At 42.9% G+C, this 118,700-nt stretch overlaps 2 protein-coding genes across 5 annotated transcripts; one reads left to right on the forward strand and one right to left on the reverse strand.

Moving 5' to 3' along the window:
* Positions 1-17,349: 17,349 nt before the first annotated feature.
* On the forward strand, positions 17,350-26,088 carry NIPSNAP3A (nipsnap homolog 3A). Its single transcript, XM_031607732.2, has 6 exons — positions 17,350-17,503; positions 18,547-18,754; positions 22,915-23,076; positions 24,507-24,656; positions 25,048-25,134; positions 25,245-26,088. The coding sequence occupies exons 1-6, from the start codon at positions 17,435-17,437 to the stop codon at positions 25,319-25,321; spliced, it is 753 nt and encodes a 250-aa protein (XP_031463592.2). The 5' UTR covers positions 17,350-17,434; the 3' UTR covers positions 25,322-26,088.
* Positions 26,089-26,770: 682 nt separating this feature from the next.
* On the reverse strand, positions 26,771-118,228 carry ABCA1 (ATP binding cassette subfamily A member 1). 4 transcript variants are annotated; one of them, XM_090132133.1, is made up of 50 exons: positions 117,938-118,228; positions 102,803-102,943; positions 97,381-97,474; positions 93,568-93,709; positions 92,705-92,826; positions 74,423-74,544; positions 71,244-71,435; positions 64,363-64,449; positions 59,699-59,939; positions 58,955-59,094; positions 58,163-58,279; positions 54,984-55,172; positions 53,907-54,112; positions 53,646-53,822; positions 52,958-53,180; positions 52,516-52,737; positions 51,705-51,909; positions 51,043-51,156; positions 50,430-50,601; positions 49,757-49,888; positions 49,101-49,240; positions 47,603-47,740; positions 46,841-47,061; positions 46,305-46,377; positions 45,622-45,824; positions 44,861-44,909; positions 43,876-43,989; positions 43,377-43,528; positions 42,572-42,696; positions 42,058-42,156; positions 40,825-41,011; positions 40,576-40,670; positions 40,105-40,137; positions 39,428-39,533; positions 38,594-38,668; positions 37,994-38,163; positions 37,117-37,294; positions 36,442-36,557; positions 36,210-36,354; positions 34,842-34,965; positions 34,346-34,475; positions 34,101-34,221; positions 33,875-33,937; positions 33,312-33,418; positions 32,764-32,905; positions 31,538-31,672; positions 30,837-30,940; positions 30,617-30,709; positions 30,205-30,448; positions 26,771-29,999 (listed from the first exon to the last, which is right to left on the reverse strand). In XM_090132133.1, the coding sequence occupies exons 2-50, from the start codon at positions 102,866-102,868 to the stop codon at positions 29,859-29,861; spliced, it is 6,786 nt and encodes a 2,261-aa protein (XP_089988259.1). In that variant the 5' UTR covers positions 102,869-102,943; positions 117,938-118,228; the 3' UTR covers positions 26,771-29,858. The 4 variants fall into 4 exon arrangements, with proteins under 4 accessions (XP_089988259.1, XP_031463591.1, XP_031463590.1 ...); XM_031607731.2 differs by having other exon boundaries at positions 43,377-43,525; positions 117,947-118,227; XM_031607730.2 differs by having other exon boundaries at positions 117,947-118,227.
* Positions 118,229-118,700: the final 472 nt, after the last annotated feature.

Consider the following 118,700-nt stretch of genomic DNA (forward strand, 5'->3'; position numbering starts at 1 on the left):
ATTACCGAAAGGAACCGAGTGCGAAACACAAAACAGAACGCGTACCCATAACGACGGCGCGTGTGAGAGGCGCTTCCCAAAGCCCGCGGGCGTCAGGACGTGCTGTTCTCCCCTGCGCTCCCTGTTCTCTGAAGCGCTCCCGCAGCCGCTACAGAAATACCCAGCTCCAGCCCAGGGGCTTTTCCACGCAGCCTGATGCAACGCGCAAAAGAGCACAGATGTCTTCTGAGCAGCCCATCTGAACCCTCGGCGCTGACTTGTTTTTCAGAGTTCACTGGAAGTTGTCTCAAAGCTTCGGGTTTCTGAGCATACAGTTGCGTGCTGGGGCTCTCCAACCAGAAACTACAACCCGTCCCTTCAGCGAGAACCGAGTTTCCCCATGAGAAGCTGCATTATAAAATACGTACGGATGTCATAGGCCTTGTGGCAGAAGCTAGGCAAGAGGCTGGCAGAGTGGAGGAAGGAGGATGCTCATTTCCTCACTTACTTAGGTTTTGTTCTCTGGCAGTTGAAAGCTTCCATTTCTTTAAACCAGCAGAACTGCTCTGGGCTTTCCACTGGGCATCTGCAGGGTTTGATGGAGGTGATCTGGTACTGGAAATACGATTGAAAGTTCTTTCCAACTCACAGCCAGTACATGCTGCGCTGCTAGGACATCTTCACGGCCAGTGACACCTTACCTATCATCTACAGTTCTGGGATGGGCGTGGGCTGTGGGCAGAATGGTGGTGCAATATCAGAGAATCATAGAATCATTAGGTTTGGAAAAGACCTCTACTATCGCCACGTCTAACCACCAGCCCGTCCCCACCATGCCCACCAACCATGTCCCTTGGTGCCAAATCTGCACGGTTCTTGAACACCTCCAGGGACAGCGGGTAGCCTGTTCCAATGCCTCAGCACTCTTTCTGAGAAGTTTTTCCTCCTATCCAAGCTGAGCATCCCTTTGCACAACTTGAGGCCATTTGCACTTGTCCTGTTGCTGTCACCTGGGAGAAGATGCCAACATCCACCTCGCTGCAACCTCCTGTCAGGGAGTTGTAGAAAGTGATAAGGTTTCCCCTGAGCCTTTTCCAGACTGAACAATCCCAGTTTTCTCAGCATAAGACTTGTGCTCCAGACCCTTCACAGCTCTGTTGCCCTTCTGTGGACATGCTCCATGGCCAATGCATTTCTTGTAGTGAGGGGCTCTGTTTTTGGGGACATACCTGCATGCGTAGGGCATAGGGCATCCCACCTCCCAGCATGGGCAGCCCTTACAGCTTTGGCACTTGGTCACGTTTGTGGGCATTGTCCTTTGCAGATCAGGCCATGGGTCTGTGTACACCATCCCCCTGCTCTCCTCCCATCATGGCCACATGATGCAGCACTTGCAGCACTCTTCTGAGCCCAAAACCCCTTTCCAACCACCTTCAGCTCTGTATCCACCTGGACTCCACCATGCTTGCTTCCTACCGGTGCCACCCTGAAGAAGGCAGGCCACCTGGTGCCTCTGCCACCTGGTCCCTCAGACCGGGGGTAACTTATAGCCATCTCTCTCCTCTAGGAAAAGCCAGCTGTAAACATGGCTTTCCCATCCTCTGAGTGGCTGGCATGGATCCTGAGGGTGTGATGTGTTGTGCTGGAGCTGCAGTCTGCAGCTGAGCTCCATGCCCAAAGAAGTGGGGAGGTAAGACCCTCACCCACCCATCCATGGTTGTCAGGGAGCAGAGCTGTGGGCCTTCACCCCTCTCCCAGCCAGGTCTAAGGAGCCGCGCGCCTTTCTATCCTGGTGCCATTTTGTCCCATCTGCTGTATGTTCCCCAGAGGCCCTGAGACCTTCAGGCCACAGATCCCCATCTGTGCCACATCTGAGCTGGCTATCGCAGCGGGGAAAAAAAAAACATCCAGTATCTGGATCTCTGAGGATGCGATTTGCTCCATCTGGCTTCCCTCAGGCCAGGCTGAGGTAATGTTGGTGGTGGCCAGGAGGCAGCTGGAAGCAAAAGATGCTTTTTTAAGGGGTTTGGTGTGTTGGCACTATTCTGGAACACAGCTGCTTGTGACCCAGCCCTGGATGCATAGGTGGCCACTGCACTTTGATTTGCTTTTTTTCCTATTTGTGTTCAGTTGATAAGAATTTGACCTTTTCTCTCTGGCCGTGGCTCCTGGCCGAGTCACTCAGACATTGGGGCTGCTGGGAATATGCTGTCTGCCATTGGGCTGGGAGATGAGTTTGCTGGCTTGGAAAAGGATGATCCACAGGCCTCTGTCATGCTGACATCTGGGTAATTTTACTTCACTGTGAAGGGGGGGTGATAGGTTCTGGCATCACCCGCCCTGAGATTTGCACAAGGAAAGGTGGTATTTCTTACACCACTGATCATCACTTATGGCATGAAGGCAGTAATAAATCCCAAAACATTGCTATAGACAAGCAGTTCTCAGGGAAATGAGATGGTTTTAGTGCGTTCATGAGGAAAATCTTAATATTTTTTTTTTCCAAAAACTTGATTTCAGTTGGTTATATCAAAAAATTATTTCAGCAAAAAAGCTTGCACAAAAAACTGGCAGCTTGCTAAGCAATTATGAGGGCCATCCTATCTGCAAAGTGCTTTGAATTGCCACCTGACCGAATGGCATGTATTTTAGCACAGCCCAACCTAGGTTAAAAAAAAAAAAAAAAAGAAGAAAGAAAGAAAAAAAGGGGTGGCAGAAACCGAGTAGTCAACCTTGATGAAAGTAGCCAGCTCAGCAGGAATGTCCAGCCTGTTCTACAGACTAAGGTGCTGCAAATCTCATAGTCACGGGCACTGCCAGCACCATGGATTCCACAGCAGCGCGGGTGAGTTGGAACTGATAGTAAGCATGGTGTGAGGGCAACAGGCAGGTGATCTGGTTGTCAGCAGGAACAAGCAGGATGCAGGGAACTGGAGGTGATACCAGGAGCTACTGGACACGACAAACAGTTGTGAGAGGCAGGTAAAGGCAACAGGAGGGACAGCTATACTCTTTTGGCTATAAACATGCTCTTTTTCTCATTATTCTCTCACAAGGAGATGAGAGGAGTACAGGAAACTAACGTCCAATTTATTCATCTTCATTCAAAGGTGGATGAAACACATCATCCAGGTGTTCGTCAGAAAACAGCTTAGGACACTGCATTTCAAATCAAACAGAAAATGCCTCTTTCCATAGGGGAAAGAAAAGGCTAGCAATAAACAAAACAAAACAACAACAAAAAACACAAAAACACCAGAAAACCAGAAACACTATTATCCTCAGATGGAAAGACTGAGTTAATCATTTATTGGATTTTCTTCTGTGTGTCTGGTCTTTTCTGGAAACAGCTGCAAAAATATATTTTTTTTTCTTATTTTACTCAGAAAAACAGAGTAACCATCACAACCCTTTCACTCTTACGTAAGAGTGGAAAAGTTGCTCTAGCAACACAAGGGGAACAGCAGATAGAGAGGTAAGGTCCACAAGCTGCGCATGTGTAAAGAGCTTAACCTTTCTGTTATTTCTTAAGAGACAGTAATAATAAATCATTACAGTAAGGTCCTGAGTGACAGTCATGGCAAAGGATGGGTTGGTGTACACATGGGCTGGCTAGCAGGCATTACTGTGACAGTGATACTACAAGCCATGCCAGGACCATTGAACTTCCTCTGGTGCATTCCTTGCAGATTCTCTTATCTGTACTGGCTTTTTACGCCAGGCTGCTGGAAATCTCTTTCAGGGGTTAACTGATTCTTGTTTTGCTTCTTCCTCTGTTGACAACTCCCTAGAGTCTTGCCATACTCTGGACTCTGGGAAACATGAGTTTTCCAGATTCTCCGTCTCTTCTCTACAGAGATTTCACTTTGCTTCCTCCTCCATCTGATCTTGGGAAGAAAGAGAATGACAAACATTCCCTGCCTGTGGAGACAAATAGTGATATTTACCCTGTAGCTGGCCAAAATTAAAACATTTGATGAAAATCTCATCAATCCTCTTTGCAGATCTCCAACCTGACATTTATCTCTGAAAAGCTTCAGAGCATAGGTATCTCCCCTTTTGTGACTGTCTCTGTCCTTTAGTAATCTCTTTCATAGCCACATTGAAATGGTACAACACAGGAAATCCTGATGAATGCCCCTGTTCTGTAAGACCTCTCCTGGATCTCTTCTGTTATTCCTCTCTTAATCATTTCCCTTCCTCATCTCTTTCTAGCCTTCTCTGTAGCAGAGTGCTGCAGAGTCCCCAAATCAGCTGATTGGCAGTGCGTCTGTGCTTCTGATCATGTCACCAGTGACAGAAAAGAGCTTCCTTCACTTCCCTAGCAAACAGCCAGAGGCCTCTAGGGACCACAGATCCTGGCAGTTTATGTGGGAACACTGAGACCACAACAGAGGCAGATCACTAAGTCTTTCCCTCTGCGCCCTGTTGGAGAAGTTGGTTTATTTGCTCTGTCATCCATATGGCAAGGGGAGGCTTCAGTCTGGAGAGGCAGTCCCATGTGTGCTGGTGACCCAGGGAACCCTACTGAAGGCTCTGAAGGGTGCAGAATCCAGGGACCAGTACTAGCCAGATTGAGGTTTTTAGTGTTCTTCCCAGACAGCTCTGGAACTGATAGAAAAGTGGTTGGTTACCCTGGGTTCCCAGGTCCTCCTCAGCTCTGCTCCAACTGTTTCCCGGTGCTGAGGGTGCAAGGCAGCCATCCCTCTGAGTAGGGAAATCATTCCATCTTGCTTCTGAGCAGGAAACAAGGAGGCAGGTCCATGAGTCCAGCATACTTCAGCAACAGGAACACCAACACTGGTGACAGGAAAAAGCAAATTTCAGCTAGTTGGATATCAGTATTATATCCATGGCTGGATCTGTGTTAATGAAGCGGATTTCCAAAATCACAAAAAGCCCTTCCCTTCCCCAGACCTCCATATAAAGAGTAAAAGAAAGAATCACAGGTTGGTTTATTTGCTTTGTCATCCATATGGCAAGGGGAGAATCAGAGAATCACAGAATCACAGAAACACCAAGGTTGGAAAAGACCTACAAGATCATCCAGTCCAATCGTCCACCTATCACCAATAGTTCTCACTAAACCATATCCCTCAACACAAAATCCAAACCTTCCTTGAACACCTCCAGGGTCAGTGACTCCACCACCTCCCTGGGCAGCCCATTCCAGTGCCTGACCACTCTTTCAGAGATGTAGTATTTCTTAACATCCAGCCTAAATCTCCCCTCGTGCAGTTTGAAGCCATTCCCTCTAGCTATTCCTTTTTGTCCTCAGATTGTAGCACCCAGCCAGATGTTCATCATGTCAATGCATTATCTATATGCTTTATTTAATCTAATCTACCAATTGCAGGCCATCTCAAAATAATTCTGGAAGAACTTTGCTAAGCATGATCACTCTAAAGGGTCTTCTACTAGGAATCCCATCTACCTTATATCCCTCTGGTTTCCCTGCCTTGTGTCTGAGTATGGTAATGCTGAGAGTTTCCTGAGAGGCAAAGCAAAGTAGCTTATCTGGACTAACAACCAAGAGAAGAAAAAGTTTTGCATGAACAACAGTAGCGTATTAAACAAATCTTTGGCTCTAAGGAAAGTACAGAGGTGTTCAAAAGTTCAATCAGTGCAATGCACAGGGGAGGAGACCATACTGCATTTGAGCAGAAGAGAAACACTCCAGGTGGTATTTTCACAGGCTGTTCTTTTTCCTCCAGAATAACTTATTGGATTCTGCAGAATGGCATCCTTTCCAGGGAAACCTTAGTCAGTCTTACATAAATCATTCTGGTCTTGAGCTCCAAAAAAGGATGCCAAATACTGCAACTGCATAGTACGCTGTGATCAAAGGAAACTTACATTTCAAGCCAAGATACTGTGGCTTTGTGTTTTTGGCTTCCTGAGACACTGGAATTCTCTAAATTCCCCCTGTGTGGTTTTTCCCCACGTGCCTTTTTCTTTCCTGCCACAGATTATTCAGACTGGACTGGGACTGTACTCTGTACTTCAGATGCCAAGCTACTGAGAGCTGAGGGAAAGAGTGCGACATGTGCTCAATGGCTTTTTTTTTTTTTTTTTTGGTAGGGTAAGTAGCACCTTTTAACAGTGCTACCAGTGTATGGAAAACCAGAGTCAGAGGAAGATTGCTGCAGTTATAGCTATGACTTCATTGGTATGCAGCAAACAGCCTTCAGAGTCAGGTAAACACAACACTTTACTGTCCTCCAAAAAATAGGATCATTATGGCTCACAACTCTGGGACATTCATGCAGCAGCTTAGTAAATGAAATGCTGCAGCTGCAGAGGAAATTAACACCATTAAGAATGAAACTACTAAAACCAACTAAATAAAGCAACCTCACTATGTTGGAAAGGTAGTCAGAAGAAATGGGGTTAGCCATCACTGCATTTCACTGTCTGTTCTCAACATAAGTAGCAGGACCATACTTGGCATGAGAAATTCTTCTACGTGCAGGTTTTTCCCCTCGTTTTGCTTCTTTGGTCCAATGAGCACAATGGAGCCCCTTAGGCAAGTGAGATGTCAAGCAGTCATGCTCAGCTTTCCAGTAAGGCACATAGTGTTTCCTTGTGTCTGCCTGCATACTTAGAAGAACAGTATTGGCTTAGGTCCCAACAGTGTGTACGATAAAGACCACGTTTACAGCATTTTCAGTCTCCTACACAGTTCACATCCATTCTTCACTTCCTAAATCTCTCTCCTCCTCACATCTGATATTGCAAAACCTTTCCAGGAATGCCATTTCCCGCTGGAAGAGGACATGCAGTCACACTAACAAAATCTGCTTCCTTACACAAAATGGCAGTGGATGTAGGTAACAAACAGCTAGAAAAGACTGCATGCATTCATATCTCTCCTCTGATCTCTCAGTTTATTGAACGCATGAGACACAAACAATGGATGCAAGTTTGCATGCAGAAAACAGCACATTTCACTCAGAGCAAGCCCAGCCAACATGAGCAAACTGGTAATGACTTCATCTGAATGTGAAAAGTTTCTGCAGCCAGTATTTTTGACATGTTTTCTAAACAAAGACACAGTTTCCACAGCAGAGAACAGGAACCAAAACCAAAAAAGACCTGAACTGAGGGTATCATGTGTCCTGTCAGAGAGTGACACCAGAGACACGTCAGCCTTCAGGTACAACACTATGGCAACAGCTTCCAGCTTGCATCTTAGAAGCTTCCGTTGTCAGATTGGGGGAAAGGAGAGGTCTAAATATTTTCTCCATTCTGAGGCTGGTTTCTGGAAGGCAGCTTGACAAACAAGGGGTTGCAGAGCCTCATGGGCTAACATCAACCTTAAAGAGTCTCATAAAGAGATGGAAAGCTTGTCCAACAAGGTCATTCTTGGGAGGATGTAGTGACAAGGAAGGCAATAACTTTGTATCAGATGACTGGGAGTATATGCCTAGAGTTACCTACAGAAACTGCATGTAGAAAAGGAGATTCTAGTTGAAGGCACCTGCCTTGCCCTGCCCTCTCTTCTCATATAAGTCTCCTATAGTGCTCCTATAACAAAGCAAGACCCAGATCACCTTTTAAACTCTTCCACACTCTTTTCTCCCTCCCCATGTATCGAGTTCAGCAAATATCCTCTAAATGTTTAGTCTCTCTTGTACCTCCCCATTTCCTCAATAGAAATCTCACCTCTTGCTCCTCACAGCCCTGGTCTCCTAACAGCACCCAACAGCAGATTCCAATAAAAGATTCAATTCCCCTGTCCTTCTGGTGTTTACCACTGCTGCCTCCTCAAAGAAGGGTCCCAGTTCCACAGACATGCGTTCCCAGTCTCCCACCCCCTATCTCTCAAGCAACCATTTATACACTTTTTATTACTTCCTCCCCAGAAAGTTGTTTATTCCCAGCCTGCCCCTGCCAGCAATCAACCCTGCATCAGTGGGATGGGTACACAGTCTTGACATTCAACATCACATGTGGTGTGAGCAGCAGGAAAGCTGGAGGAAGTCCCCACCCACACTGCTCTCAATCCTGCCTACCATCTGGAAGTTGTGCCCAATGCCAGATCTTGTGAGGCCAACTCTGTGCAAAGAGAATGCTCTAGCCAAGAAGCATCACTTTCCATTAGCTTTTCTTCTACATTTTTTCATCAAATGAACTGCTATTATCTTTACACTTACCCCACCCTCCTGTACCATAGCTTTAATTTTCCATTAGTAAATGGATAAGACACTTCCTGCCTGTTCTTCTGCTAGCTCTCAGGATTAGTTTTCATGGTTTTCATACATCTTTCTCCACACCATAGGTAGCTGCACTAAAATCCAGGCTAGTAGATCATATAGCATCTATCTCTTTTAATCCTCTTACTTTCAGGAAGTTCTTACCTGGAATTCAGAAGGCATGAAATGAATTATATAAGCAGTTTTCTAGCATAGAGATCTGATTTCCCATAAAGCAGGTTTTATCTCTACAGCTGAGTGTGTTGGTGGACACTCTGTCATTTCCGTATCCGTATCAGTCACCATCTCCATGGATCCAGAATCTATAGCCAGGAACAGCACATCAGATATATAATCTTGAATCCCTTGAATCCAAAAATCCTTCTTTACTCCATTTCTGTGAGTTTGAATTTTTCTCCTTCAGCATCATGCTGAGTTTTTACAGCTCCATAAAACCAGCTTTACAACTCCATAACTATCTCAGGATCAAATCCAATTCCAAATTCAACCCCAGGGAAAAAGCCACTGAATTCCATAAGTATGTCTCCCATTTCTTCAGAATTCTTTTCCATTTAAATTTTTAATTAGGATACTACATTTTTGATAGCTGATGCAAAAGCAACATTCTGTTTTCCTCCTTTTCTGCTGCAAGAGAGACTTGCCTCCTGGCGAGAAGAGCACATTGGATTTTTGTTTTCTGAGAAAGCAGAAGAGGTAGACTTGGTAATGAAAAATATCTGAGTCAGTTGCAGAAGGTAGAAACTTAGGTGCAAAGCCTGTTGGAGTCAGTGGAAAGCTATCGCTGACTGCATCGTTCTTTAGAGTCTACTGTGGTTCTAAAAATGTTAGGTTCTTCCCAAATGTTGGATTTCCACTGTCAGTCTTAAGTTTTTAGTCTGACTCTGATCCTGCTGAGCACAGTGAATTACCTTGAGCAGTAGTGGCAGTCAGCTCTGCTCAAGATCTGGGTGTTGTGGAAGTGCTTTCAAGTGCAATAAAAACAGTTCTGAGTTATACTTTTTCATACTGACAGACTCCTCTGAAGTCTGTGGCACACGTTTACAAATTAATCTTCCTGCATTACCTGGTAAAAGGTCAAGCTCCAGCGTTCTTACTTCTCAGATGAAACAACTGAGGTAAACGACGCGATCAGACCACAGATGCAAGTAAGTGTTAGAGTCAACATGAAAGATCTCTTCTTTACATAATACAAAACCAGATGTCTTTCACAGCACTCTCAGCCCCTATGTGCTGAAGATAGTTAAATGCAGGATATTCACCAGGCATGTAAATGCATTATAAAACTGGGACCCAAATATCCCAGATTTATATTCACATTGTCAAACATAGTTCAAGCACAATGACAAGGCAAGAGCTGCTGCACATTTATCACATTCATAGTCCCTACAAAATCAGCTAGCACAAATATCTCAGGAGTAAACCTGGCTCAACAGAGCCTTCAAGGAGAGCCCAGAATTTCCCTGTGTTGCTTGAGTCTGAGCTGTTGGAACTGCATGGAGAAAGGAGATATATGCCACAATATACTGCATCACTCAGGCTTGTCCCTCCTCCTTCACTGCCTGAGCAAGGAACACTTTTCCATCAGTAGCCTCAAATTAAAAATCTAACTCACATCTTGGATTTGAATTTGAAGGGATTATCTGAGTTGGATGGGAGCTCTTAATCTCTTTACGTAAGTCAGTATTTGTCGATATCTTAACTGCTCTCTTGAAACAAAGATCAGTTTCCTATATGTCAAATAAAAAAGTACATCTTTTCCAAAGAACTTGCCATGCAACAATTCTTTGGACATACCTATGATATACAGCCAGGTTTATACTGGAGGATAGAAACGGCCAAGAAAACAAAGGAAAATACTTCTCCTTTACATATTGGGAAAGTGCTTATTGATAAAGTGACTTGTTTAAATGATAGACTAGTTTAATTAATGTTTTTATATCCAAAGAAAACAAATATTGCAGGCTTGTGATGATGCAAAATGATTGTACCATATAGTGGCATGACAAGAATCCTTTTCCCTCCAGGAAATGCAGGTAATATGTTTTGAACTGTAAAATGAACATTGCTAGGGGCAATCTTTATATCAAAGCTATGGGCCTCAAGCCATGCAGTGGTACTTGATGAAGCCTAAGGAATTTCAATTACCTCACCAAGTATGTCTTCTGAATTCAAAGACATTAAAAGAAGAATTATGGTATGTACAAGGTTACCTTGCAAAAAGAAGTTGCCAAAGTCTCTATTTTTTTCTTCTAGAAAGCCATCTTTAACTGTACTAAAGGCTTGAAGATCTCTGTGATCCAAGGGATATTTTAAAGAACTGGGAGGGATTGGTGTAGACTTCAAGAGTTTCCTTTGGCCAATATGTGTTTGTGTTTGAGGAAATCAGTGAATGTCTTCTTCTTAGCTCACTACAAATATAAGTTTTCCTATAGACCAGAGCCTGTAGAAAGCATGGGCAATGGTAATATGCAAAATACACTATCTATTGCCAATGACTAATGCTTCTCAAATGTTCAAGATATTCTCTAAAGTTGGCAAGACAATACACTAGCCAAGACCCCCTGCATGAGCTTGGGAGACAGGAAATGTACTATGTAATTCAAATGATATTGTTGAGACAAGCTGGAAAAATATGGGGAAACCTCATGTTGTTAGAGTGGATCAGAGAATGAAAACTATCCTGAAGATGAACACAGTTCAAAGCTTACAAATATCAGAGCATATTGCAGTAAATAAGGTACAGTAAAGACAACAGAAAAAACCAATTAATACACCTACATTTTATCCTGTGGTACAGACAAGAAAAAAAAAATACAGAATACTTTCCAAACATTTCCCGTTACCCAAGAAGGTCACAGTTTGATCTGCTGTTTTGCTGGGAATCACGTGAAAAGGAGACTTTATTTTTTGTCCTGGAAGGCAGTTCTACTGCAGTTTTGTTGTTCTCTGCTTGCCATACCTTTCAATACATTGCCTTAAATTCTCCTTCCCTAAAGAAGCCACTGTCACAGATGGGAACAAAGCCAGTCCTTCTGAAATCAATCCTGTCCCTCATCCATAGGGTTGTTTTCATCTCCTGTGCCTAAAGGCTGCTGATGCAGTAGTGACAGCAGTACTGAACTTTGTGCAGAGGATATTCCTTCAGACCAACCAGACCAATGGGGATGGGGTTTTATATTCACTGTGTGTGCCTGAGCTTGAACTGGATTAGGCCTCCTGGTTGTTGTTTCTTTTTTGGGGTTAAGACTTTCTCTTGAGTGTCAGACTTCACTGACATACAGGCAGCAACAGTCTGATTAAAGATCCCTCTTTTTAGTTCAGTTGTCTAAGAAAATGGAGCTTACAAGATTATGCCAACCATTATCTGTTTGTTCATCTGCCTGCCTCCTTAAGTACCTTTTGAATTGGATAGCTAATTTCAAACAGAAGTAGGATAGAGGTCTCAGGGAAAATTAGGTTAATGGAAATCAGCACTTGATTAATGCTTGTTCTGAGACATGGAAAAGCACATCCCTTGTGCAGCAGTCAGTACTATCAAGTGGTGTATACAAATTCAGGCACTTTTCTTGCTTGCTAGAGCTATCCAATAGAACACAAATGGGAAATATTGATAGAATTGCGTAAGGCAGAGGCAAAAATGCAAATCAACAGGAAATGAAACTTTGCAAAATGTTGCACTTTTTGTTACCATTGGTAGAAATTCCACATTATTCACGTGCACTGTTATCACAGACTCATTATTGGTCAGTGAACACCAGCAACACAGTGGGTCTCTTTGAAACACTGCTGGTGCTAACTAGAGGACTCCATTTTCTTTCCTGGCTAACTGACCTGATAATCAAAGCACAACACATTAGCAATTAAACAGATTGCTGCCCCAAAGCTTGATGGTGCTTAGGAAGGTTGGCCATAAGTGAATACGTTACTGAACACTTGATCAAAGGGTTACCATTTTACAGAATTGTATCTTTACTATTAATGCCCCCCAGTTTTTGGAGTAATTCTTCAGAGCAGAAGAGAAGAGATCTGTCATATCCCTATTGTCACTGCCTGGGAGTGTGAACACTGCACATCTCATTACTCTGTGTCAACAGTTCAGTTTAAAATGCTGATCTAACCCATACCAGCTATGCAAATGCATGAACACCATGTAACCATCCCTAACATTTCCAAACCTGGATATCCTACTTTGTCCCAGGCAATTTTTGCAAATGTTTCACCATCTTAAGAAGTGGAAAACATCTAATTGAAATTTCCCTTCCTGTAATTTCAGCCTGTGGTTTTTATCTTATCCACCATGGACAAAGAGAACAGATTACACTGCCCCGAAGCACTCTTGTAATTACCTGTAGAGGGATCACATGATCCCTCAGTAGTATCTTCTCTAACTTAAAACAATTCTGGCTTTTGCTCAGCCTTTCCCATAAGTCCTGCTGCCTGCATCAAGATGGACCTACCTGCTGGATAAAGCAAAACCACAGAAGTCTATGTCCTCATTAGAGGCAAGCACTGATTACTGGAGCTGCCTGTCACCAAGTATGAGGAAAATGTTCTAGGCTCACAGACCATATATTTGAGTAGAAATTGAACTAGAAATACCTGGTTTCAAACCCAAGTTGTTCTTTTGCCTCTGTCTGGTCCTAGGCAAATTGAATTGCAGTCCACAGATCCTTCACTTGACAGACAAGGCTGTTTAACTTGTTTAACTTACCATTCCATGATCAATGTAATATGAAGTTAGAGACTGGGCAGACGTTGTAAAATGTGAAGGATGATGGGCTTCCACGTGGATAGATGTTCTGTCTTAGAAATTATTTATTTATTTTTTTTCTTTCTGAAATACAACAGGTATCTTCAATAAAGATGGTTCTTCCAGTATGACTACATCAAACTGCTGAGATATCAACAACTTCCAAGCAAATATGATGAAGTACAGGACCTCAGAATACCAGGAATCCTACTGGTAAGAGTTGATATTTCAGGCCCCTCAAGTGAATGATTAAAATGGTTTGCCTAACACTGCTGTGACTCATGGGATTCCTAGGAGAAAGCCATATGATTCTGCTGGGAGGATCCTCTCTAAAATAGATGTATTCTTCCACCCTCCAGAAAATGATTATGAGTATCAAGTTGTTTTCTTGTTCAGGCTTCTATTTTTATTTTTATTTTTATAACTGCATTGGAGGTCTACATGGAATCACTCAAATATGTACTGCCATTCAAGACTTTCCCTTCAGAGTGGAACTTTGCATATTGTCAGTTTCTTTAGCAATATTGGTCAACAAAGATTCCCAAAGAATTTTATCCACTTCCTACCTTAAAAGAGGACTTAGTTTACTACAGCTTTAAAGCACTACATTGTTAGAGATACCTATCTGCAGTAACAATCACAGAGGCTGTCATTTCAGAGCACTTTCTGAAATATTAGTGAGGGTGTATTAAAAGACTGCAGCACTTCTTGGTTTTACTGTTTTTTGAAAGAATGAGTCTCACATGGGTTGATGTCAGCTGATAAAAAGAAGTCAGTTCTTTTTTGTAAAGGGAGTGGGTGCTGATGTACTTCACAGTACCCAGGTAAGTCAAGCCTACTTGTAAACATTTTTCACACTGTGTGTTCACTCAGTTCATACCTGCCTACCTGTAGTTTATTCAGGCTACTACAGTTGCTCCTGCAGTACCAGGAATGCTGTGATGTATCTCAGAGCCCTTGCTGTCTAATACTATACGGATTGCTTTGAGGAGAACAGCAGCAGAACTTGCATGTTCTGTTCCTGGTTTTCATCTTCTTAGACTATTGATTTACTTAACCAAGTTACATCCTGCTAAGCACGTTCAACCTGCATTCACCACAGCTTTCTGAGGGATAGAAGAAGTCATCCAGGTTTCAGCTGTGCCCTCATTGCACCAGGATGCACTTGGAAGGAGTGATGAGGTAAAGAGACCACGCTGGCCAGAAGTGGAGGTAGCAAACAAGTACTGCAACAGCTGCAAATTTCCGTTGTATAATTAACAGACCTACAGCTTATTACCATAAACAGCAGCAATGCCTACTGAATTTTGGCAAAAAAACATTGTAATACAGGGGTGCTTCTCATCCTGCAGTACCAAGACAAGCAAGTTTTCTAGGGTGTCAGGAAAGAGCAATGAGGGCAGAAAAAGAAGTCTATAATCATACTCATTTCAAAGCAACTACAGGCAAAGGAAACTTTGAAAGAAGTTTTTTACTGCAGACTGAAAGAAGGAATAACTTCTACAGGTATGTTGTACAAGACTTTTTCTAGAGGAAACAGATCTTTATCTAAGCGTTGCATTAACAAAAATAGAAGGGAGAGTTGAGTTGTTCAAGTAGTTAATTCAGCCTTGCTCAGAAATCTCATCCATTATTTTGGGGTCTTTTTGTTGATTAAAAACTCTCCAAGACTTACTTCCAAACTCAGGATATGAATTAGGGCAGAGGAGTTTGCTTACAAGAAAATGACTGGCTGTCTCTAAACCCAAGAAGGCCAAACAGGCATCACAGAGTTCCTTTCATTAATGTAGCCACTGGTATTTGTGCTACAGGCTGTGTGGGACAGTGTCATTACGGAGTATTACTGGTATTACAAAGAGACACAAAGAACAAAATGCCTAAAAATTGCATGTTTGCTGTGCGCTGCCATGGATAGTTCTCCATTCAAATTAACCAGGCCTAAATTAAATCAGCAACACTCTCATCTTGCACTGGGCATTAAAGGGGTCAGGCTTAGCTGAGCAACAGATGAAACAGTGATGAGTGGGACAGCCAGAGCTTCCCAGCAGCGCAGCACAGCAGCAAGGCTGTGAGGGGATGTGCTTCTCTGAGAGCAGCCTCCTGATATTCATCTTGGGTCCCAGGTAGGAAAGGGTGAAACCAGCCTACCTGCCTACCTGAAGCCATCCAAGAACGTATTAGCCTCTACCACCCTGACAACATCCTTGCTTCTTCTCTGGGCTGGAAAAGGCATGGCATAGCAAGGTAGGAATGAATGAAAAGTGCTTTCCCCAGGAAGATGTCTTGTGTTGGAATTCATCTTCCTCTGTTGAATCTGATGTGATCAGCAAACATGACTTCAGAATAAAAGTGCAACCCGTATTTGGCCAAATCCTGGAGAAACATTCACTCTGCACCTCCAAAAGTGAGTTTCCTTCCCCCTCTCCCATCCTTCTTCAGCTTTAATTTTACTGGGGAGAATGTTGACTGAGATAATATCTGTGAAGTCAAAAGTCAATCCAGCTGGGTCTTCCCCATGTAAACCTTTATCTGCATAATCATGTCAACTCTTTTCCTGCACAGACCTTATGGTTCTCAGCTGCATTGTGTTTGAAATACCCACAGTGGCAGAAGCCACCATATGTTGCCCCATCTGTGAAAATGTGCAAGCAGACATTGTTTTTTTTTCTTGCATAATTAACTAAAAGGAATATTTCACTCTCAAATTTTAAAAATATCATTCACAAAGCCTGTGGAGATATTCTAAGGCGAACAATCACAATTACAATGGTCAACTAATAAGCACAAGCAATTAATAATGTCTTTGAACATAATATTCAAGAGCTGCTGATACAAAAGATTGGGTTGTTTTGGGTTTTGTTGTTGTGGTGGTGGTGGTTTTTTTTTTTTATTTGTTTGTTTGTTTGTTTTGTTTTTTAATCAGAGATCTGGAATAAGACTATTTTACTACACAAAAAAATTAAGGCAATTAGAGGATTTGAGGCATGTGTTGTCTTTAACATGTCTCTTCCACTGGAATCATTACAGATTTCCCAGGGGAAAATAATAAAGGAAAAATCTTTTAATCAAGTTTTTAAGAAACATGCCTTAAAAAATAACAGGGAATGCCTCTTGAATATTTTCTTTTGGACTTTGAATTCAAAGAGACATTGAAGCCTGCTACACAGTTCATGATGTAGCTACTTGTGGGATGAGTGGAGACTGTGTTTGATACAGTAGAATTTACTTCCTCCCGGTGCTTATAAAGATTAACACAATGGGCTGCATGTGATACACAGCATCAGGCTCTGGAGTTTTTAAAAATGTAGCATAAAGCATCTCTCTAATTCATTTCAATATACTATGTGTGCCTATAAAGCAATCTCCAACTCATTTCAAGACAGCTATGTGCGCTTAGACTCCCCTTTGTCTTCTTCAAATGAGGCCCTAAGAGGCTGCAATCTCCCAGCTAGGTTGGACAGCTGTGGGCTGTGCCCTGGTGTAGTCAGGAGCTGTGTCAAACCTCAGCCTGTGTTTAGGGTGTGGAGTGGATAAATGCAAGCTAGACTGTGCAGACCTGCTTCCCAGAGAGGGAAGCACAGTGTTACTGTCACACGGCCTTCTTCAGCAAAGGAAGAACATGACAGCAGGTTTCTCGTTTTCCATTCACTGCTTTCTAGGGCACCTGAACACAAACAACTGTGGCTTAAGCACATCCCCATGTGCAAAGAATGCAATCATGACTCTCCTTGGTGCAACGGCAGAGATGGCACTGGTTCCAGGGGTTGCCACTGAATAAATGTTTACAGACAGTACAGATTGTTTAGATGAGGTGAGAAATACAAAGTGGCCAGGAATAACCTGGAGGAGAATGTTGAGTTTGGTAAGATGTTTCTCAGATTTTCATATGGAATAGCTGGGGAGATGGAAACAAGAGGCTATTTACATATTCAAGCCTAATGGGAACAGACTGAGAGGGTACATTTCATGCAGGAATGCTGCCTTGTGTGTGCACCAGGAAACCACTGACTGCTTGCTCACCCAGCAGCAGAGCCAGCGAGGTGATGGGCAGCACGTAGCGTGGAGAAGCACAGTGACAGAAAGTGAAGGGGGAACGGCTTTGAACTAAAAGAAGGGAGATTTGGGTTAGATATTAGGCAGAAATTCTTTACCCAGAGAGCGGTGAGGCCCTGGCACAGCTGCCCAGAGAAGCTGTGGTGCCCCATCCCTGGAGGTGCTCCAGGCCAGGTTGGATGGGGCCCTGGGCAGCTGAGCTGCTGGGGGGCAGCCCTTACACGGCACGGGTCGGAGCTGGGCGGGCTTTGAGTGCCCTTCCAATCCACGGAGGGAGGTTTACCCTCCACCGCACACACACGCACCGACACCAGCCGGCGTAGCAGCGCGCTTCCTCGCGACGAGCTTTGTCTGCGCACCGCCGCCACTCCCTCCCATCCCACCCCCGCCAGCAGCGCGCTGCGAGCTCCCAGCCGCTCCGCCTCCCGCCGCCGCCATGCTTTCCCCCGCGGCGCTCCGCCGGCCCCTCGCCGCTGCCGCCCGCCTCGCCCGAGGCAGTCCTCAGGTACCGGGCGGGGCGGGTGCTGCGGGGCGGCCGGCGAGCTTCATTTTCCCCTCCGGAACCCGGTGTCGAGCGGGGGAGGGCGGTCGGTCAGCAGAGATGCGCGGTTGTCGGGATGGAGGTGCGGGAGGGCGGCGGGGCAGGGCTGGACCGCGGGGTGCGCGGCGCGGTCTGGAGAGCTGCAAAGTCGGAGCGGTGCGTGGCGTCGGTCACGTCCGAAGCCGACACGGGGCCGAGCGCTGCCGTTTCCTCATCGCAGAGGCGCGTGCTGTGTCTGTTCGGCTGGGACAGTGAACGAGCTCCGGGACTCCCGTGCAGCGTTGTGGTGGGGAAGCTGAGCCCCGCGCTGTTCTGCTTCCCCTCTGTCGTCGGCAGTTTGTGTTTTCGGTTCTGACCTGAGGCTGCGACTCGAAAACGTGCTGAAGTAGTTGGTCACGCTTCCCTAGCGCTGGTGGAAGGCTAGTTTAGTCTGACCAAGTGCTGGGCCAAACAGGGGCAGGAGGAGCTTCGTCTCCTGGAATCTGAAGGTGATGAAGGCGTATTAAGAGGCAGATCTCAAAGGGCAATCATCAGGATGTCTGGCTTGCTTTTGTACCCAAATGCTGCCAGGGTAAGAACACATCCTGCAAATAATGACACTAAGAAAGCCGTGAGGTCAGCGCTTATCCCACTCCCATTGCTCTGTTTTGATTCTCAGCTCATTTCCTTAGCATCTTGGCTGTGCTGGAGTCTTTCTGTCCCAGCGGTTTTGGGAAGCTCCTGCTTTGGTACAGGGTAATAATTAAACACTTCAGTGAGACAGGTAGAGGGCACATCACGGTTTGTTGCACTGCCAAAAGCGATTGCAGTGAATAATACACACAGAAAGTATTTCCAAAGGAAAAAGTCACAAGATACTCTTGTAGCAGAGGTTTCCAAGCATTCTCAGCCTGCAGTAAAACAACACCTCTTTGTGAAACAAACAAAAACAGTCCAGTTGCGGGACAGAAAATGGTTTTCTGATTTGAGAATTAGTTCTACTAACTTTTCTTAACATTTTCTTCTAGGTACTCGCATCTCTTGCTACAGGGCCCAGACAGAATAATGGCATTTTCTATGAAATTCGCATGTATGACATTAAGCCATCAAAGATGAAGGAGTTTGTGGAATTGGTTCGTAAGTGCCTGCACCTGCGCACAGCTCACTCAGAGCTAGTGGGATTCTGGACAGCAGAACTGGGATCAATGAACAAGGCTGTGCACGTCTGGAAGTATGGTATGCTCAGCACTGCTCAGTGTCAGCAGGCAGGGATGCTGAGACCTCCCTCTGCTTACAGGCTGTTGTCTGTTGCTTTAGCCATGAGGACAAAAGCTGAAAAAATCCCCACTGTAGTGCAATTTTGGTCTATTGGATAGATGACGGCTGTTCTTGAAAGTGGTCTTTCCTCTGAGCAGGTATATAGAATCATAGAATTACCAGTGTTGGAAAAGGCCTCCATGATCATCCAGTCCAGCCATACACCTACCACCAATATTTCCTCACTAAACCATGTCCCTTAGTACAACATCTCAATATTTCTTGAACACCTCCAGGAATGGCAACTCCACCACCTCCCTGCACAGTCCATTCCAGCTCCTGACCACTCTTTCTGAGAAGAAATTTTTCCTGATATCCACCTTGAATCTCCCCTGGCACAACTTGAGGCCATTCCCTCTAGACCTGTCTCTAGTTATGTGGGAGAAGAGTCCTTCTTCCACCCCACCACGGCCACCTTTCAGGTAGTTGTAGAGAATGATAAGGTCTCCTCCAAGCCTTCTCTTGTCCAGACTGAACAATCCCTGTTCCTTCAATCGCTCCACATAAAACTTGTGTCCCACACCCTTCAGCTTTGTTGCCATTCTCTGAACGTGCTCCAGGGACTCACTGGCTTGTAATGGGGGGCCCAAAATTGAACACGGTACTTGAGATTCACCCTCATCAGTGAAGAGCCCAGTGGGATGATCACTTCCCCACTCTTGCTGGCTATTTCTGTTACAAGGCAGGAAGCCATTGGCCTTCTTGGTCACACTGCTGGTTCACATTCAGCCAAGTGTTGACCAACATCCCCAGGTCAATTTTTTCCATACATTCTTCCAGCCACTCTGCCCCAAGCCTGTAGCATTGCCTGGGGTTGTTGTGGCCAAAGTGCAGGCCCTGGTAGTTGGTCTTGTTGAACTTCATCCCACTGGCCTCATCCCAGTGACACAGCCTGTTAGATCACACCTACCTTAAGGCAGATCAACACTTCCCACCAACTTGGTGTCATCTGCAAACTTATCGAGGGTGCACTCAATGCCATTGCCCAGGTCGTCAGTAAAGATACTGAACAGGACAGGCCCCAGTACTGATCCCTTAGGGAACACCACTTGTGACCAGTCACCAGCTGGTTTTAATTCCATTCACCACCACTCTCTGGGCCCAGGAAAGAGTGTACCTGTCCAAGCCAGTCTAGATACATTAGCTAGTCTAGTGCTAGTCTAGGTACACTCTGTCAACAGCCTTTCCATCATGCACCTGGTAGGTCACTTAGTCATAGAAGGAGATCAGGTTGGTCAGGTGGAACCTACCTTTCATGAATCCATGCTGTCTGGGCTTCATCTTCATCCCCTGGTTGTCCTGCACATGCCATGTGATCTCACTCATGATGATCTGCACCATAACCTTTCCTGACACTGAGGTCAGGCCGACAGGCTTGCAGGTGCCTGATTTCCTCTTATGGCCCTTCTTGTAGATAGGTGTCACACTGGAAAGCCTCTATTCCTCTGAGACCTCTCCAGTTGACCAGGAATGCCAATAGATGGTAGAAAACAGCTTCACTATCATCTCTGCCTTCCTCAGCACCCTCAAGTGGATTCTCGAGGATCCCCATGGATGTATAGCAGTTCAGGTGGAGTAGTAGGTCTCTTAACTGTTTCTACCTGAATTGTGGGGAATTTACTCTGCTCCCCATCCCAGACTTCCAGGTCAGGGTAGAGTACCCCAGGGACAACTGGTCTGACTTTTAAAGACAGATGTAAAGAAGGCATTGAGAACTTCAGTTTTTTTCTTATCCTTGACAGTCACATTTCCCGCTGCATCTGGTAAAGGATGGAGATTCTCCTTAGCCCTCCTGTTACTGTTAATACATTTGTAAAAAAAAATTTGTTCTCTCTTAGCTCAGTAGCCAAGTTGAGTTCAAGCTGGGCATTTTCCTTTCTAGTTTGCTCCCTGCACATCCTAACAAATTCTTTGTACTCTCCCTGATTTGCCCATCCCTTCTTCCACAGGAGGTAGATTCTCTATTTCTTCTGGAGCCTCAGGAGAATCTCCCTGTTCATCCATACTGGTCTTCTTCCCCACTGGCTCATTATATGGCACAGAGGGACAGCCTGCTCCTGTGCCTTTAAGACTTCCTTCTTGAGGAGCAACCAGCCTTCCTGGAACTATCTGCCCTTCATGACTGAATCCCAAGGGGCCCTCCTTACCATGGTCCTGAATAGTTCAAAGTCTGCCCTCCAGAAGTCCAAGTTTTGTTTCTACCTCCACCTCCCGACTTCACCAAAAACCAAGAACTCTACTATTTCATGGTCATTCTGCCCAAGGCTCCCAGACTCCTCATCTTCCAGTCTCCCATCAGTCCTTCTCTATGAACAGCAGATATAGTGGGACACCATCCCTGGTAGGCTCTCTTACCAGCTTCTGTACAATCCAGATACCCCCCTAGGCTGCTTCTTCTGCACTACACTGTATTTCCAACATGTATCAGGAAAGTTAAAGTCCCAGCTTGAAGAGAACAAGGTCTGGCAATTGTACAACTTCTGCCAGCTGCTTGTAGAACACCTCATCCATCTCCTCATCCTGGTTAGGAGGTCTATAACAGACCCCCACTAGGATGTCTGCCTTATTGGCCCTTACCCTGATCCTTATCCATAGAGATTCAACCGTATCATTCCCACCCTCAAGCTTAACAACATTGAAAAGCTCTTCTAACATACAGAGCCAGCATGAAGTGTGCTTTGTTTATAGGAGATTCCTCTCAGGTAGGGCCAGCTCCTGAACAACACATCTTCAGAGTCTCAGAACAGATGGGAAAAGAATTGAGACTTCCTCAATAGGATCACAGAGTTATAAAATCACTTGAGTTGGAAGTGCCATCTAGTCCAACTGCTCTGCAGTTAACATGGACAACTATAAGTTGGATCAGGTGCTCAGATCCCCACTGCAGCCTGACCTTGAGTGTCTCCAGGGATGGGGCATCCATCACCTCTCTGGGAAACCGGTGGCAGTGCCTGATCACTCTTATTGTAAAAAAACTTTGTTTACAGCCAATATAAATCTCCCCTTTTACTTTAAAACCATTTCCACTTGTCCTATCACAGCAGTCCCTTCTAATGATACTGTCCCCTTCTTTCTTATATCCTCCATTTAGATTATGCATATGCAAATAATTGTGTAAATGCAGACCATATTTATGCAAATATCTGTATTTGTTTATATGTATGTATAATCACTCACAAATTTTAGAACAGCATAGCAGTCAGTCCTATAAAACAAAACACCATGCAGTCTGTGTGGTTAAACTCCTGAAGCTACACTGTGCTGAGCTGGAAGGCTGCTCCGCAAGTGTGTCATCCCATATGCATGAAGTGCTGTGTTGCTGCTTCAGCACTGACAGCAACAGGCTTCTGACACTGTAGTCATCAACTTTCTATGCTGCTGGAGTCACTGCTGACCTGGAAGGTGCTGCTGAACCATGAAAAAAAGCTGAGAAAGGGTGTGCTTGCTATGTTCTTCTCTGGACCCAAGGGTTTATAGAGACATGGGAAGGCACACTGCTGTCATTTCTTTGTATATCTGTTGTAGGCTGGGACTTATCTGTATACTCAGAACTTTTTTTTTTACAAAGGCTGCAGTCTGCTCTTTGAAATGAAACATTTTCATAGTGCCTGCTTAAAGTGGTGGCTTGTCCTTCTATACTCAGGGAGGGGAGTTGCTATGTGTAGACAGGAGTGAGTTTATGTGCATCTGTGGTTCAGAAAATGTCCTCCTGCTTCTCAGGAATTTTTACCTTCTTTCATTCCTTTCTCTTAAAAAATAGTTTCTCAGAAACATTTAAAATGGGAAACTTAGGAAAAAATCCAATTATTTTTGTTTCCTATTTATAGTTAAGTATGTTACATACATATATGTTAGGTATGTTAGCATTCTTCCTCCTTGTTTTATCATCCCTCTTCTTAACTTTTGTTTAGTAGCTAAGAATAATTGTTGCATTTTTCTCTCGATTTCAAGACACTGATATTTCTTGAGGTTCTTTCCAATCTCAGATGCTGTATTTTTCTCTTATGGGCTGATGTGGTAATAAATGCATTTTTTCTTTCTTTCTTTTTCTTTTTTTTCTTTTTTTTCCTGTCTTACAGATAACTTTGCCCACAGAACAGCAGTCCGGCAGGCACTAGCCAATGACAAGGAGTGGCAGGGACAATTCATCTCTCCAGCTCTTCCCCTTATAGAAAAGCAGCACAATGAAGTTGCTTATCTGGTACCCTGGTGTCAGCTTGGGAAACCTCCAAAGGAAGGGGGTGAGCTTATCTTCTTTTTACTGATTAAAGCTACTGATACTGACTGACTACAAAACACGGCTTAAAGTTTAAACCAGGTATTACACGACTTTATAACCCCTTATGTAACAAGCACTTGTGTGTAAGAAACTATCTGGAGCTCCAGCTGTAAGATTTGAAATAAGGTGTGAATTGATAAACAAAAATGCAAAATGACCACCACACAGTAGTGCTCTGAGTGGTCATCCTGGCTTGGTTTGTCCACCATCAGTGAGAGGATGCTTCCCAGAAACGTTTAAAAAAAAATCTTTTTCTGTTTCACAGAGGTTTGTCTCATTTGTCACTTTATTTTGTTGCAACTACGTCTTATGCATAATAGTTTAAATAACCAAACTCCCCAGATGTACTTTTTAAGGTATGTAGAAGCCAAGCATAGTTAGTAGATCATGGCTTGGTTTTAGGCTTCCTGTATTTATATATTTTGTTTCTCTTTTTAGCAAATGTGATACTAAGAGCATTGACTATACACTCACTTAAGAAAATTTGCAGACTTTGCAGTCTGCTGCATGAGTAAAATGTAGTCCCTGCTTTAGCCCTCAGCACATACACAGTAACCTTTGTTATTTATTTCCCCAAGATTCTGAATTTTATGCTGTTACAATTGAATTTAAAGCAGTCTGTTTTTCCATTAAAGTGACATAGCTGTCTATTCCGACACTTTATTCCATTTTAGGGTGTTTTTCTTTTCTAATCTCCAGCTTGTTGTTGGAGAAAAATACCAAACAAAACATTGCAATGGTGCAGTTGTCTAGATTTCTGCTAAAATCTTAGCATTTGTGACTCAGAGTAAGTATGTGAATGGAAATGACACAAATAAGGTACCTAGTAGCAGGACTATTGTTTTTTGAGGGGGGATATCATCCAGTTTGTCCCAAGAAATGGAGGGTTTTTGGCAGAGCAAAGATGGTAAGCTAGTTCTGGTCTGCTGCTTTTGACTTCAAATCTTGCTGTGGCCAGCTGTTGAGATTCAGTAGGGCTTACAAGGTAAAAAAAACCACTTCAATTCCAGTGAACATCACTAGTCTTAGAAAAGGCTGCTTTGCATAGTTCTATCAGCCATCTGAAACATACCATCAGGTTTGAGTATTAGTGATTTCTTCCAAGTAAATGAAATTGCCAAAAATTTTCATGTGAGCACGCCCCTTTCAGCTGGGGTGTGTGGGAATCCTTCTGTACTGCTGGGTCCTGTGCTTCTGTGTATACTGAGTTGTGCTCCTGTGATTCTTTTTGAGGTGCTGTGCAGGCTGGGCAGGAGGCAGATTCATGGCCTTCTCTCCTCTAATAGAAAGGTTACCAGTACTGGTTTCACAATAATGAAAGCATGGCTGTGAAAGACTGAAAAATGGTATTTAATTTCCTTCCTTGAGGTCTTCTTTTGTCTTTTCCTCTAGGTGTGTATGAATGGGTTACTTTTCAAATGAAGCCTGGTGGGCCAGCTCTGTGGGGTGAGCCATTTCAAGGTGCAATCAATGCTCACATCAACACAGGCTACACCAAGCTAATTGGTGTTTTCCACACAGAGTATGGGTTACTTAACACAGGTAACACTACTACTCAGTTTCTAATACAGACTTTGGTATAGGAATGGGGAGGGAAGGTGAAAAACTTCTTGTCCTGGTTCAGGGTTGGATGGCCTGATAAAAAATGTTGCTGTGGATCATGGAAGTCCTGTAAACAGTCCTTGAACCCAGCTTTGTGTATTCTGTTATATGTTTAAGCCGAGTGGTGCAATTTTAAAATATTCTCTGATCTGCTGTTAGAGTCAAACCTTTTAAAGGCTCAGCAAAGGATCATCTCAACACATTCTTGCTGGGTGAACTGTTTCTGCTAGCTACAAGGCACCTAACACACAAGGGTGAACAGCAAGGACTTGCATATTGCATTACAACATAATAGCAACAGTGACAAGCTGACTTTATTTGTACTTTTCAGTCCATGTGATCTGGTGGAATGAGAGCCCAGATCACCGGGCAGCGGGAAGGCACAGGGCCCATGAAGATGCCAGAGTGGTAGCAGCTGGTAAGAGATGATGGGTGTAGAGAACTCATTAGTGTTACTAGCATGCATGCTGAGAAAAGTATTATAATTCACTGGATTTCTTTCTTAATTAAACGTGCATTTAATTTCAGTACGGGACAGTGTCAGATTCTTGGAATCCCAGCAGAATATGCTCCTGACTCCTCTGGCATGCTCGCCACTGAAGTAGCCTACTGAATGATGGTGGAAAAGCTGAGATGGATACCCCGTTGGCAAGTACCGTTGCATGGATCATCACAGTCATACTCTCACAAACTGTATGGATTTTCTTCAGAGTGGATGCAAAATGCTGATCACTATCACAGTAAAATTCAACACCCCTATAGTTTATGATGATGGTCCGACATCTCCAGAAGTAGAATTCAGGTCACATCACTTCCAACATGAAACTTAACTTTACAGATCTTTAATTTAACCCCTTCACTTTTTAATATTTTTTTCTGCATAGCTGCTAGGGCCCAGTGAGTGAAATGCTCTTTTGCAAGGTTACAGCTTAGGTCAGGTGACTTTTGTAATCATCGCATCATGGGTATTACATACTGGCTTAAGGAGTGCCCCCATAACTCCTCATATCACAATTACACTTTAATCAGACTTCTCGTTGGGATGCTTTGTATTAATTCTTAGTAATGTAAAACTTCATTGTGCCTGGAATTGTTTCAAGCAGATGCTGTAGTGTAGCTGGTTAGGTGGTGTTCTGATTGACTCTTCCCTAACCTCAGCCCTTTAATTTTATATTCTGTAAACACTTCTTTAAGAAGTTTTGATTATTTTAATACTTCTTCAGGGTGCTAAAATTATCTATCTCCAATTCACCTAGTCTATGCATCTTTATCTCTTTGAAATACTGTCTGCCAGACTGTTGAAAACCAAATAAATTTGTATAAAGCGAAAGTTATGGTGTTTGCCAGTCAAGCTCTTACTGTTTTGGACCTCTAGTAAAAACCATTCTGCAAGTAAGTACAGGCTTCTGCAGGCTTTGCATTTTGGGCATCCGTGGTCATGGAGCCCTTAAGATGTTTTTTTATTTGCTGCAGCGTGTAGCAGCAGAACAGAGGTTGCACAGGCTGTGAAGTTGGTTGCACTGTGTGTATACCGGTATGAAAGCACCCCCTGCTGAACGACTGTCCTTTCATCTGATGTTAGCTAAGATAAAGGGCATTTCAAACCTTTATGCTCTAACACAACATTTTGCCTTGTCAGTGAAATTAGGTGTTGAATATTTATAGCAAAGAGCAGTTATCAATATGGCTGCATCTGTGTGATGGAAATATTCTGGGGCAAGTACCTGACTTTGGGTTTAACATCCAGATAGGTCTGTGATGCCTAGAAGCTGTGTAGCTGAATTTGACAATTGCACAGATTACCTTCTGCTCGATTTGTTGGAGACCCTTTTTATTAAGTAAATGTAGAAGCTTAAAGCAGTGCTTGCCTTTCAAATCTTGGACCATCTCACTTACCTACCGTGTAGGTGTGCCCCATGTTAATCTTTGGTGATGCTAGAACCTGCTCATACATTATGCATGAAAGTTCACACCAGACACAAACAGGGCCACATGAACTTCTGAACAGCACTCTTCAAAAAAGTACATGCATAAATGACACTTTACACACCAAAGGTGCCAGAACAGCTTTATTTTTTACTTAATACAAGGCAATTAGAGTGCCTCTTAATACTTCACATAACAGTTATTAGCAAATACAAATATATATATGTTTTTCCTTTAATGAAAACGTCCACTTAAGAATTTAACTCAGAAATTTCAGTTGTGAAATCTCACTAGATTTTTGCAAAGTTAACAGATATTCCAGTGCAAAAATAGATCCCATTACAGATAGCATAAAGTGCTTGGAATGAAGGACCAACTACAGTTTAGGAGGCAAAGATAAGCACAAAGTGGTGGTTTAACCATGGGGAGAAAGTGTAACAACTCTGTACTGAAATACAAATGTACTATAAAGAAGGGTGCAATATTTCAACAGTAACACAGTTTAAAATAAGTTAACACCTCAGTGCAGTTTCATTATCCAGAGTGGTTCACAATCATACTGTACAAGAATCGAGTGATTTTTCCCTATGCAGAACTAGTAAGAGTAAGCAAGTGGTTGTCTGAAGTTACTCAATGACAAATCTGCACAAGAGTTGTTTTATGCCGACTACAAACAAAACTAGAGCTGTGAAACAGTTCAGGTAACATCCACGTCTTTCTTTTTGTCACAGATATCAAACTTCCACCTATGAGAGACTATGAGCAAGACACTCACAGGACACAGGAACCAAGAATCTCTTTTTGGCCAGCTAAGCTAAAAAATACACTGTTGTTTCCTGCAAAATGAGTCATTTATATGAGCAGTTGTAAAGAGCAAACTACAGCTCTTTTAAGACCAAATATGAATCCTCCTAGAACTCACTGTAGTTCTACATGCACTAGATCTGTGCAGCGCAAAACTTAAGCCCTTCACTTCAGCCTCTATGCTGAGATTTTCACTTAATTTTGATTTGCAATAATGATTTCTAGCAGTGGTAAGTATTCACTACATGCCATTTGTCTCACTGATGGCTTAACATACGAGCAGCCTGCTGTTGAAAAGTCATGGCTGTAGCTCAGCTGCTTGGTAATTATTCTGCACATAAAAGTTTGGTGCAAACATCCTCACAGGGGTAAGGGTGCCATAAAGGTAAAAACAAAGCATGTTTTATGTGAGGTATACCAATCCCCGTCACTCTCCTTTCTATCCCCATAGCAATGTAATAGATAGATAAAAAATAATTAGTATGAAAAAGGCACTTCAGCAGAACATGTAGTAAGCTATTACATTATCCAAAAGCAGGTACTGGGGACTTGTGCTAAATATTTAACTGTCCATGTATTAAAAATGCTGAATTGGTCAATGTTATCAAGGACACCTAGAAATATGTACTTAACCATCTTAAGGCTTACTCCAGCCTCTTCTTCATTGTTGGGCTGCTATGGGCATTCACAGAAGAAAATGGTCCATGACGCATTCATGGTGGAGCATTAAAAACAAGTGCAGAACTTGCACAGGTAATTAAGGCAGAGGCATGACACACAGGAATTGCCCAGGAACTATGCTTGGGTTCATACCACATTACTGAACCTATTTCTGAATGCAAAAGCGAGACAGAAGGGCACATAAGTTTATTAACAAAAGCATACTCTCCCATGGCTGTTGTACAAGATGAACAAGAATTGCTTGTTCTCACTATGTAATCTTTCCTCTACTATTATTCTGGCCTTGTAAAACTTTACAACTTGATTGATGTCATTTATAGCTCTCCTACTTTTGAACTATCTTGTTCAAGATGAGTTTTACTGACGCAGTTTCTCACATGAATTAAGAGTGTGTGCTACAGTTAGGAATCGCCTGCCAACTGACACTACACTGCACAACAGAAGCAGAAACTTGCACATTAATCTAATACTATATCAGCTTCCATGAGGGAAAGTTTTAGGTGAACAACTTGTAGTACGGATAGTAGCTAATTGCAAGAGGGTGATACCTGCCTTCATGAATATAGCTGTTGCTGAATAGAGAGAACGAAAGCACAGCATTGCAGGCATAAAGGAAAGAAATACTTGGGCTACAAAGATCAACTGAAAGCATTTTCAATCCCTAATTATGCTACCAACCTATTCAAAGTTATATAAATAATACTGTTAAAAAAAAAAATATCTACATTTCTAGTTTTATCTGGCAAAGCCAGAAATGGCAACACTCTTTTGCTAAGCAGTAACTATAGATGATGGGTACCTTACTGGTGCAAAGCAGGGGTTAAAGAGCGGACATTACATATCTGAGTGGCATATCATGATTTAGAATTTGCTCTTGGTATTAGCAGCTGGTACAACTACTGAGTTTGCTGCTGTGGTCTGCTTTCTCACCCACTCCCTTCTGCCAGGTGCTCATGCAGCTGCTGCAGTACCTCAAAGGAGCAGGAGAGTACTTAACTACAAGAAAACCCAGTCAGAGTAGGTTAATAGTTGTGATGCTGGTGGGACAATCCTGTGCATTTGTAGGGTTCACAGTTCTGCATATCTCCACTCTGAAGTAGATGTACAGACACGATGGCCCATCTTTTGCCATCCCATCTGCACAGCACTGCTTCGTGACCCCAGATATGTCACCAACTTACCTACACCAGCTTAGGAAAAGCAGCTGGTCAGGTATGCTTTCACAAACAAAGGTCACAATGCTGGTGACTTCTCTTGCCACTGACTGTCTTGGTGCATTCATTGCCAGCAATGGACACAGCACCCGGGAATTCCCACTCCTGACATGCATGTTTACAAGAGGAAAACATACGTGTCTTTAATATATCAATAAATAACCACTGGCCATTATTCCTTAATGAACTGTTTTTGCAACCCTAGTAAAAACATACTGTACAGGACAAGATGCAATGTGGTTGAAAGTCCACAGCATCTGGTGGGTGCTTTACCACAGCTTCACAGAGTTGTACTGTAATGAGCTAAATTCAAGTCTTTCACTTGAGAACAGTACAAGACGACTCCACGAGGCACTGCCCCTAAAATGGAATTTTGTTTTCATTGCATTGAATTGCATTGCATTGAATGGTTATCAGTAGAGTGTCCAGTTTCTCTCCCTCTAGCTTCTTTGGGAGTAACCTATCCCCAGGCAAAGGAAGTTTGCATTCTGCTCATTATTTCCTGACTGAAATTGGCTCACACACAACTTTCTTTTACCTTCTCGTCTTGCAGAAAGGAATTAAGGATTGCAATGTCTACCACAGTCTGGTTTTTGTGCAATGACAGGTCCTTAGTGTGGTCATCGTCACTTTGGTCCTTAGCAAAATTTACAAATACCTGCAAGAAAAAGGCGATGTCACACACTTGCTCTGGATTTTCACTAATTTAGAGCATTCTATACACTGAGTCCTTTCTGGATTAGTCTTGGATTTCTGTACCAAGCTTGCTGAAATGCCTTTACAAGATAGGTCAGGTAAGTTGGCTGATTTATTCCTACCTCACCAGGACCATGGTTTTGGCACACAGGCTACTAAAAACTTACTTGGTCAAGTGTGGTCTGAGAAACAGAGTAGTCTTCTATGTGGAGTCTCTTTTTGTTCTGGGAGAGAATACTGAATATTCTGGCCAGTGAAGACTGCGAAGACGGAAGTTGGTACTGCAGCATATTGCGATGCTTCTCCTTCAAGACACTTCCGGGGAAGGCATTCCCAAAGAATTCCTCAACTGGCTTCAAGTCTGGGTTAGCCCCTGCAATTCGCACCACTATGGTATAACCATCTCCAAACCTGTACACAAGAAGGCCAGCAGAGCAGTTCATGTAAGTGGCACTGAAACAGACGTACAGCTTAGAATTCAGCACCTTTTCCCATAGCCAGAAAATCAATGGGAATGCTGCATGAGGAATTAAGTCTGACTGTATCTCTGTGTGATGTAAATGACGACAAAATAGCTACCTGTTCTTTAGATGCTGGACGCTGCCCAGACACCTGAATCGCCCATTGACCATTATCGCCATTCGAGTGCACAGCGCTTCACACTCTTCCATGCTGTAAAAAGAATTAAATCCCTTAGTGCTGGAAGGAGTGTTGGAGGGCAGAGCAGCTGAGCCAAGCTTTGCATCCAGCCCCAGCAGATGCAATAGTTGCAATATGACACAACAGAGTTGATACTTGCCTGTGAGATGTAAGAACCACTGATCTCCCCTCTTTGATAACACTCAGAGCACAGTTCCACAAGAAACGGCGTGCTTTGGGATCCATCCCTGTTGTTGGCTCATCCTGCAAAATACATACAAAAAAATAGGATATGCTGTTCCATGCTACCAACAAATACCTCATCTCTGAAACGACTTGGCCATTCTGATGATGCATATTGGAAAAGATGACAGTAAGCAAGTTTTAAAATGGGAAAACAACTTATGCTCAAAAGCATGTTTGCTAATTTAAAATTTGAAGAACTGAGAAGCACTATTTATTTTGCAATTATCGAAAAAGTCAGTTCTAAAACAAGCTAAACTCAGTTCAAGTTCAAATTGAGCAAGAAAATGCTGGAGGGCTGTAATGTTCTGCATGCATAAAAATATTTGTGCAAGTGGTGAAGATGCTTTAACTGTTGCTAGTTTGGCATCGTGTTTCAGATCTCCACTTCTCCACTGATTTTTTCATGAACAGAAACCATGAGACACATTATTGTTTGAGTATACATTCAAATAGGCTCAAACAGTCCCAAAGAAAGATTCCCTGTGTTCTTTGCCTATATTTAGGTGACTGATGACATTTTTAGATTTTGTTGGTCGCAAAATAGCCAATCTTCATCTGAGCCTAATTTTTCTGTTTTTAGAGGAAAACATTAATGAGTTAAGGTTGCAGACTCACCAGGAATACCACAGGTGGCCCTCCAATGAGGGCTATTGCTGTGGAGAGCTTGCGCCTGTTCCCTCCACTGTAGTTGCCTGCATATTTTTCTCCATATTTCACAAGGCCCAGTTTCCGAATTGCCCATTCGCCAACCTACAAGAGACAGTACAATATCTTCATGAGTCAACCACAGCAACATCTACACAGTGAGATTTTCCTTACAAGCTTTAAGATGATTTTTCAGAAGGGCCACTCATCTGAGGCTTAATCTGGCATAGCTCCAGGTTTTGAAACCCTCAGATCAAGGTGTATAAATACCAGCCCCTGAGGACCCAGACAATCAGACAGCTGCAGCTTTGTTAGCATAGATTCATAGAATCACAGAATGTCTTGAGTTGGAAGGCACCCACAAAGATCATCAAATTCAACTCCTGGCCTCAAAGGATCACACAAAATCCAAACCCTATGTCTGAGGGCAGTGTCCAAACACTCCTTGAACTATTGCAGCTTGGGGCTATGCCCAGTGCGCTGGGCAGCCAGTGCACAGGCCAAAAATGACCATGCAGTTCAGCATCAGCCTAGCCCTGCTAACTACTAGTGTAGTGGTCTTAGCAGTACATGCTTTATCCAGCTTTTTAGTTGCTATGGGCTTGCAGCAGGGACACCATCTCTCCTGACACACAGCAATTGGCACCACTGTGCATTTCAGCTCTTCAGATATATTGGGAGGATCTGTTTTATTATACAGAAGTACACACACTGCAACTGTCAGCCTCTTGTTGCTTTAGTTTAGGAACTAAAACGTGTTTAGCAAAGAGATTCAGTTACTATTTGCACCAGAACCAGGTCCCTGTGCTCAGAGCGCAGCATAGAGGAACCTGCCTGCAAACCTCAACAGAGCTTGCAGTTTTCACCTGCCACTGCTGTCAGGGCTGTATGGGCATACTTTGGACACCAGATCTGGAAACAGTTCTACAGAACCCAAGATACAAATGGTGAAAGCTGCTGCCAGCCCAAAGAACTGAAATTGAGAAATGTGCTGTATGCTACTGTAAAACTGTTATTAATTGACTTACACCGTTAGTGTAAGCCTATGTGTGAATGCTGAAACAGGAGCAATTTAATGATACAGTGTGATCACTCAGAAAGAAGTAGATCACTATAATAATATGTGTATTGTGGGATATGAACATGGTAGCAGCAACAGTCTCTCACTGGGGTAATCCTATGGTGTTTTCGTTTACCTTGCAAACTTCTTTCTCAGGAACACCTCTGAGGAGTGCAAAGAACTCCAAATGTTCTCGCCCTGTCAGCAGTTCATTAATAGCATCAAACTGTGGACAGTAGCCCATGTTCTGATGGACTTCTTGGATGTTTGACAGGATACTGTAAAATAAGAATACCATTAGTTATGATTTTAGAAGTACACAACACTGAGATGATAAAAAGAGGAAGGTGAATCAATGGGTCTGGAATCAGTGGACAAATAACGATTCCTAGAACTCTGTCTTCACCAAACTCTTTTTCTTTTCTTTTTATAAATATGATATTGAAACATGTAGGTACTCAGAAGCGACTACCAGACCAAATCCACTGTGCTAAATGGCTGTAGTACTTTAGTAGACTCAGCAAAAGGCCAAGGCCCAAGAGTTGAGATAGAAAAAAGTGGGGTAGCATTTAGATTTGTTGGAAGTGGAACAAAGACCAAGAAAGTTGAAGGAGAAAGGAGCAAAGGTTCTTCTTTAAGACAAAGCAGTGAAAGATATCTTTTACCTGAAAGATTGTCTTTTACCTGTTTCCTTTGAGAAAAGCTTCTCCTCCTGTCACATCTGTATCACCAGTTAGCATCTTGAAAGTGGATGACTTGCCAGCACCATTTACTCCCAGAAGTCCAAAGCACTGGAGATATAAAAAAGCAAATAAGCACTGAGAACAAAATCCAGCCCTATAGTTTTCATCACGGAGAAGACTGGAGGCAACAGCCTTGACTCTCAAGATAACCTTGAGAGGAGGAAATCAGTGCATTTTCTGAATAAACTGGGCTTTCATTTTCAGCATAAATCTTCACGCTGGGGAAAAGCTATAGCATTACCTTAGTGCAGTGCCAGCATAGTGTGTCTGTGCTAAGCTTTAGAGAGTGCCATGCTTTGACCTCTAGCCCTAAAAGGTTGCAGAGTTCTCTGCCATCTTCAAAGGCAGAGAGAGACTGAGACATAAACTGCTTCAACTTCCAGGCCATTCGCTTTTGTGTAATTTGAACACCACCTGCTTCTAATTTCACTCTACTCTGTGTTGTGTGTTGCTCTTAAATAGTTGAAAAATACTGAAGCAGTAAGAATGACAAAATAAGCTTACCTCTCCAGGAGGGATTCCAACACATATCCTGTCAACTGCTGGCTTTCGTTTCATTCTGTAAATCTGAAACCAGAAAAAAACCAACAGTATAAATGAGAACTATAACTAGACCTGTACATATTTAAAACTACAAATATTCTTTCCTTTTGATGCCATCAGACAGTTCTTCTCCTGGTGAAGTGCACGGTTTTGCACAAATGGGTCTTAGAAATGCAAAACCTATTACCTTGGTCAGTTCCTTTATTTCCAGTATGTCACTCTGTCCTCCTCCGCTTATTATTCTCTGCCTTTCTCTGTTTACATCTTCATCTTCATCATTCACAGGAGGTAACTTGGCATAGACAGGCCTGTAGAGAGCAACATGGTAAAGCCTTGGAAGAAGATGACGGAGCTTAATCTTCTCCCCCTTCATGGCAAATACCAAGGAAAACTTTATCTGCCTGCCATGGTAAAGTGAAGCAGACAACCTACCTGGGTTTGATGAAGAATCTGTACTGGATGAGCACAGTAATGAGGAAGAAGACTACACCCTCCACTGCCATGGCAAACAGGTTTCTTCCCACCAGGTCCCAAGACAGAGGGGACACAAAACGATTCTCACCTGCCAAGATGAGGAGATGAGCACAGTCACCTTTCCAGAGCAATGGGAGATTGATATCATTTCCTCCTGCAGAGCTCACTAATTCAGGCAGTGGGAGAACTGAGAGCACAACAGCTCTACAGAATCTTAGCCACTCCTTCCACATAGCCTAGTAATCTTCCCCCCATGCGTCTGGATTCTAACAATTCTAAGTTCCGGGATCTATATGCCTGATTTCTTTGGTGTTTGAAACAGCTTGAAGAGGACAGCTGAGGATACCTGCCAGCTCTGATAAACTCTGTGCTGCAAACTGTGTACTCTGAATTCCTGAAAAGTCAGAAGAACAAAAGGTGTTAGTCCAGAGCAAGCTCACACAATTTCACTTACCAAACCTCTCCAGAGCATCAGCCATCGCCTGATTTTTCACCATGTCAATAAGACCTCGCCCAAGGCAGAAGTGAGGGAAGATGAGAAAGACAGACTTCAAGATGTCATTGATGTTGTTCAGCTTCTGTTAAGACAAAATTAAGTTCCAGTGAGCTGTCTGAGCAGAGAAAAGCCACCACCTGCTGAATGTGATGTCATGTTGTGAATGACCACCTGCAGCCAGCTGGCAGCACTGCAATCCCACAAAAAATCAGGGATTAGAAATATTCTGCCAAGAGACAGTCCCACAGGTCCTCCAGACAGTCAGTGTTCCTGCCTTGCTCAAGATGCTATTAAAGCAAGCAATGTACACCAAAGAAGAGATTTCTCCAAATGTTAGGTCTAAAAGGCAAGGCCTGCAAAAGGCAACATGCAGAAAATCTACAGGTTGAGGAGATGGGGAACTTGTGCTAACATAGACTGGTAATCTCAGTGGCTGTAGGTAGCCCCTCTATAGCCAATACTGGATGCTGTAATCCTTTTCCAGCTGGCTTAGTTCATAGGTCAGGCTGACAACAGAATCACAGAATTGTAGGTGTTGGAAGTGACCTCTGGAGATCATTAAGTCCAACTTCCTGCTAACACAGGTTCCCTACAATAGGTCACATGGGAAAGCATCCAGATGGGTTTTGAATATCTCCAGAGAAAAAGACTTCACAACCTTTCTGGGTAGTTTTCTCCTGTGCTCTGTCACCCTCAGTTTAGAGTTCTTTCTCATGTTCGTATGGAACTTCCTGCATTTCAGTTTGTGCACATTGCCCTTGTCCCAAAGAGTGGTTACTTTACTGTTCTGTCAGGCACTTATCTTCAAGAAAGTGCATGTTTCTGCTGAGATAAAATAGCCCTTATAACAAAAGGGATCAGTATCAAGGACTGCTGCCTCATGCCCACAGGCAGGTGGTGCAATCAACAAGTTAATTCTACAGGGCTCCCTCAGAGGTACTTCCCACTAACGTGTCAAACAGAGCCTGCTAAGGCATCTTGTGTTACATACAGGCATGAGAGACACTTGGACCTTCCCCAGTAGGCATCTGGCCTTGGAAAAAAAACTGAAGTGAGATGCAAAAGTTCCCAATACAGTCAGTAAGATATTTGTCTCTGAAAGCAAAACTGAGGACAACTAACCAGAATGCTTGAAATGCCCTGCAGTAGATAGAAACTGCCCTCCTACAAAGAACATGCAAGCAATTCAAACTGAACATGTTTAAACACATTTAGAACACTGCAGTAAGGGTAACAAGCTGGAAATTTGTCAGGGCAACATGGTACCAATGTGGAATTCTGCTCTGCATCAGTACAAGACAGTGAAGAGCTTCTGGGAAGACTTACGTTGTTGGTGAAAAGTTCCAGGACAAAGGTGGCCACACTACCATTGATGCCAATGAAGAGGTTCACACTGGTCAGCACAACATATGCTGTGCTGGGGATTTTGAACACAAAGGAGGCTGGATACATGAGAGGAGTGATAGACCAACTGCAAGATGAAAGGCAACAACATCAGGTAAGTCATTTCCAAACATAAGTGTTTCCCTAATCATTCTGCAGAGAAGGAATCCCTTACCCATAAAGAAACAGAAGAAGAGCGAGCACAGGCAAGTTGGAGGAGGATACATAGGACTTCTGTTGGAAGCAGATGAAGATGATGATGACGAGTGTGGCTGGAACGATGTAGTTGCACTAGAAGGTGAAAAATATAGCTTTAGATTAATTTCCAGATGACAAAAAAAACTAATGCATCTTTCTGCTCTGCACCAGTGTTTTTCAACACCCTTCAGAGTTCTCAAGTCTACTCACAAGAGGAAATTCATAGCAGCATTACATGTGTAAGCAACAGTGTGGTATATAAGAATTCACACTTCTTGGTTCTCTAGAAGTAGCTGATAAGATTCTCACAGGTTCTGGACACAACAGATTGAAAAACCTACTTTGAATGAGCAGAGCAAAGGGCTATGCAAGCCAACATTCTGGGGCAGATATTTTCAAGTGACATTAAAAATGTCACTGATGCTAATGCTGAAGCTTATGGTTGCCCTCCCATCCTCAGTTCATGTTTTTTGTCCCATCTAGGTGAACTACTGCCCAAGGAAAGGCAGAAGTCAAAGGCAGAACAGTTATCACATGATGAATTAATGTAGTGCCTACTGGCCCTAGCTACACTCTACACTTCAGCAGACACCCTGTAAACACAGGATGGAGGACAGTTTAGAAGAGCCATGGAGTATAGTCCAGTCCTTACCATATCCCAGACAAAGTTGGCCAGCCAGTAGATCACAGGCTTTACACCACTGATGAACTGCAAGTGCTTAGCCTTGCTGACACGTTCCTGGATGAGGAACACCACAAAGCTGGCAGGAACAAAGGACATGGCAAAGATCACACAGATGGAGACTAGGACATCCACAGACGTGGTCATCCTGGAAAAAAGAAGGAAAGCAAAGTGTTTATATGCTGGTGCTCTCTCTCTCAAGATGAAATCAGGCAGTTCATGTGGGCAATGTGGAAACTCATTTTGCTGTTCTCATTTTGCAAGGTAAAGGATGACCATACCAGGCCATGTTAACTACAGGGATGCTCTCCATCTGTACAGTAAAGGCAATATGCACAGCCTGTAAGTGTCTCAAAAACAGTACCACAACCTGCAGGTCACATTAACACAGTAGTCCTTCCCCTTTCCTCACTACTGTTCTACATAACTTTGTTTCCCACATAATGTATTTACTAGGGTAGATAGGCCGTTTCATATTTACTTATTTATTGATATTTTCTTATATATTGACAGTCGATCATATTTACTACAAGCTACATAATGAGAGTAAGCAACTTCTGTATCCCTTTCATAACTAGTGCTGACTCTTATGTTTTGGTTACTCATCCTCCTTGAGTAGTAAGGAGTTAAACTAGAGTAAAAAAGTAGTGCTGATTTATGAGTAAGTGCTTAATAGTACATGCTGCAGCTTGTCCAGAATACAGACATTAAGGCCAACATGGTAGAATCTCAGTGCCATCAGCTACTGACTGCCCATCAATGACACTATAGCATTTCTCGCATCACCAGGTTCCAGTAATCACCAGCTGATTATCCCAAACCCAACTATATTCATGTTAGGACTTACAGGGCCACTTCAGAAAGCTGCTGCTTAGTCAAGTTGAGTGGGTGATTGAAGGCAGTGATCCCATAAGCACTAGGGTTTTTGTCCTGCTGCAGGTTGGCCCGAAGAATGGCATTGTTGATCACATTCAGGAAGGAGGCAATGGCATGCCAACCTTTATTGTTGAACCACACCTGCAAGAGACCACCACATCAGTGTTAGAAAGGCATCAGGTATACCAGTTTTTCCTCTTGAACTTCTATCTTTTAATTTCTATCTTACAACTTCTTTCTTTCTATTTCCAGATATTTTGCTCAGGGACTGGAATATAGTTTGACCAATAACCATCAGAGGCTTCTGGAAGGAAAAGTATGCCCCTTGAAACAAAGCCACTGATCCTACACAGAACTCCTTTTGAACTTCTGACTTCAAAGGAGTAACAGATTTCAGGAAAACCAAGAACAATAAAATCTGTATTTTCTCCACTAGCAAATAATTTAAATGTAGAGAGCTCTAGTCTGCACAATTGCCTATGGCAAACTGCTGGGGCTTTGCTACCTAAAAATAACCCAAGGTTACCAGAGCTTAAAACAGAAGGCAGAGCAGTGAGGACGGCTTATTTACCTTCACATTGTTCTTTGTGTCCAGTCCTTTCATGAAACTTGCCAAGTTGTTGAGAAACCGATCTCCAGAACTCCCCTGTAAACAGTAAAAAGACAGTTACTTCTTCTTTAGTAGTACCTTCCCTGTTGTCCTGGACTCTGGGAATCACACTAGGTTTTTCACAGCTCTAACAGTACTCTTTCAAGTCTGCAGCCAGTATCTTCAAAGACAGAGGTGGTAAGAAGGCTAAGAAAGCACAGCTTTCTTCTTCCCCTATACCCTTTTGCAATCCCACCAGTAGCAGAGATCAGCCTTAGGCCTGTTCTTTTTGTTTGTTTGTTAGTTTTTTCTTTTCTGCCCCAGAGACAAATATTAACCAGGATTGCAGGTAACTTCCAGAGACAATGGAGCTTAGAGGCAGTCTCAGAAGAAAGCAGTGGCCCAGATTATTTTCTGAGGTAGGACAGACTCTGCACAGAAGCAGTGAAGTGAGGTTTTAAAACAGCTAGCAACAACTTGTTAATTCCTTTAAGACAGTCCTCCCTAAGACAGCCAAAAAACACTTGGAGGTGGCTGTTATTTCTATTATTTCCATTGGCTTTCAGCTGGTGTCAGGGAGAATCTGTTCTTTAAAAAGAAATGTTGTGCAAGTGTCAGATAAGTGTGGTTAAGTGTGGTGCTGAGCCTTTGCTGCTCTCAAACACTCAGCCCGGAAAACCTCACCTCACAGCTGATGGGCAGAATGGAAATCTAACTAACATACACACTCTTCCCCTCTTACTGTTTTCAAGTCATCTCCCAAATAACAAAATTCTGTCATGAGTGCAATCAGGATTTATGGAAACAGCTACTCACCTGTGCTAGCTCCAAGATCTTCTTCACCTGTTTAATGGCATCAGTGACTTCATTGCTTGGAGGAAGCACATGGGAACTTCTGGCTCCCAAGGAAAAGCCTCCATATCTAGGAGTACAGATAGAGTGTGAAGCACAGACCAAACTACACATTCAGCTCCAAAAAAGACCACTTCTCCCTCTCTAGTTGTCTCCTTTTTTTGCACCATAACTGTGGCAAATGTCTCCAGACTTACTAAAAGAGCAAAGTATGATCTTTCCACACAGCTGTTGAGCCCTGCTGTATCCTGCTCCTTATTTCTGAGGTTAAATACTCAGTTTATGACTACAATGCTCTGTCTGCAATGACACAGACAGTCTTTATTGAATGCAGCTGTCCTGCTGCCTGTGCAGGCAAAGCAGGGTATTTTCCTGTTTCCCTTGGTTGGAAAAACAGTCCCTCCTGTGGAACAATATTGCTATTGCAAATCTTTTCAAGCCGGTGCTGCTCTCCACATAAGGCAGCAGGCTTTTCAGCAACGTTCCTTGGGGTTGTTCCAGCTTATCCTTAACAGTGCCCCCCAGACACTGAACAGTTGAGAGCCACATATAATGAACTATGAAGCAGAGTGGATCTGTCTTGAGCACACTGCTTAGTTGTTAGTGGACATATACAAGTTAGAGAAAAAGCAGTAACTCACCTGAACTCATTCACCCAGATTTTGTTCTTTAAACTGCCAAGAGAGAAAAGAAAGCAGATGTTATATATGGAAAAAGAGACAACTGCTACTAGTACTTCAGGCACAGACAGGGAAAAGAGTGCTACTCCCTCACATCTGGCATATATCTTTAAGGTCCCTTCCCACCCAAACCATTCTATCACTCTAAGTCCCACCTGGGTGTGACTCTACGTCTCTGAGTATGTACCCGGACTTATCCATCACTCTGCCTGCAAGGTTCAGGACATGTCACCTCTGTTCCCCAAAGCTGCCATGTCATCACTAGAATGCAGGAACACTTGTATGGATTAGGATAGTTTCAGCTGAGTAGGACTGGCCATCTGCTGAAAAGCATGCATTGCCCAGGCCTGTCTGTCTGTGTTATGCAGCACCCTATTGACAGCAAGCTGTATTTGTTGCAGATGCAGAAGACAGGATGTGTGTATCAGTTACCTTTTCCCAATGATCTGCGCGTAGGTCTTCACTAGATAGTCTGATATATTGCGACCTGTGAGATTCTGGAGGATGTCAGCAGTGTCTTGTTCTCGCTGGCATCACCAGGGAAACAGAGATGAATGTCCATTAGAAAATGCAGCAACCAAATCAGGCAGACTGTGCTCAGTGCTGCCCACAGTAACCAAACCCAGTCACTCTGCTCTCCAGAACCATCTCTCACTTCAGGACAACTAAGATCCATCTTACCTGTGGGGGTGGCAGCCCGCCTGCGCCAGGGGGACACACAGGTAGCATCTTCTTGATCTTCTCATTGCTGCACTCGCAAGATGGAGAAGGGTTCTCCATGCTCCAGTTGCCTCTCAAGATTTCCAGGACTGAGTCTGGGACTGAAGCAGTGGTCCATTCCTTTTGTCCCACAGTGCAAGGAGTGTCTCTGTGGTAGGACAGAAGCAAGGCAAATACACTTTTGAAAACAACAGTGGTGGCTTTTGCTTAATAGTAATTTAAGTAACAGATGCCACTGTACTCAGGACAAGAAGCAGGCTGCAGGACAAATGGAGCTTCACTGAAACAAACAGCTCAGAACAAAAGATCAGGTTCTAACAGATTCTAGTGTTAAAGTGATCGAGTCTGCTCAACACTGAGTTGTGCTGGATACTCTCCTCAATCTTACAGCAAACAGAGTGCTTTACTTCAGTCCCAGCACACACTGCACTTAGAGCTGAGAGAAGATCACAGCAGACAGCTGCTTCTTGGATGGCCTCTCTGCCTCAGGGGCAACAAAACATAGCTCTCCCTCAAGGCAGCCTCAGAGGGCAGATGATTTGCAGCCTTCTCCTAGAACCCACAGCCAACTAATTCAGCTCCTATGTCTGCTTAAATTTACTTCTCCACAACTGGTCAACGTTTAGGGCACAGGGTTCCAACCTTCTTCTCCACTGTCCTATGATGATGAGCTGTGGTACTTCCAGCCTAAGCACAGACTATCCCAGGCTGTATATTCTATCTGCACAAGCAATCCACATCGTCAGTTATTTGCCCAAGGCCATGCAACAAGACAGTGTCAGAGCAAACGCTGCTGGCTCTCTATGCCATCTGCTGGCATTTGTGGAGGTGTTAACCAGGGTTTCTAGTGCAGTCAGAAATAAGATTGTGTGAATATCTAGTCAAAAGCATACAGCAACACTATTAGGTCGTATTCTTCATTCAGAACCAAACAGTAATTTGAGGGAGAGACTATCATCTTTTTTCCTCCTCTGTCGTGAGGACTTGCACTCAGATCTCACTTTCTTGCCGTGCTAAGTGCCAGCAACTTTCCTGAAGGTCCCAAATAGAAAAAAAGGGGAATGCAAATACAGGTCTTTTGGTTTAAATCTTGCCCTGGCTATGTTTAAGTATCAAACCCTGAAGCTGGCTTAATCTACTCAATGACCAGAAGCCAAGGCCAGGCTTCTCCTTTGAGCACTGAGTTCTACTTACGGGATGGAGTGTCCCTGCATACAGCGTGTTCCAAAGCCAGGTTTATTGAGAAGGGCATCCAAAAGCTTCTGGGTGCCTGCATCTTCTGGTGCATCATTACTATGGGTTCAGCAAAGAGATATCACCAGGTCAGTGGGATAACAGGCATACTACAAAAACAGCAGCAGAGCAAAGCTGAGAACACAGTGAAAAACCTCAGGAAAAAAACATGGGTAGAAATTAAAGTATGAAAAACACTTGGTCTATGAGCACTCGTCTTTGTTTTTTGTGTGTGCACAGTATCACTAGACTCACAGCACCATAAAGAAATTGAAATGGCTTTGCTAGTAGTTAAGACAGGTATTTAAAGGCTTAAGAAAAAAATACTACAATATCTTTAAAATGTACTTCTGTGCTAATCACAGAAAGCAAGTTTAAACAATCAGATAAGGAATTCAGTACTCAGTAACTCAATTCAGCAGAGGAGAAAAGAATTTTAGGATTTAGCATCAGTTCTGAGCCACAAGGAACATACCTAATAAAAGTATACTGCTCATCGTACATCCAGGGCTGTAATTCCAGGCTGGGATACTTCCCAAAGGGAGGAACAATCAGACTGAACATGAGAGCAATACACACAAAGACAGCTGGCAGCACAATCTGAAATTACAAGGAGAGAGTGAGCCTATTTTATTAAGGTGAACATGCCAGAGGCATCATTAGCTTCAAACGATTCAATGGCTCAAGACTTTTCTACCTTCCAAATAAAATCTTAGCTACAGGACTAGAGGGAATGCCCTCAAGTTGATCCAGGGGAGGTTCAGGATGTCAGGAAACATTTAATCTCTGAATGAGCAGTCAGGCACTGGAATGAGCTGCCCATGTTGGTGGTCAAGTCACTGTCTCCGGAGGTGTTTCAGAAACATTTAGACATTGTAATAATAAAGGATGTGGGTTAGTGGGGAAATACTGGTGATAGGTGGATGGTTGGACTGGATGATCTTAGAGGTCTTTTCCAACGTTGGTGATTCTGTGACTTACCAAGGCATCTCTAGGCACCAAGGCAAGGCTTATCTTCAGCCCTGAACAACTCAGCCTCCACATGCTAGAGACTTTGGATTTGAACCTCACCCGCACCTTTCCCATGCAAGAATAGCAGGCAACCATTTGGTTATAAGATTCTCACTTGCACAAGCCCCTTTTTGTTCAGATATGTCAGTGCAGACCAGATTTGTTGATGAGTTCTTCTGAAGTTTTCTTTCTGCTTTCAACCCTTAACAAAGCATGTGTTCCAGAGCTGTCCCTCCTGAGGGAACCTTGCACATGTTGGATGATTGTACCTGAGCAAAGAAGCCCTTCCGGCTTCTCTTGGCAATAAGCAGTCTCTTCCACAACAGAGCCACAAACTGTTGCTGGGAGAGCTTCCAGCCCTTCATCTGGTAGGAGCCTTTCCCATCCATGCCACTAAGAAGGTCAGTCTCTCTGGATTCTGCTAGCAAGAAGCAAGAAAGAACTCTTAATTGCAAGCCCACAGAGATATTCCCTCAGAACTTCTGTGCTGAATTAACAAGGTGAAGGCTGGACCAACTACTCTCACTTATCAAAAAAGAGAGCAACAAGCAGAGAAAGCAACAGAAATTCACAGAACAGCATTTATGTCTTTATCTTTCTGAATTTTAACAGGAGGATGGAACAGGCACTGCTGGATACTGCATTGCCCATGATTTCTGAAGGCAAATAAAACACTACTCCTTTGTCACTCTCAGCCTTGTAATCTGCACTATTTGTAATGTGAAAGAGTGCTCACAAGAAGAAAGTAGGCTTGAGAACCAGCAATACCTGGATCAATGTCTGAATCATTAGGGTCAAATGCATCATCTTCTGTAAATGGACGAAGGCAGCTCTGTCTGTCTCCAAATGCACGCCTGTTCCTTCTGGCAGGCAATGTCCCATCTGAAAATAAAGCAGTAGCTGAACTGCTTCCATTCATCTCCAATTAGTACCAGAAAAAGCAAAGCAATATCATTTTCATTTTTACATGACCTTCCATCTGTGGATTGAGAAGCTGAGTTGGAGTGATTCCAATCCAGGAAAAGCTAAAACCATGACTGCTGCGAGGTCATATGGTTTATGCATCAATTTTCACATTCTGTCCTAGAAGTTTCTTCCAGTACTATGGACATTTATTTATTTATTTTTATTTAGCCACAGAAACTCGAGGCTGCTCTCACTCAAGGAAAGTACTTGCTTAATATGCACGTGACACCAACAACAGTTTACTAGCGTTAGTTTTTCAGGAAATGCTCAAGAGCACTGATTTACCCTCAGAAAAAGAGAAAGTCAGACAGCACTGTGATTTGGCCCTGTCAGTAATTTTTCCTACTCTTCAGAGTAGATGGTGTCACTCAAATTCACAATACCTCAAACACTAGAACCTCTCCATATGAATAGGCAGTAAGAAACAGTACACAAACACACTTAAAACATACTAAGAACAGCTGCCTTAGATCATAAAATAAATCTCACTGCCGAAGAGTTCCAGTCCAGACACAAATAAGGACTGTCACACCAAAGCACGTGTCACTGTATAGCTGGACACACCTCCATATGTAAAGGTCACTCACCTGTTCAAATATAGTTATACTGAGGCCAGGAACACTCCTCACTTGATACACCCATTAGATTCTTTCCTGCCCAGGGAGCTAAAGCCTGCATTGAGACCTTAATGCTGTAATTTCTAGACTTTGTCAGCCATGTGCTTAAACAAGTGACAGTATCTCTCCCTTAAGTTTCCTTCAAACCCATAGGAAACAACAACACTCACCTGAGGTTTCTGCATCCACACCACTATCATCAGCCACTTTGAGGAAGATCTGAAAGACCATGGTAAGTGTCAGTTAAAATTAGAAGGGAAGCAATACTGTGATGACTCCTTCAGGAAATATCATGAGAGAGCCCAAGATTGATGTGTGCAGCATGAGAACAGATACAGGATTTATTCCCTGGGTTATGGGAGCATGAACTTCCTTTCTGGCTTTCAGAAGCATAGCCTGAAAACACATAGCAGCTGTTTCTCCTTTCCAAAATCAGTTCTCAGTATATCTTAAATACAAGCTATTTCCTATGTCTGAAAGAGACTTAGGTACTAAATTTGTCAGTTAAAACAGTCACAAGTAACAGTCCTACACAGTCCTCTGACAAGGGCCTACAGCTATTGAGTTTCTCTAAAGAACAATCTCCAATATCAAAAATGCATGCTTTCAGATAAGTGCAGTACAAAGTATCCCTAAAAATACCTCAAAACTGTTTACACAGTCATTATAAACCAGTCTGGGGCTAACCTTCCCATGACATCTCAGCAGAGCGCAATTGAGTACAAAGGACCTATACCTGCCTGTATCACATTTCCATTTTTAATGCACACGCTTTAATGGTGCAGAAGAGAATCCATTTTGGAGAGGAGTACAGATCTGCCTGCTCCACAACAAACAGGCAGATATTTACATGAAGACAGCCTTTTTCTTACTTTTGCCATGATTCATTTTCCCTAGTTCAAGTGGAAAAAAGAAGCTTAAGCTCACTCACCTCCTCTAAGGTGGTCTCAGAAATGCCATAGCTGGAAATGCCAAGGTCAGAAAGACGGTCATCAATTTCATGGAACAGCTCGACAAAAGCTCCCTCTTTAGCAGCTTTGTATGGCAAGACATAGGTTAACTCATGACCAATGTCCTCAACCAGTCTTGCCTCAGGGACGTGTTTTGTAATGAGATTTGAAATTGCAGAGACATCTAGAAGAACCAAAGGAAAAGGTAATGTTCATCTTTTTATTCTGTTCATCACGTGGAAAAAGAGCTTGGTCTGAAAAAGGTCCTGTCAGAAGGAGGCAAAATGGGACAACCTTGGAAAGCAACTCATTTCTACGGAAAATATGGGTTCTTTTCACATTCAGCAAAGGCTTGGACCCAAGCCTAGCTACTGCTCTTATTTGAAGAATTTGAGATATCTTTTACGCTACTGGCAGCCCTGCAAGATATACTGATAGCAGGTATAGTAACTATACCATCTTCGATAGTCAAAATGAACTCAAAGTGGCTTATTAGACAAAAATGTTACCATTTATGGATTTAAAATTACTGTGTCTGTGATCTTGATAAGTAAGCCTCTGCATCGCTACAATAATTGGACAAAATTAAGGCTATTGTTAAAGGTCAAAGAAGGAACAGTGTTATCAGAGGGACTGAATACCATACTCTTTTTCCAAGCCTCACCTATTGTCAGAGTGTCACTTTCATGGTCACTGCCAAGGCCAGCATCAGAACTGCTCTGGGAGACGCTGTCATCCTGGTCACAAAAGAGGAGATAACCAGTAAAAAATGTTAGTTTAGTTAGAAAATAGGCATGTCTGGATGCTATGATCTTTGTAACTCTAAGCAAACGCTGCAGCATGCTGGATACTCTACAGAAGAATGTGAAAGTAAAGTCCTTGAAATAGCACTAAAATACATGCAAGAAGTCACAGCAGTAGGCATATGCATTAGAGAAGTGTGCATTCCATCTATCCTGTCTCTCTCCAAGCAGCTTTGGAAACAATGGCTTTGAAAGAAACTATAATGGAAGCATACATTCCATGCAACGCTTTAAGTAGATGTGGTCTGCCATAAAACCTATGAAAGAAAGCAAAACTTCTTTTTTTAAAGAGACTTCTCTTCAATACATTCTGGTATGTAAAATCTTAATTGCTGCTTCCTGTAAGTCAAAATTTCACATGTGAAAGACCAGTATAACCAGGAAGAGTTTGCTGTACCTTCTTCAGATAGGACACTGTGCTGCTGCTGTTTCGACAGGAGCTCAGAGAGGAATCCACATCTTTCTTGACAAGGGTCAAGTAATAGCCTGTTCCCAGTTGGTTCTTCAGGAAAAGAGAAGAACCAACGCAGCAGAGCTTGCCATGAGAAATGATGGCAATTCGATCCCCCAGAATGTCTGCCTCATCCATGTGGTGTGTGGAAAGAATGATAGTGCGGCCTGGAAGAAAGCAAAGGAGACACTGCTGTAAGTCAACTACACTCGTGTTTCCAAGCCAAGAAAGGCCATTACCATCTGGGTTTTGTCATGAAGTTGAATGGGAGGTTTGTTTCTCAAGTTGTAGCTTGTTTGAACAAGGTTAGTCACATGGAAAAGAGTCTGAAATGTTGTCGCAACTATATTCTCCCCACCCTTTGCACATCATTGCCACACTCAGCTGAAGTAGGTTAACTCCGTATCAGCAATCACGGCTACAATAAAGCAGGATAATGCTGCACATAAGGCATGGATTTCTGTCTTTAAGTATCCTGACAATCCAGTGAGGAGCTTTGTTCAGTTCTGATCTGAACTGGATAAAAAATGAGGACAGGTGAGAGCAGAATGTGCTTATCCCACAAGCTCTTTGTTCCTTTCTTAGTGCAGGCAAGAATGGATTTGCAAAGACATACTGCTATTTTGGGAACAGTTGTGAATCAGAGATTGATTTTCTTTTGCTTTTCACAACACTGTTTCATTAGGAATACAAAAAAAGACCACATACCTTGTCTATACTTCAGAAGCAGTTCCCATATCCCTCTCCGAGAATAAGGATCAACTCCAGCTGTGGGCTCATCCAGAATGACAACTTTGGAGCCACCAACAAAGGCTAAGGCAACTGAGAGCTTCCTCTGCATGCCACCTGAAAGATGCAACAAGAAAGAGGGGGTCAGGCTGATGCAAAGAACAGAACAGAAATGAGAGCAACGCAGGGGAAATTGAGCTCTCCAGGAAAACGCAAAATTGAGCACTGAGAAGACTGAGTGCTGATACGGTTTTATGCCATCAGGGTCTCATCACCTGCAGGACAAAGATTAATTCATCAGGATAGTTTTCCCCAGTGGGGCACAATTCCTCTACAGGAAACCACTATACAACCCCTTTATAAATGAATCATATGTATCTTAACATCAGCAGTACCATATTCCTTGCTCAGATGCCTAACCAAATTTTGAGGATCTGGAGCAGGTCTCTAAAAGCTTGAGCTGAAGGAACAGGTGCCCAAGAGATTCCCCTTCAGTGGGAGCGTGTCAGAGGCAGCAGTGACATTATACTTCATATTATGGTCTTCAACGTGAAGCCAACCTGTGACAATCTGCTCTACCTTACTAAAGCCAAAAGTGTTGATAGTCGAGTCAGAGACAAAACAGTCCCAAGTCCTCAGATACCCAGGACAGATTGATACACAAATCCTGGTATTCCTGAACAAAGGGAAAGGATATCAACTGAAGAAAAAGCCAACATAAGAAGTACACAGTGTTCAAATGTTCGGAAGGGATTTTTTCGTAAGGGCAAGTAGCAGCAGAATGAGGGGAAATTGCTTTAAACAGGAAGAGGGTACATTTAGACTAGATATTAAGAAGAGATTCTTTATTGTAAGGGAGGTGAGACACTGGAACAGGTAGCCCAGAGAGGCTGTGGATGCCCCCTCCCTGGAAGCATTCAAGGCCAGGCTGGATGGGGCTTCGAGCAACCAGGTCTACTAGGAGGTGTCCCTGCCTATAGCAGGCGGGTTGGAACTACATGATCTTCGAGGTTCCTTCCAACCCAAACCATTCTAAGATTCTACGAAATAGGGGTCAAGTTACTTGAAGTTTAGGGTCTGAGCCACTTTCACCTAAACCTGTAAAACTCAAATATTCTAGTTAGCATTTGGAGAACATATATCATGGGTAGCTATATTACAGGTACACAGATTTCATGATAAGAGGGAATGCCCCCTGTCAAGAATGAAACAAATACAGAATACTCAGAAAAACAATTGTTTTTTACAGTATTAGATAGCATAAATACTATAAGTATTGTTAAGTTTACTAGCATATATGATGATTAGATACTTAATAAATAGCTGATTTTTTCAAGTGCCTAGTTGTGTAGTAGCCTGTATTTCTGATTGGAGAATCCAAACAAGACCTGTGATGCAGCCTCTGTCAAGTCCTCCCTGATAGAGCCTTTCTGAAGCTGAGGGAGCTGCTAACAAACGTACAAGCTGATGAACCTACCAGAAAGTTTGCTTGTCCTGGCTTTCAGTTTGTGAGGCAAACCAACATCCATTGCCATTTGCTCCATTTCCTCTTTTACCTTCTTTTCTGGCAACCCTTTGAGCCGAGCATAGAACCAGATGTGCTCTTCCACAGTCAGCCTAGGGAACAAGAGCAAATTCAGGGCATAAATGTGAGCTGGAATTCATCCTCGCATTAGTACTACACAAAGCATATTTGTTTGCTTAGATAAACATCTTTTAAGACTGAGTTTGTAGAAAGCAGCTACAGATTGGGTACGTTCAGTCTGGGCTTGATTTCAGAATGCCGCTATTCAGCACTAGTGCAAATAATATTCCTTTTAAAGGGCTCAACAAAGTAACCATAACACCCCAATTCAGCAGGCAGTGCTAAACCATTTAGCCAAATTAAGTTTAGTGTAGCAGATTTCTTTGAAGAGAGGAGAAAAATGAGACTGCATGCTCATGTCAATAATTCATAGGCACATATGAACCCACTAACAATTAGAACACTCTTATACCAATCTCATACCACCCTGCTGTCTGTCACCACTCATACAGTTAAAGATACAGCTGTCTTAGCTCAAATAACACTAGTTTCCCAAGGAACCCAAACTTTCAGCAGCACCAGCCCTGCATCAGATGGATGCTACTCACAAGTCAAACAGCACGTTGTGTTGTGGACAGACACCCAAGTTTTGCCTGATGGTGCTGAGCTCCGAGCGGATATCTTTACCCAGGATGAAGGCAGTACCAGAAGTAGGGGGGAATAAGCCAGTCAAGATGGACCTGAGGAACAAAAACAACAGATTCCAGCACTAAGTAGTGGCTGCTGTACTTGATATAACGGATGAGTGAAGAGTGAGAGAAAGCCTTTGGGAGCTCCCCCATCAGGGAAGTAGTCCAAGAGATACATATTACTAATGGATGAAAAATTGGCTCCAGTGGTTTTAACGCAGTGATCAAAGCACACCCCATGGTGGTGCTTGAAGGAAGTATCTTTTTTTCCTCTAAAAGCTTCCCATCCTTTCAAGCTCAACTCATTTCCTTTCACTGATAAGTCAGAATCACAAATGAGATTACTAAAAAATGTTGCCAGCAGATGCATTCAGGCACAGCCTCAACCTGAATGACCTCCAGTTTCAATCCTCTGTATCTGTGCATCTTCTAAACAGTTGCAAAATTGGAGTAAATCAGCAAAGCTCCTCTCAAATTAGTGAAGCACTTTCAGTGGAGCTGCACTTCACTTGTACAGCAATCACATCGTACTGACAGGAACAGTAATATTTAGAAACAGTTCCACCATATTAAGGTATTACATTTATCTTACATGGTAGTGGTTTTCCCTGCTCCGTTATGTCCCAGAAACGATGTGATCTGCCCTTCATAGAAATTCAGTGTGAGACCATCCACAGCAACCTTCTTGCCATCACGATAAACCTTCACCAGGTTCTGGATGGAGACACCAAGACTCAGATGCATAGGCTCTTCCTCCTTGCAGACTGAAAGGAAAATAGAGCAAAGTAGAAGGGGATATGATGGGTTTTAAAAACGTTTAACTATGTGGGAGTTCTAAGAAATATCACATTCCCCTAAGCCTGCGGAGATCCATGAAGAAATGAGCAATGTGAGTAACTGACCACATTTCTTACTCAGTGACAGAAATCTTCCACGTAATATCCTCTTAGTTCTTTTCATTCTACAGACTGCACCAGGAGCACAGGAATCTCCAGTGTCACTACAGTTGGCAGAAATTAGAGGAATTCACAGCTCCGAGGCTGGAGTACCTGCTTGGCTAAGTACCTTGGGTTTCTCTAAACACCTAATCCCAAACTGAAAACAAATGGATAACTAATTTTCACCTTAGCCAGGCTAGTACATCTGCCCTTGAACTCTCCTTCCACAAGAGAAGACCTGCAGCTTCCTTCAAATCCAGTGCTTACCTTCTGAGGGCCCCTTCTGGTCAGGATGAAGGTGCTGCCTGTCCTGGGATTCTTCACCAAACCAATAGGATTTTGTGAAAGGAAAGTACCAGGGTCTGGGAATTCCATACTGGCCTAAAGAGAGAAAAGCATTACATGAACTCAGCTGCAGCTGGTCATTTTTTCATCTCAGTTTTCAAAGCAAGAAGGAAACATTCCTCCTTCCACAAGCCTCTAGGTTAGGCATGGCTAAGATGATCTTTACTGCCAGCCTTTAGAGTAAATGTAATTTCTTTTCCAGAATTTTCATTTTAGGGTTAGAGGTTTTATGCTAGAACTAGTATGTGTGGTACTAATATCATCAATGCTCATCCCTCCCCACCGACCCCCCTAGCCAGCAGTATCTGAAGTATTAGCAGTTCATAGAAAAGAAGAGCTGAAATGCACCAAACTTCCTAGGGCTACCTGAGCCATCACCACAACAGGGCACAGCTTCTGTGCTGGGAAACAGGGGAAATAGTCACTGCTAGAAGCCACAACAAAAGGTCTATGCTAGTGGTATGGGATTTTAATCCATGACCTTTCTGCAGCTCTGCTTAAAAAAGCATTTGTTTTGCATCTTGTCAAAGAAGTAGGACATGAAAGCGTGAAGTTATAACCTTTCCCACTGAAGCAAATCTCACCTGGGAAGACAGACTCAATGTACCAGGTCATGACACCATAGAGGAACGTGTCGAACAACATCATCACAGCAGATGTAGTGATGCTAAAGCCATCTTCTTCTAGTGGGCTCTCAAAGAAATTGTCCCACTGAACACCAACTCCCTGCTCTTCAAACAGTGCGAAGTACTCGCAACCGAAGCCAAAGGCTACTGGTGACAACAGACTCTGCAAATGAGAGGCATAAACACACATGTTTTTCACAGCTACTCAATAACTGGGCACCTCATCTCTAGTGTAGGGCTCAAGGACATGGTTGAGAGGCCCTAGCGGAAAAGTCAAAAGTCTAAAGATCATGACTAGATCTGCACAGAGGGACTGGGAAGCTACTGTTGTTCCATTCAAGTAAGTAAAGTCTGAAACCTCTGCTGGACCGCTCTCTAGAAATCAGTTTGTTTTCCTACTCCTTCCATTATGCTTGGACTTTCACGCAAGGGAAGATACCACTAGATCACCCTCCCCAAGCAGGTAAGAAGCACTGTGGAGAAGAAAGTCATATAAATCCTGCCATCTTGCATATCTGGTTCTATAGCACTACAGCATACAGAGAGAGCAAGGGAGCTTAATGTAGCAGAATTACTTTCCTACCTAAAGCAACAAAATCCTCTCTGCCGGTTCTATTGGTCTCTTCACCAAGCCCAACTCTGGTAGACTCTTATGAGGTAAATCACCTTCCATTGCCCCATATCCACTAATTATTAGTGTCCAACTAAGAGTGATTCAGTGCCACAGTGGTAGAGGCCCAATGCCCTGGACAGTTTCCTTAAGACTTACCGCAAAGATCTTGAGTGAGAAGCTGATATAGTCCTGCCAGGCAACACACAGCACGTAGGGTAGGTACAGTGTGAAATACACAATGCCTCCACAGGCAGCTGCCAGATTGGCCCTGGAGAACACGGTGCTGATGAGAAAGCACTGCAGGATGGTCACAATGCCAAAGATTGAGAGGAAAACGAACACCACACTAGGGTCACTGTACGGCAGCAGATTCCCCATCTGGAAGAGAACAACAGGTACATCAGGCAATGAAAGAGCTTTCTGACATGGCTCTACTACAAGCAAGCCCACAGCACTGCTTGCTAAGGGGACTCTGGACAATGTGCATGACAGCTGCTGACCAGCCAGCACCCACAACCTCCTCCCCAGTGTGCCAACAGAGGCCACTGTATACCAGTGCTCTGGATTCTGCTGTCAGAGACCAAACTAGGGAGCTCACCTTGAGGATCAGCACGAGCAGACCTGCACTCATGAGAAGAGGAATGAGGCTGCTAATGAACCAGCTTAGCCAAAGGATGCCATTGTCAAGGCCCATAATCCTCATCGTTTCCTTTAGCCGGGCTTCTTTCTCATACACAATGCCCTTAATTATTACAGCTACTGAGTAGATCCAGGCTAGAGTCATGAAGAGAGGCATAGAACGGCTCATGACACGCAGAAATCTGAGAACAAGAAGGAAAGGGGCCAGGAGAACAAAGTGAGAAATACTAGTGTGACTGTGGGTACCACTCAAGGGCTAGTGAAGTATAGCGATTGATAAGGCTTCACTGCACAAAGCAGCCTAAGTGCATGCAGATTATGACACAGCATCAGTGTCTCACCACAGAATGAGGCCGATGGGTTTACAGCACAACACTGGCCCTGAGCAGGAGCCAACTCTAGTTCCAGCTCCCCTGAAGAGCAGATGTAAAGACCTGCTTTTCCTGGGGACTACTCTCAACTCTCTCTATAAATCATAACATATACTAAATCCTCATTGTGCTGCAGAGAAGCCCTAATTCAGGGATTAGGGAAGATGAGATCTGCTCCCACACTGATAACACAGTAAGTCATGCCTGAAGAGTGACTAAAGCCCAGGCCTCCCGACCCAGAATCCTGGAAGCTTCTGAAGCAGCTTGCATACATACATGTCATCCACATAACATGGATAAGGCATCTGCTGCACATAAACTCCCGTCTTCTTTTCTGTGCCTGTTTGCACCCTGATGATCGCCTGTTCTACCACATCCTGCAAGTAGGTAAAACCTCCCCACACATAGCGCATGTCCTCAAAGGGGTCAGCACGGGGACCAGGATCCCAGTACCTGCCAAGGGAAAAAAAGACGTTTCAGTTAGAAATCATCAAACCCTGTAAGAAATTCTTCACAAGGCAGCCGGCCATGTCTCACCCATCCTTAATCTTGTTGGTCCTTTCCACATTGTCAATGTCCATGCGTATTTTGTATTTCACATGCTGAGGGAGCTCTGTGCTGTTAGGAGCTATTTCAGTGAAGACAACACCAGCCCAGAACCTCCTTTCATCCAGAAGCTCCAAGGACTTATTTATAAGCCGGACTTCTGTGGGCACAGGCTCCAGTTTGTCCAAGTTGACACACTAGAGAGGGACAGATTTGGAAGTGTTTATGGAATCAGGTTAAACCAGAACATACTGTTGGTTTAGGAGGGACAAAGAAGAACTCTGTAATATCAATGCCACACCCAAGGAAAGGCTGCAGTGCTGAACTACTTTGTAATGGTTCACACTAGCCCAGCAACTTGCTAGAGATGTCATTTTATACTGCTTACTGGTCACCCACCAGGCAAACAAGTGTCACTGGCATATAACCCAAAGATCTTTTCTGGACAAGCAGTTAGGAAGCATTGTAATGGTAGCGATAAGATCCAACCCAAGCATCCAGTTTCATAGTCTTATGTTAACAACAGTCTGTTAACAATAATCGAGGTGTGACTCAAAGCCTCTAAAAAGTCAGTGGAGAGACTACCAAAGCCTTTGGACCAGGCTTCTAACACGCCAAGACCTGTTTCTGTTTGCACTCATCTGCCAAGCTGACTGAAGAACAAGCAGATAAGTTTCATTATAAGCTATACATCTTCCTCAGCTTCAACTGCTAGCTCCACTGTCGGCCCCAGCAAAAGCCCCAAACAGAAGTACGAGCTGCTACATGGCCAAAACAAGCAGCCATTTTCAGTTGCCCAGTAACAACAGAGTGGGAAACCACATGCCACGGCCAAAGCAAGAGCTTCAAGAATAAGGCCTAAAGTTAGGTTCCCACATCTATATTAAGATACCTGAATAAATGGTATTTTCTAACACACTGTGCACTCTGCCCCACCAAGACTGGTAATTTTCAGAACAGGGACTGAAGAGCACTGACCTTCCCTTCCCTGAAGCCACCCTTCCCAGTGAGCAGAATTCCAGCTGCAGCTGTCCCCAGCTCCCTGCCCACACCACAGCACAATCTTACCTCCATGAAGCGGGAGATGGTCTGAATAGCTCTGTCTGTCTCATTGAAAGCATCCACCCAGGTGTACACCATTCCATTATCTGTCTCAAACTCTTCTGGATGCTTTGACAGGAAATGGGCAACGTCCTCCACCGTCCAGTTGGAAGCTGGCAAGTGCAGGTCCCAGAGAGCCTTGCTTTTCAGCAGCGTCTGTAGTTGTTTTTGTCAAAGGGGAAATAGTTACCTTGAGAATCACCATTGGATCTCCCATCTTGTCATGAAAATGGTTATTATTGTCTTTTGAAAAAGTACAGGAAGCCCTGACATTACACTGGAGGTGGCCCAGCAGGCAGGTAGTCTAATTTTTGCTGTCTGTTACCCAAAGGTGTCTGTGTTGTCTCCTTGCACTGCTAATCATACCCCCTTTTTTTTTTTTTTTTTTTTTTTTTTTTTAAATAGTGTGAGTCTATTTCTCCATACGGAGTAGTTCAGCTCCCGGGGGGGCCGACAGCTCTGGGTACCTCTTTGTCTTCCACGCCACAAATAAGCTGTCAGGCTTGCTTTGCAGGCTGGCTTGCTCTACGTCCTGCCTCATCTCTTCCATAGAGAGGGCAGCAGAGAGCCATGCACAACCCTGAGCCCTGGGAAAACACTCTAAGCGCCGCCCAGGCCCTGCTCTGCCCTAGGTGGCAGCCGTGTCCCGGGCTCCGCGTGCAGGGGAGAGCTGAAGCTGACAAAAAGCCTCATCAATGCCTTCCCCACTTCTCGCATGCCAACGGGTTTTCAAAGGCAAGATACAGAGAACCAAGAAATATCTTCAGAGATGCGTTTGGCTGACCAGTGGTTGCCAAACTCTGGTGGCCTCTTTGAGCAAGTCTCTTCTCCCCACTGGGATGCAGGTGGGGAAGGCAGAGACAGGGGCTGAGTCCATCAGCTGCTAAACAGAAGTACCAGCACCAAAGGCCAGGTGGCTTTCTTATGTGTTTTTCTGTTGTGTCACTGACACCAGCTAAAACAGCCTCCAACAGCAATGATGACCTGCCTCTCTGCTCTCCCACTGTGAATAGTGATGTTTTCTCCTGTTTTAGCTCCCAGTTTCCAGAGGATGAGCTATGGTCCCCTAGGTGTATATGCAAAACCCTGCATCTGAGCTGGGGCACTTGGCACTAAAGCAGAACTGAGACCTGTCAGCAGCAATGTAACAGCAGGCAGCATTAACTGTAAGAACTACAGCTGAACTAAAGGAGAGGAAAAAAGCCAGCACAAGACAGAAAACTAAAAATTGTAACCAATAAAAACAGGAAATTGAATTTTTTGCCAGAGCAAAGAACAAAATGGAGAGGTGAGGGAGCTTCCCCATGTGCAGCTGTTAGTTATGAGCCAGAAGGCACCGGGTCACATGGTTACAAAAACAGAATCACGAACTGGGAAAACAGATCAGCCCAAGCTGACAGAGGAGAGCACACAAAGGAAATCTGAACAAACAGGATAGGCCACACGAGTTCCCCTCTTTGCAATCATCTCTGGAGGCTGTCTCACCCTACTCTGACTTGCAGCGAGAGCACCACACTTGCAGGCAAGAGGCTCAGCCTCATCATCCCTGAAGCAGCAACAAAAATGAACATTAGCTTGGGGTAGGGGCACACATCATCCTCCCTGGGGTTACCAGCAGCATCAGGCTGCAATTGCCTGAGATCAGTGAGAAAAGCACTTTCTTCTACTTCTAACAGAATGAAATACACCCAACCGTTTCCACAGTCCAGAAAGCTGGGAGCTGACAATCACCCAGCAGTACAGCAGCCTCAGGGACTTGTGAACAGCAGATGAGAGCAGCCCCAAACAGGCTGCTGTATGTTTTAGCCCATCCATGTAGAAGTGACCCATGCTGCATCTCTAAACCTAGCAGGATGCTGCCTGAGTACACAACAAAGTACTGCTGAATCCATCAGCTGCAGCAGGCAATTGCAAAGGGACCCCTACCACTGTAACAACAAGCAAAGGAACCAGAATCAGTCAAGTCTGGACTCATTTGAAAAAATTAAACCAATAAAACCCTCAAACAAGTAGGAATATTAACTCAATTGCAAATCAGTAACCGAATCCTGACTCTGTGAGCACACACTTCAGCAAACAGTTTGGGTTTGATTCTCACCTCTCTTGATGCCAGCATCTACAGAACTAACTTTCACAAAGCTAGTAGAGGCACAGGAGTAAGGAAAATTATGTCACTGTTATCTCTAGTATGTCCCATTCCTGGGGAAATGCAATGGGACCAGTCAGAGACTATTCTGCCCATCATCATGATTGGGATAAAGTAAGAATGAACTTCAAGGATAAGACCTAGGGAGATCTCTGTGTAACACCCACCCAGCACAGAAGTATAAAGACTCACTCCTCAGAATTACAACTGAGGGAAGGAGTGTGAACCTAGCTTCTTGTACTTTTAACAAATAATGCATGCTTTACACCAAGCACAATGCTCTGGGGAGCCAACAAGCAAGCAGAAAGCATGTCAAATCCAAACAAGACTCTCAACCCCTTGTTCATGATCTTGTAAGCGTGGCATATTATGAAGTGAAAAGCCACAGGATGATGTTTCCTCTTCCCCTGTGACCCCAACTATTACTAACTTAAGCATACCATGCTAACCCAAAAAAAAGTTTTCACAAGGTTTGTGCCAGATGATCACCAGGCATCTAGTTCAGTTCTGGAACAATAACCACTCAAATCTTATTGCACTCAGTAGAGCCTGAGGCCACATGACACTTTCTAGGATCTGATCTAGGCATATGGTAGCTCACTTTGTTGCTATCATGAAAGCAGCTGCTCTAGAGAGCAATTTTTACAGAGGAGTGCACAGCACTGGCAGCTGAACCTGTCACCAACTCCACAGGTCCGCAGTTCACAAAAATACCATCAGCCAGATATTTATAGAACATCAGGGCAACAGTGTGGAAGAAACAACACATTTCCCCACAGAGGTAGATTAGAAACAGCTGTTAAACACGCTCTGCTCCTGACTGTGCAAAGTTGTTAAATGGAGGAGTGCTCAGCACAACACAAGAATGGTACAGTCACAGCTTGTTTCAAAAAGAGGGTCACATGCATACTACCAACAAAGAAGCATTATCTAAAATAAATATTTTATCACTAACTGCAGAATACGATGCTTACGGTTCTGGTAAGAACAGCATACTGACCCGAATCAGATCCATTTCCTGACTACTTTCCATAAATGTCCAGATCTTTGGGCTTATCTCTTCCCACATCCCCCCGAGGTCGCGAAACACTCCCAGCTCCTGGAATGTCCTGTTCACCTGTTGGCAAAGAAGAGAGGAAGGTTATTTCCAAAACGTGGCTCAGATCCACTGTGGCTGAAAGGGTGCACTGACCTACCAAGTACTGAATGTTGCTTATACTCAAACAGCAATTCAGCTTCAGCAAGGATGGGAGTGAGAAAAATCTCGTGCACAGGGAAGGAAAAATACAAAGAGAAGTGCCTGTGGCTGAGGTAGGGCTTAAGGCTTGGTAGAGAATGTTTCCTGCTTGGAGATGAAGGGCACACAGAAGCAGCCCCTTCTCATTTAATAAAAGAGGTTGCTGAGGATGTTTGGGGAATTAGAGAGAACATTAGGTAAGCCACTATCAGAAATGATTAAGGATCAGCTGACAAGCAGGCAGTGGAGAAGACCCCTGATCGTTTACCAATGTCCTTCCCAGTCCCATATCCCACATTAGAGTTGCAAAGTCTGTAAGTAATCAAAAAGCACCACCAGAAATGTTTCCAGCAAGATGCAGAAACAGAGTTCAGCTTGGCTTTTTCTCCTTAGGCTTTGACAGCAAGTGCATGGGAGGTGAGAGATTAGGGACACTGCACTTTGTGGACAATCTTTCTAGGCTTGCATTTGGATTGAATTTAACACAGAGCAGCTTAGCTGTACAGTCAGAGCACATACCTCACACTACATATCAGAGGACAGAGTTAGAGTTACCTCAGCCATGATCTTCCTTATGGCTGGTGTGTCTGGAGTGTACAAGACCTTCCCGATCAGCAAAGGCTTCAAAGCCCTCCAAATAATTCTGGAAAGTGGGCTGGATTCCAGGTTCTTCATCAGCTCATTGCAATAAGGTGCTGAGGAGGAGAGGAAGGGGTGAGCAGCTGAGAAGCGCTGTGGCAACTGCAGGAGGCACATGCCCCATTTGTGTGCACTTTAAAGATGGTCAGAGTTGACAGCAGAACAGCTGTCTTAGAACAAAAAACTTCTTCTGCTGCACAGACTCACAAAATGCCCTTTTCACCCTAAGTCTTCACAGTTTGCCCAGCAAGTGCAGAGAATCTGCACAGTCTCTACCAATAACATCCATATTCATTTGCACAGCTTATGAAATCCACTTCATGACACATGACACAGTCAAAATCTGCATAGAAAAATGACACATTTTCAAAGGCTGCATGTGACAGCGGACCCCATTTCATGGAAAGTGTCCAAATAGCCTTCCTGGATTCTACACAAGACCCTTGAGAATTCCCTGCATCTTGATACCCTCCCTGTCCCTAAGAGTACATGCAGGGAGCAACAGCTGGCAGCTCAGACGCATGTATATAGTATTCTGAAACAATAGGGTATATGCTGACCCCCAAGATCACTTGCTTTCATCAGTGCAAGTTTGGAAAATAGTAGTCACTGCAGCCATGGAATAGATGGGATGTTACGCCATAACAGGGTTACACTTACTTGTGGAGTTATCATAGAAATTAGTTACATCATCTTCAGTGCTGTTGCCTCCAAAAAGTGCTTTGTAATTGTTGTCCTCATACCAGTTGAGTGATTTAATCTTGAGTCCTCCACCTTCAGGGTGGCCACAAACTATACGTGACACAGCCTGGTAAATCTGTGTAGAGGAGTTTGAGGCATTCACATTGGTCAGGAACATCACCTCTTGCCTCATGTCACTCCAACTCTTCATGCTCAGCAGCTGGAGAAGTAAGGGGGAGAAGAATGGAAATGGGGATAGGAACAGGATTACTGAAGGGAAAAAATCCTGCCATTCTCCTTCAAATCACCCATCTGTTCTTGAACCCCACCGGATGCAGTACTAAAAAGGAGACCAGGGAAAGCATGTTTCCCTCCATTACAGTGGGAAAGCGTAAAGTCTCTTCTTTATTCTATTTTCTTACACAATTTTCTGTGTGATTCCTGCTCCCCCTGAGCTCTCGCATGCAAGTTACTTCTGTGGTTGCACAACAGCTCACATTCCAGCAGGGTCCCTTCAATCCAGGGCGGAGTGAGGCAGAAAAGGGAATAAGGAAATAACGTGGAGCAAGTGAAGCTAATCAGGCCAGCCTCATTGAGCTGCAGGCCCTGAATTGCTGGCGGCATCACCTGGCACAATTCCATTGAGGTCAGCAAGCCTCTCCTGATATACACCAGGCAGAAAGTTTGACCTCCTAGGTCAGTAATGCTGCCCCTGCCCCAGCACCTCCCTATCCTCTGTCAACAGCATTCACAGAAAGCCCCTGAAAACAAGTCCAGCTTGCAGCCTCAGATCTGACTGCAGAGTAAGCCTTTTCTCCACTCCATATGCAGTCAACCACAGCGAGAAGTCTTCTCTTGCCCTATTTGCATGACACCTGGCACAGAGATGAAACATACTCATGGCTGGCTGGGAAGATGCACACTATGGGACTCATTTATCTGGCACAGCGACAACCTGAAGAAGCTGTCCTGAACAAAAGCACCAGGCACTTGGCCTCAGACACTCTATTAACATCTCCATACTCCGGGATATGGCCTGGCTACCACAAGGAAAAAAACAATGCAAGTCCACAAACAGTGTTTTTATGCTACCCTGAACCTCCATTCTCAGACTGGCAGAGGATGTAAGAAAACAGGTGTGCCCACACACACTCAAAGTCTATTTAGCTCAGTATCTCTGTGATGGTGACAGCAAGCGGATGTCAGGAAATAGGCAGGGCAAAGAACAGATATTTCCTGAGGTAACCTTCCAGATTCCAGCTCAGAGAACTTCTGTCTGTTTGCTAATGCAAAATGAATGTCTTCCATGGTAAACATGAACATTTGCAAATATTTAGCATCTAGCACATCACTGGAAAGAACTTCCTCTCCCTCTCCTAAGCGTGGCTGTTGTTAGCTCCATTCAGTACTGTAGTTTTTGTGCTGGCACAGAGTGAATATTTCTACTCTTTTTCTCTTCTCAACTCTATACATTTCTGTCCTGTCCCCAGCTCATCTCTTTAACAGGCTGGGGAGTCCCAACATATTCTTTGTTCCGTATGTGAAAGTCATTCCACTTCTTCATGTCTCCATTGTCCTTTTCTGAACTTCCAGTTCTGCTGCTGCTTTCCGGAAGAAAAGTACCTAGATTGGTACTCCATACTGAACACAAGGGCAAACCACGGATTTACATGGTGTTGTGATAACATATTCCACAGGTTGTTCTCTATCCTTATCTAAATCTTTTCCAGCATTTGATCTGATTTCTTGACTACTACTGAATATCAGGTGACATGAACTATGATGCTCTTGCTGTGCGGCCCAGAATAGCGACACGCACTAATAAGGGCAAGCAGAGCTGGTGAGACACCTATTGGAATTACTCTTCAGATGCATCTTGGAAACAACTTCTGATTGCCCAATTGCTCTGTCTTCAGAGTCACTCAAAGCCCTGTTGCCAATTTTGCTGACTGTGCCTTGGTTTAGACACCTTAGTTTAAATAAAATGCAGATATTCAAAGTCTAGGACAGCTGGCAAAGCCAGCCAGTGACAATCCAGAAAGCAATGGTGTCTTGTAACAGCTCAATCTCACTCTACCCAATGTAAGCAGAGCCAGTATTTCTGGCCCTACACTATAGGTAAGCCTGACCCTTTGTGTTCATCTGTAGTACTGTGCATGTTTCGTATGCGCCAACATCTGGACAAAAAAAATCTTGATGCTAAACAAAAGCTATTTTGTGTCACATACACAAGGAGTCTCTATTTTTAGCTGTCGAAAAACACATGACACATTGATATGATGGAAGACAGCTGTGAGAACAGCTAGAACCAGGGGATTTGGTGCTTGTGTCTAGACTTGCTTCAAGCATCCTTTCATCTCCTCACTATTCACTTCTGCCTTTGTCTGTGCCCTGGTGCCAATCAGTTTGGCAGGTTCAGGGTGACTGGCAGGATGCTAACAGTAAGGACATGACAGAAAAAAAACTGAGCCAACAGCTGCAGTTAAATACGCTCATGTGGATTTGGATTTGATTGATCTTTCTAACCAAGAAAGGCCAAGGCCACACTTCAGGTGTGACACTTTGAGCCTCCAGTTCAAAGGGTCACCCTGGGGAGCTTCTGGTATTTTAGGCAAAGCAGACAATTTTTTCCTCAGTAAAAACTCAGTGGCTTTAGCTAATGTGCCACCAACTCCTTAGGATAAGTAGAAGTATAGAAATAGAAGGCATAGTTAATTGCCACTAAGTGTTAACTCTCCAGCAGAGGGATTGCATTAATGAAGGTACTTTTATATGTAATCTCCAAAACAAAGTCTGAGCAGGCAGCTTTGTTTCATCTTTGGCACCAGCAATCTCATACTAAATATACAGAGTTGCTCTGTTCACGCCACTGGAAATGTTACTGAACTACTTCTCCCAGACATCAGACCTGGATGGGTGTTTCTTCACAGTTGCCCTTGCACTCAGAATTTAATCTGCTCTCCTGGGTTGATTTAAGGAGCAGAGGGACAGAGATCTAACCAGTCCTCACATCAAGAGACAAATATTTTCTTCAGACCATTCTCTAATTAAAATTCCTTGCTAGAAAGGCTTCTAGACGTGGCACAAACAATAGCTCTCTCCACCCCCTCAAGCTGCTGCCCCATGAAACAAGCAAGTGACTCCCTCCTTTTCACGCAGAAATTAGCCTGCCAGACAATAAGGAGTAACTTTCGGTCAAGCCATCTGGAGCAGCTCACACAGTACGCCAAGGAAAATGATGCCTTTGTTTGCACAGTAATGGGGCAGAATAAAAGGTAGACCTACCCAAAACAGCTGCCAAGGAAAAGGCACGCTATCCTAGGACATTTTCAGCCACATCAGCAAGCTGAGTATCACATGGTTTCAATTATTTTTATCCCAGGCAAAAAAAAAAAAAAACACAACAAAAAGAAATCGCAAGGCAAGCTTAAGTGACGTAACGGGAAACAGCTGTAACCAAACTCTTAAGGGCAGCCTTCCTCCCTCCTCTTCCCCCCCCCCAGCTAGCAGCAAGAGCTCTGCCATGCTCTTAACTGAAGCTGGTCCTAGAATCACCTTAATTTCTCAGTAGCTGAGAGCCAGCAGCAGGTTCTGGGCTGGTATGGGACACGTGCCAGTGGCTGCTGGTGGGTACGGTGCTGGTTCCGCAGCCAACCCTCCGTGGGAGGGCTGCACACTAACCCTGAGTGACCTGCTCCTCCACATGCACATGGGGTTACTGCCGTTCGTTGTGCACTGCTGGCTTGACACAGCCTGGAAAGCTCGCGGAGGGGAGGAGGAGGCATAGTTTGGTTTAGATGGTTGCGATTTCTGCTAGAGGGAAAGAATGTTTTTGCCTAGTAGCAGTACTTCAGATTCAAAGTCAGAGCCAACCAAAAGCAACAAAGATATGCTTCTGGCTCTGAAAATAAAAAATGGTTTTGAACTTCTGACTCACACTAGACATGCAGGGCTTTTTTCTTAATCCATCATTTCACCTGCAAAAACAAGTACAGTCTCTATAATACCACTATGCCTCTGCAAACCAGTATGTTTCACTGGAGCATTTCTCTGCCACTGTTGTGATGCCACTGCACTGGGTGCCCCACAAATAGCAGAACACAGCCTCTGCCCCAAAATACTACTTCTCTGAAGACAAATGGCAAAGAGCACTCTGTAGCTGCTAAATTACATACATCACCTCTTCCACACACCATATTCTCAAAAAACCCAGAGGACAGTAACAAACCCTGGCATGGCTTGCAACTGACAGAAAAAAAAACATAAAGGAGACAAACCTCTCTGTGCAGTTTTGCAAGGCGCTGCTAGTCAGCAGATATATTGCAAAGGTAACTGCTGAGAAAGTTAGCCCCACAGAAAACTTAATTCCTGCACTCCCTGGGAGGACCCAATCGACAGCCACACACCTGAGAAACTCTTATGGTGCCTGTAATTCAAAGTTCTGTGCACTGAGGAGTTGCATAGAGATGTTACTTCTGCCAATACAGAGTGTATGGTTCATAGAATGACAAGGGAGCTTCAAAAACAGCAAGGGATTTGACTGTTTTTGACTGCACCAAGGAGAAGTGCACTCCTTGTACCAGATGACAGGTTAGGACATCCACCACACCAAGGTATTCTTCTGACACAAAGAAGCTACTTACCTCCTTGACAAGCTTTCCCAGGCTGTCCCTCAAAGCCTCCACAGTTTCTGACAGATCCCGCAAGGAGGAATTAAAGAAAAATTGTCTCTGCAAAAAGAGAGAAAAAGAAACTGGAAGTCACTAGCAGCCAGCAATAGGGAAATTGAATCGTTGTAAACACCCTTGTAAAGAAAGGTGGTAAGGACTGTTTACAAGGCAAAGTGATTGATGGGGAAAACAATGAGCTGGCTTTCTGAGCAACCTTGAGCTTAAGCTGTCACTGAAGCTTGAGGCTTCAGTGCTCCATAATGCAACAGAGACACCTGTTCCATTCCCCACAGCCTGGGCACATAGATACCATGATAGCCATAGCCATCCCAATAAGATGCTACATGTATGTATGTATGCTTACAGCACAAATGATGGCTTTTATTTCAGGTCAGAGAACAAAGACAGGCTATAAGACAATATGCCAACAGATCTGAAATCCTGAAAACCAGTGCTGGAAGGGGAAATCAAGTATATATAAAGGGAGGGAATACTAATTGGTAGACAAAGGATTTCAGTGAGACTCCCCAGCTCAGATGCTCAGAAATCTTGCCACACAATGCATCTTACCTTCAGATAATATTAATCACCTAAATCCTCCCATCAAGCCTTGACATTTTCAGACTAAATCAAGGATATATTTTAAAAGATCCTGGTTTCATAAAGTAACTGCTACACCACCAAAAGAGAAATACTGATAAGTTTCTAGAGATGGATAGCACACCTTTTTGGAAACTGCACTGCTCTAGGATTTCCTTGCCTTAGGGGACCCACTCTTTCTTTACTTGCTCTCCATGTAACTGATATGCCTGGGTTTATCTCTTGTTCTTTCTATTACATTTCTATATATGTTAAAGCACTACCATGTATGTGAAACATTCCATGCGAGAGAAGCATCAAGATCTTCTAGCTTAATAACATGAACACAATCCTTTTCTTCAGAGAAATGAGGATTAAAATAATTTTCTAAGATTTCATGTTCATAACCACATCTGAAAGCATGCTAAGGTTACATCATTTTGATACACACAGGAACAGTGTAGACCTTTGATTTTAGCAGAAATCTTCTCGGCTGAAGCCTTTTATTTTCTTATCTTCCCCAGGGCAATCTCTGGAAGCAAAGTCTAGAAATGTTCACATGTTCTAGCTGATATGTTGAAGGGTAGTATGAGCTGATAAGTGTCAGCTGGTATAAATGGGCACTGTTCCACTGATCTGCTGCTGAGGCATTTATACCTAGCTAACTAGTGAATGTTCAGTTCAAGCCTGCTCCAAAGGAAGCTGTAAATTCATGGAGGCTCTCAGTAACTTTTACTGAACACAGGCATAAAGGTTCAGAGGAACCATAACCCAACCCAGCTAGAAGAGAAGTAGTTCAAATTCCTGCAGGCTAAGACCTTCAAGACTTTATTAGAGGAATATAGCTAACAAATATCAAAGCTGTGTAGCTACATTACCACTTTAGCAATGAGACGAGGGAGAACATCCTAGATTCATGCAGTAGACAAGTCTGGTCAGTTCCATTCACCTCATCCAGCTTTGCAAGGAATTTGTGCTGTTTAATGTATTCAAAAATGATTCGGGGATAGGGTGGATGAGGAAGAGTTTTCTGATGATACTAATTGGTTCAGAATAGTGAAAGTCAAAAGTGAATTGCAAAGGATTAGTGAAAGGACTCATGTTGACATACTGTTATAATATGCCAAATAAAATTCAGTGCTGCAAAGTAAAGTACACGCGGAGGAGACAGTTCTACCTTGAGATATCCCTGGATATCTACTGTCACTCAAAAAAGAGATTTTAAAATTAGAATGAGATCTTAAGCATAGAATGATAAGACAGATCAACATAAATATAAATCCACAGTTCATTCCTATTTCTCAGGAACTAAGTGTCATTTGGGATCCTCCACCTCTAAAAGAATACAAGTACAGAAAAGGACTGCAAGCACAATTAAGATATGAATGGCTTCTGAAGGAAGAACAACAGCCTACAGTTCTTCCAAAAGAAACTGTAATGACAAATACAGGATATGACAGAGGTCTGCAGAATTACAAATAGGATGGAGAATGTGAATAGGAGATGATTGTTCACTGTGCCTCACCATACAGGAATAGAGGACTTCCATTCTGAAGATCAGTTTAAAACAAACCAATGGAACTACTTCATAGATGACCAAGCCAAAATGGAGAAATTATGTAGACGTTATGCAGTGCTGAAGAAAAAACATGGTTTTGAAAAAGGCTAAGAAAACTTCATAAAGAAAAAAAGCTTACCAAAATCTACTGAACACTAAGATTCTAGTAGTAGTTGAGGAAGTAGCACTGCTGGAATAGCATTCAAGGGAAACAGCTAAACAGAACCTTAGTCCTATCCAGTATGCAAGACTCGTGTGAATTATGACACTCAAGGAGTTTTTAAATACACTAACCATAAGACATGTCATCAGTTTCCCTGTAAAATAACTTTTTGTAGTGGCTCTCAATAGTCATCACATTCAAAAGTGCCCTCTAAATTCAGTACTTCTAAAGTAAGATCGCTCCCACTGTGACAGTGTATTTACTAGGTGGCTGCACTAGAACAGTGTGGGGGGTAATGACTTGTTTTCCAGTGAATGCTGGAAAACATCACCTGTCTTCTCTAGGCACATGGCAGAAAGAAAATTCTTACAGGTTTTGAACAGAGCTGCCCTGTACAATTACTGTGCTAGCAGCTCGTAAGTCTTGCCTTCATGTAGACCTGTCCTTTAGGGCACACAAATCTCTTAGTACTCTGGGGTTACACACTGCACTCTGTGCTTGCATGTGTGCACTTACAGGACTCAAATTAGGGAAATACTTCAGGTAACTACAGTTGATTGCAAAGTCAAGAGAAGCACTGAATATACTCACCTGTCCTCTCCTGCTCGAAGGGATACACAACTGTTTAATATGCAGGAGAATACATCTGTATTCAAGGTGTCAGAAGGTCATAACATAATCCAGTTATTTGCTACATAACAACACCTAAATGCCTTTGTTCAGCAACACCACTCTGCTGTGTTTGCTTTGAAATAGTTACCACAATTTTATGCTGATCTTAGTGGAAACTTAACACTGAACTTTGCAGAAAAAATCACATGCTTTATGTTTCTGCTTTTGTTTCCTGGGAGTGGAAGTCCAAAAGTACAGCTGCTTGAAATCATGATGTCATTGTGCTTGACTGAAAACACTCAAAAGAGCAAGGAAAGCCACAAGCTCAACTGCAGCATGTATTTACATTTTCTAAAGCCATTTTCTCAGCTGAAATGCACTTACTATTCAATGCTTAGTTCATGCTAACCATATGACAAAATACCAACTGCGTTATGAAGGAAAAGAACAACTGGATTTTCATGTGCTCACCCATACTCCTTCAAGGACCATTACAGTACATGAGCCACAAGATATTTATGGCTTACTGCAAACCCACACTACTGGAAGTGAATGCGGTGAAGTCCTCCTCGAGAAGTACTGCAGAGATGAAATCCCACAGGAGCAGTTTCAATTGTCTCTGTCACTTAACTTCCTTCCCTCAAGTTGCTTACAAAACTGGCAAGGTTTGAGAAGGTAAAAGCTGTTGCACAGACAAGTAATTTCATGCTCTAAGAGCCCTCTCCCAAAACAACATCAGTCTGTTGGAATACCTCTGACTTATTGACACTGTTCTTGATAAGCACAGGATCCTGTAACCTTCCCCATATTGAAGAGTTCTTCCATAGGATAACTTGCTGGTCTAGCACAGAGAGAAAGTTGAAGAGAAAACCTGCATATGTGGTATTAGAAGCTCTATTTCTGTTTTTTCTCCAAATAGCTTATTCTGCCTCAATTCATTTTCGTTTAGTACATCCAGTGGAAGACAAACCTCAAGAAGACAAGCTTGCATTCATCTTTATACAATGTCCTACGGCCTTCAGTTCTTATGTTGGGCACAAGGGCTTCGTGGATGAAAACAGATACATGAGTCCTGGAAAACTGAATTTGGCTTTTATAAACACGTGTTGCTTCTGGTGGAGTGAATACTCCATCCAGAAGGAAAGAGGATCCTCTGCCATGAGGATCTATGATCACTTCCTGATTTAATTCCACGTTTCCACCAAAACAGCCCAGCCCAAATAGGTCTTTATGTAACAGAGAACAAACCTCCAAGCCTATGCCATCTTGACTTTGTATTCTTACCCAAGAGAGCTAGCTAAATGAAAGTCACACAGAGGATGAACTGCAGAGCTAGAAAGCTTCGTGTACACTTTTAATTGGAAGCCCTTTATCTTTACTGTACTAGTCCAATTTGTGCAAAGTTCAGGCTGTTCTGGATAGAAGAGATGAGGAGGTATGCAAAGCAAGTGTTGAGATTTTACCTATTTTTAAAAACTTTCTTTGCACTGCTGTGACATTCAAAGCTCATGCAATTCACCATGCAGCTGTAGTAATTTTCTTTTTAAAACTGTGCTTTGTTCAGAATTTGCTAATAATTACTGTCTTGTTATGAGTTACCTGAATACTTACTTCTCCCTCAGGCTGCAAGTGCATAGAACGCTTACAGATGGTAGAAGCAGATGATGGCATAGGGGTCTCAACCCAAACACACATCCAACTACTGGACTCCCAGTCTTGTACCAACCCCTTCTTCATCCTTCAGCGCACACAATCATGTTAGTCACTTATAATCCAGACTGATTCCCTAATGCAATTTGCTGCACGGTCTTGCAGAGAGAACAGCAAAGAGGAATGTAGAGGGGCAGGAACAAACATGTGGATGCTGGCTGGAGTTTTCCGGATGAAGTGCTCAAGAAACTACAGCCAGTCTATTTTCCAGATATTTGAGTGGAAAAAATTCTGTGTTACTGTTGAAGACCTCAGTGCTGCATTTATAGAATACTTGTTTGTTGTTGAAAGTCCCCTTCACCCCAACAGTATCAACCTATTATTTTAAGATGCTTTTTCTCTGACTCTTCAAAAACCAACACAGGTCAGGTCTCATCACATGAGCCACAAACCAGCCTCTAAATTTCTGTACTACTTGCATCTGACTTGACTCTTACTTTTACTTACTAACATCAAAGACATTTAAGCAAAAAATTAAAAACAAATCTCTGGGATAATCAACTTGCTACTTTTGGTTTGAAGGCTCTGTGGTGGATAGGGTGTATGCTAGCTTCAGTATGCTTTTCCAAGATTTGACCCCCAGTGCCTTTAATGATAATCTATTAATCAAAAGCATTCTTTGTTTAAGAACAGAAAGTCCATTCTTTGTTCCAAGATGTTACTGCAGGTCAAGTCAGTTTTTTAGCCTTTAAAGCCACTAAGTTTCAAATGTGTTGACATGATCCTAGTGATGTTTTATTCATTTTGCCCAGCCATTTTGAAGCCTGTTGGTCTTATTTCCCTAAGGCATTGCAGTAGATTTTACTAGCCTGTTAGGACTTCTCTGAAGGAAGACTTCTTAGACTTCTCTCTATGGACCTTTACAAGATGGTGTACAATTCACAACAGGTTTACTGCTGGCTTCATGGCTTGGGCTTCTGTAAAGACGAGATCATGAACAAGCTTCTCAGAAGTCACCCAAATTTGCACATATTGTCCTTATCTACATGGCTGTTGCCGAGAGACACAATCACAGTAGCTTATAACTGTTTTCTTTCAGCAGTAAACAATACAGATGTAACAACAGAGACACAGATAATGTTGTGTATCTGCTTCTGTTGGCTACAATGTAAAGACTTTCAAAAATGAGAAAAGTGATGCTTGGTCTTCAGAGAGCCCAGAAGATCAGTGCTGACTGGTACTAACTGGCAACTTTCATTCCACTCAGTTCCTAAAAATCTAGCATCTCTGAATGATTTAAAGTACATGCACACATAAACATATAACTGTACGTAAGAAATTGCTTATCGCCATCAGTTTTCAAAATAGCTCATTTTTGTTACAGGAAAAATAAAGGACATATGGAAAACAGAAAACGAGCTGCAGAGAAAAGTAAATGACCGCTGTGTACTGCACTGATCAGTAATGTGATTCCAGTACTTGTTAATGATCTCTCTTTGACTGGGGACAAAGCCAACTAAGTGATACATGACTTTCTGTTCTGAAAGGCTTGTCAAACCTGGAAAACTCCTGTAGCTCAAGTTTATTTCTTCCAGGACAGACAAGAAAGTGTTTGTTTCAGACTGAGTTCTGTGGTCCCTTCTCTCTGATACTTTCACCACTAAACTCTAAAAACTTTTGCTTTTGTTCAGATATTGTGGAGTAATATATTTTTTAGATAAACAGCTAATTCTGCTCCAAACTCCAAATACCCCATAAATGATGCATTTTCTTGAAATTCAATGAGTTTTGAAGCACTTGCTCCAAAATCCATTCAGTTCTTCAACTTTTTAAACAGTATTTGAAAGTTGACTCTTTCTTTGAATTAAATCTGCTCAGAGGTTGTGGCCTGCTACTGGCTAGAACCTCTGCAGTCAATGGCCCATTGGTAATTGCAGCGGTGAATTTTCAGTACTCATCAGGAGTTGGTCTAACATTTGGAGTCACTTCAGCTGAGATAATACAGTTGACCAAAAAACAGTGACAATCAAGCACCTGTATGTTACTACACAACATAAATATTCTCCTCTTGACAAATTAAATATAGTTTACATGCATTTACACTACGCAAATAACACAGCAACAGAAGGGGCAAGAAGTTCAAGCTTCAGCACTATAGACTACAGTTCTTCTTTCTCAATACCAATATAGAATTCACTCTGAAAACATGGTCATAAATTCCCAGATTGAAACCCCTTGAAAATATCACAGTGTCAATGACTGCTTTCTCAGAAGTGTGACCAGCAGACTCACCTGAAGAGGCTTCAAAGGATCCAGGTTAGCACGGAAGGCTAGCTCGGCTGCATGGAGTGTTTCCTTTGGTAAGGTGCAAAGGAAGGCTTCAGAGTCCATGGCCACTGAGCGATTTTGGATTGTAAGAAATTCAGACAGTGCTGAGCTATTGCAGAGATCTCGTAGTTGCATTCGGTAACCGGACACTATGACCTAAAAAAGCAAGAAAAGCAAATAAATCTCCTCACGTGCAGGATTCATTGCACAAAGCTAGTTATCACCTCTACAGAACTAACCATTCATTGTAACAATTCCAGATAGAGGGAAGAGGGCATTTTTCTTTAGAAGTTGCAAGACCTTGACCCATACGTAACTCTAAATTCCAAGAAAAACATGTTTCCCTTCATAGTACATGGAGAAAACGTGCTGGAGGAGGCAGGTCTCTCTCCACGTTCCTGCACACGTGCACAGAGCAGCAGTAATCCTGTCCTCCTCAGCAGCCATCTTCTCCAACCAAGAGCACATGCATTTCCCAATCTTCAATCTTCTGGGAAGTGAGCCATAGAGACAAAAAAAGGCTTGTGTCAAGACACAAGTCTGGCAAATATATGTGAAGGGCAACAGACCTATGTTCCAAACTCCTTAGTTATATATATGCCAGCCACATTTTCTGTGTGGTCAGGATCAGGATCACCTTCTCCTGTAGCTCTGATACATCTCTTTACTAATAGCCAAGATAAACATTTTGCAATGTTTTGGAACAGATAATCTGCTACCAAAATAAGAATTATTCTAGAGACTGCAAAAAACAAGAGATAAGATCCTAGAGTCTTCTTTTACAGGCGTATTTTTATTTCAGGTGATGGATTGCTAGTGGATAAGTTTTTCTCATCCACATGAAATCACCTTGTTTGTGAAGAAAATGCATTAAATTGTTCTGAATAATCACAAGTACCTTTCAGATCTGGTAGCCAAGTTTGTTTCTTTACTAAGGTCAGTATAGCATCTGGATTTGCTGAACAAAAAATAAGTACCTGGCAAACAGGTACACACTTCATAAAGATGATGAACACGGGGAAAATCTGGAATCTTATTTTGAAAAGATTATTTGTTTGCCTTGGGGCTAGACGGAGTTAACAATTTTATTGTGAACACGCTGTGAACAACAGCTTTATGGTTCATATCTTCTGTTCTTTTGTAATACCCAACACGAATTGCCCAACCTCCAGCTACAAATAAAGAGAATTGATTTACATCCAAGAGTTAACAGTTCCTGAATCATGCTGGGTAAGTCTGAGAATTTTCTTGTCTTTCAAAACCAAAAGGGCATCAACAATCCAGGAGAAAAAAAGTGCACTATGTTCAGAAAACAAGCAGATATATTGAAATTTCTAATGCAACACTTATGCAAACTTTTAACTTTAGTCTGCATCCAGATGCCAAAAATAGGATGTTTCTATGCTGTACCCTGGGGTGAATAAACAGAATAGTTCCTGCATCAAGACAACTAGCCTTCTGAAATAGACTTTTTTTTTTTATGCCAGCATTATCAGTATCACTTCATAATCATGCTCAAGATTGGATATTTATATGGAACTGGGATGAGTTTCAGGAGATGTGGGCTCAGTGAAGAACAACTTCCCTGAGTGGACATACAGAAAGCCAACATGTCTCAGTGTTCATTCAGAAAACTACAAGACCTAAGATCACCAAGGTTGGAAAAGACCTCCAAGATCATCCAGTCCAACCATTCACTAACATCAGTATTTCCCACTGAACCATGTCCCTCACTGCAACATCTAAACTCTTGAACACCTACAGGAGTAGCGACTCCACCACTCCCTTGGCAGCTTGTTCCAGTGCCTGTTTCAACACCTGATCACTCTTTCAGAAGTGTTTTTCCTAATGTCCAATCTGAATCTCCACCAACACAACATGAGCCCAAAACGAGGAGGAACAAATCCTTCTACCATCGTCAGTCACTGTTCATATTTTTGTCAGTTTTACCCGCACAATCAAAATATGGCAGTCACATGGTGCAAGATCAGAGCAAGCATTTCTGCCTGCTAAAAAATCTGTTTGCTTTTCCTTTTCCATTGCTTGAGGGAGAATGAGTACCTAACCAGTTCAACTCTTTTGGTCACTCTTTTCCAGAACCATCTATAGCGTGTTTTAATTTACTATGAATTTCAAGCAAATTTGTTTCAAATAAAGCAAAACCTGTTATTTAGAACAGGTAAGAATTTTTTCCACTGTTCTTAGTACAACTTATCTATAACTTGTATGTTTAGCTGTCAAACAGTGCTGATACAGATGGCTTGACAGAAGTCACTGAAGAATGAGACAATATGTGCAAGCAGGCAGCATCTGTAACTACATGAAAACAAAGTTTGAAAGAACTATTCATCCATTTCAAAGAAGAGATCTGATCTGGAGCTGGGAAGCAGACTGGATGGATTTCCTTCTCCTTCTGCAGTCACACTGACTTAAGAGGACCACAGGTCTTCTTTTGAAATCTGAAGTAACCAGATCTGATTTCTGCAGCAGAAAAGATGCTAGTAAAAACAGGCTAGTAAAAACATATTCTGAGCTTGACAGTGGTAGACAGGGCCTCCAGCCCAGTCACAGCAGCCTATGTCTAGAATAGCAATCATGGCAACAAAAGAGTTTCATGCGAGATCACACGTGCTACGTAACATATAAGTTTATTGTCTTTCTTGAAGAGTTGGTCACAGAATAAAACACATACTTCCCTCTCCTGCACAGGAATCCATGGCAGAGTGGCACACAAACCATAGTCCAGTCTATGCTCAGCAGCAGAACAAAAACAAACACTTTTTTTTTAATTTCTAATCAAAGAAGAACAGTTCCAACAGCACTACCAATGTAACTAATGTTTCAATGGGTGGGGGAAAAAAAAAAAAGAAATGGGAAAGAGGAAATTCCATTTAGCCTGAGGGATACGAGGCTACTTTCTAATGCTGATCAAAACACTTTCATATGGATCTTAGAATCCTTTTACAATTTACAAAAATAAGACAGTAAGTTGAGCGTAAGGAGGATGAGGAGAGAAATGAGGATTACATTTTCCTCTGTTTTTGTACGACACCTAGCACAGAGGGGTCCTGCACTGTGGATTCTCAGCACGATAGTTAAACAATATGCTAACCATTATAGTACTGGTTGAAAGTGCTCTTTACCTTCTTGAGATTGACCTCTGCATCCAGAAGCTCCTCTACTGCAGAAGATGGCATGGACACATTATGATGGAGAAAGTCTGAGAATGTCTCATTGTCAACCAGGAAATCCCGAAGCTTCATGTCTGGAAGGTGACAAAACAAAGCAACATTTTCAGAGCAAAGCCAAAAGGAAATTAATGTGAGAGCACTGGACAGGAAAAGCAAAAGCTGACAAACAGGGGAGAGGGGATTACAAAAACAATAGCACAAAGAAAGCAGGAGCTGCTTGCAAATGCTCTGAAGAATGGTAGTTTTCAAAGATGTCAAACTATGATGCCTCTATCTAAAAAAATATAAAAGGAATTTTTATGATCAATTTTATTTAATGTGTGGAATCAATTTGCACGCACACTGATCAGAAACAGAAGCAACAAAGCAGACCAAGCTGTCCCCCTGCTCTGGGGTGAAATCTACTCCAGAGTTAGCCTTGTACAAAGATAGAGCTTCTCTTAATCCCTGTGTCATTATTGAATGCAGGATCCAGCTGGTTCCTGGTCCTTGGAGGGATTTACTGGCCTGTATTTAATTATGCTAACAGTAACTACTAGATGCAATCTACACAACTACAATTTGTACTCTACCATAAATTATGTCACAGTCTAACATATTCAGATACAAAGAAAACAGATGATATGGGATCACATGCAAATTTAAGAAACAACCATTCTGTCAGCATTTCTGCAAACACTTTCTTATTTCATTTTATTTCCCCAAGGCCTCACCTTCTGAAGCCACTGGCACTGGAGCTTTAAGTTTTAAAACAAATTTGTACCTCCCCCGCAGCAGAGGGGAGCCATCTGGAAATTATAATCCATGTACAATATTAAAGTTCACACACCTACAGCTTAAGCAACTGCCCCTCATGCTGTTTCTTTCTTTCAAGAGGCCAGCCCTTTCTCCACCATGCTTAAACAAGCTGGGATGAGGAAAGCACCTATGCCAGAAGAGCTGAGAGAGGAGGCCTTGTGGGATTTACTGCGGTGAGGATATGCAGCAGATGCCAAGCCTGCCAGCTGGGTGTCACGCTACTTTTTCTGCTTGAGAAAAAGAGACAAGAGCCCATGGTAAACAGCAGCAGAGAGCGAGCCCTGACAGGGAAGTCACGCAGGCAGCCCCTCCGGCAGGAGCATCAGCTGCCATTACACACCACATTTTTTCCCCTCCCACTGTGCTTTTCACTCCACTGGGCTGGCAATACCTGCAAGAAAACCCACCCTAGGGAAGAACCCTCGCGAGGAGCTGGCTGCCATCCATGGAGCCAAGGTCACTTCTGCATGCCAGGGCCCGGGCTGATGCAGGCCGGGTGGTGAGGCAGGCTGCTAGGCACTCAGCTCTGGCAGCACGAAGAACGTGGGGTTACTGGCGGTCATTGCTCCCTCATCCACATCTCCAGTTACAAACGCCCTGTCGTCTTCTTGTTCCGCGCGAGCAGCCACCACCACCGCCCTCCACAGAGGCGATGCAGAGGTTACTCTGGGACGAAGGCTTCTCTCTCCCCCGCCCTCTCTGCAGAGCAGCCTCACACGGAAACCAGCTGCAGCTGTAGGTACCACAGCGTTCTGCTCCCCGAGGCCGAAAGAAACATCACCCCCAGCCCCGATTCCTCGGCTGTTTCCTAAGGGCACTGAGTTCCCCGAACACTTCTGGAGCTTGTTTTTTTTTTTGGTGAGATCATCCGCAGTTCGGAAACTGTTGGGACAAAGGGGTAGCTGGCTGAAAGTGCCCTGGCATGGGAAGATCAGATGTTTGCAAGCTTTTTCATTTACTCTGTCCCTGATCAGAACATTTTTTTCATGCTAGTCTTAAAGGGGCCATTCACTTTTAAAAACAAAGGCAGCAGGGCAATAATCTTTCTACTTTTCCATATCCTCATTGCTGGTTGTTTACTTTTTGAGGGGAGAAAGCAGGGATGCTGAGCCTGCCTTGTGAAAGCAAGCAGTAAGTGGCTGTAGGCAAACAATGTGAGCAGCACCACGACTGCTGCAGGCCTCTCCATAATGGGATGGGAAGGAACAACCTGCCATCTTCCACAGCTGCAATTAACCAATCCAGAGTTAACTAGGCATTTTTCTCTTTCCTTTTTATCATGCCAAGTATTTCCAGACTCGCTCAGCACTACAATTTGCTGAAAATCAAAGCTGCCTTCTAAGGAAACTCCTACAAATGCCTGAAGGAATTTTCATCATTGTTTGGAAACAAACATGATGGGAACAGAACGTAAAGTTACCAGCATGTGAAGTTATCAGAACTGCTTGCGGGACAATACTTAGCTTCCAGCTGGCTGGGCATGATCCCATGTCATAACCCTTGTCCTCCTGAGCCAACACATGGGAGCTCTGCAAGACCAAAGGACCAAACCACAATACCACGGTCACGCTGCACCACCCACAGCAAACAGCCAGCCATCCCCACATCCTCCCTCACCCTGTCCAATCCCACTTCTAGTGCTTGTGGCTCCGTATCTCATGCAATCACCCTCACACGTGGAGGCATGCATAATGACCTGCACGTGAAGCCACGCAAAAGCAACAGTCACTGGCATCAGTCTAAGTTCCTGCCCTGGATGTTTAAAAAATATGAGAGTTAATAGAGATTTCCTCTTGAAAACAACCATTCTCCCACAAGGTTACTCACCCGCTAGGGCCTAAGGAAACACAAGAGCATTAGTTAAAAGAATCACACCAAAAATAGTAAACAAAAGAAACAGATAAGTCTTTTGAAGGCTAATACCAAGCTTACCTAATAATGCAAAAGCTTGGAGTAGAAAAACACACTTTACAATCAAAGGATGACTACTGTAATACTTTCCGGATATAAAAGCTGAGACACACTATCAAGTTACTCAAAAAGCGTGAGGCAAAATGTGTCAGTTCAAACATGATTTAAACAATGCATCTTCTCTCCCACTTGAGACTGACCAAAAAGCACCTTTCTCGTTGGCTGCTGAAATCCAGCCAACACAGAGCAATGCAGCTCTGTCTGAAAGACATCCCCCATGCTTTGCTGATATGAAAGAGCAACCTCTCATCACCTCCAAGAGAAAACCAGTCCCGCAGGCTCTCCCCATCACCACCACATGGTATAGTCTCCTGTTAAGATCCCCAGGTCAAACAAACCAAGATGAACCCCAGGCACAAAAGGGGGCACAAACTGAGGTCAGACTGAGCCACTATGCTCGAGCACAATCAGATCTGACGTCAACCATCTCTGTGGTGGGATGGCAATCAATGTTACTGTCTCACAGTGAAGAAATAGTGAGATAGATGGTATTCACTACGTTTAGTGAATACCATCACGTTTATAGACTACGTCTGTAATTGCAATCCTGACCCCAAAGGAAAAAAAGCTGACAGCAGAGAAAACAAACAAGGCCTGTGCTTACAAACCATGAATTAGCACCTTCGTGCCAGCACGCCCAGTAGTACTGACATGCTTTTGTTCTGACTAGCTCCAACTCAGGTATTGTGCAGCAGCAAAGCAGGAGATAGTGACCATACACATGAAACAAGAAGGAAGACAGAAGTCTCTGCCCTGCATGGGAAGTAAACTGCCCATGCAGGGCAGGGAGAAGAGTCTCCCCTAAGTCACGCAAGGAAGTCTCCTGCAAAAGTCTCCAGAGCTGACGGTCTTGTGCCTTAACCACAAAACCACCCTTCCTCTCTGAAATCACAGGTCAGGATTAGACAATCACAGATGGCAGCATTTCACAAATGCAGGCTTCATGAAATACAGGGCAAGTCAGTTGTTTCAAATGAATGCAAAGGGCTGAGTTCAAGACTTATAGTTTCCCAACAGCTCAACCCTTTATGTACCTTCACTTCTGTGCACAGAGATAGGCTGGTTGTTTCTAGTTTGAGAAACAAATTAGTGTGATGGTTACAGAAAAAGAGGCTGAGGACATCTACATGAACTCAAAAAGAAAAACAGAACCTCAGCATTTGGCTACATTACTGGTTATGTTAAAGATGTTCACTATAAATAATGGCAAGTCACTGCTATGTGGGATCATGAGAAACATCATGGATAAAACAGTCTAATGTCCTTGCAGATCAGAACTGCAATTATTGTGCAGTGAAGAAAGCGTCTGTGGTTCACACATCCTCCAGAGTCAGAGATTTTTATTTTCTTCATCCTGGAAACATATCACCAGCTACTTTTAGAGGCTCTTAACACAGTTGATGTAGAAGAGAAGAGCAAGAGAACATAAAGCGAGTAACCAATTTTAAATTGCTGCTCTTAGGATTTATATGACCATGACTAGTCCCACAGCAAACTTCTACTTCAAGCAATATTGAGAACATCTGCAGATGATTAAAAAAAAAAAAAAAAAAAAAAAGTGGATACAGGTTAGAGAGCAGGAGTGTTCACCTAAATGTCCTGCCCATTCTTTCTTGCTTCTTGCACTTGGAAGTGCAGTGGGCTTATATCTTCCTTCAGAAATGTAACGATGCAGTGTCTTTTAAAAATGAAACAATAGAGCAGAAAAACCTCACGGAAATTGTGGCTACAGTTTTCATATCCTGAACACTGCCTTCTAAAAATAAAAAGCACACAAATGTTATTTCAACATCTCTCAATGAGCTGTAGAGTACAAAGCTCACCAGGTCTGACTTCAATTTGTGAGGTTTGTGCTGAAAGGGTCTGTGCTTATGATCTACAATAAACCAGATTTTCAACCAGTTTTTAAAACTGACTTGAACCAACTGAAAACAATCTGATAGTCAGATATCCTGTTTACTTCCCAGCTTCAGAGGCTGTAAGTCCCTACACAAAATTGGGAGAAGGAAGAGGAAAAAGGGGATTTGTGCCATTTAATTTAGAAACTAAAAAGAAAGCACGGCAGTGTGTCTCATCTACAAGCATGCCTATTTACTTTCAGGGGATTTCAGTCTCCACTTAAAGAACATTCAGGGCAGAAAACAATTAAGCTATTTGGTGTGTATCCATTGTGGTTTGCAGATCTACTACTCTTTGGCTAAGTCGGTGCTCCTTTTATTAAACTATGGCCCTTTATTTCTCATCTAATAAAGCTTTAGCTTTATTAGGGACAGCAGGTTTCTGCAAGTACACAAAGAAGAAACCAGTGAGGGAAGAAGGTTCAGATGACAGTACCTGGTTCCCTGCTGGGACAAAACTACAATTCTATAGAGATTGCTGCAGAGCATCTCCTCAGGGCTTTAATGCAAGGGCAGTAACTCACATACATCCATACCTGCCTGTCAAGCCCACACACTGCTACTCCACAGGGCCTTGGCATGATCAAAAGATAAAATCTCAAGGCTCCCAGGTCACAGAAGTCTGGTTCATCCAGGGCAGAGCTTGTTCCCCAATCATACCCACAGCAACAGAAGCCTTTGCAAGACACAAGTGCATGAATGGTCTACCAGCAGACCAAAAGCTGGTCTCAGCTTCCACAGCTGAAAGCATTTACAAGTTGCACATGTAATAACCATGGGGACTCTGACTAGAGAGCTGCCTTAACATTTAGCAATTCCTCACATAGAAGAAGGACCAGAGCAGACAAACTAAGTGGAATTAACACTCATTTTACAATTTTGTGTTAATTTTTCCGTAGAAAATATAGGAAGTATTCTTCAGAAAATAATTGACAGGTGCATTTGTATGCCTCATCTGATTTTCACACTCATTACCCACCACTGATTTATACACCAGAACTATCTGAGGCTACATCCTATAAAAAGAGGCTTCTGAACAAAATAACAGTGTAACTGAAGCCTGAATGACTCATGAATTGATGCTCATCCTAAGTAAATCATGATCTCCTAATAAAGGAGTCTGTTACAGTATTAAACCCCACTGAGCCAACAGCCCACTGTGAAAAATAGAGCTTCCAAATGACCCACTGTTGCACCTTGGCAAGATAGCAAATTTTCATCCACCCTCATAATCCTAGCTTCAAGCAACACATCTGGAAAGCATGATCAAGTGACATACAATATATATACACACACACACACACATATATATACACACACAGTAGTTTTTTTTTAAAGCAGTTACTATGGTTTAAATTTTCCTTTTCTTGCAGGTATTCTTCACCCTATGTTGTGGGAATAGCTCTCAGAACTGCCCGTATCCCTACTGAGACTGACAGGACCTAAAACTGCCCTCTGAACAAGTTAGAAGGCTGTGCCCTGATTTGTTGATAAGAAATCAAGCAGCTCAGCAGGCCTGTTGTGCAGAATCTGCTCATGTGAAAACAGAAGTCCAATTTGCTTGCAATCAAAGTGCTGTTCCCTCTGCAGTTACGGCTTGATGTGTTTTCGTAGTAGGCTGTAAATCTCTGCCTTGTCCATCAGAAACATAACAGTGCTGTCTGTGGAGACATTCACTGACACCCAAGAGAGCATTTATTTAATAACAGTCTGTATTTTGATGTTTCTGCTATGTCAAAATCCTCTGGTGAAGTGTATGGAGAGGTGACAGCCTCCTGTCCATTTCCAGTAGCTAGGATGTCTCCTAGAATTTTATTCTACACACTGTTCAACAGGTCGTTGCTTTCCTGCCCTTCAGCGTAGAGGGCTCACTACTCTTGTACTCCTGCTTGTTGTGATGAAAATTGTCAGAGTATGGAGAACTGAGAAGTGATTAGACAGCCACAACTAGCAGGCACATCAGAGTGGTTCCCCCTGCCAGAGTTTCACCTTGCCTGAGGTCCACCAGTCACGCTATTTTACTGTCATCAAGAGACAAGTCCCAGTGCTGCAGCATGTCTATCTCTGGCACAAGGAGAGATTTCAAGCTCATCCTTATGGTGCAGTAAAACAGCCACAGAGTTTAGAAAAAGATCAGAAGAAATAGTGAACAGGGAATTGGAAGATGTAGGCAGGATGATCTTTTGATTTATTGAACTCCCTGATCAGGAGCTCCTGACACAGCACTCTTTCAGGCCATCTTTGGCACCTTCAGTAGAAGGTTGTTGCTTTGCTCACCATGAGCCAAATGTAAACACTGGACAAAACACTGCTGCATATTAAGAGAAGTACTGGGAGGTCAGCATGCAACTTGGGCCTGCAGGCTGCTCTGGAGCTAACTCCATTTCCCTTTAAGCTAGCATTTTTGCTTAGAAGGGCTTTAAAAACAGCAGCCAGCACAATCACTCTGATAGAAAGCACAGCTGACACATTGCACTGAGATTGGTTAGCTTTTATTCAGGGCAAGTTGGCTTCAAGAATGCAGCGACAGTTTAAGGTAGCTTCAAACTTATATAGAAAGTCAGCAAGAAACACAAGGCTGTATCTTTGTTTAGGTACTACCTGAAGTCCCAAGAGCCATCAGGGTCCTCTCCTGTGTGAAAAACATGGAATAGAAAGCCTCTCCATCAACAAGCCAGAAGTGAAAGCCACATGGTGTTCAGCAGCAGTTCTGTGAACAAATGCAGCTTCCAAAGCTTCTAGGAAGGGATGCACACCAGCTCCCACGCTCTCCAGATCTTGCATAACACCATAGAAGATATTCTTGCCTATCCCCCTGCTGCAAGCCAAATACTGTTATCAGCACAGACAACTGTGAAATACAGTTTGCCTGCTGAAAACAAAACAAAACAAAACCACAACTACTTGGGCTTCAAACAGCAGTGAAGCAGGCTTGAAGAAAAGTCAAATACATTCACTGTTTTCAGAACCAGATTGTAAGCAAAGCTCCAAATCACACGTCACTTATAACAGGTTGAAAATTCTCTTGCTACTTTTCACAAAATGAGGATAAGCTACACATCTCCCAACATATGAACTGGCTTGTCAACCTTGAAACAGACCTCAGATCCGACTAAATATGATGCTTCATTATTAAAACAAACTAATGTTCAGAAGTGCTATACAGAATGTGTTTCAGGCTGTGGAGAAGGTTTCTGACATTAAAATCTAGATCCAGAAGTAAAAAATACATACTTGGCTATGCCACAGAAGTGCTTCTGAAGAGCCAGAAGGTAAGGGTTGGTTGCTAAAAATAAGGCTTAGATTTTGATTCCACTAGGAACATTATGCCCTAGATAACATGCAGATTTTGAATACTCTGAAACATAAACTCAGAGACACAGTAAAATACATTAAAAATCAATAAATACAGACTGGAAAACAAATGGCATGGCCACATTCAGGAAAAAAAAAACAACAAGAAAACCAAAGACCAATATGCCAATGGCAAACACTGTTGTGAGCATGTATGGCATAAAATTATGCTATTAAAAATCATGGATCTAAGTGGAAGTACTAGCTGAGACCAACAAGAACCCAGTCCAGCATTGCTTATACTTGGGCAAGAGACCTCAAATTCAGTGGAAATTCAAGTCATAGGAAAGAGCAGAACTGGACATTTTAATCAGATGACCATTACTAATAGTGGAAGGATTTTCATGAGCTGGATACGTGAGCAAGCATCTGGAAGACTGCTACTCTAACATAGACAGAAAATACTTATATCAGAACAGCTGATACAGAACAGCAGGCAGAACTACCCAAGCAACACCACACTACTCCAAACAGCAGCAGACCAGCACCAGGTGTGCAATTTGAGAGACATTCCTTACAAAACCTGTATGGGTACTGGTGAACTATAAGCAAAATAACAGGAAGAGCTGCCCAGGATCAAAGCAGCCTGACCATCCTGAAGGCCCACTGCTTGGCTCTGCACTGTAAGAAAGAAGAAAAAAGCCACACCTTCTCTGAATGTAAAGCTGCATCCTGCCACAGCTCCTTTCCTTGCTCTCAGAACAGATTTGGGGAACTCAGCTCATACCTGGCTTAACATGATACCAGGTTTGATGTCAACAGATCCCAGTGCATCTTGTTTTCCCTACTGTTGGGAATCAGTGTCAATTCTAGATTGAGGGCCAAGTCCTCATGCTCCTCATCAAGCATACAACAGCAAAAGCTAGCTCCAGAACAAGTTGCTTCAAACCAATCCAAAAGACAGCCAAAACACTGAAGATTTACAAGCATCAGCCAATCACCATAGCTCAATTAATTTAAGCAGGAGCACCACCTACTTATTCTGAACATATGCCTATGTCTAAAAGGCCTCAAACCCTCATAACTGTTCCCTGCGTTTCTGTTTAGATGAACATCAGAAAGCTACTCATAACATAGTACTACTCATAACATAGTAGTTCTGTTTTTAAAGTTCAAGTCCAAAGGAAAATAAAATCAAGCTTCAGCACTGAAACAAGAAAATACGTTCTCTGACAAGTTCAGGGAAACCTTTACAACCGTTCAGCCCCTTCGTGAATCAAGATCATTGAGCAATAGCATTTCAAAATAGCTAAAAAAAAACTTTTTCAGCTTTTGAAAAACATGGTTTGAAAAGCAGATGCACAGTGGAAGTGGGCTGCCCAAATTCACACACCAAGTCTTGGCCAGAGATCATGTCTGTCGTATCTGAGGTGCTATGCTGCACTGCTAATTACATCAGCAAGCTCAGTATTGACCTTGCCCGGGTACTTGGAGGAGCTCATCCTTCAGTTTAGTGTCATTCTTGGTGGAACATATACTGACCATTTTCTCTCTTCAGTACTGGTATCCTGCCTATTTGAAATGCAACATGGAGTACGTTACTGCCACCTGTTTCATGAGAGGACAAGAACTTTACAAGTAAACACAGCAAAGAGCAGTGCCACTTGTTGCTTTAGGAACACAGTCCTTTATATTTCAGAATCCATGACCTGCCCAATCTCAATCTAATGGAAGAAAAATGTGTTCTGATAAAGGAACCTTGAGCATTACCTACATGGACATCTTAATAAAATTATTTCTTCTACTTTCACCCGCTACTAGTACAAAATAATGTGAAAAGAATGGAAGCACACTGCATAGATAAAGACAACTGTGAGCTTAAAGAATCGATCAATTGTCTTGATTTCTGTTTCCTGGCTTTAAAGCACCTTAATTAATGTTTTCCCAACTACTTGGGTAGTAGGCAAGTGTGTGAAGAGAGAAGGGAGTAGCATAGATGAGCAGAGATATCTGATGACTGATGATGATGTCACACACCATCCCCTGTACTACAAGGACAGCTGTTGGAGCACCCTTCCTTCATGTACATACCTTGGCTGAAAGTGACAAAGGGCTTTGATGGTGGCTTTTTTTTTTTTTTTTAATGTTCTGAAGTGCCATTTTATTAGTTAGACAACAGCTGGTTCTTTGCTAAGCAGCTGGTTGATACAAATCAGAGTAAGAATTCAAATTGAGATGTTGCTATCTTTACCATAAGCTATCTTTGCCCCATCAACAAACCCACTTCTGATATGTGTGTGCTCGGTCAGCCTCAGATATGGTCCAACTAGGTTTAAGGGGCATATACTAAAATACATAGAGACTGCATGGAAGGGAGGTCTTGAGGTGTAACAGGTTATACTTGGTAAGTTCTGACTGCACTGACTGTACTCATGCAAACCTGCTATCCCTGTCAACAGAAATCTAATTTTCAAGCAGTATTTGCCTCTAGAAAGTTATCCTTTTAGAAGAGCAGTAAGCTGAGAAACCAACGGAAAAGGATATGAGAATTGGGTCTTTTATTGCATCATCCTTAAAATTCAAGCTGAACAGAAAGGAAAAGAAACTTTGGTTGTTTACAGAGGATATATGTCATAGGTCAGCCCAAATATCCTTCACATGAACCTCAGTAATGCCAAGTCAATATGAAAAAAAACAGGGCAAAACCTGCAGAGGAGCTTATTTTTCATCCTAAGGAATCTCATTCCACAGAGACACAAGCAATACTCAATTTTAACAAGCTCACTTAATTACTAAAATTCAGTTAATATATAAAAACGTGTACCATCTTTGTATTCTGCAGCAGTTCCATTCCATTTCAAAGGATTTTTCCAACTCTGTGAACAAGTAACTTGCAATGTGATACAAGCAGAAAACACAACCTGAACTAGAAATTCATCTCCCAGAAAATGCAATCACTACCTGATAATATGTAGTAACACTAAGAAAGATAGAACTGGAGGTAAACAATATTGCTGTTTGTTGAAGCAACAAAGAAGTTTGGCAGCTGGAGATATGATGTTTGATTTTAGCCAAAATCCCAACACTGACAGTCACTCACTTAAGAACAAAAATAAGTAAATCAAACAGAATGTTCATGAAAAAGGCAGCCTACAGAAATCCATTTTTTTATGGACTTTCACAGAAAGTGATCAAGCAGTGATATTGCCTGGATAAAAATGAACCCTGATTCAACATCAACAGTATTTCAAAGCTAGCATCATTTATTGCACCTTGACTACATTTAAAGCTATGTCACATGTTACTGTCTTGCAAAAGGAGAATTCCATTTCCTTGGTAGCTGTTTATTTACTTAACTCATAAGGATGCTGTAGAATTGTATAATAAATGTTTGTAATACGCACTGAAGATTAAATGTATTATTACCTGAACAGGCTCCAGAATTAAATATTAACTTTGGAGATACAGTAGGTCTGATCAAAATTACATACTCCAGCCTCAGTACCAAGTCAGATACCAAGAAGATCAGGGGTTTTTCCAGCTGTGGCAATTTCCTGAGAGCCACTTTCATGTGAGAGCCTATGGAAATGCCCTGGGAAGTGCTGAACTCAAGAGACTGCTTTCATACTGCGCTTGCTATTAGCGCTCCTTCTCTCATCCAACCTCAGTTTGGTTAATCTAAGATACAAACACAATCTTCTACAAATCAGACAGTCTACCGAGACTAGGAGTCACTGAGAACAAACCCAGAAATTCTGAGATGGAGAACGGAGAAAATAAACACAAAGTGAAGTTAGTACTGAGAATGCATTTTCAGCAACATACTACTTCTATTAGGAAGCTTTGCTGATAAGGTTATTTCTATATGTGAGTGAGATAATAGAAGAGCATGAAAGATGCAACTGTTTATTTAACATTTGATTTTATTTGCAGGTTATGCAGCGTTGAAAAAACAGGCTTAAGAGAGTTTTTAGGACACTGAAGAAAACACTCAGATCCCTCCCACTGTCCTGCTTCTGCAGCTGATACCAAACATGCTGTGAAAAGCATGATAAGCAATTCTGGTTTTAGCACTACTCTATATAGACAAATTAATGTCAAGATAAACAGTGCCTTTAAAGTATAAAGATGTTTTAAAATTTTTTTAGTCTGTCGTAAAAGCAGTGTGGCAAGTTGTAACTATGGGCACTGGTGATTATGCTGCAGACAAATTATGAGCTGGCACCATCAGGATAGTGAGCCTTAAAGCAAAAAAAAAGCTAGTGCAGCCCTCTGCCAACGTAGACCAATGCTGGCATCCTTGTGATTTTCCTCGCATGGAACACTGTTTTCTGTCAAAGGATTCTGAAGTATTTTACTCAAACTCATCATTTACAGTGCAAATGCTACAGGAAGGCCAGACATAATGTAATGCTGACTGGACATTCCACTTCCAAAGGTACTTTCCCTCTTACTTTCACACATACAGATATTCTACCTATGCCTCTCACTACAATAACATCTCAGCAGAAGGGAAGTTCAGGTCAAAAGCAGGCAACAAAGCCCAGTTCTGCAGAACCACAAGACACCAATGCATATTATTCTGTATCTGATTACCCATCCCAACCTGTAGGCACTGTCATGTAACAACAATGCTGTTACCAATAAAAATCTCTGAAAGTTCATGTAAGAAGCAAGAATGATTCTCTTAATAGTTAAACAGTACAGTAGACCTTCGTACCCAAACTTCTACCAGCAATATTTTATTACTTTAATCTCATTTTCACCTTCAAAATATTAAGAAAAGCACAAACAGACTTCACTGGAAGTATTAAGTGAGCCAACATGTAGTTCAGAAAATACTATGCCATGTCCCTAACAAAAAAAGTTGCACAGCTAACTGCAGAACGCAAAATTTGGGATGAATAATCCTGTAAGAAGTCTTTTCTGTCTTGGTACCTCTTGACTGCTAGCCTACCTACTGGAGTTTAGAACAGAAAAAATGAACCCTCTAGATTGACACAGAGGCTTCACTCACTATCTGCAGTAAGGAACTTCAACTGCTCTTCCAAGGCTTCAAAAAGGTTTTTCTACCGGATTCACAGTTGCCTGCACAATTCCAATTCACCTCAAAAAAGGAAAAAAAAAAAACAAACACCTAAGGACACTCACATCTGTGTCTGCTGAGAGACTCAGTGATGTGAAAAAAAGGTAAGGAGGTAGAAATGGGAAAACTGCTGTACACATCTGAGTCTTCTAACTAACTAATCCACACAGCACATGACAGAACAATTTGACTATCCAATGCTGGCAGCTTCTTCCATGTGCTCCATGCTGACAGACTGCACCTGACCAAAGCAGAATTACCTCTGTTTCCACACAGACCTGGGCTCCCCTTGCTGGCTGCATGCCTTGTGGTGAGAGCAGCAACTTGGAGACTGCCAAAAACCTCCCAGGGTGCTCTGCTGAGGGTTATCACAAAGTAACACATACTGAAAACACATTAAAATTAAACCATGTTAAACAAATGGCCTTCCTGGAACATCCCTGAGAGTCATGACTGCTCCACCATTACCACAGGGCAATGTTTTTATGGCATTTCCCCAGCTCAAAGGAAAGGCAAGGATCCATGTGCCACTAATGGAGCATGGTATCAGACCATTCAGTCTTGTATTTATAACCTACCATGAGATACCAGGAATGCTACCCTGCAACCACTTGTGTTTCCGGGCACAAAAGCCAGCTAGACATAAGGTTTGTTCATTCTCATTCTAGTCTGGCTGGTTTTTGCTAGGATCCTTCCAAATAAATCAGGGAGGGAGCTTGCTTAATTATGGAGATGAAAGCAGGTGCAAGAACAGATTCAAATGTTTAGCTTGAAGGTGTGGAGTTATTTTTATTAGGGAGAAGACACTGAAGAGGGAGTTATCTATCACCTCCAAGTCATATAGTAGATAATGCACAACATCCTGTTTCCCTGCGCATCCTAATAATCATACAACAGGTCACATACCACCAGAAAGCCTCTCCCAAGGCCACTGTTAGCTCAAACTCTTCATCACTCTTTACCTGTTGAAACAGAAGTAGCACCATTAGCCCCGACCAGACCCCCTGCAGACCCATCAGCCTGTGCCTTTGTCTGTACAGGTCTTAGAGCCATCAAGGAGCAACATCAGCAGATGATGCCACCCAGCTGACGTTTCTCCTGCACTGTGGTTGACAGTAATCTAGCAAACAACCAGGAAAGGGAGGGCACGTGTAGAATAACAGCCTAAGATCTGATGCAATTTCTTAAGCAATGTTTGTTTCCCCCTGCCTATTTCATTGCTCCCTATTGTTTAGTTGGGTTGGATTCAAGGAAAATAAAAGCATGTCCTTTGGGATCACTGAAAACTAAGAGTAATGAAGTAAACACCAGCTAAACTGGCTTCTATGTGTAACTGTTAGCAACAACCAGAGAAGAGCCTTTAACTTCACCTTTTGATTTTTGTTATCTCATGGCATTGCTGAGCAAAATGTTTGGAAGCATTGTAAGGAAGAGGATAAAAAGAATGGATGCCTCATAGCCAAAAGCAAGCTACACCTCCACCTTCCAGAACAGCAAGGAATGCTTACTGTACCGCTTTATCCTCCACTAAAGCAGTGCCGAGGACAGTTACAAAGCCAGAGCCTGTTTCCAGTGTGCCAAACCTATGCTAGGTGCAATCCCAACAGCCATGTCATGCTCTTGGAGGAGCAGTCACCAAAGTCTTTGACTTTTTGTTCTGATCTGTAGTCCACCTTATCATATTTATGTTGAAGACCTTGGTGACATTGTTGGACAGAAATGTAACGAGAGGGCATTGGTATCTGCCTGAAAATCAACTGTGCTGTGGTATGTATGTGCATCCACATAGATTTCATGGCTTGCTGAAAGCAGCCATGAACAGCAGTCTCCATGCAACTGCAGGTGCTGAAGTCCCTCTCATCACTTGTTAGTGTTTTCTCTTGGCAAGAAAAGGTGTACATAGAGGATTGGCTGCTTCCAACTGAGCTCACCCTTCTTTCTTAACTGTAAAGCTCTGGAGCTAGAAGCAGCAGAGCAGGAGCCATTTCTCTAGCTCCTGGAAGACGAGCCTGCTCCAAGGGATCACCCCTCACCACATCAAGAAACAACAGACACAAAGCCTGTTGGCATGAGTGCAAAGCACTGCCTAAGAAAATCTCTGGGTCCTACTCTGTGTGTTTAACCAAGACTCCTCCTGACTTTCTGGCATCTGTGTAAATGCCATGTTATGTTAAAGCAAGCATCCCTTCCCAGGCCTTCAGAATGTGCTTCATTTCAGGTTGAACACCAGCAGTCCCTGTTAGTTTATGAAAGTTGTTTTTGAAAACAAGTTTGAAGACAAAGGACTTTGACAAACTCTCTTTTCATCAGTTCAAACATCTGAAAGAAATACAGACCCATAGGCTGCCTACATGGTGATCATGAAGCTTTTTTCAAAGCTTCAAGCAGCAATGGAAGTGTGTGGAAGATGGACATCAAACCAGCCTAAAAGAAGAAGAGGGAACTGAAGAGATTGCAGGTGAGCCCCTCTCACAAGGTAGGGAGCATACTGTTACTCTCATTGGGAAAATTCAAGCTGCAAAGCTATACTTGTATGCATCAATGGTTCAAGATGCTTCACTTCCAGGTATTACAAATTTTAAAAAAATGATTAACTCATCAGTTAATCAGCCTTTCTACTAATTGCAGGAAATGACTATACAAAGGTAGGCAAAGAAGCTTTACTCCTGTACACCAGAAGGCTTTTAATTACTCAGGGCATCCCTTCAGTTTTGGAAGCATGCTCTCATCTGACACTCACCACTCCAATCTGCTTAGGTTTTGCTTAGTGGAGGAAATATCTCAGAGAGGAAGGGATTTCAGCTGTTCCTCACACCTCTATGTGAAGAGCAGCAGAACAGTTCATCTGCAGTTCCCTTCACTGCATAGGGATCTAAGCATTGCTAAGGATAAATACAGACACTTTTAAGATTAGAGGATGCTGTCTTATGCATGCTGCCAGAGAGTGAATCAGCCAGCCTAAGAGTGGGCAGAAGGGACCTCCTGGCTGGAGGCTTTGTAAATGAGCATATCATGAGAAGGACAAACAAGCTTTGTTCCCTACAAGCCATACCAACAATGGACAGTCTGTCACCCTAATGACACAGAGGCTTGATATATAGTTTTTTAACTACACATTTGAAATACTTTATTACAGTAATAGGATCTTCGATGACTTGTCAGACATTTGTTTTTTGCAGTCAGTCCCCTAGTCTTTGTAGTATAAAGAAACACAAGCATTCTGACTTTCCTCCTGTACAATACTGCCTGTGAGAAATGTTTCTTGGAATCACTCCTCCCCCTCAAGCCTTCCCAGCAATGAGAGCTTCAGCTTACAGATTCGATCGCGTTCTTACAAACGTCCATATCTGATGCTCACTGCATGTTTCAATACAAAACACCATTATCTTCTCTCCTTGGGAGAGCTAACTAGCAGACAGCAATGCAAATTCTGGTGACAACTTTTGCTGTTCTCAGAACACCACAGATAAACCAAAGGCTTGACAAGCCCCTTTAAAGTGGTTTCAATCTCTCCTTGAGGAATACAGACACTGTAGCTGATTTTGGTTATGTTTATTATCATCTATGTTCAGGTTCATCCCAGTGTTCACCACATACCCTCTCCTCCCCACAAACTGAGGTACAAAAACAAAATGATGGTTCTGCCTGGCACTACAGACTTTGAGCCTTGCTAAGAAGTGTGTTGTTTACACATTAGGATAAACATCAACTAATGCTGAAAGAAAGGCAGTAGCTTGCATCAAAACCTGCACATCTGATCACATCAGGATTCTGCACAGTCCTGAAGGGGAGAGAGGAGAGTTGTTTATCCATGACAAAGCCTTTGCACACCTGTCTGTACATACAGCCAGCATACATCTGGCAACCTGTCAGTAACAAGACAGACTATTTCAAAGTGACCCGCAAGAGCATTAAAAGGAGACTCAATTTTAAAAGTATGCTCAGATCACATTAGACACGTGAAACTATTCACAGCCCACCAGGTATTTTCCTTCATGGAGCATGAGTCATGCTCAAATGAAAAGAGAACTATAATTGTAAAATGAGGAAAATGAGGGACAACTTGCATAAAGCTCTGAAATGCCACTGACTGTCTTCACCGTAGATGAAAGCACTCAGTGGCTGTGCTCCACTCTCTAAGTATTTTTTTTTCTAAATCATTCATTTCCATTGCTTCTGAAAGAAGAATGCAACCCCAACAAATTAGCCAAGAAAAATAATCTTTCAGAGAAAAGTACCCAAAAAAATTCTAGCATGTTGCCACGTCAGAGAAACTTGGCAATAATGAGAAACCAGTCACATTCCCCAAGACTGGGTAAAGATGTTGCAAGTCCCAGATCTGCTACAAGCTTTCTGTATGATCTCACACTAGCCACCTTTTCATTTGGACAGATAAGAAAACATGGCAGATCTTCCTATGTCAGCTGAAAACAAAGATCTTCAGTTTTTATGACACATAGTAATGAGCCTTCAAGACAATACACTTTCTTTGGAGTTTATGATTCAAAATTCTATTGGACAATAGCAGAGAATAAAGTATCCCACTCCAAATCGTTTAGTTTCCAGGGAAACTAAAAACCAAGAAGGGAAATGAAGATTTAATTGTCATCTGACAGTGATAATAGTCAGCTTTCAGTCTGCAAACCATAAACCAGCGTCGGCGTCTGCTTATTTGCCCTCCATCAGCAGCTTAGTCAGCTTATGGAGTAAAGGGGTAAATTCCAGCCATAAGGGGTTTGTTGCTTCACTGACAAAACAGTAAAGTTTTCCAAACTTTAGTGTAGTGCTTTCCAAAACACCCACCACTTAAAAGTCCTTTAAGAAAAAAAGCATTTTAATTCACTTCAACAGTTTTAGGACTGTATTATTACACCCAAAATAGCTGCTATCCTTGGCATCATTTCTCTTCCACAAAAGAATCTAAAGAGCACACAAAGCTCTAACTTGGGGAGGTTTAAGCTACTTCTGAGAGATGAGAAAGAGACTGATGAGCAACCAATTATAAGCATGCACCTTCCTGCTCTTGTACATTTCGGAAATCATAGAATGGCTTAGTTTGGAGAGGACCTCAAAGATCATCTGGTTCCAGTCTCCCTGTCATTGGCAGAGATGCCGAATGTACACATGTGCAGGATTAACCAGACAAAAAACATCAGATGTAGGCGACTCTTTCTGCTGTGCCATTACCTAAGCCAGAGAAGGTTCCCAGTTTCCGCAGTTTTGCCAAGACTTTCTGGACATCCTTTATGCTTGTGTCCTGTTGGCTGTACAAGAGTAACCTTTTGGCATCTGAAAATAGGCGGGAAACACTGGTGGAAAACAAACAAACAAAAAAAACAGCAGTCATCAGCTCCGTAAGCCAGTATCCACAGACAAAATTTCATGTCCCAGTTTTAAACTTCAGTCCTTTCAGTTATGCCACTGCTCTCTTCAGTACAATGAACCCTTCTCTGGTGATGACTCCCAGGAAAATTAAGGAGCCTAATTAAAGATGACTGCTAAAGCAGGATCAAACCAAGTTAGGTTGGTAACCTCCAAGCATTTGAAACCAGTTCAGACTGGGATGGATACGGCCTCCTGCTGCTTGTTAACTGCTTCCACATAGAAGCTCAATATTTTAAATACGCCCTTGTCCCTTTTCAAGTGTTTTTCCGGGTTGCAGGCACCTTTTGTTCTGCATCAAGTTTAGCTGGCCTGACAGTACAAATTCAGCAAACAAGGCAGGGTGTAACAATGCTGACCGTAAGTGGAGCTTCCCGTAATACATTAGCCAGCAACAAACAAAAAGGAGAATCCCATCAGATCCTGCTCTTAGACTGTTTCTTACTCCTACACCATTCATCTCAGAGGTTTGTTAGCCAGGAAAAGGGGCTCTCTGAAAAACAGATTTTGTATCTCACCTTTTTATGGGCTGAATTCAGAATGCTCAATAAAAGAACAGACTTGGCTCTCAACAGCACAGGGTTACACAAAGAACTGGTGACTTCAAAATATGCCTTTTCCATATGCTCCCCAAAGAAAAGAGATAAGGAAAAAGCAGGCAGACTCACATGGACGCATTGAAGTTTCCAACAATACCAGGGGATTCCCCTGGTGTTGGGTAGCGGAAACAAGGGTTGTTGGCATTGCAGATGATCCCCTGTATCCAGGGCAATGTTCCTGCTGAGGGCATAGCTTTGTTTGGGAAGTGACCTAAAACCAAAACACGATAGTTAGGAGACAGACACAATACACGTACCAGATATAACACTATGTAGTAGAGGAGGGCAATTGCAATTCTGTCCAGCTTATTGTCTCACACTGCTTTTAAGAGAACATAATGGCCAACATCAAGAAGGTTGAGTTGATGTTAACTTCTCTGCACAAGCCTACCTCCTCCACTTAAAAATTACACTTTGTTAGGTGCATAAAGCCCTCAGCTACCCTCAACCTTGCACCATTATTTCTGGTTATTTGTTTTTTAAAACTCTCTCCTCACTCACATGCATTGTAAGTACAAAAGCACAATCAATGTCAGCACTTATGAGGTGCCTGTGTTGGTTTACCTGAAATAAGTATGTCACTGCTCTCCCGTAACAGTTTGAGTTTCAGAGTTCCAACACTTATACACCTGCACGCCAATTACAAGTTTTCAACTCTTGCTATTGAAGACCTACTTAAGTCATACTTCAACATTCACATCCTGTTTATGTTACAAAACCTGGTGAGAATTAAAGCAGTAATGAACTGCCCATGGCAGAACTCCACCAGTATGACACTTATATCTGTGAATACCATGGACTCCAGAAGAAAGGCTTCCATTATATAATCCTGCTTCCAAGATGACTGGTCACTCTGCTTTCTGCAAATGAACTTGCTTTCTTATCTCCACCCAGGGAGTGGAAGGGGAAGGGATGTTACACTGTTCCTCATTATCTCACACATAAGACAGCTCCTCACATTCCCCATCCACTGCTCCCAAAACCTCACATTCTTGTGCCTGTTTCATCCTCACATGCCTGCAATTAGATGGGGAGGTGGCTGGCTACCCCCGCAGCCACAGCAGGAGTACCAAGTCCCCAAAGGATGAGAAGTCAGGGCTGCTCAAACTCAACAAGGCTGGATAGTACAGATGGTGGAGAAGACAGTGGTGGAGAGAAGACAGGGAGCTTGTCAGCTCTCCCTGGAGAAAGCCAGGGACTCTGTCCAGGAGAAAGATGTCGAAACCAGAGGTTCATTGTTTCCAGTACAAAGGGGCTATTAGTTCCTAGTATTCTTTTCAAAATAGAAACACCATTTACCTGAATTATCTGGCTTTTGTTTCATTTCTCTTTTTGTAAGAAGAGTATGGAGAAGGTATGAAAGGAAGAATGCTGAGACATTTGGATTATTTTCCTAAAATTTCTCAAAGAAACACTTTCTCTCTTCTCCATGCCTTTTACTTCACATGGATAAAATTTTACATGGATTAAAAAATAAAACTAAAAGAACATGAAAACAAGAACATACAAGAATTCATAGTAACTTTCTAAACTCAGTGAAGCATGTAAATGCAGTTTCCTAAAGAAGAGTAAAGCAGGAATTACCTTGTTCTAAGACAGCTGTGTTAGTCAGAAGACACAACTTATCAGAACAACCTTCCCAACTGTATCACATCTAGCTCTTCTATACAAATTAGTCTTTTTTTTTTTTTTTTTTTCTTCCAAATGAAGTCCATTTTGAATGCCTTGAAGGGTTCACAGGAAAAGTCAAGCTCTACAAGACACAGCAGCAGCCTCACTAGAAGTTCCTCTTGATAAAGATACTTATACACTACATTGAAGCAAAACTCTAATGACATGAAAGCGATGACAGGCAGCTATCACAGTTTGAGATGTCTTCTCTGGCTGATCTGGTGAAAGCCACCTACCTATCTTTAAAGTTTTCAGAAAAAGGTTCCTGATATGAGCAGGGAAAGAAAAGCCCTGTCTGGTAAGTCAGATTAGAGAAATGGTGCAACCCCTGGTTCTGCTCCTTTTCCTCTAACATAAAGAGAGCTGAAATTCTTATCAGTTTATTAAACAAACTGTACCACTAAAATAACTAGGCTGTCTGAGGTTGCAAAGCACTTGCATGAAGCTCTGTTACTGCTATAATCGAGCTTCACTTGTAAGCCATTTTGTAACAGCACACAGTACTGTCACCACAGATAACAATCCAGTTCCCCTGAAGGCATGCACAATATTGCCACAGAGCTCATCATGAACTCAAAGTTTCTTTCCAGCATCTCTACTCACACCCAGCAAAAGAAAAGTTCCACTGCACGACACATCCATATCTGTCAGTGTATAGTGAATAATCAGTTTAACCAATCCAGACTTAAATGAAAGAATTTAGTTTCCATTTTTCTGAAAGCTTCTGAGAATAGGGGAGGAATTAACCAGAAAGTGTGAATTTAACGGTTAGTAGATACTCAGCACTCTACTATTGTTGATGCCAACAGAGGGAGAAGACAAACAAAACTTTAGTCAATAAAAATGGGAAGGAAAAAGGAATACAGGTGAGGGACAATTAAAATTCTTCTGACAACAGGTGCCAGACCAAAGGATGTACAAAGAGGCTAACAACTAACCATCCCAATCCTGTATTACACTCACTCTGAGCATCTGAAAAAAAGCAGATATTGCTAGGGTAGAGTTTACATCCAGCACAGCCAAAACTGGCAAGAAGTACCACAGATACTGCTGCAGTTCTTTGTACCAACTGAGCAAATGTGTATTGTTTCTCTCAAGCTCCGCATCCATACTGCAAGCATTTCTTCTAGTTCTACTGTAACAGTTTCAGAAGAATTAATTTGAATTTGTAGCAGCAAAGTACAAAATTGCACTTAGAGAAATTTCAGTTACCCTGCCAGCCACAGAACAAAGAGAGTTAGGCAGTGACTGAGACCAGCAGTGTTCAAACCACATCAGGAAGTTGCAGACATTATTAGCACTTAAATTTTGAAAAGCTGGCTTAAAAGCCCAGTAAGCAACATAAAATACCCCATATACTTGCAAAGAACCACAGGGTTAAGTGCTGTAAGAGCTAGTTCTTTACCTATTTTAAGAATGAAACAATTCAGAGTGCCCTCCAGAAATGCGCTGTGCTGACCCTTAGCCTTTACCTTGTAGTAATCAGGCAAAGGAAAGATAAACAAAGAGCTCTTCCATAGTCAGCTAATTGAAAAATGAAGTCACTACCGATCGCATTTAAGATTAAGCATATTGCTTCAATGAGTTCTGCTTCTTAAATCAAATGGCAAACACCACAGTCATCTGCAGATCAAGAATAAGCTTCCTTTGATGGAAAAGCTGAAATGTACCCATTTATAATGTAAAGAGAAAAATACAACAGTTTTTCCCATTAATGTGCGACTGCTGGATCTACTGAATATAAAGTTGACACTGTACAGTTAGGAATGGAATTGCTCTTCTGTTCTTTTATGTAATACATTAGCCCACGTTACTGTCTGAAAATGAGATTGCTTTCTTAGAGATCTGAACACCACTTTCTTTTTATGCAGTCACATGCAGAACAAGAATGAGAAATAAAGCTTAGGTTCTGTGTGGGTTTTGCAGCCTTGTCACATTTCCACAGCAATTCCTTGGCTAATACATTATATATGCAAAAACTCAGAAATGGCAAGAAAAACAGCAGCAAAATACAGTTATGGAGAAACATTAACTTGTCAGAACATGCTGCAGTCCCCAAGACTGAAGGAAAGCAGCTACTAAAACTTTTCTGAAGATTACGAAGAGGTATACAACCATTACCCCAATTTTGTCTCCTGACAGTTGGCACTGCTGCCTTCTAGCCTTGCAATAACAACCATTCGGGGTGCAGCTGCTGTGTTTGGTACTTACATTCATGTTGTTCGTAGGGCGGATATGAAAGTCTTACAGAGATCAGGATGAAGAAGATAAACAGAGGCCAAGCAACTTCGATCAGCAGCTGGAACTGGAAACAACAAAGTATTAAAATGTCATATCCAAAATACAGGGCAGAACAGAGTTTCCAGTACAATCCACTTCTAAGACGGGATAGTTTTGCAAGCACATTTCACACCCCTTTGCTTATGCATTCCAGATCCAAAAAGTTTGTTCCTACAATTTCAGAGAACACTGAAAAATTACAGGTTTTCTGTTTGTTGTTGATACAGGCGAGTTACAAGACTAAACTGGATGCATTTAACACAGGTTATTTTTGGCTTTTTTTAGTTCTCCTCATCCCTTGCCTGAAAGAAATCTCCCTTTTACTCTTCCCAGAAATCATCTGGTTTTCTGGCCGCGTATTTTAGAGCTAGTGGGAAGCACTTCTATTCCATCTTCACAATAAACAATTCAGCTCTCACCCTAATATCAGGGATGAATATTGTGCCAGTGCATAGCTACACTAACTCCTTTAATTTCTCTGCTAGATAAATATATTGTTATCAAGAGAGCAAAGCTACTAAGCTTATACCACTTTTGCCAATTACTGTTTGGTTCTAATGTATTTATACTCCCTAAGACAGGTAAACACTGTAAACACTGGAGTACCCATAATTAAAGATAGAAAGACCTCAGTTGTTGAAGTAACCAGATAAGGATAGAAGAAAAGGTTTTACTATTAAAAACAGATTTTTTTTTTTTTTTAGGAAAATGAAGCACAGGGAAATTCACTGAGTAGTGCTACATCCTACAGAAGAACGTGGACAAAGCAATAATTGAACTCAGAGCTTCTGAGACATAAGCAAAAACACTTGAGGCTTGAGCTTCACCTGCTATCCCCTTCTTTCCCATTCCAGAAAGACTGCCTAAATGCACTCGAGGTAAGCAGTGATACTAGGAAAACACAAGATTTTTTTATGCTGCAACATCCTGCGCTTTTCCCCCTTGAGGGAAGGAAAAAAGTGTTTTCTTGGTCAAGTATGAAATCTTTTCACCCTCTCTGGAAAAAATATCTTTTAATAAGATACTCATGTTGTTCTTACAAGCCAGATGGGCTAAGATCTGCAACCCTGCGGAGGAAATAATCCCCTCACAAATGTGTTTTCCTATTCTACACTGTTAACAGCTAGAACTAGTCTCTTGACATTTAACACAGGGCACTCTAGGAAAATTTAAAGGTGAGATTTCTTGATTACTGTATCTTGAATAAATCTCACACCACAAAATCAATATGCCAAAACTAATGCCACAGACCACCAAAGGAAACCATTTATGGATCTTCACAGATACCCTTCATGGCTGATATCCAGCCAAATGGCAACCATGTCCAGAAATGAAAACTGAATGTCATTCTCACCAGCACTTCTGGCAATGATATCAGACTCCACAGGATGAGTTTGGGATACCATTTTCCACCTGTTATTCTTGTGCATATACTGTGATCATTGGATAAGAAACTCCACTGAAACCATGCTAACAAAGGTGCCATAAAAATGCCTCTATTTTTATAATGGACAATGACAGTGGTAGGCACACAGCCACTAACAGCAGCAAGCTGCACCTCTGAGCACCAAACCGTCTGCCTGGCTCCCAGAGGCCAGAGATGCTCAGCACCAGGACACCAACAGGCCAAGAAGCAGCACAAGCCATTCCCTCTGCCAGCACTGGTGGCTGTGCTCTGGTATGCACTACAGCCCTCTGTGCCACCCTATCTGCTGGTAAGGAGCAGGCATCTTGTACATGCCACCATGGTACGCTGGAGGCAGAATGACGTCAGCTGGGTTTGTGGAGGCTGCCCAGGGTGCCCAAGCAGTCTCACTCCTGCAGCTGCAGAGAGAAAGCACTGGCCTCAGCCCTGGCTTGCACAGAGAAACATCCACCCCAGTTCCCCTGCTGCACAGCCAGAAATGGCTAATTGCATAACCCAGAAAGTGACCACGTGCATGCTGCATGCGAAGTGCTGTACACCTCTGCATACGCCTGCACATACACGTCCAGCCTTCCCAACTCACAGGCAAAGGGAGGGCAGAAGAGGTAGGCCGTTTGGACTGGATCAGCTGTGCATGTGCAGCTGAAGGCTGATTCATCACAGCTGCACTGAAATGCTGCTCCACGAGACGTAGCCAGCAACTGTTGAAACATGGGGTCAAACTTAATGTACATGTAGAACTTCAGTAGAGGGCTTGGACTCTCTGGACAGCCCCTTATACTATTCAACAAAAAAAACAAAGCCTCTTTCTTTCATTCCTAAAGCACAGAAGCTTCCTTTCTGTACCACTTCCTAGACTTCCCACAGCAGTAATTACACCATATTTTGCTGCCTTAGTAGAGATGGACACAACAACATCAAAAGGGATGTGCCTTACCAAGGCTCACACTAAAGACATAACGAAAATTGAGTCTCCTCACTTACTGCAGCCACTAGACCTGCATAGTGAACAGTGAATCCAAGCATCACCTCTCTGCCACCCCTGCCCCCTTGGAAGAAAGGGAGGAACACCACCTCTGCAGACAGCAGCACCTAGACCAGAACAAGCTACTCATAACTTAACTGAGACTAGCTCTGAAGCACTGTATCAACCTGATCAATTGGCTGGTAATGGAGGATACCATTAAATATTGAGATCAACGCTTTGTCAACAGGAAATCAGTTGAGCAAGAACTAATCAAACTACCATTCCATTTCATTTCCCGCCAGTGTCCTCATCTTCATGGTCCAGCTTCAATGCAAGGAGCTACCAGCTGGTAATCAGCCTTGCCATGCAAGCTTGAGAGGTCTCCTCACTTGCAAGACAGCAGGAAGAGACAGTGCTTTTACACAACAGTGAACCCTGAACATGATTCTTTCCCTGCTCTCCCCCTGTGTACTCCTTCCCCCCACTCCAATGCTGTTGGAAGTAATCCAGTACAAAGTAACGCTTGAATTGCACACGTCAGGCTGAGCTTTGGACCCAGCTTTCGCAACACAGCCCAAACTCACTGCAGCAGAAGAGAGAGTTCAGTCAGAAGCAAAGGAAACCAAACTTCTTGTGGGAAAAACAAGAGGAATCAAATTATTTCTGGGCTATACCTTCTGTAAGTACGAATGGCTGAGTAGCACTGCCAGAAAACCCAGGATGCTGGTCTCCTGTGCAACCATGAGACCAACATCGCTAGAAGAGATGCTCTGGTAATTCCCTGTCTTTGTTTAATAGGCCTTCCCTTTTGATACCTGCATGTGAAGCCCAAATTAAAAACATTTGAGCAAAACTCTGGAGATAAATCATAAAAACCCGTGATGGAGGCTGCCTTTGCTATGAATTGACTAGTAATACAGTAACACTGTAAGCAGTAGCCTTTGGGCTACTCAATGGGAAACTGATAGAGAAGGTGCCAGAAGGTACCAAAAAATAGCTGAACAGATCCAAGATCATGACAGAAGTACCAACAGAAAAGTCTTTTTCTGCTTACAAGTAAATGCCTTCTGCATTTTTGTGGCATTGCTAAAAATCTGAATGAACTTCTGTTGCCCACCCTACAGCTGCTTGACAAGACATGCTATGCCAGACTGCTCCAAATAACCTTCAGACTGGATGCATTAATTTCAGAGGACTTAGAGAAAAAAAGCCATCTTCCTCAGCAGAGCACTTAGCTCCTCTGAAATCTCCTCCTGGTTGAATCAATTCAAGCATTGCCACATAGGCTCCATCAATCTCTGTGGACTCCCAAAGTTCATAAAGCCAGTCTGGGAGAGGACAAGAGTAAGACTGCTAGTACCACAGGGAAAAGAAAGTATTTTAAACTCTAAGAGCCTAGGTTACATAGGCTCTTAGAGTAATTGAGAACAGAATGTACTTTAAAGAGTTGTTGCCACTGTTGAGACTAATTCCTCCAATCCATTGCAACATTCTTATAAATTATGAAGCAGTTCACAAGGTTAGGATATTAACTGCCCCTCCACTCCCACCCCCCAATACAAGAGAGCAGGTAGCATCACTCCTTAGGGCTGATACAGCCAGCAGCTTATAAGATGGGCTGCCTTGTCCTGGAAGATCAAGGCTTTTGGTTGGATAAGGACAAAAACATGCAACTTGCATAGAACTTCCCACTACCCTTGACAGCCCAGTAACCAGAGGTATTGAGGGAAAAAACAAACAAAAAAACCCAAACAATCCTTTGTCTGGTTTTATTTGAGCACTTTAAGAATGGGACATATTCTGCTCTGAATTCGCAGGAGACAAATTCAGTGACAAGTCTCAGACATTTGAGCAATGACTTCAGAGACTGCTTCCATCTCCACCAGTGAATATGATAGCCGTCTCTCCCTTGTGACTCTCAGTTTCTAAAGCAACCCAGCCCCAGACAGCTGGCAAACACCCTGACATTTGCAGGGTTCAGAAAGCTTATCAGAGACACCACTTTCCACTCACCACCTCAGTAACTAACGTTCCCTTCACACTCTCTGCTCATACCTCCTCAAGGTCAGATCTAATGGGATAGCTCCTCTGCACAGTCCAGTTCCACAGAACATGGCCCAGTCTAACACAGTTACCCCTGAAACCCCTAAAGGGGCTGTGCCTTCTTTGGCTTTAACTGTCTGCCGAAGTTATAGCATCTTGTGAGGTCTCATTAATGTTAAGATAGAAAGCCTTGAGGAGAATGCACTAGAACCATGCTTCTCTGTTCCTGTCTCCACACAGAGAGACTTCTGCTGCTACTGCCTACTGTAATAGGTATGTTCCATACTGATAACAGATAGTGAGGCAAGTATTGAGGCTAATCAGAAGGCTCCTTGGAAGCAAAGCGTCATTTGCCAGTCTCTACACAAATGTTAGAGCATGTCTCATGTCAGCTACTTAAAGTAAGCCTTCTGTTGAAAAGTTTCACAACAGGCTTGTGTGCCTCTCCTTGATTACAGATCAAAAATGCTTGCTATTGCCTCTAGCAGAGGTCCCAACACTGGGAAAACAACCATTAGACCTTTGGCCACATTACGAAGTGGCTGAATTTCTGTGCTGTTGTTGCAGCTTACAGCAGTCAAAAGTGTTTAGAGTCCATGCCACGGATCCACAGCCTGACAGTACTCTTCCTGAGGAGCAGGCAGGTCACAGCAGAGGCACTGGACTTACATCCCTCCCTGCCAGGTCGGACAAGTATTTCAGTACTCTGATACACCAGCACCCAGGAGCAACTCCAACCCCCCTCACTTCTATCTGCTAAGGATTTGAGTCAGCTCTCTGAAAAGGCAGATCAGCTGTTTAGCCAGGATCCTCTAAGATTCAAAACACCAATATGCAGGAAATTTTCCTTTATTTCACTTGACAAGCAAGCCACAATGCTGTAACTTAGACCAAAAAACCCTTTGGCTAATACTTACAGTCTGTCTTCTTCTGTAGGTGAAGTTCTTCCATAGCAGCAATCCCAGCTGCGTCCAAAACGCCATCGTTTTTCAACAATGCCTTCTTCCCTTTGTGCAGTAGCAGCAGTACACAGCAAGGAGGTTGTGGCTGGGCATTAACTAGAAAGCAAGAGTTCAAAGGGAAAAATTATGTGACATGAGAAAAGGCAACAAAACAGAAAAAGGCAGAGGCTGTGCTCTGTGAGCTCATGAAGCCTTGCAGCCAGCCCCTCACTGCATTTCCCACATCTGCTCTCTTTCTCTGTGCACTCTAGCCACATCTCATAGGTTCAAGTAAGCTCAGATTTAAAGAAAAAAGCTTCTCTCCATATTTACTTTTCTAATGGTGAAAAACATGTTGCCAAATTAGGTATGTCTTTGTTTGGCATTCCAACTAATACATTTACTTGCAGAAGAAAATGCCACACACTTAACATGCAAAGGAGAAACATGCATCTCCTTGGAGGCAAGTGACCCTGAAGCCATTCATATTTGGATAAAGTGAATGGACAATTGAGTCAGTGTAGGGTCTTACAGCCACCTGGCCTCTACAGCTGCTGTGAGCAGTGTGCATTCAGTATGCACCTTGCAATTGTATGAGAAAGTAAAAAGGATTCAGAAACACACTAGCTTCTTTGGTGGCTTTTAATAATAACACAGTATAAGCTTGGGTACACAGAGACTTTCAGGAAGGCCCAGATGCAAAGATGAGCTTACAGTAGATTGAAAGCCATTAAATCTTCTATTATTTTTTTTTTTCCAGAATTTATTTAGAACAGCTTAATTTACTTTTGAGATTAAGCCACTTCTGATTAAGAGTACTTTCCTTCTGAGTAAGTGTCCATGCAGGGATTTAACTAATTCACAGCAAATTAATTCTGATTTATGCTCCTGAATACATTCTGTTGACAGGCTCAGTGTTAACAGGACAGCTAGCAACCAATCCAAGCACACTACCAGATAACCATTCCCCCTAACATCTGCTGAAGTGGGAACACATGATTTTGATTCTCATGTCCCACATACCATTATCACAGACCTATTATTCAGAGTTGCATTCCTGACTGCAAACTGCATTGAAAATGTGTTCAAAATCCACAAACACACTATGAACTTAAGCCTTCTTCAGGAAATGCTCTGACCATTCTCGCACTGGAACAAGATTAGATAAGATATAGCAATTCTGGATGCCAGCTTTGAGTTAATGAGTATTTGCAGCTTTTAAGTTTTACCCACAGCCATATCCATTATTACAACAGCAGATTAAAAAATTGTCATAAAGCATAGGTCTCTGTTACACGAAAGTTTCCCAAACACTACAAAGTAATTAAAATCACCATGCTGAATTCCACAGAAAATTACATTGTAGAGTCACAACAGCACAGCAGCTTTTTTCGTGCCAAAAAAAGTGAGCAAGAACAGTAACAGACAGCACAGTAACAGAACAGTAACCTACAAAAAGCTACAAATTGAACCTCATGTCTCTACACAGGCAGCTGAGCATACAGCCAATAGGGGCTCATTGCTATAATTCACCGCAGTGAGCAGTGCTTGCAGATGCTCCTCTTCACAGAGAGATGCCCAGCTGATCTGGCAGGAGAACTTTCCTCCCCCTACCTTCTGCTTCCTTCTGGCTGGAACTCCTGACATTAACACGTTCCAGCTGTGTGCACATCTGCCTGGTAGACAGTGAACTCCCAGAAGAACTCAAGTGAGGTACTGTAACAGCTAATAGTAGATCAACAACATAAAAATGCCACTCAGTAATACAATTAATGATCTGCAGCAAACTTCTTCCCAGCATTTTCTACCAAATACAGCTAAAGACCAAATTCCACCAGGAAGACAAAGGATCTCGCAGGGAGCAGCAGAGACCTTTGGCTTCCCAATGGAATTATGTTCAACTCTTTCACTTTAATATTCTTCATAAAGACAGCAGAACAAAATTTAAAGCAGTTTAGTGCTGTCTCAGCTAGTCACAGGGCAGCTGGCTTTATCCATGCCAGCAGAAATCCAAATGTTAGTTCCTTGCAATTGCAGGCAGTCCCCAGGATCCAAAACATGGAAAAATTGCCTTATAGACTTTGTAGGGTTCATACTGCACTTTGCAGTGACATACAGGCACATATATGATCATTTAGCACATCTCAGCTGATCAGCAGAAACCTGCACAACCAGGAAGACTTGGCTGTGCCTGCTTGGATTTCAGCTCTTTATAAAGTTCAGCTAAACATCACTGAGAGCAAAGCAAACGTGCTGGCTTTCAAGCAAGGCCAGTTTGTCTGGAAACAAGTTTTAAATAAGGCAAAAATATTCATTTGTAAGGACTGTACCTGATGATTGGAAAACCTGCCCCATATGTTGACACAAGCTAAGTCTCTATGTTAACCAAAGAGACAAGTCCTACCACCAGATGCTCACTGAGAGCACAAAAACTGAACCCAAAGCATGCCCAGTTCTGCTTTTTCCAGCTACGCTGGGATGTCAGCTTCAGAGACATTCAAGTCCCAGCATCTCTTACAGATGGGGGTAACCCAGGTTTGCTGATGCCTATTATCTGTCTCCAATTTTGATCTGTATCAGAAGCTGACACATTTGGTTCACTGCTGATACAAGTTAACTAGGTCCACCTGAATTACTAATGCCTCAGGAAATGCTGTGCAAACTAAATCCCAGGCAAAGAAAGGATTACAAACTAGAAACACAGAAAACAGTGGCAGACCCGACTCTTTCAGCTCAGCTGGAGCTGAAGTCCACCTGTATTTCACTTCTGGCTCATCTAGGATGTACAACACAACAGGGAAACCGAACTAACTATTTAGTACTGCTGTTCCAAAGCCCACAGATATCAGATTTCCTTCTGTATCACACCTAAAGAATTTTGTTAACCAGCAGTGCTCACCAGGGATCACTCTCACCCTCTAAAAAAGCAGTAGTATTTCTGTCTAGCACAAGAAAAGCTGCATGAATTTGCAACAGCAGTACAAATTTCCTGAGATGTAAGGTACAACAACTCTGCTGAAGAGAGGGATTTATACCTGCCAAGACTGATCCTAACTTTAAAAAACAAAACAAAACAAAAAACAACAACAACAAAAAACTCTTATTTTTATAAGCAATGTGAAAGTTGGAACAATTTCCTAAGCTGTAACAAGTAGTGCAACCTAGCTGCATAAAGGTCCTTGCTGTAGACATCCAACTTGCACAGCCAACCTTTTTCACTGTGTGAACACTGTTTGTTTTCCAGTGCAGGTATAACAGCAGTTGTAAGCTTAGAGGCAAGAGGCTTACTTCTATTCAACACTTAGAAAACCATTCTTCTTTAGCTCTGCTTCAGCATTTCTCCACCTCCTTCACACAACTGCATAGCTTAGACAAAATGGAGCATACCAGGGGAGACTCAAATTGCCTACATCTTTGAGATATACCCGGTAGCTGTCTAGCAGCTCAGGCATAATGGGTGTTTACAGCAACCTACTGAATCCAGACACACGCCTTGTGCAATATGCAGATAGAGCAACAAGAACTCAGTTAAACAGCCAATTAAAAGGACCATGAGGCCATCTCACATCTAACCAGCCAATAAACTCGTACACAGACTTCCTAGCATGCCCTACCAGCATGCCACTCAGATCTGCATACACATAACATGCTATTTTTCCAAGCATTCCAAACCTTCTTAATTCATGAGAAAACACAGGAAGCATCAAGCAAAAGAAGCATCCAAATACTCCCTCAGATATTTGGACAGAGTTGTCTCCATGTGCTTGTCCCATGGACTGCCCCTGTAGATGGCTTTCTCCCCAGTGCAGAAACTTCACATGAATTCCCTACCTATAAGGCTACAACTCCATCTGAGTATGCAATTCAAAAATCACTTTAAGAGATAAATATATGAAGAGATGAATTCTGAAAATGCTTACAGTGAAACACTTTGACCAACCCTGTCTAGATAAGCACTATCACAATCATCTAGACTAAAATGGCTGTTGAAAAGTCCGTTAGCTGGTACACCGAGAATCCCCAGACCCAATCAGTCTTAAACACAAAGCTATGTATTTTTACAGCTGTAGATTTTAAGAGGAAAAAAAGGTCAAGTGGAAGAGAACCAATTCCCCACCCCCATGCCTGGTGTCTGTACTAAACAAACATAAAACAGCTTTCAAAAGCAGCTTTCTGCAAACAATGCAGCTGTTTGCTTTATTCTGGGGGCAAAAAAACCTTTCCCCTGGAGAAGAAATCACTATTTATACAGGGAACAAAGCAAACCTACCAAACCTTATGGGAGTGGAACATTTCAGGATTCCAGCAGAAGGATACAGAACCTGTGAATCTCAAGCAATGACTTAAACCAAGCCATGATCAGCAGAGCTAAAAGTCTGTACTAGTTAACAAAGACTTGCAGCTGCCATAAAAGCAGTTAGAAGCCTTCCATCCCATCCTCTTGGCCAGATTTCCACATTGCAAAAGCTACGACCACTGGCAGCTCTCCATAGATCAAGCAGCCATGTAGAATACTAATCCAATATCTAGAGATAATGCCCTTTGAGGGGAAAACAAAAAAAAACAAAAACTACATTATTTGCTGAGTGCAACATACATCTACTACAGCCAGTACTGTCCCTCTACTGCAAGCAAGCATGGCCTAACACATTACACACATGACCTCAAATGAAAAACTGTACATCTGCTTAACACCAACAGCCTTTCTGTAAGTATCTACCAAACCAAACAACCACTCTTCAAAAGAAATGGGACAGCTGTGAGTAGAAACATAGTCCTCTTGATGAAGGCTGAGAAATGACTTTATTTCATTTATGTAGAACCAATCTGCATTTTCTTTATGTAGAACCAACCTGCATTTCATGGAACAAACAGTGTCATGAGCCACCTCAACTCTGCAAAGCCCAGATCCAAGAGCAAAGTCCCTCCCAGTGCTCCAAATGCCATCAACTGAGATCAGGTCACCATGACAGAAGGCAAGAGCGAAGTGTGTGACTCAAATTGACAATCTGACTCAAATAATACAAACTGTCAGAGAACTGTCTAAGCATTTTGGGAGTACAGGCACTGATTAGAGCCAAGAGTTGAGCTATGTCACCCAAATCAGGGTCTAACATCCTGGCTGCTTTCTTGCAGAATACCTGGATCTCAGCTTATAGCTTCTTTCCAACTAGTAGCTATGGACAGGAGACTCATACATCCACCTTTACTTTGTACAGCCTGAGGCTGTAAGAGGGAATAAGCAGCAAGACTTATTAGAAAGAAACCTTTGTTTTAAACTTCCATGATTTCCAGAAAGAAAAAAGCATTTTGCCACAAAATTTCAGTAAATAAATAGCAGGTGGAAAAGGAGCACTAGTCCCAGTTGAGATTATGCTTGACAAAGAGTGACTGAGGACAAATGCAAACAATCACTTATCCCACTGTTATGGACCTAACTAGAGATAATCTCCACAGCAGAAACAGACAATGCATGAAGAACTAAGAGTATGAGCCCATTTTACAATCAGAACAACTCAGGCAAAGTCTGCAAGACTAATAAGAGCAAAATTGACATTCAAGTCTCTACATTTCTCAAGAAGTCAAAAATCTCAAAGTCTACTGGAACTCCGGAGAAGAAGGGAAGCTGTACTCTAACAATAATACCTTTCTAGGAATAACAAGACTGACCTTTTAAAGCTATCTTCTAAATCCAGCATTCTGAAATAAGTTACAAAAAGATGTCGTCAAAACCATTAGCAGCATGTTCGAACAACTCACCTGGAGTGCCACGCAAAGCAAAGGCAGAGATAAAAACAACCAGTAGATGCTACACACTTTTCTCCTGGTTTAAGAACTGCTAGATTCTGCAGCAATAATGAGCAATGCAGGGTCAGCAGAGAGGTGTGAGCTTTGAACCTGCAGCCTGATGCCTGGGATGCAAGATCATTATCAGTGAGGCCACACAGACGCTGAAAAAAGCAATTCTTTCGTAACCTCCCCACGGAGGACTTCCATTTCTTTCCCATTTGCCAAATGAATATCAGGCCAAGTTTACTATTCTACCTAAAAGTTCATTCAGTGAGAAGGGCTCTCCTCTCCAAAATCACCCACATCACGTTTACACCAACTGCTTGTTGCTAACAATACAATTGAAGAGCTTCTGGGTCAGCAGGCAAGAATTTAATTAGGACTACAAACAATATTTGGTTGGCAATCCCTGGCAAGGACCTTGACTAGTTTACATCATCTTACACAGATTGACTACCTGGCCTTAGGTTTGATAGCAAACAGATTCTGGCCTTGTTCTTCAACACCTACTAATACTGCAAACAACTAACACATTGTTTTCATTGTGGCCATCTGCCCTATAAAATAACAATGATTTGTATGACAGAAGCACTTTCAGATTTAGCTTCATGGTAATCCACAACCAGTTTGACTCATTTTTCCTCCTGATGAGTGCGCCAAGCTTTCTACAACTCCCTAACATGAGGGATAGTGCCAAAATATTGGGAAGCTGATTGAACATTTTCTTGGAATTCCACCAGTGCCCAAATAAAACGCAGGAACTGCATCTCACTCAGTCACAGGATCCTTACAGCACCATACACGCAGCTACATAACACTGAACAGATGAATTCTCTTCATTTAAGGGGGCTGTGCTTCACAGAAGCTTAGAGACAGCTGGACGAAAATGACTGCTCCTTTTAAGCACAACATGACAAGAAAATAGCTACTCACAATCTGCTTTAACTGCTGCTATTAAAACAATTAGTCTCATAAAAGAGCCCAGTGCTAGGCTTTGCCTGTTGCAGTAGAAATTACATGAGAAGGAAGCCCAGATCTTACTCTGAAAAGAACTGGAACTGATACAACATGATGTCAGGGACAGAAATCTGGCATCCCAAGCATTTGGGCAAGGGGCTTCTAATGGTACCTAGTCTAGGCACCACGAATAAGCACTTCAATTTTTTAAAAAGTCAGCATATTCTGTGCTGAGTATCTCTGAAAGCCCAGCTATGAATAGCAGAGCAGAGACCATTTCGAAAGCCATACCCAGACTGAGTATCAGGAGCACTAAAAATGCTGGCCTTGAGCTCTTCAACAGCTCTCATTTCCTCCTTCTGACAAAGCATAGATCCCAAAATGTATTTCTGGGGCACAGGTGTCAGAAATAAACCACAAGAGATAGTTTCCCAAAGACCTGAGCACCAGCCTACAAGTACTCCTTAATACAAATAGGACTACATTTTTCCAGTCAGCAGTGCCTCATTTTCAGAAAGGGATGATGTTTAGAAACTTCCCTTGTGACAGAACATGCCAAGCTGCTTTGAAAACCTGTCCCAGTTCACACTGCAGCATGCCTTCCTACCAGAATGATCACAACAAATGGTTCTCATTAATTCCAGCATGTTCAATAGGTGAAATGGTGAAAACAAGTGTGGCTCCACTGCAATAGAAAAACTTGAGCTTGTGTGTGCCACAGCTGGACTGATCCAAAGAAAGGCATGGGCAAGAAATTGTGTCACGCACTTCAGCAAGAGGAATTACTTAAATGTCAAATATAACACTTAAGAAGAAATGCAGCCATTTATTACAATATTTAAAAAAAAAAAACAAAAAACCCACCAACTTCCACTGGAAGGCTTTGAAACACATGAAACATTTCGATATTTCTATTACAGTAAGCATCTCTACTTTTCTCACATAAAAAAACCCAGATGATTTACTTTATCATGGCCCATGTCCAAGATCCATAGTCCACATTAGCTTGGTTCTGTACTTTTTTTTTTTTTTTTGGATCCCAAAGAACGACCTTTTCTCTGTTGTGGAATCTAGAAGTAATAGGACAGCCAGCTAAAATAATGATTGTGACATTTAAGCTCAATTCATGCCATTAGGCTTTGATCTCTGAGCAACTGTAGTACTGTCAGCACAGTCGGCAAAAAGCTCTGTTGCACTGCATCAGCCACTTTTTTCTCCTGCTGATGCATCCTGTTTACGGACGTTATCTTCTCAAACGTGAAAAAGGATTAAGCATTTCACTTTACAGAAGACAGTTTTCTGCTTGGCAGCTGCCTCCAAGGACAGAAGAAAGACAGAGCTCCCTCAGGAAGGTCATCACCCTTCTCAGCTTTTGGAAAAGGAAATCTATGAGCTCAGAGGGTGTTAGCTAGAAAAACTTTTGACCACCATCCTCTGCTCCGCGCACCCTGGTCACTGAATTACTTCATCTATGTGAATCAGCCATAGATCTGGCTTAAGATTATGTACAATGGTAGGCAGTGCACATTCCTGTCGTGGAATGGCTGAAGTATCACTGAGGTGCTTGTATCATCTCCTGAGCCAAGGTACCACAATACCACACCTCACAGCTTTGCCATCACTTCCATAAGTTTTTCTGTTCGTTTGTTTTGCAAAAAAGTGTCTTCTCCAATATTTTATTTTTGTAGCTTGTTCTTGAGTGCTGGGGGAAGGCAAGGATGCAAGCAACTCAGCAAAGATTGGTACTGTAATTTGAGATGTATGTCTGCTCCATCCAAAGAAATTTTACTGTTATTCTCCTCTGGGTCTTTGCCATCTGGGATCAGCATATCATGAACCAGCATGTGTCCAATAACAAAACAGAACCCGGTATGGCTTTTACTGCGTGAAACATCCTTCTGATGTACTTAAGACTCATTGCCATAAGGAATAAGCTGGCTGTGAAGCCTGGTATCTACACAACTGCACTGATGCATGTCTCACAGATATAGGTTATGGAAGATAAAACAACAAAAATACTCTTCAACTATGCAGAAAAGCCTCAGCCAGGAAAAAGCCTGTAGCACAATGCAAGGAAATGATGTTGTCAAAAGAAAGTTGGCAAAGGCTGTATTTTGCAACAGATGTCAGTGTGAGTAGAGTTTGATCCTTGAAACTCTACAACAGGCAGACCCAAGCATGGCTTCAGCTCTCACACTGCTAACCACCTCATGTCATGGACCTAAAACCTAGTACTTCAACACAGGAGAAAACAGGAATCCAGGTGCTTTTGAAAGTAATGACTGCTCACTTTAAAGAGAAATGAATTTCTGCTCAACCTTGGCAAATGATAAGATTCAATAGCCACTTATCTCTAAAGTTACTCATAGAACAAAACAAAAATAACTGGCATACACAATAAGAATGAACGCAGCACGCCTGTTGTGACAGGTGTGGCACTGGGCACCTAGCTGGGAGTGCTGCCAGAATGCTGTATGCAAACCTCTGTCTTTGCCTAATCCACAGAAACAAGTTGTTCCACACAGATTATATTGTTCATTTCCAATTGTTCAACTCGTACTCCCATAAGGGTCAACAAGCCAGTGAACAGATGTGGTGTGGTTATTTTAATATCACACATGCTGATGGAATGAGCTAAAGGCGACGATCTGTTCAAACCTAAGCTATGCTTCTTCATGTGGGCTTCAGGACAGAGGTCCACTAGATTGCTCCAACAATTCCAAGGGACTAAGCACAAAAGCGAAGAACTGGTCCACTCAATTTCAAGCAAAAGCACTCAGGATAGAAAATGCTTTGGGTGGGTGCAGAAGTGGCACTAAATACCAGAAGGAAGAAAGTAAGCTTGTAAGAAAAAATGGAAACAAAAAAGTTCTGCAAGTTGTTAATGGATATAAGTTCCATCCAAGCTATACATTTTCTGTTGAGTTTGAGAAATCCTAAATGATGCAGAGAAAGTTTCACTGGAGTCAAAGCACATTCCACTTGACAGAAGTTATGTCTGGTTTTACATGTGAACACAACTGGGAAGACAGATACAGTGGTGAAGACTAAGACTAATGTTGAAAGAGCTGTGAACAAAGCTCTGGAAGACACAGTAATGGGGGGATGGAAAAAAGAAAAAAAAAGAAAAGGGAAAAACAAGATCTGAAGAAATCTGGTGACAGCTGGTATACAAGTGATAGTATCACTCTGGAAGGAATAAATCCAAATTCCTCCAAATATGCCTACTACTTTCTTAGAAGGAATATCTCTATAGGTTTGTAAGACCTGGTAAGCAAGGCTTTAGAAACTGCTACTCCAACTTAACAGGGTAAAGAACAATTAAAATATCAAAAATACTTTAAAACAAATGAATTAGAAAAAAGTACATTATCCAGTGATAGCATAAATTCTGAAATGCAAGATCAATTTAGTTTAACAAACAGAAATGTGTTCACCTAGAAGAGGACTAGATTTTGAACTTTGACTCCACCAGAAAGAAACGTTCATATTGCACACACCAAAGTTTGCTGCTGTTTTATTGTGGTCAAAGGGAGTCTTGTTGGATTTTTTGTTGTTGTTGTTTGTTTTTAAATCCAATCAAATTTGGATCTAATTCTGCATTCCACTAGCAATTATACTGGAACTCCTGTTATGGCAGCATAATTACAATATAGGGAAGAAAAAAAGAGCCAATGGCATATCCATAGAATAAAAACATATTCTCCACAAATACGTTTCTCAGAGAAAATATATGTACAATAATTTGTTTGTTTCTTCTGACGGCACAAGAAGGCACCTGCAAAAGCAGCAGCAACATCTAAAAACCTGGGGTTTAAATCTGGTTGCTGACATGAGCAACACAGCTAATAGTCTTTACAAAAAAAAAGTTACAGTGCTGCAGCTGAGAAAAAAAAAAACACACTTTCACTTTTACATTGTGGAATATAAGCTTTTATGATCTCATATTTATAACAACACTGAATCAGGGAACAGAAGCATGTCATCATGAGACAGGCACTGCTGCTAGAAAACAGGTTATCCTGGTCCCTGGGTCCTGTTGTTGTCACCTTGACCGCCACCGCTGTTGCTCTGAGACCTTACACATGGCTTAATTTTGGCTGCTACTAAACCAACAGCCAAGAATGCTGATGAATATTAATTGCACAGCTTGCCTTCCAGCTTCCAGTAATAGCCTTTCACTGGGAAATGGGCAAATAAAATTTCTTGTTTCACAGAGCCAAGCAGGGCGGTGGCTGGTTTGGGCCACTTCTTTATCTTCCACACAACACTGCCTGCCTTCTGCTTACTAGAAAGGAAGACAGACCTCCGGAATGATCTCTGAACCGTGTGGTCAGAGGCTCTGGCTTTGTTTGCTCTTTCCCAAAGACTGACCTTGCTATCTAGCTCAAACCAGAACAGTCTTGGAAAGGCTCTCCTGCTCTCCTCTTTCTGGCTAAGGACAATCATTCCCTAACAAAGTTAGCACAACACAAACGGATCTCTTATTGGATTAGATAGAGCTCTGCTAAGCAATACTCCTCCAGAAAATAACAGAAGAGGAAAAAGGTCAGCTTGTATATGGATGTTTATACTATTCAGACTGATGCACATTCTTCTTATAATCCATGATCAAGCCTTTTCACTAATAACTCAATAAATCTTAAGATTTGAATGCTCCTATTTTTCCTACAGCATCAGTTTGTTGTTTGAGAAAAGCTGCATCAACAGTTTTCCGTCCTACTCTGTCTCACCCTCACTCCATGAGGCAAGCTCACATGTTCTCTGCCCTAAGACAAGCGATAAAAAAGACAGGTCTGGCTTTACCGTTACCTTCCATTAGAAAAGGAGACCCAAAAATGGAGAAGAGTGTATTCTGGTCAGTGGTTCAATTCATGCTAATTCTTCTGAGCTGATCCGTACAGGCCTCCTACAGCCAGTAACATTATAGGACATATAGCTACAGAATATGAAATGTTTTGAGTTTTTAAGGCAAACATCTCAACACTACAAGTAGAGTCTTATCATAAGGTATTTATAATCCTTATCCTTAGCAACCACTGTTCTGGATCTATGTTCTGGATAACTACATAGCAAACTTTCAAGAATTCAGGATTAAAACACTCAGCAGATACAAAAATGATAATCTCAAAGACAACAATTCACCAACTTTCTACCACGTTAGACCTGGAGAAAGCAGACAGAGTCCCTGAAGTTGCAAAGTAGGGCACATATAAAGTATTCTATCAATCAGCAGGTCATATCTCCAGCCACACACACGGGCAGACAAAAAGAATAACCAATCTAAGAGAAAAATGATGGTGTATGACCAGCCATGGCCTTATTTCAAGATTTGGAGCGCCACCCAGCCTAGGAAACCTACAAAAACACCATGGTTCCTGCTCCAAGGTTACTTAAAGTAGTAGTCTGGTTCTCCTTCTGCTCCACTCCTGTCACTATCTTTGTGCCAACCACGATCTGAGTACAGGATGCCAAAGAATCACCCAGCTAAAAGTGTTTTCAACCCTTCCATCCCTCAGTGAAAGAACTCCCTCATCTGGAAGCTCAGAGAGAAAAGTTAATTTTAAGCTTGGTCACTCTGAGTTGGTGAACTCTAGCATCAGCCCAGAGAACAAAACATGGGGAGAGACAGAGACTGAGCGCTTGGAGTAGGTGAAGCAGGACCATTAGCAGTTCAGCAGCAACCCCCAATTAGATTAAAATTCTGAAGAAACCACACCCTAAGGAGCACTGTGCCTGCCCAGTGCAGCACGCATGATAAACAGAAGCAGAGCTGATCCCATCCAGCAACAAGAGGACAGGCTGGGGACTGGCCTTGCTCCTGCGCTGGTTCTGTAGACCCACCTCTGCCAGCAAGCTCTGCAGGGAGGCAGGCAAGGGAGAACCCACATCCCGAGCTGTACCTATCACACCTGATTCATGCATGAGACACAGCATACGTTAGCCTAAAACTTACGTAGAAGGTCCAGAGCTGCTTTCCTCAAGCCACAAAGGTGTTATTACGGCATCTGTGGACTGCTTTATGCTCACATGGTGAGGGTGAGGCCCAGGAAGTAGAGAATAGGCTATTTCCAGAACAAAGGCCACAGTAACATTGTCCTTTTTCTTTCTTTGAAAACAAACTCAAGTCTTTCCAGCTTCAGCAGTTCAGCACCTCCCCAGGGACCAGTCCCACCCACCCCTATGATACAGGATGGAGAGGGGCCTGACCAGACCTCTGCTCACATCAGCAGAATTGACCTGAAGAGGTTTCCGAAGACAAAACTGGCATTACAAAACAGGTTGGCCAGCATCAGCCTATGACAAACCTATCTATAAGCACACCCCAGTCCCACTGGTGATCATCAGGAAGCTCTCACCACGCCTGCCTGTACTACTACTGTTCAGTTTGGAGGAAAGCTGGGACCAATAGCCAAAGGTTACCAAGACTCCAGCAAATGCCACAGTCTTACAAAGAATGGCACCTGAGGTGTTTGTTTCACACAAAATACCATCCAGGCACGTGAGCTTCAGTAGTAATGCACCAATGGGAAGCTACTGCGAGCAGCTGGGGCCAGTCACACAACTGCAATTGCAGACATGGACAGCTACAATCTCTCAAAAACAACAAATACTCTACAGAACACCTCCAACAAACATATTTTTATCATTTTCTAGCATGAGACATTCCCAACTTCCAAAGTTAAACAAAAATATTGAAGCCTGGGGCCCTTAAGGTTTCCACTATCCAGCTGCTAAAGGTCTATGGTGGCCTCTACCCCTCTTCCTCTAGGATCCTTTAAGATCCTGCTAGCATCAGCAAGACTAAACAGCTCTCCCTCTCCATAATCCTAGGGAAGTGGTGGAATGAAGGTTTTCAAGAAGCGTGTAGATATGGTACTTAGGGACATGGCTTAATGGGCAATATTAGTAGTAGGTGGCCAGTTGGATTAGATGACCTTAGAGGTCCTTACCAAACTTAATGGTTCTATGATTCTAAAGTTCAATTTGAGTTCTACCATGCAACTTCTGTTTTCCAGGTTACAAATCCTCTACCCACAGTTCGGAATGAGCTGACCTGTAAAACCTGCCACATCACCAGCCCACCCAAAATACAAGTGCCAGACAAACAAGGCAGAGAAGCACTGCGAGTGAAGGCAGTGGGCTCCTGTTGCTGGTCAAGAGGATCACACCAGGCTGAGCTCCAAAGCCTGCAGAGACATGGCAGAACCACACTGTGCTGCACAGGAACATCTTGGCACACAACACCACTCCCAGTCAGTGGCACGACAAACAGAAAGCACCCGCACCATGTGTCTAATTACATTATCCCTGTTCAAAACGCAGCGGGATTGCTCACTTAGGAAAAGCAAGTGTGGCCATCTGTTGCTAATGGAGCATGCCCAAGACGTGGCTGTTCCCTGCTATACAAGCATGGACCCATCTCTGAAGGCTGCCTCCAAACTGCATCTTAATGTACTGATCTATACCACTAATTTTCAAAACGGGCTCAAATTCAGCTAGGCGTGTAAGCACAGGTTTACATCTCTCTGGCTCCGGTAACATCTATTCCAACAGACTAAAGATCAGCTTTGATCCTCCAAATTGATCTATACAGCCCCGAAGTCTCCATGCCTAACAGCTTGGGGGGGGGGGAGATGCAATGAATGGTTTAAGACAGACAAAAATAGCGCTTAATAGGAACTTTCAGTCTATAATCGGAGTATATTTCCTGACAGAGTTAAGAATCCGAGCGGTCACGCACACCCAAAACCAAGCAGCAGCGCTTTGCAGGGGGCTGATGGTAGGCTGTAACGAAGCAGTCCAAGCTTCTCAACAGCCTGGCACGCAGAAGTGAGATTTGTTGCATGCAGTCGAGTCTCCTGCCCATCACAAAAGCAGCGGGATCGATTTTTTATTATTTTTACACTCCCGCTCCCCACTCCCCGCCCAGCGACATCGATTTCCCCATAGGTGCAAAGCGGATCGGAGCCCCCCGTTACCCTCCGGCGCCCGCCAGGGTTGGGGCGGGCGACGGGGCGCTGGAGCCGCCCTACGCGAGCGCTGCCAAGACAGAGCCGCTCCGCTCGGGATCAGCTAGAATAAAATAACGACAAAATTATAAACACACATTCGGGGGGGGGGGGGGGGGGAGGAGGGAAGGGGAAACAAACAAAACGTATCAGCCCCTGCCTCCCCTCAAACCATTCCCAGTAAAGTTACGTACACTAAGGGGAAAAAATAAGAAGAAGAAGGAAAATAATAATAATAATAATAATAAAAAGTTAATCGCTTTTTTCCCCCTGCCCCGTGACGCTGCTCCGAGCGGAGCGAGGACGAGCGGTGCCGCCAACCCAACCGCTGCCGTGCCATGCCGTGCCATACCGTGCCTACCTCCGGGCCGGGGAGCCCTGGGCAGCCGCCCTCGGTCCCGAGCCGAGCCGAGCCGAGCCGCCTACGCTTCGCTCCACTTCTCCCGAGCTCAGCTCTGCCACGCACCGACCAGACACCGGCCCCGACGCCGGCCCCGCTGCCGAGCACCCGCGTCCCTCAGCGTGTCTTTATAGGGCGGCGCGGGGCAGCCCGCTGCGGGGCGTTACCGCCCGCCCCTTCCACGGCCGGGCAGCTCCTGGAATCGTTTTTCCTTTCCCCTTTCTCCCTCTTCTCTGTTTTTTTTCTTTCTTTCTTTCTTTCTTGCTTCTTCCCCCCTGCCCCCTCTCACCCCCCCCCCCCCCCCCCCGTTCCACTTTTCCCCGTCTCCTTCGTCTTTTTCCTTCTTTTTTTTTTATCTACTACCGCAGCAAGGGACGCCGCCGATGTTTGGGAGGAGGAAGGCGCCGATTTGCATGTGGGCGTGCTCGCTGCAGCCGAAAACAAACGGCGGGGCTGACCCCCCCCTCACACCGCACGCTGCTTCGGGGACCCACGGCAGAGCATGGGCTGCACGGCACCCCCTAGAGTTACTGCTGCTGGGCTGGGGTCAGTGCGGCTCCCGCACGTCGCGGCCGGCTACTAACCGGTCTGTGGAAATCACAGAATAGAGGCACAGAATCATTAGGGTTGGAAATAACAGAATAGAGGCACAGAATCATTAGGGTTGGAAAGGCCACTAAGATCACCAAGTCCAACCAGCAGCCCATCCCACCAT

The sequence above is a fragment of the Phasianus colchicus genome, chromosome Z, assembly GCF_987193195.1.
Source record: "Phasianus colchicus chromosome Z, bPhaCol1.hap1.1, whole genome shotgun sequence".
Taxonomy (NCBI): domain Eukaryota; kingdom Metazoa; phylum Chordata; class Aves; order Galliformes; family Phasianidae; genus Phasianus; species Phasianus colchicus.

Bases quoted from the DNA above. Each gene is read 5' to 3' on its own strand.
- NIPSNAP3A (XM_031607732.2), top strand. From the start codon at position 17,435: ATGCTTTCCCCCGCGGCGCTCCGCCGGCCCCTCGCCGCTGCCGCCCGC. The intron at 18,755-22,914 runs GTATGCTCAGCA...CCTGTCTTACAG, and splicing joins TGTGCACGTCTGGAAGTATG to ATAACTTTGCCCACAGAACA. The intron at 23,077-24,506 runs GTGAGCTTATCT...CTTTTCCTCTAG, and splicing joins GAAACCTCCAAAGGAAGGGG to GTGTGTATGAATGGGTTACT.
- ABCA1 (XM_090132133.1), bottom strand. From the start codon at position 102,868: ATGGCGTTTTGGACGCAGCTGGGATTGCTGCTATGGAAGAACTTCACC. The intron at 59,940-64,362 runs GTAAGTAGCTTC...TTACTTCTCCAG, and splicing joins TGGGAAAGCTTGTCAAGGAG to CTGCTGAGCATGAAGAGTTG. The intron at 58,280-58,954 runs GTAACTCTAACT...CTTTGCCAACAG, and splicing joins TAAGGAAGATCATGGCTGAG to GTGAACAGGACATTCCAGGA.